Source organism: Bufo gargarizans, chromosome 7 (assembly GCF_014858855.1).
Source record: "Bufo gargarizans isolate SCDJY-AF-19 chromosome 7, ASM1485885v1, whole genome shotgun sequence".
Classification (NCBI taxonomy): Eukaryota; Metazoa; Chordata; class Amphibia; order Anura; family Bufonidae; genus Bufo; species Bufo gargarizans.
This window is the reverse complement of record NC_058086.1, coordinates 167676771-167820949: the sequence shown is the minus strand read 5'-3', so window position 1 is coordinate 167820949 and position 144179 is coordinate 167676771. Positions and strand designations below refer to the sequence as shown.

Below are 144179 nucleotides of genomic sequence, written 5' to 3'. Positions count from 1 at the left end.
ACTTTAATAGCGTCCTGGCTGCCATAGTAACACTGAACGCAGTTTGAATACGGATCCGTCTTCAAATGCTTTCAGTACACTTGCGTTTTTCTGGATCCGGCGTGTAATTCCGGCAAATGGAGTACACGCCGGATCCGGACAACGCAAGTGTGAAAGAGGCCTAATACAGGATGTAACTCAGGATCAGTACAGGATAAGTAATGTATGTACACAGTGACTGCACCAGCAGAATAGTGAGTGCAGCTCTGGAGTATAATACAGGATGTAACTCAGGATCAGTACAGGATAAGTAATGTATGTACATAGGGTACTTCTGGGGCTCTATGGTGATTGTCACCCCGCGAGTCGCCCCCATCATGAAATAAATGAAAAGACGCTGAGATTTGTTAAAGGTTATTATCCACTTTAATAGTATAAACCGCATTCAGGAAGTTATTATGAAGCAACGAGAAAACAACGCCACAAGGAAAGAGCATTTAATGAAATGCATCAGCTAATCCATGCACTGCAATACTCTATATACAAAACAACAATGCAGATCTCTCCGAGACGAAGACCGTGATTAGACAGAAAATAGATAGAAAATGATAACACACATGCCGTCATCTACAACATCACAGAAAGAAGGCTGGTGACAGGAGGACTGACGGAGGGGCCGTCGGGGGGAGCGATCAGACCTCCTGTATAATATACAATGCAGCAGCTGACAGATAGCGGTTCGGTCCTCCAGATCCCGTAGCCACTAGAGGGAGCCAGAACCAACAAACACTAATGCAGCAAAACCTCGGCGGGCTCGTAATACGTCTGGTAGCAAATTGTAGAAAACAGTACGGAGTGAAAATTACAGGAGCAGAGTCCTCAGTGCAATCAGTCCGGGGGGTGGGGTGACAGGTTAGGAGTCCCTATGGATGAGCCGTGGCTGACGATGACCACCTACAGGGTGGGATATGTGTGTATCTGACCCCATAGATCACAGGCTTCATCTGTGGCCCCAGCTTTTGGTGGACCGCACCCTATATTGGCTTCAATATGGAGCCCGAGGTGTGGTCTGGAGTGTGACTGCAGGATCAGGCTACACAGGGTCTGTGACCAGGGAGACAAATAGCTATGCATAGGAACTGCATACACAAAACGGTAGGGGCTATCCTAACCTCAGCCAATGGCTCCTGAGCCTCGTTTTGCAAGCCTTTAAGCCTAGATACATGGAGGTTGCAGTATGGGGATTGTGGACCCCCTTCCCCCAGTCATCAGACCCCCACCTATGTTATGTCCTGTGGATAAGATGGGATTGGAGTGGTGGTCTAGCCCTGCTCTCCATTCAGAGTCTATGGGGTTGACACAAACTGCAGAGTGCTCTACTTGGCTGTGTCCGTGGGACCTTGTTGGGGGTCCCCCACCAGACGTGGACAGGTGATAAATGTCCATCTTGGGACACATGATCTAAATGCAAGACAAAAGCTTGTTTTCCGTCCCCAGGTCTTATATGGGGTGTCTGGGGGTGCAACGTCCTTCCAGTTACAGATCAGCCCGCGGGTCGTGCCCCAGACATGGCTTCTGAGCAGCGCTCATGTGTAATGCAGCAGATAAGGCACATTACTGTCCTGTGAATACTGCCCCCTTCTGGCTGCACCTGATGGTCGCAGGTAGTAACAGAACAAGTCATGGCAATTAGTGTTGAGCGAACTTCTGTTTTAAGTTCGGCGTCTAAAGTTCGGCTTCCGGTTAGCGGAGAATCCCGACATGGATTCCGAATACCGTTGTGGTCCGTGGTAGCGGAATCAATAATCGGCCATTATTGATTCCGCTACCACGGACCACAACGGTATTCGGAATCCATGTCGGGATTCTCCGCTAACCGGAAGCCGAACTTTAGACGCCGAACTTAAAACAGAAGTTCGCTCAACACTAATGGCAATGCTTAAATAACAACTCCGAAGGGCTCAGAGTCAAGACAAGGCCACGTGGTACCACGCGCTGCATAGGTGTCTCCATAGGACACTGTATCCCCTCCTGCATCTTTCTTTTACACTTTATGTTTTAATAATTTAATACATCACATTTCCCACGTTCTCTGCTTACTGTCAGGGAATAAAACATTCTGCCATACAGTCAAGTCTGAATATCAGCACAGACCCAATATTTGAGGGTTTGTTACAATTGTATCCAGCCTAGACAAGTCTCTAAACACATCTCTCCCGTCCTGATAGTTTGTTACAATTTATCAGTGTAATAAATTGTATCAGGCCAGAGTCCAGGCTGTTTAGCTCACAGAGGATTGTCTGGACTCGATACAACTGTAACAAACCCTCGCTATGAGAAGTATAGGGTCTGTACACCAATGTTCCTATTCACTAACAGCAAGCAGAGATCTTGAAGATGCAGACTATTCCATTATAACCAGGAGACCTCATTTAAAGGGGTTTCCCAGGTGTTAATATAGAGGACTTATCCTCAGGTCATCGATATCAGATCGGTGGGGTCCAACTCCTGCCGATCAGCTGGTTGCGGAGGCAGCGGCGTCCTGTCAGCGCCCCAAGCACAGCGCCGTCCATTGTACCTGGTTGAGGAGGCAGCGGCGCCCTGTCAGCGCCCCAAGCACAGCGCCGTCCATTGTACCTGGTTGAGGAGGCAGCGGCGCCCTGTCAGCGCCCCAAGCACAGCGCCGTCCATTGTACCTGGTTGAGGAGGCAGCGGCGTCCTGTCAGCGCCGTCCATTGTATAGTGGCTGTGCTCGGTACTGCAGCACAGCCCTATTCACTTGAATGTGACCGAGCTGCGCCGAGGCCACATGACGTCACTGCCCTAGAAAGAAGCCGTGGCACTCAGCCTCAAATAGCTGATCAATGGGGGGGGGCAGGAGTCAGATCCCCACCAATGAGATATTTATGACCTACCTTGAGGATAGGTCATCAATATCAAAATCTCAGAGAATCCCTTTCATTTATTCTATAACCTATTCTACAAGGCGTCCCCTGACCCCAAGAAGGGTACGAAACAGAAAGCAGCGATGTGCGGCGCCGCTTGTCTCTTCCTTTTGTTGACATTGACCTGCCCTGCCCATTAACCCTTCCAGTGCTGCTGGGAGGCAATTTCACATTCACTCTTTTCATTGCCAGTGGTCAAACAATACTAAATGCATCTCGCAAACAGTCACGCTATGATAGGAGTTGTACTTCTGCAACAGTTGGGACAGCCCGCCGGGGAGCACTGCCACTTTCTATACTGGACCATGGCGGGGGAGGAAGGGGGGATGACGATTGTCAGATGCATCGTATGGACTGCTGTATATACAGAGGTTATTCTTGTGGCAGGTCGGCCGCCGCCACCGGGTCTGGGTAACAGAAGCTGCATATTAAGAAAGTGCTTGAGTCGCAAGGTAAATAACAGTTCAGAGAAGAGATGGGGGATGGGGAACGACAAAAAGTCTGCAAATGATTCGGGGAAATGTAGCTTAGAGGGAGCGTCACCGGACCCGGGCACCTGTCAGATCAGTGGTAGCCTGTGACTCTCCAGCGGTTGCAAATCTACAACTCAACTGAAAAACATAGGGGGTAGGAGCTTACCAAAAGTTAAACGCTTAATCAATTAAATAAAATACCAGGATGCTTTCAATTTGCATCACAATAATGATAACACGTTAAGGGCCCATTCACACGAACGTGGGCTGCCCGTTCCCGTATTGCGGACCGCCCCACGGACGGTGCCCGTGCATTGCGGACCGCAATTTGCGGTCCACAGCGCGGCCACAGGCTTCACACGGTCTTGTGAACGAGCCCTACGTTTTAGTAAGCCACTACCTCCTATATTTTTCGGTTAGTGATTTGTTGTGTTCACAGAGGAAGTCTTCATTATACCTCCCTCTAGTGGCATCTTTTTGTTTGAAAACTACAACTCAAGCCACTGACTGTCAGGGCACGTTGGGAGTTGTAGTTTTCAAACCGCTGGAGAGACACAAGTTTCGGAACTCTCGAAACAAGTAATGGGGTGCAACAGACAGATCCTGGTGAAATCGACAATGAAGTTCCTTTCATCCGGTGCCCAATAATCCAGAGACCAGAGGAAGGACCGGAGAACCAGTTAGGAGACCATATATCCATTTCTCACTGTCTTTACTATCTCTGTTTCCTGTCAATGAACAGAAATTTATTGTCTCCATCCAGAGCCATCCTGACTTAGGGCTCATGCACACGGCCGTGCCCGTATTGCAGCCCACAAACCCATTCTCTATGGAGCGCTGTCCCTGCCTCCGCACTGCAAAAAAGTAGTACATGTAGTACTTTACTGCGGTACGGACTGTCGGATGCGGATCGCGATGGAGCACATTTATCAAGCTCAACTTTTTTGGGGAGTGATGTCTGTCTTTAATTTGAGCCTCCTTTATTATCCCTTAATAAATCAGGCTTTTCTTTTTTGGTGTAAGGCCTTTTTCACATGTCCGTTTTTTTTTCCGTTTGCAGGCCGTTTTTTGCGTTCCGTATACAGAACAATTTATTTCAATGGTTCCGCAAAAAAAAACTGAATGTACTCCGTATGCCTTCTATTTCCCTATTTCTGTTCCGTTGAAAGAAAGAACAGGTCCTAATATTGCCTGCAAATCACGTTCCACATTCCGTGGCTCTATTCAAGTCAATGGTCCACAAATAAATGGAACCCATACGGAATGTACTCCGTATGTCTTCGGTATCCGTTCCGTTTTTGCGGAACCATCCATTGAAAATGTTATGCCCAGCCCAATTTTTTATATGTAATTACTGTATACTGTGTATGCCATCCGGAAAAACAGAACAGAAAAACGGAGCGGAAACGGAAACACAAAACGGAACAACGGATCTGTGAAAAACGGACTGCAAAATACTGAAAAAGCCAACGGTCGTGTGAAAGAGGCCCAAGTCTGACCTCTTGTGGTTGTTTTCTTGTAAGACAGGTTCATATTCACTAAGATTGATCTAATTAGAATGCGCATAAAATTGTGGCGCAAGTGAGCTGAAATTAGGCATACGTCTCTACGAAAGTTATGCACCCATAAGTGTGACTAGTACCCCAGACATCTTGAATATTTAAGGAATATATTAGGGGTAATTTACAAAGTCTTTGTTCCCCCTGCGCTGCTGGAGGATTCGGCTAACTTATGACGCGGTGCAGGCCTGTGGCGGTCCATGCGCCTGGAGTGAAAACCAATCCGGCCCTTGACTGGTGAAGTTTTCACTCCTCTTTTGTGTAAAATATGGTAAATTAGTCTGGGCCGAGGCACCAGCACCGGCACCGGCTCCAGCCTCTCCCAGGTGGCAAGGACGGTGCAAAACATGCCTGTGCCACAGAACACTGTAGTACAGGCATTAAAAAAGTTGCAACGCAGGGTCTGCCGATTTAATAATATATATAAAAAAATCCTTTCTATAAAAATGCATTAAAACAGCGCTATGCGTCACTACAAATGGCGCAGACATTATTCTGGTACCTAATATTATAAAAGAAACAGGTGGAATTTCCGCCGTGTCCCAATCCGCAGCAGACCGCTATACGCTTGCTGTGGTTTTCAGGGTAAACGGACACGCTGCCAGTTTGCATGAGAGGTCAATTTCCGCTGCGGATGTTTTTCTGCGCCGTGTGGACGCGGCTACTGTAATATGCCACGGATTTTTCGACCTGCAGTTCCACAGGGTGAAATCCGCAGCCACATGTGAACATACCTTCAGTGCAACTGCGTGAGCAGGACTAGGGCATGGATCACGTTCCTAATCACTGACAGCAAGCAGAGAGCTTGAAAACTGTGAGGTAGCAGGATACAAAGCTGAAAGACATCTCGTGATACAATGAATGAACTGGTGCCGGATTAAAGGAATATTTTAAAAAATGATAGTACATGGGAAAAAAAAAAGACCAGAGTCTTATAAGTGCATTTGTCTACAGAACCCTTGTCCATGAGGGGTTAAAGCAATGGGAGTCAAGTGCATCATTTTAAGGGTCAAAATGTTCCTCAGCATTTTAAGTGGACCTCTGTAGTCCTTTATCAATCTTCAGTTACAGCTTCCCTTCTCCTGTCACATCTAAAGCTAAATTCAAGATTCTGCCAACTCCCAGTGCATTGTGGGAACTCCGCCGACTGTTCCCCAAGTCACATGACCTACAGAGGGGAGGAGCTAAATCTCTGCCTGTTTACAGGTTAGCAGCAGATTTTTTAATGCAGCTTTGGATGTGAATGGAGAAAACAAGAATAACTTATTTTTTGCAGGACTGTATCTTGCATTAGTTTACACCTTAGTAAATAGCCTTCGGTCAGAGGCCACTTTACTAATGACCGACCCGGTATGAGAAATGTCTGTAGGAATCTGAAATGAGACTGACCAACGGAAATGTTTCACCAAGATGGACACCACTGCCCGTCTCCAAGGCTGTGGCCCCAATCGGGTAGGCACCGAGTATGGTGCCCATCCCTAGTGCTGGACTACAACCCCTGGTGTGTGCACTACATGTCCATAATCTCCACAGTACAAGGAGTATGTGCGGGTCGTGTCCAGGGAGTGACGGTTCTCTGACCGCTCCATCTAACGGCGCCCCCTACAGGCAGCAAGATTTAATGCACTAAATGGGCTGAAATCAAAGTTAAATCAGTTATCCAAATTGCCCAATTTCAAATCAATAAAGTTTCATCATGGTGCAAGTTCTGCATCAAGATCTCTGCTTGCTGTTGGCAAACATTCTGGTTTACATCTGGCGGAAGAAAACCAGTCTTGCCCAAATATATTTCATAGCTGAGGGTTTGCTACAATTGTATCCAGTCTAGACACTCCTCTGTGAGCTGAACACAACAGCTTCCTGTCCTGATGATTTGTTACAATGTATCAGGGCAGGTAAAGTGTATCAGTCTGGAGTCCAGGATTGTCAAGGCTGGATACAAACCCTCAGTGTCGGGGGCGAGTTCACACATGGCAGATTTTGTTGCAGAAATGATGCCACTGGGTATCTGAATGTGCTTGACTTGGCAGCAGGTGCAGGGATTACTGCATTGACATTTCTGCAACAATTATGTCTTAGGTCACTACAGGTTTTCAGCCTCTGGGCATAAACAGGAATATTTCTTTTCACTGACAGCAAGCAGAGTTTATAAAATTAGTGAGGAATTGGAACACAAAATATTTTTTTTTATCTTAGATTTAAAGTGGTCCTCTCATTTCAACAAATGGCATTTATCATGGAGAGAAAGTTAATAAAAGGCTCTTCCTAATGTATTGTGATTCTCCATTTTGCCTCCTTTGCTGGCTGGATTCATTTTCCATCACATTATACACGGCTCGTTTCCAGGCGTTGCGGGACAGATACAAGTTGGCCGGGACAGGAGCTGCTGTGCATGCGTGCCTATGTGAGTCCCATGGTCCAGGCCAGTGCTTTTTCCTATAGTGTGCAAGCACGACCACCACTGCTGATGGATTTGGAGGGTGGTCATAACCCCTGGGTATGGGCCATGTATAATGTGATGTAAAAATAAATGAAGCAATATGGAGAATCACAATACAGTAGGAAGGGCCTTGTAGTAACTTTCTCTACATGATAAATGTCATTTGCTAAAGCGAGACGACCCTTTTAAGGGTTTTTCAGGGCTCAGAATACTGATTGTCTACCCTCAGGATAGGCTATCAATATCAGACCGGTGGGGGTCCGAGTCCTGCTGTTTGACGGGGTCCCAGTGCTTGTGTGACTGCTGCAGCCTCTTCGCTGTTTCTGTGGGTCTGCACGACATCTATTTAGTAGCTGCAGAGCCAAATACTGAAGCTTTATCCCGAGATGAAGCTGCGGTATCCTGCACCGCCGTCAATAAGTAGATGCCTTGTACACAGACAGACCCTTGTAAACAATGAAGAGGCTGCAGTGGTGGCACAAGCACTGGGACCCCTTCAAACAGGCTCTGACGGAGAGTCGGACATACTGATGACCTATTTTGAGGATACTCTATCAATATCCCAAATCCAGAAAACCCCTGTAAAGGATTTTTTTCACTGATGATCTATCAGTCTCTGATCGGTGGGGGTCCGACACCTGGGACCCCCGCTGATCAGCTCTTTGAGAAGGCTCGCAGTAGCACCGCAGCCTTCTCTCAGCTTTTCCTAGGCCAGTGATGACATGTTCATCGGCCACATTGCCTAGGAGAAGCTCAGCCCCATTCAAGTGAAGAAGGCTGAGCTGCGATACCGAGCGCAGCCGCTATAAAGTGTACAGCGCTGCACAGAAAAGGCTGCGGCGCTCACAGCTGAGCCGGTGGCTTCTCAAATAGCAGATCAGCGGGGGTCCTGGGTGTCAGACCCCCACCAATCAGATACTGATGACCTATCCTGAATAATAAAAAATTCCCAGAAAACCCTTTTAAGCTTTATTTAGGTAAGAGCTCATGCAAATGACCGCGATCGGCCCGGGAAGCATGGCCCGTGTGATGACTACATCTCCCCTGACCCAAACTGACCATCATTATGATACAGTCAGTTTATATTTGTTAGTACACAACAGGGGTGGACTGGGAACTTAAAATGGCCCTGGGAATTTTTTTTTAAAGTGGCCCCATGTTGTAGGCGGGGCCAGCAATACCATAGGGCAGCACTAAATACTGATGTACCCCGCTGCAGTATTCAACTGTATTACAGTCTTATGGATGGTGATACAGTGGAATTCAGGAGGGCACCTGCCAGCCAGGTACAGAAGTGCATGATGCTCCCTGCAGTAATTAATGCTGAGAGCAGCAGATCACTATGTACCCGGTCGGCAGCAGTAAGGAAGGCTTGGGCATCACTTACCTGGCTGGCGGCTGTGAGGACTCAGGCGACCGCCACGGCATCAGCCTACGGGGAAGTTCCCCTGTCCGCCCCTGGTACACAGCATTAGCCCTGCGATCAGATAGAGACTGACTGTATGTATCATACATTCGGGTCAGGGGGGCTGTCGTCTGTCTGGAAAATGGGGTCAAGACACCGGCTGTGTTTCCAGGAACATCTAACTAAAGGGGAAAATGTGACTGGAAATGTAGAGGATTGGAGAAGATGCTTAAAAAAAAAATAAGTGACCTGCTTCCCTCTGTGAAATGACGGGTTTACCTCTAATACTGCCTTTCTAAGGCGCGCTTCTGCAATCCTGTCCCACATATGGAATAATACATAGTCTTATAGTTACAATAAAAAAGGGGGGGAGGGGTAGCTGGAAATAGTCACTGATTCTGTTAGGATATACAAAGGTAGGTACACGCCTAGAAAACATTGACCTGTAATAGATGAACGCTCCTACCTGATCATCGGATTATGGCTGTTTACATGGTGTCTCTGCGGTAATGGAAAAAGGGTTACGGCTACTGAAATGTTCACTGGCGGGGGACGCGTTTACTCCTGAATGGGATCTAAGTACATGTTCCCCAAGTGTTAGTGCGCTTTCTCACGCCCTGGAAGGGTACGTTGAAAAGTGCTTGATCCGTGCACAAGTGCTATTTCCGGCTATACGCTGGTCCCTGTTATCTGCCCGTTGTATTCCGCCGTCTCCATCTTCAGGATGTAGGGGATGATGCTGTCAATGGGAACGTTGCCAATAAGGCCGGTAAAAAAAAGTTCCTCCGTAATGCTGGAGCTCATAAGCCTGAGAGCTGGGAGCCGCACCAGGATTCGGGCCAGTCTGCGGGGGTGAGGGGAGATGATGAGAGAAATAACAGAGAATCAGAAATGACCCCCGTTATAGGTTATAGAAATAATATACATAAAAATAGGATAACCGTACACATACATTACTTATCCTGTGCTGATCCTGAGTTACATACTGTACTATACCCCAGAGCTGCACTCACTATTCTGCTGGTGCAGTCACTGTGTACATACATTACTTATCCTGTGCTGATCCTGAGTTACATACTGTACTATACCCCAGAGCTGCACTCACTATTCTGCTGGTGCAGTCACTGTGTACACACATTACTTATCCTGTACTGATCCTGAGTTACATCCTGTATTATACTCCAGAGCTGCACTCACTATTCTGCTGGTGCAGTCACTGTGTACATACATTACTTATCCTGTACTGATCCTGAGTTACATCCTGTATTATACTCCAGAGCTGCACTCACTATTCTGCTGGTGCAGTCACTGTGTACATACATTACTTATCCTGTACTGATCATGAGTTACATCCTGTATTATACTCCAGAGCTGCACTCACTATTCTGCTGGTGCAGTCACTATGTACATACATTACTTATCCTGTACTGATCCTAAGTTACATCCTGTATTATACTCCAGAGCTGCACTCACTATTCTGCTGGTGCAGTCACTGTGTACATACATTACTTATCCTGTACTGATCCTAAGTTACATCCTGTATTATACTCCAGAGCTGCACTCACTATTCTGCTGGAGCAGTCACTGTGTACATACATTACTTATCCTGTACTGATCCTGCGTTACATCCTGTATTATACTCCAGAGCTGCACTCACTATTCTGCGGGTGCAGTCACTGTGTACATACATTACTTATCCTGTGCTGATCCTGAGTTACATCCTGTATTATACTCCAGAGCTGCACTCACTATTCTGCTGGTGCAGTCACTGTGTACATACATTACTTATCCTGTACTGATCCTGAGTTACATACTGTACTATACCCCAGAGCTGCACTCACTATTCTGCTGGTGCAGTCACTGTGTACATACATTACTTATCCTGTGCTGATCCTGAGTTACATCCTGTATTATACTCCAGAGCTGCACTCGCTATTCTGCTGGTGCAGTCACTGTGTACATACATTACTTATCCTGTACTGATCCTGAGTTACATACTGTACTATACCCCAGAGCTGCACTCACTATTCTGCTGGTGCAGTCACTGTGAACATACATTACTTATCCTGTGCTGATCCTGAGTTACATCCTGTATTATACTCCAGAGCTGCACTCACTATTCTGCTGGTGCAGTCACTGTGTACATACATTACTTATCCTGTACTGATCCTGAGTTACATACTGTACTATACCCCAGAGCTGCACTCACTATTCTGCTGGTGCAGTCACTGTGTACATACATTACTTATCCTGTACTGATCCTGAGTTACATCCTGTATTATACTCCAGAGCTGCACTCACTATTCTGCTGGTGCAGTCACTGTGTACATACATTACTTATCCTGTGCTGATCATGAGTTACATCCTGTATTATACTCCAGAGCTGCACTCGCTATTCTGCTGGTGCAGTCACTGTGTACATACATTACTTATCCTGTACTGATCCTAAGTTACATCCTGTATTATACTCCAGAGCTGCACTCACTATTCTGCTGGTGCAGTCACTGTGTACATACATTACTTATCCTGTACTGATCCTGAGTTACATCCTGTATTATACTCCAGAGCTGCACTCACTATTCTGCTGGTGCAGTCACTGTGTACATACATTACTTATCCTGTACTGATCCTGAGTTACATCCTGTATTATACTCCAGAGCTGCACTCACTATTCTGCTGGTGCAGTCACTGTGTACATACATTACTTATCCTGTACTGATCCTGAGTTACATCCTGTATTATACTCCAGAGCTGCACTCACTATTCTGCTGGTGCAGTCACTGTGTACATACATTACTTATCCTGTACTGATCCTGAGTTACATCCTGTATTATACTCCAGAGCTGCACTCATTATTCTGCTGGTGGAGTCACTGTACACATACATTACTTATCCTGTGCTGATCCTGAGTTATATCCTGTATTATACTCCAGAGCTGCACTCGCTATTCTGCTGGTGCAGTCACTGTGTACATACATTACTTATCCTGTACTGATCCTGAGTTACATCCTGTATTATACTCCAGAGCTGCACTCACTATTCTGCTGGTGCAGTCACTGTGTACATACATTACATTACTTATCCTGTACTGATCCTGAGTTACATCCTGTATTATACTCCAGAGCTGCACTCACTATTCTGCTGGTGCAGTCACTGTGTACATACATTACTTATCCTGTACTGATCCTGAGTTACATCTTGTATTATACTCCAGAGCTGCACTCACTATTCTGCTGGTGCAGTCACTGTGTACATACATTACTTATCCTGCACTGATCCTGAGTTACATCCTGTATTACACTCCAGAGCTGTACTCACTATTCTGCTGGTTGTCATTGCAAATATGCAGCTATTTGTATACCACTGTGCCCCTGACAGCTGTTCTGAGCTCCTACAATGCTGAAGGGCAGTTCGCTTCATTACATGAGAGGACTTTTAGGTCTGGTGTAAAATGTGCGCATCACCAGGACAAGCTCTGTGCGGACATTGAGGGGATGCTGGAAATCTACTCTAAACTCTGCAGAATTCAATGCAGCTCTGGAGTCAAATATATAAACTACCGTCTACTCAATGTAGCAGAAGCTTTCTATGTGATTACTGCTCCCGCGCTGTCTACCTGTATGTGTCTTCTGGGTATGTTTTCTGTACATAATCTTGAAGCTCCATTTGTGCCTTTTCCTGAAACTTCTCAATTTGCACCGTACTGCTGAGCCCAGGGTGATCTGTAGAGACGAAAATCAGGGGATTAAATATTCAAGTCTCCAAAAAAGAAGCTAAACGTTCAGGACTAAGTCAGTATAAAACGAAACAGTGATGGCAAGAAAACAGCAGCTTGGGCGCATATCTGCACCGGTCTATGGCATGGCGACAGGCAGTGTTGTCTTAGGGGCTCTAGTATTTGTTAGTCAGGGGGAGAAATTTAGCGGACATCTTGCCCCTCATGCTTTGCGAGTGCACAGACTGCAGCCAGCAGCACAGACCTGGAACTCATGGTAGTGTGTGTTTTGCTGCAATACTTCTAACCTGGACTGAAGAGGACCACGGCCTTCAGATAGGCATACTCATAGCCATCGATGTCCAGTTTCGCCATACTGTTGCAGAACTCCTGCAGCTTCCATATGTGCTCCATCACCTGCTTCACCCGCTCTCCAGATAGTTTATCTGAAAACAGGAAAATGGATGAAGTGAAGCTGAGACGCCATGTCCTGCTCAGCTAACGGCTGGACGCAGCCAGGACCCACCTTCCTGTATGCTGTTTTGCAGGTGATTGACTATGGCGGCCAGAATGGTGGAGAGGCTCATCACCTGCGAACACTGCGCGAGACCCAAGGTGAACAGCTCGTTCCAGCAGGCACGTACGAGGCTTGTGTTACAGTCCTGCCTGCAAGAAATCAAGGACAAGGCGTATAAGATATCATGGGGGTGACATGTAGGATTTAAAATGGCAGAGGGGGAGTTTGGATATCACAAATGACAATATCTATAAATCATGTTAAAGGCTTTGGACCCCTTTGACATGGAAGAAATGATTTATACATAGGCTAGTAGTAAGTTTCAGGCTATAATCTTTATTCATTCTCAGACCCCCTGATGTTCAGTTTTCAACCTTCTCCTAGTTTTAGTCTTTTGTCATGTTGACGTGTTCCTCCCAGTAAGGCCCCTTTCACACGGGCGAGTATTCCGCGCGGATTCGATGCGTTCACATCACATCAGAGTTTACTGTATCTGGCATCACTGGATCCCCCCATTGACTATAATGGGGTTCGACAGTGATCTGGATGTTTTCGGCACAAATGCTAGCTTTCGGACAGACAAATACCACTGCATGGCATATAGCTGGCATTTATACCAAAAAGCCGTTGGATTCCATCATATTCGATGAGCATCTGGTGATGCTGGATACAGTAACTCCGGTAGTCTGTTCCTCTGCCGGAATGGATACCGGAGTTATGTGCCAGAGATGTGAACCTACCCTTATACAGGTTTGTGCTCAGAACATGTATGACCTCTATGTGCATTGTATTTCCCAGGACAGGCAGGAGACAAGTACTTACCCCAGAACTTGGAAGGCAGGTATGGACCGAGCCCAATGCATGGAAAGGAAAAGCAAACGAGACGCAGACTCACATATATAGTGTACGTTCAGGTATTCTGGCATCGGGCTGGGCATTGTGAGCTGCAAGAGAGTAAAAATATCAGAAGACCTCCCCACAGTTCTTAGAGAGGAAAGCTGAGACGTATGACGCTGTACAGCAAATGGTTAATAATTCATGTTAATTCTTACTATTAGACTGACCTTGAAAGTGACATGCGTGTCTGAGAGGAGCGGTCCTTCCACTTCGAGGATAGGGGTGGCATGATCCCGACTAATTACATGAATGTTCCCTCCTGACACCGTGTCCGCCCCTTCCGACAAGTTCTGTCCGGCGTCTGTTGTGTTAAGTGCTTTTGCTAAGGTGTCAAACGCCCTGAAAGAGAGTCAAGTCTTACACCAAAGTGCCTCACTACAGTCTGCCCCTAAAATTTGAACTTGGACAACCCCTTTAAGTCATCCTTACATACTGTACAGGCAGAAATCCCCAGGTAGTAACAAGGTGGCTGATGCAGGATTTCTACAATCTGGTGACATGGTCCAGACTCATGTAAATGACTGGAAACGTACTAGAGCTGTGACACCCAATACAGGCAGTACTGACTTTAATCACGGTGCAAGAAACTTCCGAATGGCTCACCGGGTGATCTCACTGGAGAATTGGTCCTCTTGTTGGACATCCAACGTGTCCCCGTTATTCAATGACTCTGACAGGTTGGCGAGAGACGTTACCACGTTTGCCAGGGTTCCCAGCCCGCTCTGATTCGTCTCTGACTGCTGGTGACAAGTTCATGGATTCTTATAATCTGTCTATAACACAATCTAGTGAAGAAAGGGAGATTCTCCTCACCTTGGAATCTGCAGACAGGACCATGGTGCCGTCATCACGGATTAGAGGCTGCTGGATATTCACCAACATCCCTGGATCTAGGAGTCCGGCTTGTCTGTGATGCATCAACACAAGGAGAGAAAGCAGCATGAGGACGGGCTCATACTAGGACTCATAAAATCGGTGCTGATCGCCACTGTTACAGCGGGGTGGAGACAGGGTAATACGCCGTTGCCCGACTCCTGATCACATGGTGCAGCCAGCCGCCCACCACATGTCCTGGAGATGGGTTTTTCTGGTCACATACTGATAGTATGGATTCTTATTCTTTGCACTGTGGTCTCCTCTTGATCCCATACATACTGATACAGTGGTAGCCCATGCAGGCTTGCCATACCTGCAGCAGGCCATGATTGGTGACATCGGTATGTAGGGTACATCGTAACATGAGCAGAAGCCGGCAAGCACAGATAGTGTCAGCAAAGGTCCAAAGATGATTGTTGCAAAAACTGGAAGTGCATGTATATACACAGACAGCACCAGTAACAAAGCCGGACAGCCCGTACAGAAGAGCACAGATGATGCAGGGCAGAGGACACTCACCTCCCTCCTTCTTTGTCAGTCACAAATGTGGGTGTTGCTATGAGAGGGCTCCTCAGGTCCTTTCGGATGTAGATCTTCTCTGTTGAGGCTGCACAGTTTAAGGGTTTCTCCCGTTGGATGTCAAAGGGTTTTCTCTCACTCTGCACCGCTGAAATACACAAGCACAACAGTAGCATATCAGGATCATGAACTGTAGAGGGACTGGGCATCCAGAGCCGGCAATGTAAACGCTAGGTCCGTGAGAGCGCTGTACGGGTTCAGAGAACGTGGCCGTCTAATGGGAGTGGAGCCGGGCAATTATGCTCTCTGCTCCTGTCAGAGTGGAAGGGGTTCAAAATACACAAGGACAGTATAGCCAGCAATGTATTCCATAGGTCCAAAGGTATAAATGCCAATGTGTTTTATAAAGCAATGTGGCCCCCTCCTGAGTTGTATCTGTATTATACTCCAGAGCTGCACTCACTATCCTGCTGGAGTCACTGTGTACATACATTACATTGCTTACCCTGTACTGATCCTGAGTTACATCCTGTATTATATACTCTAGAGCTGCACTCTCTATTCTGCTAGTGCAGTCACTGTGTACATACAATACTTATCCTGTACTGATCCTGAGTTACATCCTGTATTATACTCCAGAGCTGCACTCACTATTCTGCTGGTGCAGTCACCGTGTACATACATTACTTATCATGTACTGATCCTGAGTTACATCCTGTATTATACTCCAGAGCTGCACTCACTATTCTGCTGGTGCAGTCACTGTGTACATACATTACTTATCCTGAGTTACATCCTGTATTATACTCCGGAGCTGCACTCACTATTTTGCTGGTGCAGTCACTGTGTACATACATTACTTATCCTGTACTGATCCTGAGTTACATCCTGTATTATACTCCAGAGCTGCACTCACTATTCTGCTGGTGCAGTCACTGTGTACATACATTACTTATCCTGTGCTGATCCTGAGTTGCATCTTGTATTATACTCCGGAGCTGCACTCACTATTCTGCTGGTGCAGTCACTGTGTACATACATTACTTATCCTGTACTGATCCTGAGTTACATCCTGTATTATACTCCAGAGCTGCACTCACTATTCTGCTGGTGCAGTCACTGTGTACATACATTACTTATCCTGTACTGATCCTGAGTTGCATCCTGTATTATACTCCAGAGCTGCACTCACTATTCTGCTGGTGCAGTCACTGTGTACATACATTACTTATCCTGTACTGATCCTTAGTTACATCCTGTATTATACTCCAGAGCTGCACTCACTATTCTGCTGGTGCAGTCACTGTGTACATACATTACTTATCCTGTACTGATCCTGAGTTACAGCCTGTATTATACTCCGGAGCTGCACTCACTATTCTGCTGGTGCAGTCACTGTGTACATACATTACTTATCCTGTACTGATCCTGAGTTACATCCTGTATTATACTCCGGAGCTGAACTCACTATTCTGCTGGTGCAGTCACTGTGTACATACATTACTTATCCTGTACTGATCCTGAGTTACAGCCTGTATTATACTCCAGAGCTGCACTCACTATTCTGCTGGTGCAGTCACTGTGTACATACATTACTTATCCTGTACTGATCCTGAGTTGCATCCTGTATTATACTCCAGAGCTGCACTCACTATTCTGCTGGTGCAGTCACTGTGTACATACATTACTTATCCTGTACTGATCCTTAGTTACATCCTGTATTATACTCCAGAGCTGCACTCACTATTCTGCTGGTGCAGTCACTGTGTACATACATTACTTATCCTGTACTGATCCTGAGTTACAGCCTGTATTATACTCCGGAGCTGCACTCACTATTCTGCTGGTGCAGTCACTGTGTACATACATTACTTATCCTGTACTGATCCTGAGTTACATCCTGTATTATACTCCGGAGCTGAACTCACTATTCTGCTGGTGCAGTCACTGTGTACATACATTACTTATCCTGAACTGATCCTGAGTTACATCCTGTATTATACTCCAGAGCTGCACTCACTATTCTGCTGGTGCAGTCACTGTGTACATACATTACTTATCCTGTACTGATCCTGAGTTACATCCTGTATTATACTCCAGAGCTGCACTCACTATTCTGCTGGTGCAGTCACTGTGTACATACATTACTTATCCTGTACTGATCCTGAGTTACAGCCTGTATTATACTCCAGAGCTGCACTCACTATTCTGCTGGTGCAGTCACTGTGTACATACATTACTTATCCTGTACTGATCCTGAGTTACATCCTGTATTATACTCCGGAGCTGCACTCACTATTCTGCTGGTGCAGTCACTGTGTACATACATTACATTACCTATCCTGTACTGATCCTGAGTTACATCCTGTATTATACTCCAGAGCTGCACTCACTATTCTGCTGGTGGAGTCACTGTGTACATACATTACTTATCCTGTACTGATCCTTAGTTACATCCTGTATTATACTCCAGAGCTGCACTCACTATTCTGCTGGTGGAGTCACTGTGTACATACATTACTTATCCTGTACTGATCCTGAGTTACAGCCTGTATTATACTCCAGAGCTGCACTCACTATTCTGCTGGTGCAGTCACTGTGTACATACATTACTTATCCTGTACTGATCCTTAGTTACATCCTGTATTATACTCCAGAGCTGCACTCACTATTCTGCTGGTGCAGTCACTGTGTACATACATTACTTATCCTGTACTGATCCTGAGTTACATCCTGTATTATACTCCAGAGCTGCACTCACTATTCTGCTGGTGGAGTCACTGTGTACATACATTACTTATCCTGCACTGATCCTGAGTTACAGCCTGTATTATACTCCAGAGCTGCACTCACTATTACATACATTACTGCTTATCTGGAGTATAAGACATATTTATACGGAGACTCGGATTTCACTCTGGAATTTTTCCAGTCGCCTGGAACTCACATTCCATTTTCATGCCCATTTCTAAGCATTTTTTAAGCCGGCAAAACTGGCAGCGGTTCCTGTGGTGTTTGTTGATGACGCAGTCCTGGCTGCTGCGGCAGCTGTAGGTCAGGCTCTTTCGGACGCTTCTCTTAAAGAAGCCCTTACATCCTTCACAACTAACAGCGCCATAATGACGGCCTGCGGGAGAAGAGCAGAACATGAGAAGAGGAAACTCACACTTATTCCTAAACGTTCGGTTGAAGCCACTTTGCAAACAGACTTCCTGCAAACTCTGCTACTATTTTGTGTCTACAGCTTCTGTGCAAACCCATGTGTTTCCATGGTTACAGAGTACAAACAGACCCTGTGCAGCCTGCTACGACACACTCCCTCCTGTCTGTCCGCGGCTTCTATCCAATTTAATAATGCATAGCAGCCACCGGGACAGTGTGTGGCCTGTAACCATGGTGATACATAGGTCTGCATAGGAGCTGTCGACACAGAACAGTAGGGGATTATTATTTTTGATCAGGACTGCTTGCAAAGTTTCTTCATCTTTTATTTTGGATGCAATAGCTCATAGATCCAAGATCTCTGCTAGCTGTCATTGAGTGATGACACTCAAGAGAAATCTAATCAGTGTAAGGAGCCCTGCATCTGAGAGATCATCACATGACCAGGACTGAGCATCATCCTGCAAGCAGAGATCTTGAAAGCCATAAAGAATCGATGCACGAAGCACATAACTTTTTCCAGTTGTGCCCCCCATCTCCCTGTGATCACCCCACATGATGACTGCTCCACCCTCACCTGACGCTTTGTCTCCGCAGACGACGCAGTACTCTACGATCTGCGGCCGCTGGACGTCTGTCTTGCCCAACAGTCTCTCCACGGAGGCGGCATCTGTCACTATCTGCAGAAACCCGAAACAGAGAAAATAAGAACCCCGACAACAGACCTCTGGCGAGTGAGCGGCCTCCTGAGCCTCGCCCGGTACCTGGATCCTCCCTGGCACTAAGTTTTCCGTGGTGAATATCAGCTGCTTGGCATTGGGAGACTCGGGGGTTGCCAGGATCACCTTCCCTGCTCCAGATCCATCGGGGCTGGCCAAGATAAACTGCTGCTTGGGCGACACAGAGGAGTCGACGGCCGTCACGATCTGGATCTTCTGCCCGGTCTGCTGATCTGTCACAATCTGCAAAGATTCCAAACCACAGTGATATTGGGGGGTGCTGCTCTGTTCATTAACCAGGGACCCCATGGGTGAAGTCAGTGCTCCAGATTACACACATTGTCTGCTGGAGTCTGAGATCCACCTCCTGTATCATTACAAGCGCAGGGTGCTGCTCTGACCTTACACCATGCTTTACACTGCAGCTCTGGTTCATTAGGACACAGCTATGATCTGTAACTACTGCTTATTTGCATTGCCTATTGGAGTCTGAAATTCACCTCCTTTCTTAATAGAGGCTCAGGCTGCTGCTCTGCCCTTACACCACACTTTACACTGCAGCTCTGTTCCATCATGAATACAGCTTATTAGAATATGAGGCCTCCTTCTCTGTTTATCCCCTATGCTTTACACTGACTGCATCTCTGCTCCTCTGTGGCTACAGCTTAGTTGCGTGATCTATTGGAATATGAGGCCGTCTGAAATTCTCCCTCTGTCTCATCAGGGGCTTAGGCTCCTTCTATGTCCATCCCCCATACTTTACACTGCGTGTCAGATTACCAAGAGGTTAGCGTATAAGAAACACATTTGCATCACAGCAAGGACCGAATGATTATATAAGCTACAGTCCACCTGTGAGAGAATCAGGGGGAGGAGCTTAATGTAGGGGGAGGAGCTTGGAGATAGGCTTTACTATTTGAGCAGTGGGAAACCTACCAGGTTTTGCCTTTAACCCTTTATGTGTTGAGTTACAATCCTGTTCCCGAATCTGTGACGCAGGTAACTTACCTGGATGCGCTGTGGGGTGGGTACGGCAGAGTCGGTGGAGATTATTTGGATGCGCTGGGAGGAGCTGGTCATCACTGAAGATTCCTGAACCTGGAGAAGAACATGGGGATAGAGACCATCAGCAAGAACAATGCATCCAGCGGGCACCTGAGCCAACAAGCTGACAATCAGCTGCCCAAAGTGCAATGTGAAAGCGGTCACCTTCAAGGATATGAACACTTTCGAAACCATGTTTTTCTGAAAATGAAGCAACTCTGTGCATAGTGTAGATCAGGGATCAGCAACCTCCGGCTCTCCAGCTGTTCAGAAACTACAACTCCCATTCACTTCTGTGGAAGTTAGATGAACAGCCGAGCATGTTTGCATGCTGGGTGTTGTAGTTTCACAGCAGCTGGAGTGTCGAAGGTTGCTGATCCCTGGTGTAGATTAAAAATCTCCTCCTGTTTTGAGTCCACAGCTCTGATGCAGAGCCATGTGTTCTTGACAACCTGCAGTCGGCAGGAGAGTGTTCCTCCCGCAGCGAGTCCGCATCGCAGCTCCCAGCACTGACGGGATTCACATAGCATTATGCCAGTGTTATCTAATACATTCCAGAACTGTAAGGGTTACATAGCATCATAAATCAATATAATGCTATGTGACCCCCGGCAGCGCTGGACTCGCTGCGGGAGGAACGCTCGTCTGCAAGGGGCCTAACAGATGAGCGCCGGATCTGACTGCACACAGGGGTGTTGTCTGTAACCTCAGGGACACATCGGCCCGCACAGGAGCTGTATGCACAAAACGATAGGACATTTTTGATCAAGGCCGTTTGCATTGTGAAAATTTCTTTTTTTTAAAATATTATTTATAGATAAAAAAAGACTGCACTGAAGAGGAGCTTCCGTTTATCTGCGCAGTCCATCCCCCCCCCCCCCCATATGGATGTTTTATTTAATGGCGAGGAGAATGTAGGGTGAGCCTGGGGAGCGGTGAACATCGTCTCGAGCGGAGTGTTACTTTGGCGCCAGTCACACTCAGAGTCCTCCAGAGATTCTCGCTGACCGGGGAGAGGCTAATTATCGGCTGAGAAGAACCGGCAGACGACTCGTTACTGCTCAACCATCCCGATGGAATGAGAGGAGAGCGGGGAGCGGGGCTGGTTATAGCGCCAGATCTGCAGCTCTGCAATAGTACATCTGTGCACTCATGTGAACGGAATAAGTGGGATTCCCCCTTATAACAGTGGTCTCCAACTTGTGGTTCTTCAGCTGTTGAGCTGTTGTGAAACTACAACACTCAGCATGCCCTGACAGCTTGCAGGCTGGGAATTGTAGTGTCATAACTGTTGGAGACCACTACCCTAAAATAATCCCTCAAAAGTGACTTGTAAATGGCACTTTTACAAGTCACTTATTAAAGGACTCTTATTTCTTCAATTCTTCACAATCTCTGCTTGCTGTTATGGAATGGGAAGATTCCTGTTTGCATCCAGAAGCGACGATCTTGTCTTGACATAAAGCGGTTGTATCATGACAAACACGTATCCCTTGTTCACAGGACAGATGATAATTGATAGGAGGGGGTCCGACCTCTGGGGCCCCTGAATGAAGCAGTGGTCACGTGTGCATTCAAATCAATGGGACTGCAGGAGGTAGCCAGGGGCTCATGATCTGTGGGAGACCCCACGGGTCAGACTCCAACCCATAGGACATGGAACAAACCCTTTAATAAATCTCACATCTTTCCTTTTTTTTATTTTTAGGAGGAGCTCTGCATCTAAGGATCACCGTGGGTCAGACTTTTAGCCACAGCATTACATTTGCATCAAGACGCCCATGATTCGGTCATAACATGGTGGGCAACACGGTGGCTCAGTGGTTAGCACAGGGGTCCTAGGTTCGAATCCGACCAAGGCCAACATCTGCATGGAATCTGTATGTTCTCCCTGTGTTTGCGTGGGTTTCCTCCGGGTTCTCTGGTTTCCTCCCACACACCAAAGACAGACTGATAGGGACCTTAGATTGTGAGCTCCTGGGGACAGTTGGATGCTAATGTCTGTAAAGCGTGGCGGAATATGTCAGCCTAATATAAGTGCATAAAATAAATCAAATATGAGTGTGATCATCACAGATGTGACCCCTAAATCTAATGTCAGGAGTACTGAGCTGAGACAAACCATCATATAACCCCCTCCTCTTTTTTCCAGCAGTTCATCTGAGGTTACATGCCCTGGAAAAAAATATAAAAAAATCCAAAAAAAACTAGTTGCAATGATAGCTACCACCGCTAGATGGCGATAATCACAGCATCAGCGGTAGACAACCTCAGCAATTACGCCACGCCCCGAAACACGTGATAGGTCAACTGAACCGCCAGTTGTCAATAGACACCGCCCACTTCCAAGAATCCGAAAGCTAATTGGCTGGTTGAATGTTCCCACCCACCGATCACGTCACAAAATAAATAAATAAAAGAAGCGCGTATCGCAGAGAAATATGGCGGTTATTGGCGAGCTGCCAGCCGAGGAGACGGCGGCGGGGCCGGGCACAGGTGAGCGGGGGGCACAGGCTCCGGGAGGGCGGAGGGGTCGCTCAGGACGGGACTGTAGCCGAGCAGGTTGTCGATTAACGGAGTTGTCAGGACAAGTGAAAACGGTTGTCAGGTACGCCCGGTGTGAACGGAGGGAAAGCCGCGTCCGCTCAGGCGCTCAATCGCTTAGTCGAAGCCGTTTCACGTCAGGCGGCCGCTCCGGGGAGGCCTCTGAGGCGGCGGAGAGTCGTCTTACCTCACCCCAACGGAGGTTCTTGTCACAGCCGCATCCCCTCAGCTCCTGGCGGCCCCGGCAGCTCCCCGACCCCGGGAATAACCAGCGGACCCCTATTCTTTCGGTTGTTTTGAGTTTTTCTCCTCGGTGAGAGGTCAGAGGTCGTGACCCCGCACTCCGCCGCCTCTTTCCCCCCCTCTCCTGCTTCCTCTTCCCTCTCGCTCGGATTGCAGGCGGGGGTGACGTCACCCTACCAAAGGCTTTGATTGGATAATGCCCTAAGTGGGCGTGGTTACTGTATGTCCTTCCCATCCATAGCCAGGAGCTCTCTTTTTCTTTTTTTCTCCCCCCCCCCCCCCCCCCCTAAACTTTATAAAGATCTGCTTTATTGGCAAAGAACAAAAACTTTCCAAAGTGGGTTTTATTTGGACAACATGTTTACCTGCTGTTGTGGAACTAAGTGTCATAAATTCTTCTGACTCCTTATAGTGTCCGTCAACCCCCCACGGGAGTGGTGCCTGTAACTGAAGCTAAAGAGTGGGGGGCAAACACATCCCTGCTATACATAGGAGGCAGTATTATAGTAGTTATACAGTTGCAAGAAAAAGTATGTGAACCCTTTGGAATGATATGGATTTCTGCACAAATTGGTCATAAAATGTGATCTGATCTTCATCTAAGTCACAACAATAGACAATCAGTCGGCTTAACTAATAACAGTTACATGTTACCATGTTTTTATTGAACACACCATGTAACTATTCACAGTGCAGGTGGAAAAAGTATGTGAACCCTTGGATTTAATAACTAGTTGAACCTCCTTTGGCAGCAATAACTTCCACCAAACGTTTCCTGTAGTTGCAGATCAGACGGGCACAACGGTCAGGAGTAATTCTTGGCCATTCCTCTTTACAGAACGGTTTCAGTTCAGCAATATTCTTGGGATGTCTGGTGTGAATCGCTTTCTTGGGGTCCTGCCACAGCATCTCCATCGGGTTGAGGTCAGGACTCTGACTGGGCCGCTCCAGAAGGCGGATTTTCTTCTGTTTAAGCCATTCTGTTGTTGATTTACTTCTATGCTTTGGGTCGTTGTCCTGTTGCAGCACCCATCTTCTGTTGAGCTTCAGCTGGTGGACAGATGGCCTTAAAGGGGTTGTCCAAGTTATATTTATTGATGACCTATCCCCAGGATAGGTCATCAATATCAGATCGGAGGGGGTCCGACACCCAGCACCCCCTCCGATCAGCTGTTTGAAGAGAAGGCGTGCGCGGTGTCAGCGCTGCCTCCTCTTCACAGTTTACCTTCTAGCCGTTGCATCTGCAGTGGTGAGCAGGTGTAATTACACCCAAGCCGTCCCATTCATTTCAATAGGAAGGCTTGGGTGTAATTACACCTGCTCACCACTGCAGATGCAACGGCTAGAAGGTAAACCGTGAAGAAGAGGCAGCGCTGACGCCACGCGAGTCTCCTCTTCAAACAGTTGATCGGAGGGGGTGCTGGGTGTCGGACCCCCTCCGATAGGTCATCAATAAATATAACTTGAACAACCCCTTTAAGTTCCTCCTGCAAAATGTCTTGATATACTTGGGAATTCATTTTTCCTTCGATGATAGCAATCCGTCCAGGCCCTGACGCAGCAAAGCAGCCCCAAACCATGATGCCCCCCCCACCATACTTCACAGTTGGGATGAGGTTTTGAGGTTGGTGTGCTGTGCCTCTTTCTCCACACATAGTGTTGTGTGTTTCTTCCAAACAACTCAACTTTGGTGTCATCTGTCCACAGAATATTTTGCCAGTTCTGCTGTGGAACATCCAGGTGCTCTTGTGCAAACTGTAAACGTGTAAATGGACTGATCCCTTATTGGGGATCAAAGGGAATAAAACTTAACATTTAATGGTAATAAGATTAATAAGAATAAATGGCACAAAAAAAGGATACAAATATTAGACGAGCACGGATGGGCCAAACACAATTGCACGACAATACACCAGTGTAAAGAATGGAACGTTCTCACCCGGATAGTTGATGGACAGATAGGTCTGTATGGACGGAACCTGGTTGGTGGAGGGTGGTGGTCACTGGAGAGCGTGCATTAAGGATGGTACTGAAATATGCTAGATGGTATGCAAGGTCGGGAAAATTGGTCCCTAGTGTGTCCCTAAAGAAGTGGGAGGGGGCTAGTAGACCCTACCTACCTATACGGAGTACTTGCTCCGCAAGGAGCGACCCCCGTCCGGATACCTAACCCTGGTACGGGCTGGTGTCCCTAATATGCCCTATAGGTGTCCCGACGTGTCACGTTTCAGTTGGAAAAACTCATCAGGGGATGTAAAAAATACAGGGTGACAGGCAAAGTGGCGCCTGAAAAATGAGCAATACTAGTAGCCAGAAGGGCTGGCTACAGGTATAAGAGCTAAGTCATTAAGCCAAGACTTTATACCCCTTGACTTGGGCCCCACAGCGACCGCACCACGCTTTAAAGCGCTTCTTCTATGTGCCCAGACAGCCCACTGGCTTGCCAGCACTTGCGGTCTTGCTGTTAGGATTTGTTTGTTGTCCGGTCCCACTGGCCTGGCCACCGTACCCCGAGCTCGAATAGGCCCCACTGGACCATTCTTTAGTGTCTATTAACCATTGTCTTGGCTTAATGACTCCGTATAGGTAGGTAGGGTCTACTAGCCCCCTCCCCCTTCTTTAGGGACACACTAGGGACCAATTTTCCCGACCTTGCCTACCATCTAGCACAGTGATGGCGAACCTTTTACAGACCGAGTGCCCAAACTGCAACATAAACCCACTTATTTATCGCAAATTGCCAACACACCAATTTACCTTCAATACTATAGTCCAATATAGAATATCTTCCATGTACTTTATCATTTATCTACAATAGCCTGCCTACATTCAGTGCGCTGCCTGTGCTGTTCATAGTGCGCCCTGCGCTGCTGAATGGCAGCAAAAGTCTAAGGCATATTGGTACACCATAGACTTTTTCCAGGGTGTGGGTGCCCACAGAGGGGGCGCTGAGTGCCGCCTCTGGCACCCGTGCCATAGGTTCGCCATCACTGATCTAGCATATTTCAGTACCATCCTTAATGCACGCTCTCCAGTGACCACCACCCTCCAAGAACCAGACTTCTCCCCTGAGGTATCCTCTTTTTGTGCCATTTATTCGAATCTTATTACCATTAAATGTTAAGTTTTATTCCCTTTGATCCCCAATAAGGGATCAGTCCATTTACTTCATATATTTTGGGATTATTTTGGTCAAGGCTCCAAGCTAGACCCGTGCACTTTTTGTATTCAAACTGTAAACGTGCAGCAATGTTTTTTTGGACAGCAGTGGCTTCCTCTGTGGTGTCCTCCCATGAAATTCATTCTTGTTTAGTGTTTTACTTATCGTAGATTCGCTAACAGGGATGTCAGCATATGCCAGAGACTTCTGTAAGTCTTTAGCTGACACTCTAGGATTCTTCTTCACCTCATTGAGCAGTCTGCGCTGTGCTCTTGCAGTCATCTTTACAGGATGGCCGCTCCTAAGGAGAGTAGCAGCAGTGCTGAACTGTCTCCATTTATAGACAATTTCTCTTACCGTGGACTGATGAACAGCAAGGCTTTTGGAGATACTTTTATAACCATCTCCAGCTTTATGCAAGTCAACAATTCTTAATCGTAGGTCTTCTGAGAGCTCTTTTGTGCGAGGCATCATTCACATCAGGCAATGCTTCTTGTGAAAAGCAAACCCAGAACTGGTGTGTGTTTTTTATAGGGCAGCTGTGACCAACACCTCCAATCTCATCTCATTGATTGGACTCCAGTTGGCCGACACCTCACTCCAATTAGCTCTTGGAGATGTCATTAGTCTAGGGGTTCACATACTTTTTCCACCTGCACTGTGAATGTTTACATGGTGTGTTCAATAAAAATATGGTAGCATCTAATTCTTTGTGTGTGATTTAGTTTAAGCCGACTGTGATTGTCTATTGTGACTTAGATGATCAGATCACATTTGTGCAGAAATCCATATAATTCCAAAGGGTTCACATACTTTTTCTTGTAACTGTATTCTTGTACATAGGAGCAGTATTATAGTAGTGGCACTTACTTGCTCCCGGTATTTTGCAGCGGTGGATAGGCACAGTAATGAGGAGTATGCTCGTGTGTTTACATATTAACTTTTCACTCCTAGTACGTGATAAAGGCTTTAACAGCGAACCAACCTTAGGCCTGTATTACACCAACTGATTATCTGACCAATATCTGTCCAATCAGACCAATAGGTGTGTGTGTGTATATAACAAGATCTGTGTGTAATTGGCCATCTGAACAATGATTGGTCAGAAGATCTGTCTCGTAATCTGTTGGTGTAATACCGGTACCGCAGCATTCGATATTACAATGATCCAACAAATGACGTCCAGAAAGGTTAATGCGTGTATAATATGCAGCCGCTCGGGTGTTTGTCATCAGTCGACTAGTGATGGCGGCCTATTATATTTTAGGGCCTCTCTACATAATGACGTTTGTGGCGCAGCATTTTTTGTATTCCTAGTCAATGGTGACGAGATAATCGCACAAAAATCTGTCTAAGTTGGCTTTTGGCGCAGCATGTCACAGTGCGACTCCATTGAATATCCTTACAAAATAAGTCCCAGTGTAGTTGTGCCCTGAATCTTTCTGGGCATTCATTTTAATAAAGCTTGTTTTTTGTTGAATCAATGCGATATTGGTTCTTATAAATGGCGGTGACCGTCGGACACAATCGGGAGACTTTGAGTGACGAAATTTGACTATAAAGCGGAGATCCTGGGAGTAACCTGTGCTCTTATTTTAGGCAGAGCGACAGATATTTGCCATTTGATGCATCACCATAGAAGTGCGGTTCCGTGATTCAGTCTGGTTTTCCCGCGTGAGCTGTATCCACGTCCCTGCACCCATTGGGAAGCAGAAAGGTCAGGAGGTTATTCAAGGGCAGCGCGGCGGAAAGCCCAGGGAATAGGCGAGTGGTCTGAGGAGGAGTCTGGGAAACCGAATGTTGGAGAGGAAAGCTTCACAGGGTCGCCACATGTAGATTTTGGAGGAAATATGACTTCTCGCCTCTTACTGAGGCTCATTTCTCTGTGCTGTAAATTGGCACATGGTTCCTGTTGTGCGTATAAATCAAATCTAATGTGAACAAGCAGAGCTGCAGTGTAAAGCACAGAGGGCAGAGCTGCAACTGCACTTTGGATGTTCCCAATATCTGACCTTTAAATTGGCTCAAGTCCTGGATTGAATCCGTTGCTGTACAGACTAATCAGTAAATTTTACCATTTGTGAATTTAAATAAACAGGCGCACGCATTCATTATAATGAGAACAATATTTATTTATACAGCTATTTCTTACAGATCCTCAGATTCTGAATATGAGGTGAATCCGGCTTCATATGTTACTTTTGAATCGGACGCAAAGAACCAACAAGTCGTCTTAAGGCTTTCGTATTGTAAGGTATAGCAAGTCCTCTGTAAACAAGGGCATAGCATAGCTTGCTTTTATAATGGAGGGATCCAGGGTGTTTGCAATGCACTTATCATAGGAAATTCGGAATGCAGCGGATGTATTCTGCATAGGGGGGGGGGGGGACACTACTAGACCCAGCATGGCCTGTAAGCACCCCCGTCCCCATGGCCAGCAGTAGCAGATTCAGTATTGTTGTGTCCTCCTACATGCACTGCAGCAATCCCCTCTCTGTGAGATCTGAAACGAGATTCATCCTGAGCTTCCTGGTTCATGAGTTAATAATGCCAGAACTACAGATGGGTGGGGGAGGGGGTAATGTCACTGCATAGCAATGCAGATGTGTATTGCATTCAGGGTTTGTGGAAAGCTGGGGGACAACCACCATGGATGCCATTAGTGGTTCACACTAGGGATGAGCGAATTTCATATCTTGAAGTTCGTGTTGTGGTATTTACTGAATTCCGTTACCACGGACCATAACGCAATTCCATGACGGAGGCATTCCGTTATTCATTCAGTCATAATGGAAGTCTATGGCCTGCATAACTGATTCGCCTGCTTTCCGTTCTGCATTCCGCCATGGTCCGTGGTGACGGAATCCATAACTCAATTCAGTAAATGCCACAACACGAACTTCAAAATATGAAATTCGCTCGTTCCTAGTTCACACCTTTTGATATCCCAGATCCGAGCGGAAGGCGTTGGGACCTATACACTCTGACTGCTCCTAATATTTCCAGCAATCCCAGTATGATGTGGTCCTCTAGAACTGGGCAGATCCCCCCTACCCCTCCATTACATAACATGAGCGATGAGGTTTGATAGATTTCTCATAGAGGTTTATCAGGTTGCTTAAAGGGGAACTCCACCCTTTGACATAAACTCGTAGACGTCTTTAGGCGTGTGCCGACGGGTCGTCCTAGTGCATAGTCTGGTGCTTGCCAAAATAAAATAAGCCAGCGTGTCCTGGTCATGGACTCTGCTGCGGGTGGAGTTCTCCCATAGACGTATAGGCGTTGATTCTACGGCTGACAAGCACCTTACCTCCACAGAGGCCGATAAAAACATTATAAAATTACCTGCTAAGTGTAAGTCATCAGGAAACTGTAAACAGGGCCATCTGGAGGGGGTTGTCAGTGTCCCATTAGATAAAACTAAGACTTTAACCCAAAAAGACCCTACGTAGCGAGCGCCGCCGACACCCGCAATACATTCTACTGGAGACTGTAAGACATTGGAGTCCCATAGAGAGCTGAGGAGAAAGAACTTCCAGTCTGAAGCCAGCAGGGGGCGCCAGTCGATCCTCTCCTTGCAAACATTGTAGAATTTACATTCAGATAATGTTCATTGGTTCGGCAGAAGGAGAGCGGATGCTATAACACTGACGCCGCTTTAATGGCTTCAACCCACCTGCAAGAGACGAGGAGAGAGGGTTTATTGGGTTATTGTAGTAATGAATGGCCTGCAGTAAAGCGTGGCTGCTGCTGCGAAGGGGTTTATGGGAGCATATATTTCTGTCATTTACGCTCTGGTAATTTTTTTTAATTTATATTTTTTATAGAATATTGAGTTCAGTAACTCGTAGAAGGAAAGTTAAATCTGTACAGGTGACGGCTGAATAAAATACTGATCAACTTTCCATCACGTTTTATACTCTGTTCACACCCAAAGCTAGATGCCACGGTCTGATGAAAGGTGCACTATTAAAGGGGTTGTCCAGTTGAGAAAAACCATTATCGTGCACCCTATTAGGGAGTTGTGAGTTATGCGGGAGGAGTTCAGGGTGGACGGGGTTACAAAGAACATGTCTGGCTGTGGAGGATTGTCCTGTCCTGCATTACACAGGCGAGCCATTGATATGAATGGGCCTAGTCGGTGTAATGCTACAGTTCACCTGTGGTGGTGCTGTAGAGAAACCGGGTTATCCCACCGATTACAGATGGGATCGCTTTGTGATCTGTGTGTTGTCGAGGGGCCCTTCTAACAAGTCGGCATTGTCGAAAGTGGAGCGCCCCTTTAATGTCTTGGCTGTGATGATATAATGGACTTCATTGTATAGTGAGGGACAGATTCTACAGACCACTGCAGTGCACGATTCCTTTCTAGTTGTAGGAGCCAAAAAAAACAGTAAAAATGCAGCTTTGGAGGTGACTGGAGTATAAAGTCTACCTGAAATCGAGATTGGCGCTAGGTTAGTATTGGCATTGTTTGATGGGATCAGTATTCATTCAAGAGGCAGTGTGGTCTGCACATCTTTTATAGCCACAGAGAATTAGTGCTCCAGCTGTTGCAAAATTAGGACTCCAAACATGGCAGCACATATTGGGAGTTGTAGTTCTGCAGCAGATAAAACCCTGTGGGACTGGACATACTGCAATTACACTTTGCATAAGTGAGCGGCAGATATGACAGATCAGCAAGAGACGTGAGGAAAAAAATAAGAAGGAAGAACAATGAGGATGAAGAGTGAGCGGTGAAGACGTCAGAGGTGAGCGGACCTGCAAAACATGAAATCTGCTCTGCACACACCGCAAGAGACCGGAATCCCTTCAACACCCTTCAAGGGTATAACTGATGACAGGGGCGGACTGGCCATAGACCCTACAGGGAAACTTCCCAGGGGCCACCTGAGCCCTCCTCACGGCTGGCAGCCATGGTAAGTAATGATCTGATGCCCCCCCCTCCTGACTTCAATTGTATTGCCATCCTGAGGCAACTGGAGGAGCAGGACAGAACCTGGCAGCTGGTCCTGGCCACCAGAGGGGCAGTATTTTGGGATGCACTTTGACTGTGGTATTTGGCTCTGCGGGGGCGGTATAATGTGCTGCAATATGGCATTGCTGGCCCCGCCTACTTGTGTTGGTCCTGTCTTTTGGCACTTTGGACCCAACTACAAAATGAGACCACTTTAAATTTCCAGTCCGCCCCTGACTGATTCGTGTTCTCAAAAGTGGGAGAGGGGCTAATCTGTAGTTTAACTAGACAACCACATTCCCCTATGTCCCCTGCTGGGTTATTAACCCCTAAGTTTCCTATACTGGAAAAAAAACATGCAGTAACTCTGCAAGTTATCTGGCTGTAACCACACAAGGTTTGTTTGTAGTCTGTAACCATGGAGACACTGTTCTACATAAGAACTGTCGACTGTGAGGGAATGCTCCTGGAATCTGTTTAGACTAGGCATCCTCCAACTGTGGCCCTCCAGCTGTTGCAAAACTACAACTCCCAGCATGGCCGAACAGCCTACAGCAGGGCATTGTGGGAGTTGTAGTTTTACAACAGCTGGAGGGCCGCAGTTTGAGGATTCCTGGTTTAGAATCTGCACCGAATTCCTACAACAAAGTGCAGTGTAATCTCTGTGAATGCGGGTTTAGCGAAACCCAAACGGTCACAGCCTAAAAACTGCACAGCGGATGCGGATTTTCAAATCTGTTGTGAAAAAGTCGCAGGGCGTCACTGCGGATTTCATGCAATGAGTGAAAGCCACAGCTAAATCGGCAAAGAACGCCGTATGTAATGTGTGGACTTTATGGCGGATTTTGGTTTTTGCGACTTGAAGGGGTTGTCTTAGGGCTCAAGCACACCACCGTAGTTTGTCTGCATCCAATCAACTTTTTTTGCTTGCACGGCCCCTGCATGAAAAAGTCTTATTCATGCCCATTTTGCAGACAGTTCTAGGACATTTCTACAGAAAATTAAATGGTGGCATACACTCGGCCGGGATCTGCGATGTGTAGACTGTAAAACACTTATGGCCGTGTGCATGAGCCCTTAGAATGAGAAGTTATCACCTAAAGAGTTCAGCGGCTGTGCACTCGCTTTACTGCTGCTGCGATGAAACCGGTGACCTGATGCTAAACTTGTGCCACTGTCTCCCTAAAAACTGGCTGCATTACTAGGTACATATGCAACCTCTGCCCTAGCACCCATAGCCTCACCAGCTGTATGGTAACTACGACTCCCAGCATGCTCTGCTGAGCAGTAGTGATCTGCGCTTCCAGAAGACGAGGACAGACTTGGAGCAGAAGGCTGAGAGGCGGCAGCAGACCGAAGGAGCGAGCGGCCGTACCTGATGGCTGCATTGGTGTCTGCTGCTTTGAAGCTATAGAACAGGGTCTGCTTGTGGTAAAGCTGAAACACTGTGCCCAGTTTGGGGTTCTGGTCCCAGTTGTCAGGCACAATATGGAAACCTAATAAGGGTAAACTTTCTGAGGCAATTTTTTCCTAGAAAGGATAAAGGGGGGGAAAAAAAAAAGTGAATCATTCTGGACGCGGCGGCTGCAGAATTGGAGTCAATGACGTGAGACTGATGTGGATGGAGAGGATCAAACCAAAAACCACAAGACAATAAATACAATGATACATTGTTACCATAGAACAATCAGAACAGATACAGTCTATACAGGAGGGGTGTACAGGTACCAACCAAACCCCGGGGTCACACCGTGGTCAATTTAAAGCCCATCTGTCAGCAGTTTTGTCCCTATGACACCGGCTGACCTGTTCCATGTGCACTTGGCAGCTGAAGGCATCTGTGTTGGTCCCATGTTCATATGTGCCCGCATTGCTGAGGAAAAGCATGCTTTAATATATGCAAATGAGCCTCTAGGAGCAACGGGGGCGTTACCATTACACCTAGAGGCTCTGCTCTCTCTGCAACAGCCGCATCCTCTGCACTTTGACATGACCAGGCGTGATGATGTTTTCAGTGCCTGGTCCTGTTAATGTGCAGAGGGTTCGGCAGTTGCAGAGAGGGCAGAGCCTCTAGGTGTAATGGCAACACCTCCGTTGCTCCTAGAGGCTCATTTGCATATATTACAAATTTTCTCAGCAATGCGGGCACATATGAACATGGGACCAACACGGATGCTTTAAGCTGCCAAGCGCACATGTAACAGGTCAGCCAGTGTCATATGGACAAAACTGCTGACTGATGCCCTTTAATGCACCCAACATTAGAAGGATTCCCTAATTATGTACTTTTCAAGATTACTGCTTACTGTCAGTGAATGGAAACATTCTTGTTCATGTCCAATGGCAGAACTAATGCTTGCCACAGCTGAGGGTCTAGTCCAGATGTATCCTCTGTGCACTAAACATCCTGGACTCCTGCCTGATACACTGTAACAAACCATCAGGGCAGGAGAGAGATTTGAGATTTGGGTGTGTGATGCATGTAGCTCACAGAGGATTGTCTAGACTGGATACAATTGTAGCAAATCCACAGCTGTTGGGTCTGTGCACATTCTGCTACTGGACTTGAGCAAGAATGGTCCTATTCCCTGACAACAAGTGGTGATCTTGAAAATGGTGACAAAGTACTTTCTAAATCTGCAGAGCACTTTATGATCGATTCATCACATGCTGTGGGGGAAACATTATCAGCACAATTTTGCAAAAAAATTGAGACCTCAGGATCTTATGCTGCTCACGGCCTTTTTCTACAAGTGGGTGGGGCTTGTCGGGAGGGCGCGCGCACACACGCTGCTGTTGAGGGTTATACAGGGAATCTGATACAGAAGGGAAGAGCTAGTTAAGCAGTTCCCCCTGGTCGTGAGTTGGGTGTGTAGTTTTCACCTTGGTGACATCTGGATGACGAGCGCCCCTCACCTCGCAGGCGGTGTACGTGTACAGCACTTTGCCTTTAATAACGAACCAGCGTTTCTTCCAGTATTTCTTGCCTTTTTTGCACCGATGTAAATAACCACTAATGGAGGAGCTTTCCCCGGACGCTGCGGCCTGTGGAGAAACGGACGTTAAAGGGGTTTGTTGCACAAAAAAAAAATCTTCAGTTTTCAAACCAGCACCTGGAATGGAAGACCTTTGTAATTAAATGTATAATATGGCCATTGAGTTATTCAATAAAATGTATCTGTATGGCGCCACCTGCTGTTTGTCTTCCTAATTTCTCTGTCCACCTTGCAGAAGTGGCCGCACATGCTTGGTTCCATCCTTCAACGGCCACCAACCATAGCTACTACGAGAGCTACAGGGAGAGAGCTGCAGCAAGGACACACCCCTGAGCTGTCAGACTGCTGCAGAAGGGACACGTTTCCCAAGCAGTGATAGGAAGACAGCTGTAGCAGCAGAAAGGACACGAGTGTGAACTGTGATAGGGAGAGAACTCCAGAAAGGACACACCCCCTGAGCTGTGATAGGGAGAGAACTGCAGAGAGGACACACACCCTGAGCTGTGATAGGGAGAGAACTGCAGAAAGGACACCTCCTGAGCTGTGATAGGGAGAGAACTGCAGAGAGGACACACACCCTGAGCTGTGAGAGGGAGAGAACTGCAGAAAGGACAGACCTCCTGAGCTGTGATAGGGAGAGAACTGCAGAAAGGACACACCTCCTGAGCTGTGATAGGGAGAGAACTGCAGAAAGGACACACCTCCTGAGCTGTGATGGGGGAGAGAACTGCAGAGAGGACACACACCCTGAGCTGTGATGGGGGAGAGAACTGCAGAAAGGACACACCCCCTGAGCTGTGATAGGGAGAGAACTGCAGAAAGGACACACACCCTGAGCTGTGATAAGGAGAGAACTGCAGAAAGGACACACACCCTGAGCTGTGATAAGGAGAGAACTGCAGAAAGGACAGACCCCCTGAGCTGTGATAGGGAGAGAGCTGCAGAGAGGACACACACCCTGAGCTGTGATAGGGAGAGAGCTGCAGAAAGGACACACCTCCTGAGCTGTGATAGGGAGAGAGCTGCAGAGAGGACACACCTCCTGAGCTGTGATAGGGAGAGAACTGCAGAAAGGACAGACCCCCTGAGCTGTGATAGGGAGAGAACTGCAGAAAGGACACACCTCCTGAGCTGTGATAGGGAGAGGACTGCCAGCCTGAAGAAGTTCTAGTAGAGCAACTGAAACGATGAACGGGGAGATTTCTGGATCCATGTGAGGCACAGGGCTGGGTATAGTTTTGTTAGAGATTGTTATGTACATTATTGTGTAATTTTTAGTTTTTACATCCATCATGGCATAACCCCTTTAAGGAAATTTCCAGACTTGCAGGTGATTACATACAGTTATAATAAAAAGCCCGGGGGGTTGGCAGCTTTGGCTCAGCCCCGGCCCCTCTCCATCGGGTGGGGATACTGATGCATTTAAAGGAGCACTCTGCACAAGACACAACAGGATCTATGGGGCGGAGCATGACAGGGATTCAAATACAAACACCATGGGGAGAATGTGTCATGCCACGCCCCCTGCCCGTATTGTTTAAAGGCACAATCAGCTGATATCCTGTATAGTGGTTTGTGAAGGTGACAGGTGAGGAGCGGCGTGGCATTCATCAGTCCCTAAAAATCAGCGCACCAGCCATTGAGCTTCTGTTTGTTTTTTATAAAGTGGTTGTCTCTCTAAGAAATCCAATTTTCTTTATAACCTATCAGGGAGGCAGAAGGGGTTCTCCTCCAGGACCTCGAATTACAGTAGCTATAAATGAAGGCTTTCAGGAGGCCCCAGGGTGCCTTAAAGGGGTTGTCGAAGATTAGAAAAACAAAGCAGTCGGTGGGGCAGAGCTGCAGTACCGCACACCACCTGTGGACAGATGTGGGGCAGAGCTGCAGTACCGCACACCACCTGTGGACAGATGTGGGGCAGAGCTGCAGTACCGCACACCACCTGTGGACAGATGTGGGGCAAAGCTGCAGTACCGCACACCACCTGTGGACAGATGTGGGGCAGAGCTGCAGTACCGCACACCACCTGTGGACAGATGTGGGGCAAAGCTGCAGTACCGCACACCACCTGGGGACAGATGTGGGGCAGAGCTGCAGTACCGCACACCACCTGTGGACAGATGTGGGGCAGAGCTGCAGTACCGCACACCACCTGTGGACAGATGTGGGGCAAAGCTGCAGTACCGCACACCACCTGTGGACAGATGTGGGGCAAAGCTGCAGTACCGCACACCACCTGTGGACAGATGTGGGGCAGAGCTGCAGTACCGCACACCACCTGTGGACAGATGTGGGGCAGAGCTGCAGTACCGCACACCACCTGGGGACAGATGTGGGGCAGAGCTGCAGTACCGCACACCACCTGTGGACAGATGTGGGGCAGAGCTGCAGTACCGCACACCACCTGGGGACAGATGTGGGGCAGAGCTGCGGTACCGCACACCACCTGGGGACAGATGTGGGGCAAAGCTGCGGTACCGCACACCACCTGGGGACAGATGTGGGGCAGAGCTGCGGTACCGCACACCACCTGGGGACAGATGTGGGGCAGAGCTGCGGTACCGCACACCACCTGTGGACAGATGTGGGGCAGAGCTGCAGTACCGCACACCACCTGTGGACAGATGTGGGGCAAAGCTGCGGTACCGCACACCACCTGGGGACAGATGTGGGGCAAAGCTGCGGTACCGCACACCACCTGGGGACAGATGTGGGGCAGAGCTGCGGTACCGCACACCACCTGGGGACAGATGTGGGGCAGAGCTGCGGTACCGCACACCACCTGTGGACAGATGTGGGGCAGAGCTGCAGTACCGCACACCACCTGGGGACAGATGTGGGGCAGAGCTGCAGTACCGCACACCACCTGGGGACAGATGTGGGGCAGAGCTGCGGTACCGCACACCACCTGTGGACAGATGTGGGGCAAAGCTGCGGTACCGCACACCACCTGTGGACAGATGTGGGGCAAAGCTGCGGTACCGCACACCACCTGGGGACAGATGTGGGGCAGCCAGGTTTTCCTAATCCTGAACGGACTGATTTGAATAGGTACCCATGTAATTCTTCATGTCTCCTTAGGTGGCGCTGCAGAGGAATTTGTCCCGTGCTAATTTTGGGGGAACTCTTCTGAGGGATTGTAATAAGTCAGACCCTCCCCCCCTGAGGGATTGTAATAAGTCAGACCCTTCCCCCCCCCCCCCCTTTAAAGTTTGGTTTCAAGAAGGGCGAGATTTTTCCCCTCTCCAGCTCCATGTACGCCGAGAAGCTTCACACGTCATAAACGGGTAATTTTTGGTTTCATTTCCATCTCTTCTACCTCACAGCTGTTCCCGCACAATGGCGCAATGTGTGCGGCACTAAAACCCCACTCGTATGTTCCACTTGGAGACGCATGGACGTGTAATTACATATTTCCCCCGGGTGCGATTAGATATATTCCTGCAGTCTGCTGATATGAATATGCTAATTTGGGATTGCAGTCTTGCCAGGTGCTTAATCTGTAGAACTGCTAATCAAGGGCCACGTGAGCGGATAGAGATATTAGCTGGCGCCCCCTGGTGGGCAGGCTGGGCTGTGCACTGTTACTGTAGGGGAGAGCCACCGCTACCTAAACCATTGTTTGCCTCTTACTGACTCTTCTAGATCACATCTCTGCCACACAATACAAGGGCAAAGCTGCTGTGCGGGGTGCTCCTTAAAGGCACTCTGACCTCAAATGTGGCTGTTGCTTAGAATGTAGTTCCGCCTTTGAGCTACACTGTAAAGTCACACCGTCGTCAACCTGCAGACATATTCTTCCCTGCATTACTATAGCGAGGAAGAAACAACCACGTGATCTGCAGGATAAGGCCCCATGCACACTGCCGTGTTTCACAGCCGTGTGCGGGCCGTGGAACCGCGGCCTGGATCCCTCCTGAGAGCAGGAGCACACGGCGTCACTGGTTGCTATGACGCCGTGCACTCCCTGCTGCCTGCACAGTAATACACTGGTATAGATCATACCAGTGTATCACTGTATTGCGGCGGCAGCAGGGAGCGCACGGCGTCATAGCAACCAGTGACGCCGTGCGCTCCTGCTCTCAGGAGGGATCCAGGCCGCGGTTCCACGGCCCGCACACGCATGTGAAACACGGCAGTGTGCATGGGGCCTAAGTAATGTATGTACACAGTGACTGCACCAGCAGAATAGTGAGTGCAGCTCTGGAGTATAATACAGGATGTAACTCAGGATCAGTACAGGATAAGTAATGTATTTACACAGTGACTGCACCAGCAGAATAGTGAATGCAGCTCTGGAGTATAATACAGGATGCAACTCAGGATCAGTACAGGATAAGTAATGTAATGTATGTACACAGTGACTGCACCAGCAGAATAGTGAGTGCAGCTCTGGAGTATAATACAGGATGTAACTCAGGATCAGTACAGGATAAGTAATGTATGTACACAGTGACTGCACCAGCAGAATAGTGAGTGCAGCTCTGGAGTATAATACAGGATGTAACTCAGGATCAGTACAGGATAAGTAATGTATGTACACAGTGACTGTACCAGCAGAATAGTGAGTGCAGCTCTGGAGTATAATACAGGATGTAACTCAGGATCAGTACAGGATAAGTAATGTATGTACACAGTGACTGCACCAGCAGAATAGTGAGTGCAGCTCTGGAGTATAATACAGGATGCAACTCAGGATCAGTACAGGATAAGTAATGTATGTACACAGTGACTGCACCAGCAGAATAGTGAGTGCAGCTCTGGAGTATAATACAGGATGTAACTCAGGATCAGTACAGGATAAGTAATGTATGTACACAGTGACTGCACCAGCAGAATAGTGAGTGCAGCTCTGGAGTATAATACAGGATGTAACTCAGGATCAGTACAGGATAAGTAATGTATGTACACAGTGACTGTACCAGCAGAATAGTGAGTGCAGCTCTGGAGTATAATACAGGATGCAACTCAGGATCAGTACAGGATAAGTAATGTATGTACACCGTGACTGCACCAGCAGAATAGTGAGTGCAGCTCTGGGGTATAATACAGGATGTAACTCAGGATCAGTACAGGATAAGTAATGTATGTACACAGTGACTGTACCAGCAGAATAGTGAGTGCAGCTCTGAAGTATAATACAGGATGTAACTCAGGATCAGTAATGTATGTACACAGTGACTGCACCAGCAGAATAGTGAGTGCAGCTCTGGGGTATAATACAGGATGTAACTCAGGATCAGTACAGGATAAGTAATGTATGTACACAGTGACTGCACCAGCAGAATAGTGAGTGCAGCTCTGGAGTATAATACAGGATATAATAATGTAATCTGAGGTGACCTGTTACAATAGAATATAATGACTCTTTGTATTGGATCTGTGAGCGGAGTAGTATTAGTCATTAATAGAAATTACACATTTTACAGGGTTATAAAGTGAAGATCTAGGAGGACGGTTTATCTCCTGCTCACGTTGTTGCTGTGAAGTGTTTATGACGTTTTAACAGTGATTTATATTTTCCCGTCTCATTAATGTAATAACCTTTGAGTGCAGCTCTGGGCCATAATCCAGGGCTGAGCCGCCATTAGCTGCGTATATTCCTGCTCTATAAATTCCGGCACATCTTCTGCAATAATGATATTCCTTTCCTTCTCGGAGCATTAGTGGCGGAGCCGGGTCCTGGGCAGCACGGTGCGCATCGAGGTCTATCTATCATTATAATCGCCACAACTTCCACAATGTCAGAACACGAACAAAGCAATCACATCACAATGCACATTCAGCTCTTGCCTTTTGTCAGACAGCCTTGGCCCTACCTCCATCAGAGCTGACGGCACTTTCTTGTGCCTCTTGAAGGCAGACGGGTGAAAACTGTGAAGCATTGATGTAAAAGTGCTGCTGGTGGACCTTGGCAGCTGCGGGGAGGAATTTGTGTTCGCCGATGCAAGCTCTATGAAAGCAAACAGATATTAGGAATAAAAATAAAAAAAACATAAATATTTAATATCAATTTTAGTCTATAACCTTCAATCCCTGAAGTTCGCCACGAGATGGCGCTGTGGTACAGGCAGTGACCTGGAGGCCTCGCTTACCTCTTTTCCGCAGCTCTGCATAGCATCCATTGCAGACTTTAGACGGACGATCCTTCAGATACTTCAGAGGATATTTGTTTCTTGAGCAACTGCGGCAAACAATCTGTGAAAACAGGGACAAGACCCTGAAACTTGTCTGCATAATGAAATAAATGAATGCAAAAGCGATCTATTTTATTTACCGATCATCACATCATATTAGGATATTTCTCCGGATCCCACATATCATTGCTCTGGGACCTTACCCATGAGATATCTGACAATTAGCACCCCCTTCCCCCTCCATTGACCCTTGTACCATGTGAGATAATTGGTATCGATTCCCGGTTCTCACCTTGCCGCAGGCGTGACAGTGATGGCGTCGCAGGGTCAGTGTGAAATCGCTGCCGCAGTTCATACACATCATGACGTGAGACATGTGCGCTACGCTCGGCGGCCTCTCTCCCAGGAACATTCCTAATCGTTCCCTCATCTGCCGGAGAAAGAAAACAGTTCAGATTTCCTTTGTGATTCCGGACGGGTCTTATCTATAGGTAACGGGGCGTCCAGTCCAAAGGAAATAAAGCGCAATCACTTTTCATACTTTACAATATACTTCCAGTTCCGATTTTCCACAGTTTTCAACATTGCTGCTTGCTGTCAGTGAATAGGAGAATTCTTGTGTCATGAGACAATAAAACTTACAGCTTTAGGCCTCATGCACACGACCGTTTTTTTTTTTTAAGGTCTGCAAAAACGGGGTCCGTAGGTCCGTGATCCGTGACCGTTTTTTCGTCCGTGGGTCTTCCTTGTTTTTTGGAGGATCCACGGACATGTAAAATGAAAAAAAAATCTAAGTCAAGTTTGCCATTGAAATGATAGGAAAAAACGGACACGGACACGGATGCCAATCTTGTGTGCATCAGTGTTTTTTCACGGACCCATTGACTTGAATGGGTCCGTGAACCGTTGGCCGTGAAAAAAATAGGACAGGTCATATTTTTTTCACGGCCAGGAAACACAGATCACGGATGCGGCTGCCAAACGGTGCATTTTCCGATTTTTCCACGGACCCATTGAAAGTCAATGGGTCCGTGAAAAAAAACGGAAAACGGCACAACGGCCACGGATGCACACAACGGTCGTGTGCATGAGGCCTTAGTTTGTTAAAATGTATGAGAGTCAATCCTCTGAGCTACACACCACAGACGCTCTATTGGGCAGAATTACGGATGTAAAAAAAATATATATACCAGAGAGGCAAAAGTGGCGCCAAATTTACTACAGTAACACACGCTAATAAATTTGACGCGTCTTGGTAGACAGATGTCGGACATCTTTCTCTCCCTTAGTTTACCCCTTTTGGTTGGTTTATTTACATTAATATAATGCACCAAAAAGATGGCGCAAATAAATTTCCCGCATTGTATAACTCCTCTTGGACACGTGTCTATTGCCCTAAGTGCCTGCCGGATCCGGAAATACGAATGCAAACGGATATCATTCGTTTCCGGATCCATCTGACAAATGCATTGCAATACCGGATCCGTCTCTCTGGTGTCATCCGGAAAAATGGATCCAGTATTTATCTTTTTCATGGATTTAAAGGTCTGCACATGCGCGGACTGGGAAACCAAATCCATTTTTCCAGAACACTTGGTACCGGATCCAACATTAATACATTTCAATGGAAATTAATGCCGGATCTGGGAAGTGTTTCGGAATTTTGCAGCATGGTGCGGTATTTTCTCCAGCCAAATCCTGTAAAAGGGACTGAACTAAAGACATCCTGATGCATACTGAACGGATTGCTTTAGGACCAAGCTGAAGCGTTTTTTTGTACAAAGCGGAAATACTCTGCACAAAAGGATACAAATGTGACCTCTAGGGCAGGGCTCTGATGAAGTAGAACTCAGTTTTGCCTGGAGTGCTACTTTATTATAATTTTTCTCAAGCTGCAAATCCAGGGATTTTACGTTTCCAGCTCGGCCACTAGATGGCGATATTGCACAGGCTGGGATCACATGGGGCACCTCCAGGCAGAAGGCCCTTCTTCAGGTTCTGTGATAGGAGGAGACCAGACGTAACCTCCACAACCTCCTTCACATCAGCAGCACAAATCTCTGCTCTTTCCTGGTAGTTTGTTACAATGTATCGGTGAATGTAACACATCAGTCTGGGTTGTTTGGCTCACAGAGGATTGACTAGACTGGATACAGTTGTAACAAATCAGCTATGAAAAGTGTTAGGTCTGTACAGGTCTTCTGGGTCCCACAATGTGCACATTCACTGACAGCAAGCAGAGATCCTAAAATTGGTGAGTTATTTAAACACAGCTAGGGAAATATTAAATTGTTTAATTAACTCGTTATCTGGAGTAAAAAGTTCAAACTGACGGAAAAACGGAACTGGAGTGGACCGCCGCTGGTCTGACAATTTGACTATACTTAATGTCTGAAACTAACAAGTTAGGATCCATTCACACGTCCGTATGTGTTTTGCGGACACAGGCAATGTGCGTTCTGCATTTTGCGGACTGCACATCGCCGGCACTCTCATAGAAAATGCCTTTTCTTGTCCGCAATTGCGGACAAGAATAGGACATGTTCTATTTTTTTGCGGCTCTGCAAATGCAGATACAGACGTGCTGTATCTGCCCTATTGAAAATGAATGGGTCTGCACCTGTTCCGCAAAATTGCGGAACGGATGCAGACATGTAAATGGACCCCCTTATTGGGCAAAAGGCAGAAGATTTGGCAAATATTCTGAGTCTATTGGAAAGTCCCAGAACCTTTTTTTTTTACACAGTAACCAAAATTCCCTGTAATGAGGCACCTTGTACCTCGCTCCTCTTGCGCACCAGTCAGCAGAATCCGCTTTATTAAAACGCCTTTACTGCCCAGCAGGGTTGATCCTGCTTAGTACAATGATAACCGTCTTGCGAGAAATTGGTTGTGGCGTCCCCAAGAAAAAGAGACTTTTATTCTTTATTCAGATCAGGGCTTCTGTGCACTAAGAGGCGGAGTCTATCCCATAAGTGCCTCCTATTTCCAGCATTGACCACGCCCCCATCTTTCTCTGGAATGCTGCAACTGATTTTGACAAGACAGGTATCATTTTAAACAGCAGGGTCAACCCTACCAGGCAGAGTTGTGGTCTAATGAGGTCGATCCTACTGACACATCATACAGACTCCTGCATGAGATGCATGGCGTAACAATCACGGTCACAGGGGGGTCCACAGGACTCTAGTTTCACCCCCTGGTAGATGTTTCAGAGCTTGACCCTGTAGTGAGGGCACAGGGGGTCATATTAACCCTTTATGTCTCCCCTAGGCTCTCTGATCCTCGCCTGCTCCCCACATGGCCCAGCTCAAGGCCTTCTCCTCTAGTAATGATCCCGGGCAGGGGAGTAATATATAACCCGCGGGTTACCACTAAAGTACCCGCCTGGGGCATGCGATCTCTAATCTGAGCGACATAATGAGTTCTGATCACAGGAGGATAACCGGAGGCCGGGGCGAGGATGATGGATCACTACAAATAGAAATCTCAGCAGCCGTCGAAATTACATCCGTTAATTGCTGCGTTTCTCTGCAGCCGGTGTAAGGTGAATGACGGAGAATGCTGCTCCTGACCGCTTCTTAATATAAATGGGGGAGGGGAGGTTCATGGGGGACGGATACTCATCAACCTCACCCCTCCCTATTCAAGATGGAGCTACAACCAGTTGTTCATTCACTCCTGTGTTTAGTAAGAAGAGAGGTGACTGGCTCTTCAGGTGCTATAAATACTGTAAGAAGGTACAAGGAATCGTGGATGATGGGTACGTGTCACCGAGGGTCCTGGCCTCGGTGGAGTAAGAGCCGGTCTTTATGTGTCAGCAGCAGTTGCTGTTTGACACCTTCATACTTAGTTTGGCTGTAATAGCTGAACCGGAACACCTCCAACTAGGAGTAGTCAAAGTGCTGGGTGGGTGACTACTCCCCATGTTCCAAGCCGGGTTTTGCCAGGCATAAAACCCAGCCAGCACTGCCAGGTGGGGAGGATTACCTGCATGCCTGCCCGTGGACTTGACAAAGCAGAACTCCCTACAGGGTGTGAAGTAACACCCAGGAGAAAAGGTGACTGTTTTGTATATAAACTTTTCATGTGTGTGAACGATCACCAAGCAACTTGTGGTTTTGTTTTGCTTTCACGTGTGAATAAACACTGATGTTTTGAACCAAGAGCTTGTACTTTGCCTCTGTGCTGCACCCGCTAATCCTAACGACCAGAGCAAACCCCCACAATACCCAAATCTGTAAACAGGCAGTGCTGCAATGTAAAGCAGAGGGGAAAGAGAACAAATAGGCGATATACCAAGAAGCATGGAAGACGAAAATCTTTTAGTATAGACGTCCATCTTCTGTCCGTGGTCAGCAGACGTCCAGCTATGGTCCAGTCATTCTATACTTGACGGAGGGGTATTAGGTGTACCCTGCCCGTTTCCTCTATGCCCCCACAGTACATACATTTCCTGGGCATGAGCACCGCCCCGTCACTTACCTCCACATTGTTATAGACGGACACGGTCGGAGCCTTGTAATATTCTTGAACAGTTCTGCTGATGCAACTGAACCAGTCGTCCCTCTCTGAGCAGGAGCTGCCGAGGAGAAGAACACAGGGCGATGAGATGGAGAGTGCCCACCCTGCCCGCCAGCACCCCGCCTGTTATCAATACAAACACTGTGTATAGCCTGGAGACGACCTATAAGAGCTGAATGTCAAAAAATGTGGTATCAATGCTTTGTCTCTGTTATTGTTTGCCTTTGTGTCAGTTTAAACGGTTGTTCTGGCATTCTATTCATGATTAAGGGGCCTGGATGAACACTGCAAGGAATCACAGCAAATCAGGTAAGGAGTACAGATAAGGCTACTTTCACACTAGCGTTTTAGTTTTCTGGTATTGGGATCCGCCCTAGGGGCTCAATACCGGAAGAAAACGCTTCCGTTTTGTCCCCATTCAATGTCAATTGGGACAAAACGGAACGGAGAGCTCTAAATGCATTCCGTTCCGTTTAGTTGTGTTCCCATACCGGGGAGCAGCATGCTGCGGTTTGCTTTCTGTCCTGGGATGCAGAACGCTTCAGTTACTGATAATATGTTATAATTGTATTATCTGTAACATAGCCTAGACGGATCCGTCCCCCATTGACTTTCAGTGAAGTTCATGACGGATCCGTCTTGGCGATGTTACAGATAATACAACCGGATCTGTCCATAACGGAAGCGTTTTTGCTGAACTCTGCCGGATCCAGTAAAAACGCTAGTGTGAAAGCCTTAGATTAGTATCATCAAGAGATGAGCGAATTTCATATTTTGCTTACTGGTAAAAGTGAATTGCGTTATGGATTCCGTTACCACGGACCATAACGCAATTCTATGATGGAGTGCCTTTAGAGGCATTCCGTTATTCATTCCGTCATAATAGAAGTCTATGGGCTGCAAAACGTATCCGTCCTGTTTCCGTCATAGAATTGCGTTATGGTCCGCGGTAACGGAATCCATAACGCAATTCACCTTTTACCAGTGAATGAATTTCAAAATATGAAATTTGCTCATCTCTAATTAGTATATTGCATAAAATATCAGTCGACGAGGCCCCTTTAAATTTTATAAGCAAAGAAAAAAAACAACCACCCCGCAGCTGATTATGGCGCGGTTATAATCGGTCGGTGGCTTCACGGGGACAAACATATGGTGCAGTTTAACAATCACCTTCAGAGCGATTTTCTAAATTTGATTAGCGGGGGTGTGATACGCGGTGTCCGTCCCTGCATCATTTAACAGCTCCGGGTGATAACCGCACGTTGTAAGCTGCCAACGCGCGCTGCAAACACATGTCCCCTGTCCTCCGGAGGTGAGTTATGTGCAAATTGGTTCCACCTTTTCACAAACATATCAGCGATCAGAGCGGCCGGATCACACGCGGAAACTCAGCAGCTTAATGAGCAGCAAGCCCCGGAGCAGAACTACTACCCTCATTATTGGAGAGATATTCATAAATAAGAGGCAGTGGCAGCAGAAATGTCATAATTAGAGACGAGGGAAGCGAGTGACACACGTATGGCGCTGAAATTCTAGGTTATCGATTATAACCGGACAGTAATATCATTGCTGCGGATGTGAGCGGAGAAATTAGAGGCAAACGAACGGCGGGGAGGACTTTATGACTTAGAGAAGATCTGCCCCCCCCCCCCGACATGTCTGTTTTACTACATATTTCTATACCTATAACAATCCAGGAATGTCTATATTTATAGCTCTGTGTTGTACCGTTCCTCTGTTATTCCTCCTTAAAATGTATTAATAAATGCCTGTTACCAGTTGGGGTGCGTCCCCCAGTCAGTGCTGCCCGACTGCATAGGGTCCCTTTGTCACAGGGATATGGTAATACCCAGTTGTCATACATTTCCAGGAGGAATAACAGAGGGACAGCACAAAGCGGATGCCTCAGCATTATTATTTCATGGGGAATATATGTAAGTCGGGAGAATGGACAGATCCTCTCTAAGCTCAATCACTACAGGTCGAAACATTGCGCAACTTTCTAATAGACTTTATGTTTCAGTTGCTCAGTTTTATCAAGAGCTCTTCTTGCTGTCAGTGAGTGGGAACATTAATAGTTTATAGCTAGAGGCTGAATACTAATGTCTCTGAGTTAACCTCCATCCTTTCCTGGTAGTTTGTTACAATGTGTCAGTCTGAAGTTTAAGCGGTTCAGTAAAAAGTATTAGGTCAGGACGCGTTTTCAGCACAGTAAAGCTTTACTTCAATGACAGCAAGCAGGGATCTTAAAAATGACGAGACGATGAAAAAGGGGATATTAGAAAGTTGCAGGATTTTGCATTATACAGGGGTTAAAGGGGTTGTCCACCCCCGGGCGCCCTTCGGGGCAGGTCGCTCCAATGACTGGTCGCAGCGGTGATGTGTACCTCATGCGCCATTTCACCGGATGTTGACGCAGGAAGACCTGAGAGCTGCAGCGGGGATCAGGTAGGTATGATTCTCTCCGTAGGTAGGTCCGGCCACACTGGGGGTCTGCACGAAAGGCCCCAGGGGGGTGAACAATCCAAGGGGTATTCCGATTCCAGATTGTTATCCCTTATTCACAGGATAGGGAATAGCCATTAGATAATCCAGCGGAAGGACCCCCACCGATCATGGGAATAACGGCCCCGTACACCATGGAGCCGCCCTCAAATGGATGGAGCGGCTGGTCCGAAATGCTGCACTTGGCTATACCTGGCAGTAAGGCCCCAACCGACCTAATAGTTCTCTCCTATCCTGAGGATACAGGATAACTTTCCTAAGGCCTCATGCACACGACCGAATGCATACGCAGTTTTTGCGGCTTGGATGCGGACCCATTCACTTCAATGGGGGGGGAGCAAAAGATGCGGACAGCACTCCGTTGCTCCGTTCCGTGGGCCGCAAAAAAAATATAACCTGTCCTATTCTTGTCCTCGTTTTGCAGACAAGAATAGGCAGTTATATCAATGGCTGTCCATGCCATTCTGCAATGTGCGGAACGCACACGGACGCCATCTGTGTTTTGCGGACCGGAAAAAAAAGAAAACGATCGTGTGCATGAGGCCTAACCGGAAAACCCCTTTAAATTTGCCTAAAACTGGGAACCCCACTATAAAAACTAAATGCCAGAAACTTCCTCTTATAGTCTATAAAAACTAGAAATGTACTTTGTGCCACACTCATCGTGATATCGTTATATACTCCAGTGACATCCAGAGCTGCATTCACAATTCTGCCATTTTCCAGTTACCTGAAAGCAGTGCATTGTGGGTGCTCAGGTAGGTGACCATTACACAGGTTGCGCTAATCTAGGAGGTCGCATGAATGACAGGCGATAAGCTGCTGTCTGTTTCCAGGGGCAACAAGGTGGTTTTTGACTGTAGCTTTGGATGTGACTGGAGTATAAAACAGTAAGAGCTTAGCATTTGGAGAACAGGTGTGTGACGCGGTGTTACCTGGCAGACAGCATGAGGCAGCACTCCATGCATTCAATCTTCAGGACGTGCTGAGCATTCTCCACAATAGGTCGACTCACCTACAGGGAAAGAAACAGGATGGATACATTCCCACTACGGTATATACAGTGTATACAGGACAGATACATTCCCTCTACGGTATATACAGTGTATACATGATGGATACATTCCCTGTACGGTATATACAGTGTATACAGGACAGATACATTCCCACTACGGTATATACAGTGTATACAGGACAGATACATTCCCTCTACGGTATATACAGTGTATACAGGACAGATACATTCCCACTACGGTATATACAGTGTATACATGATGGATACATTCCCTCTACGGTATATACAGTGTATACAGGACAGATACATTCCCACTACGGTATATACAGTGTATACATGATGGATACATTCCCTGTACGGTATATACAGTGTATACAGGACAGATACATTCCCTCTACGGTATATACAGTGTATACATGATGGATACATTCCCTATATACAGTGTATACAGGACAGATACATTCCCTCTACGGTATATACAGTGTATACAGGACAGATACATTCCCTCTATACGGTATATACAGTGTATACAGGACAGATACATTCCCTCTATACGGTATATACAGTGTATACAGGACAGATACAGTCCCTCTATACGGTATATACAGTGTATACAGGACAGATACGTTCTCTATATACAGGATGGATACATTATATATACAGGATGGATACATTCCCTCTATACGGTATATACAGTGTATACAGGACAGATACATTCCCTCTATACCAGGCATGTCCAAACTGCGGCCCTCCAGCTGTTGCAAAACTACAACTCCCATCATGCCTGGATAGATTACAGCTATTAGGGCATGCTGGGAGTTGTAGTTTTGCAACAGCTGGAGGGCCGCAGTTTGGACATGCCTGCTCTATACGGTATATACAGTGTATACAGGACAGATACGTTCTCTATATATACAGGGTGGATACATTCCCTCTATACGGTGTATACAGGACTCGCTGGATGTCTAGGATGGCGCTGACTATGGAGGGGGTGCTTGGATTGGAGAACCCCCTTTCAGATTGTATGTAATGATCTGATACTCCTGAAAAACAACAGAAGGAAAGCCCAAAAGATTGTCTACTGTGGATACAACTGTAACAAACCCCCAGCTGTAAGACGTATTAGGTTTGTACGGGTTTTTACCCTCTGGACGTAAATAAGCAAGCTTTCCATTCTGCGACTGTAAGCAGAGATAATGAAAATGGCAAGGAATTGATACACAACATTCTACTAGAAAGCAGCTTGTCCTTAGACAGTTATTACTGTAATCCCAGAGTCGTACAGAAAATTCCTGCTATTTGGATAAGCCTCAGGTAAGTGGCCACCTACCCGCATTCCTGGAATGGAGAGGGTATTTTTCAGCCTGTATTTGCCGTCCTTCTGTGCGTAAGTGTAAAGCAGAACGTCGTTCATCTGCGGAGAAAACACACGACTGTCAGCCTGCTGATGTATCTAATCCTATCCTGTGTGATACTGTCTACTGATGTATCTAATCCTATCCTGTGTGATACTGTCTGCTGAGCTGTGTATCTAATCCTATCCTGTGTGATACTGTCTGCTGAGCTGATGTATCTAACCCTATAATGTGTGATACTGTCTGCTGATGTATCTAATCCTATCATGTGTGATACTGTCTGCTGAGCTGTGTATCTAATCCTATCATGTGTGATACAGTCTGCTGAGCTGTGTATCTAATCCTATCCTGTGTGATACTGTCTGCTGAGCTGTGTATCTAATCCTGTCCTGTGTGATACTGTCTACTGAGCTGCCGTATCTAACCCTATCCTATGTGATACTGTCTGCTGAGCTGTGTATCTAATCCTATCCTGTGTGATACTGTCTGCTGAGCTGTGTATCTAATCCTGTCCTGTGTAATGCTGTCTACTGAGCTGTGTATCTAATCCTATCCTGTGTGATACTGTCTGCTGAGCTGTGTATCTAATCCTGTCCTGTGTGATACCGTCTGCTGAGCTGTGTATCTAACCCTATCCTGTGTGATACTGTCTACTGAGCTGTGTATCTAATCCTATCCTGTGTGATACTGTCTGCTGAGCTGTGTATCTAATCCTATCCTATGTGATACTGTCTGCTGAGCTGTGTATCTAATCCTATCATGTGTGATACAGTCTGCTGAGCTGTGTATCTAATCCTATGTGATACTGTCTGCTGAGCTGTGTATCTAATCCTGTCCTGTGTGATACTGTCTACTGAGCTGCCGTATCTAATCCTATCCTATGTGATACTGTCTGCTGAGCTGTGTATCTAATCCTATCCTGTGTGATACTGTCTGCTGAGCTGTGTATCTAATCCTGTCCTGTGTGATGCTGTCTACTGAGCTGTGTATCTAATCCTATCCTGTGTGATACTGTCTGCTGAGCTGTGTATCTAATCCTGTCATGTGTGATACTGTCTGCTGAGCTGTGTATCTAATCCTGTCCTGTGTGATACCGTCTGCTGAGCTGTGTATCTAACCCTATCCTGTGTGATACTGTCTACTGAGCTGTGTATCTAATCCTATCCTGTGTGATACTGTCTGCTGAGCTGTGTATCTAATCCTATCCTATGTGATACTGTCTGCTGAGCTGTGTATCTAATCCTGTCCTGTGTGATACCGTCTGCTGAGCTGTGTATCTAACCCTATCCTGTGTGATACTGTCTACTGAGCTGTGTATCTAATCCTATCCTGTGTGATACTGTCTGCTGAGCTGTGTATCTAATCCTATTCTATGTGATACTGTCTGCTGAGCTGTGTATCTAATCCTATCATGTGTGATACTGTCTACAGACCTGCTGTATCTAATGATTGATGATCTTGTATCTAACCCTATCATGTATGATACCGTGTGCTGAGATATGTATCTAAATGCAGCATATGTCATACTGTGTGCTAATGTATCTAAGTCTATCAAAAGTAATACTGTCTGCTCATGTTTCTAAGCTAATCATGTGTAGTAATGTCTTATAAGCCTTGTATCTAAGCCTATCGTGTTATTCGGTCTGCTGAGCTATATATCTAAGCCTATCATGTGTGACACACCGCAGAATCATTCTAATACCATTCCCATGATGTATCTAAGCAGAGGTGACCGCTCACCACTCTGACTAATGCCCGAACAGTACTCGCCGCTCTGACTCATACCCGCACAGCACTCGCCGCTCTGACTAATACCCGAACAGTACTCGCCGCTCTGACTCATACCTGCACAGCACTCGCCGCTCTGACTCATACCCGCACAGCACTCGCCGCTCTGACTAATACCCGAACAGTACTCGCCGCTCTGACTCATACCCGCACAGCACTCGCCGCTCTGACTAATACCCGAACAGTACTCGCCGCTCTGACTCATACCTGCACAGCACTCGCCGCTCTGACTAATACCCGAACAGTACTCGCCGCTCTGACTCATACCCACACAGCACTCGCCGCTCTGACTAATACCCGAACAGTACTCGCCGCCCTGACTCATAACCGTACAGTACTCGCCGCTGTCGCCATCCCCTTCCATCTTCCTGGAGCATCATGAACACAATGAGATCCTCCTCCAGAAGCCATCACCGGTGATGGACGACGTCATGGAAATTTTGGTCATTATGGAAGCCACAAGTGAATTTTTATCTGTGCGGCCCCGCCCCCTGCGCCATCTGTGACTCTGATAGCGCCGCCACATTATACGCTGTATTGTGTATATGAATAATGGATGCTCCTCATATGTATTTAATAGGAGCATCCACATACAAGCTCACCGCCAACCGGGCAATGTCAGCCCTCGCCGCCTTACGCCATGGGCCCAGGGGATTCACGTGCCGGCAAGTGACAGATGACAGGATGATGGCGGTATTATTCAGTTTACTTATTGTTCCATGAATTACATGCTTTGCTGACATTAATCTGATCACACGATCCTCCCAGGCTGGGGCAGAGGTATACATCATATAATAGGTGCTAGCGATCCGCACGCTACGTAAATGTTTTACAATCGCTCACATAAATAAAGCAAGTTCGGGGGTAAAGTCTTATGGCCTCCCATTTATCCCAGTGGACCTGTCCCGTCTGCTTGCCAATTTGGATACAACCTTGTAAGAAGGGTCACCCCTATGATAAGATCAAAGAGAGGGTGGACCCCAGTGATTGGCTGTATTCTGTACGGGAAAGCTGCAGCAAGTGTTCACCTTCCCTGCAGCACCCCCACAGGAGAAATGAAGTATTACACCAATCCCATTAAAATCAATGGTTTGTCAGTTCCGTGCATGGAGCTGCCATGGGAGCGAGACGCCATCCCCTGAATCTGAATCTCCACAGCTGCTGCAAAACTACTGGCTGCCAGAGCATGCTGGGAGTAGTAGTTGTTGCTCTGATACATATTTTGCATCCTACGTGAGGGCGAATTGCGAGCTCAGCAGTATTCCGCTCTCCTGACAGGTCTGCACCAGGTTCATGTCATCCTGCATTAATTGTGTCCATTTGTCACGGGCTGTACAGGAGGGAGTCGGATTATTGTAATGAGCGTGTCATCGGCGGCAGAGTTATGGATGACGAGACGCTGGCGACTCCCAGAGCGGCGAGCGACATTATCATAGACCATCCGCAAACGTGTGCTCTTATATCTGTAATATTATTAGAGATGCTCGTAAACGGGGGAGGGGCTGTGACAACTGCTTCACTATTTTCACAGGGAGATAATTGGGGCGTCACTAGTGGACAGATTTATTTTTATCCATTCCCCCCCCCCCCCCCCCCCCCCCTCCTCCTCTGCATATAGTAATGAATCCCTTGAAAGGGACCTAATGGGGGATTCTAAATTAACAGAGGGGAGACCCTTGTACAGAGCGTCCATCAATTAGCAGTGAAGTTGTCTCTGGAGGACTCGGCATTTCCTTGCACTACGGCTACAGCTGATTTCAATAAACACAGTGTAATGCTTGATTTCTCCCGTGGGGGTGCTGCAGGGAAATCAAGCAGTTACTAATTGCTTCTCCTGACGATCATTGGTGGTGGCAGCAGAAGGACGACCTGCTCAGCTTATTTTAAGGGGGAGCTTTTTAACAAAAATTGTAAAGTGGACAACCCCTTTAAGAGCTGCTAAAGGGAAGGAATGAATGTTCGCCCGTCAACACCATTTTTTTATTTTTTTTACCAGATTGTTACAACATTCTAATTCGTGTCGTAATAAATCTTCCTAGAGGTTAAATCTCCAGTTTCCAGATACAGAGCTTCAAATCTCTTCTACAGACATATGGAACAATGTATCGAGCCTAGTACGGCGGTTTTCTGCCACAAACAAAGTCGTAAATTTAGGCGCGTGAGAGTTTTGCACAAAATTATGAGACTTTTTGTGATTTAACCCCACCCTTTTTGAAAAGTGGGAGGAGTTACGACAATTTTGTTAAATGACACAAAAATGTTGCAATCTCATGCCAATGCAGCGGAAAGAAAGATGCGCCAAAGTTATCAAATGAGGTGTCACAGTTTATATTTTACGGCAACACAAGCAATTGCCTTGTTACATTATAACATTGTTGCTGCCTGCGACCACCACTAGAGGGAGCTCATGGCAGACTGAGCATACATAGCACTCAATAATAGAACAGTTTGCGGTGAGCGCCCTCTAGTGGTGGTTTCAGACATAATGGCCTGATTTTTGGTGCATTTTTTCTAATAATATAGATGAAGCTAATAAAAGGGGAGGGGCTTCTTAATAATGAAAATATGAATATTAATTTTAGATTTTATTATGCTGCTATTGATAAGGATGGAATCCGATCCTGAACTGGAAGGTGAGAATGTTATCACCTAGAACTAATTCCGATCCAATCTATTAACTCTTAAAGTGACGGTAACTACAGTTTCATCTGGGATAAGATCCCAATTGATGTAGAAAGTCATGGCCGTAAGCCGCCTCCGTGGAAGGATTCTTGGGGCTGGCTCGCAGCTCTTGGGGTCAGGGAAGGGTCCTTGTTTTGTATCTGAGAAGTTTTACCATCCCTGTAAACAATAGGCCGGGATCAGGAAGTCGGCTGCGGGCGCAGGAGCAGCGTACACTTCCTGCCAGGATGCTCTCTTATAGGAATGCTTGGAAGGGGACTACAGCGCCCAGGATGGCCTGAAGCCAACGGTGGGACCTAGTGACACAGGACAGACCGGCAGGGAAGGGTCTAAACAAGATGATATAAAAATCTTTGGAGAGTTGCAGGTGTGTCCTATAGAGGTGAATGGGAGTGCGCCTGCCTGCGACTTCAACGCAATCAGATGTTGTTTCAGTATGAAAGGAACAGAAATGACCTTGAAGTGTGGATATGGGGCATGAATTCATTTTCGATGTCAGAAATCCCCCCCCCCCACCCCCACCCCGTGTCTCATCATCTTACCAGGAACAAGTGTCGTGGATGGCGGTTTTTCCCGGACACCTTCATTAACGTCCCCTCCTTAACAAACTCCTGTGAGAATAGAAAGAGACGAGAGTGAGGACAATAACGAGAAGAAGAAGGAAACGTCACATGACCCGAGGACCGCAGACTGCGCCAATTATACCGCTATAAATAGCATCATTTACACCCAACCAGTGGCAAGAGTGCGAAATCCACTGCAAAGGCGCAAATCAGGACCAAATCATCAGTGTGTTGTTCTGTACCCCGAGTGTCATCATCCTGTACCCCGAGTGTCAGTGTCATTATCCTGTACCCCAAGTGTCAGTGTCATTATCCTGTACCCCGAGTGTCAGTGTCATTATCCTGTACCCCAAGTGTCAGTGTCATTATCCTGTACCCCGAGTGTCAGTGTCATTATCCTGTACCCCAAGTGTCAGTGTCATTATCCTGTACCCCAAGTGTCAGTGTCATCATCCTGTACCCCAAGTGTCAGTGTCATTATCCTGTACCCCAAGTGTCAGTGTCATTATCCTGTACCCCGAGTGTCATTATCCTGTACCCCGAGTGTCAGCGTCATTATCCTGTACCCCGAGTGTCAGGGTCATTATCCTGTACCCCGAGTGTCAGGGTCATTATCCTGTACCCCGAGTGTCAGTGTCATTATCCTGTACCCCGAGTGTCAGTGTCATTATCCTGTACCCCGAGTGTCAGTGTCATTATCCTGTACCCCGAGTGTCAGTGTCATTATCCTGTACCCCGAGTGTCAGTGTCATTATCCTGTACCCCGAGTGTCAGTGTCATTATCCTGTACCCCGAGTGTCAGTGTCATTATCCTGTACCCCCGAGTGTCAGTGTCATTATCCTGTACCCCGAGTGTCAGTCGTCATTATCCTGTACCCTGAGTGTCAGTGTCATTATCCTGTACCCCGAGTGTCAGTGTCATTATCCTGTACCCCGAGTGTCAGTGTCATTATCCTGTACCCCAGTGTCAGTGTCATTATCCTGTACCCCGAGTGTCAGTGTCATTATCCTGTACCCCGAGTGTCAGTGTCATTATCCTGTACCCCGAGTGTCAGTGTCATTATCCTGTACCCCGAGTGTCAGTGTCATTATCCGGTACCCCGAGTGTCAGTGTCATTAATCCTGTACCCCGAGTGTCAGTGTCATTATCCTGTACCCCGAGTGTCAGTGTCATTATCCTGTACCCCGAGTGTCAGCGTCATTATCCTGTACCCTGAGTGTCAGCGTCATTAGCCTGTACCCCGAGTGTCAGTGTCATTATCCTGTACCCCGAGTGTCATTATCCTATACCCCGAGTGTCAGTGTGTCATTATCCTGTACCCCAAGTGTCAGCGTCATTATCCTGTACCCCGAGTGTCAGTGTCATTATCCTGTACCCCAAGTGTCAGCGTCATTATCCTGTACCCCGAGTGTCAGTGTCATTATCCTGTACCCCGAGTGTCAGCGTCATTATCCTGTACCCCAAGTGTCAGGGTCATTATCCTGTACCCCGAGTGTCAGCGTCATTATCCTGTACCCCAGTGTCAGTGTCATCATCCTGTACCCCGAGTGTCAGTATCAGTATCCAGGTACCCCAAGTGTCCAGCGTCATTATCCTGTACCCCAAGTGTCAGTGTCATTATCCTGTACCCCAAGTGTCATTATCCTGTACCCCGAGTGCAGGGTCATTATCCTGTACCCCGAGTGTCAGGGTCATTATCCTGTACCCCGAGTGTCAGTGTCATCATCCTGTACCCCGAGTGTCAGTGTCATTATCCTATACCCCGAGTGTCAGCGTCATTATCCTGTACCCCAAGTGTCAGTGTCATCATCCTGTACCCCGAGTGTCAGTATCATTATCCTGTACCCCGAGTGTCAGCGTCATTATCCTGTACCCCAAGTGTCAGCGTCATTATCCTGTACCCCGAGTGTCAGCGTCATTATCCTGTACCCCAAGTGTCAGTGTCATTATCCTGTACCCCAAGTGTCATTATCCTGTACCCCAAGTGTCATTATCCTGTACCCCGAGTGTCAGTGTCATTATCCTATACCCCGAGTGTCAGCGTCATTATCCTGTACCCCGAGTGTCAGCGTCATTATCCTGTACCCCAAGTGTCAGTGTCATTATCCTGTACCCCAAGTGTCATTATCCTGTACCCCGAGTGTCAGTGTCATTATCCTGTACCCCGAGTGTCATTATCCTGTACCCCAAGTGTCAGCGTCATTATCCTGTACCCCGAGTGTCAGTGTCATTATCCTGTACCCCGAGTGTCAGTGTCACTATCCTGTACCCCGAGTGTCAGTGTCACTATCCTGTACCCCGAGTGTCAGTGTCATTATCCTGTACCCCGAGTGTCAGTGTCATTATCCTGTACCCCCGAGTGTCAGCGTCATTATCCTGTACCCCGAGTGTCAGTGTCATTATCCTGTACCCCGAGTGTCAGTGTCATTATCCTGTACCCCGAGTGTCATTATCCTGTACCCCGAGTGTCAGTGTGTCATTATCCTGTACCCCAAGTGTCAGCGTCATTATCCTGTACCCCGAGTGTCAGCGTCATTATCCTGTACCCCGAGTGTCAGCGTCATTATCCTGTACCCCAAGTGTCAGTGTCATTATCCTGTACCCCAAGTGTCAGTGTCCATTATCCTGTACCCCGAGTGTCAGCGTCATTATCCTGTACCCCGAGTGTCCAGTGTCATCATCCTGTACCCCCGAGTGTCAGTATCATTATCCTGTACCCCAAGTGTCAGCGTCATTATCCTGTACCCCAAGTGTCAGTGTCCATTATCCTGTACCCCAAGTGTCATTATCCTGTACCCCAAGTGTCAGTGTCATTATCCTGTACCCCGAGTGTCAGGGTCATTATCCTGTACCCCGAGTGTCAGTGTCATCATCCTGTACCCCGAGTGTCAGTATCATTATCCTGTACCCCAAGTGTCAGCGTCATTATCCTGTACCCCAAGTGTCAGTGTCATTATCCTGTACCCCAAGTGTCATTATCCTGTACCCCGAGTGTCAGGGTCATTATCCTGTACCCCGAGTGTTCAGGGTCATTATCCTGTACCCGAGTGTCAGCGTCATTATCCTGTACCCCGAGTGTCAGTGTCATCATCCTGTACCCCGAGTGTCAGTGTCATTATCCTGTACCCCGAGTGTCAGCGTCATTATCCTGTACCCCGAGTGTCAGTGTCATTATCCTGTAACCCCAAGTGTCAGCGTCATTATCCTGTACCCCAAGTGTCAGTGTCATTATCCTGTACCCCAAGTGTCATTATCCTGTACCCCGAGTGTCAGGGTCATTATCCTGTACCCCGAGTGTCAGTGTCAATATCCTGTACCCCAAGTGTCATTATCCTGTACCCCGAGTGGTCAGTGTTATTATCCTGTACCCCGAGTGTCAGCGTCATTATCCTGTACCCGAGTGTCAGTGTCATTATCCTGTACCCCAAGTGTCATTATCCTGTACCCCAAGTGTCAGTGTCATTATCCTGTACCCCGAGTGTCAGGGTCATTATCCTGTACCCCGAGTGTCAGTGTCATTATCCTGTACCCCGAGTGTCACTGTCATTTACTGTACCCAGAGTGTCAGAGTCATTATCCTGTCCCCCGAGTGTCAGTGTCATTATCCTGTCCCCGAGTGTCAGTCTCATTATCCTGTACCCCAAGTGTCAGTGTGTCATTATCCTGTACCCCAAGTGTCAGCGTCATTATCCTGTACCCCGAGTGTCAGCGTCATTATCCTGTACCCCGAGTGTCAGTGTCATTATCCTGTACCCCGAGTGTCAGTGTCATTATCCTGTGCCCCAAGTGTCAGTGTGTCATTATCCTGTACCCCAAGTGTCAGTGTCATCATCCTGTACCCCGAGTGTCAGTGTCATTATCCTGTACCCCGAGTGTCAGTGTCATTATCCTGTACCCGAAGTGTCAGTGTCATTATCCTGTACCCCGAGTGTCAGTGTCATTATCCTGTACCCGAAGTGTCAGTGTCATTATCCTGTACCCCAAGTGTCAGTGTCATCATCCTGTACCCCGAGTGTCAGTGTCATTATCCTGTACCCCGAGTGTCAGTGTCATTATCCTGTACCCGAAGTGTCAGCGTGTCATTATCCTGTACCCCAAGTGTCAGCGTCATTATCCTGTGCCCGAAGTGTCAGCGTCATTATCCTGTACCCCGAGTGTCAGCGTCATTATCCTGTACCCCGAGTGTCAGCGTCATTATCCTGTACCCCGAGTGTCAGCGTCATTATCCTGTACCCCGAGTGTCATTATCCTTTACACCCACATTTCTCTTCACATTCTCACAGCCTAACTATATGGGTTGTTAAAATTGCTATAGGTAGCGCAGGGGCAGCACTGAGACGGCCCGAGGGCCCCCATGTCACATATGGCACAGTGGTTACAGATTCTGCCCCGGGCCCCGGAGCTTTGTGCCTCTGATTATCTGACGTCACTGGGGGGGGGATCCTGCTGAAGTTCTTTAATTCCTGAATCCACATTTGTGTGAAGGAAAACCTTTCATAACCCAAGGCAGGGGGGACTTCTCCATGACTGATGATGATGAGGAGGATTCTGCGGCCAGTCGTTACTTACTCTCCCGGGCTGGAGGAGACTGCGCTGTCCCCGGACGCTGTACTCGATCTGTACCAATTTCTGCAGATTCTCCTACAACAGACACAATGGAGCAGACGATTCACGACTTTCACATCCACAAAATGTTATTTTAATTGTTTCGCTTTTTGTTGTGAAGTATAAATCACGTCCGGAGCTGCTAACAATCCGCCGCTGACGGCAAAATGCGCCTCCTGCTCATCTGCTTAATAACAAGGTTCACACCGCAGGTGGCGGAGCAGGAAGACGCTGGTGTGAATCGCAGCACAGGCACTGAATTTTTGCAAAGAATAAACAAGCGTCATTGTGTCCATCAATGTTAATTCAGCGGCTTCATCCCGCAGTCACCACGGAGGTGTCGTGGTAACTTGCAGAGCATTGTCTTTATTTAAAGGGGCAGTGACCTACTTAGAAATTCCTAATGTCTCATTAGGAAATTGTTGGGCATGCAATTGTCTAATATTATATTTTATAGCATACCAGCAATGAAGGTGAACCCATATATAACATACTGTATATACAATTCCTGCCCAAGTTAGTGCAAAAATCATTCTACAGCAGCAATATGATTGGAATGCAAGGTTCTTGCACACCTGGTGGTCGATGGTGGTACTGCGAGTATTCAGCACTTTTTTGGAGCTTCCAGACACCTGCAGCACACTGTTCCCTCTACCCCCACAAAACACACACTTGTAAAAATCTGAGCTGCCTGTTATCACCACTAGGTGGCAGTCTGTAAGGGGAGGGGGGTGTAAAGGATTCCACACCTGTCCATAGATCACGTCTGGTACTGCAGCTCAGCCCCACCTAAGAGAATTGGGTTTAGCTGCAATGCCACACACAACCTGTGGACAAGAAACAAACTTAAAAAAAAAAAAAAACTTTTACAACCCCTTTAATTAAGACTCCTAAAGAGGAGGCCATACTGGTCGCCCCCTAGTGGCAGCTAAAATTATCATAAAAGAAGCATGAGCTCTGCTCTGTACTGAAAAAAAAAATTAAGTATTTTTGGAAAAAGCTACTAATCTTTTATGCTGCTAGTTGGTAATGGTACAAGGCAGACCCTTACCATAAATACACAGTTGCCCCCTGGCAAATTGATCGACAACTAGTGATTCTATCAGAATGTTCCTGTAAAGACTCTGCAGGTGCCCGAAATCTCCTAAATATTAATAAATGCTTGCAGTACCATTACGGACCACCAGGGGTGCAGGAACCTTTAATTTTAATTGCACTTTATGTGTACTTTGTGCACTAACTGGGGCAGGAGTGTTATATACTCTGGGGGCGACTGAGCAGATAGCAAACACTATGCAGAATAGAATTCGAGGCAGCGACTTTCTGCTGTTATGTCACCCCCGCAGATTTATGTGTCGGTGATATTGTTGTCTATAGCCGACGAGTCCACCTCACAGTTACAGATGTATTTTTTAGCATCTCGTAAGAAAAGCATTACATCCTCGGTGACCAGATCTGATGGACTTATTGATCTCGCCCTGCATCGACCCAGCAATGAGAAAACCTCCAGATGGAGAAGAAAACTCTCCCTGCTCCCACGGGGGCTGACATGTTAGTGCTCAAGAAATTTCTCAATGTTGACAAGTGGCCTCTGGAGAGAACGCCGAGAGGATTTTCTGACTATTTAAAGATAAAACCGGAGCAAAGCCATCGTAATAAAAGACGATACCGGGGACTCTTAAAGGGGCAGTCCCTTCCAAGACATGGCTGGTATAGGGTGGGCTGTGGTGGCTAACCTCCGGTGGTAAAACTACAACCCCCAAGATGTACACTTGCTTGGCAGTTCTCAAGACTTCATAGAAATTAATGGAGCACGCTGGGAGTCGTAGTTTCACCACAGCTGGAGGTTAGCCATCACTGGGGTCATACATGTCTACCAAGAGATCAAGTTGTTCCAGGTATCCAAACTCCCCCATTATCTGTTACTTAAAGGGGTTGTCTCATCTTAGACAATGGGGGCATATCGCAAGGATATGCCCCCATTGTCTGATAGGTGCGGGTCCCACCTATATCGAGAACGGAGTGGGGAGCGCTGTGGCCGGAGGACCCCAGATTTCCCGGGGTCCGTCCACCGCCAAACGCTAATCTCCGCGGCCCATGCTCCCATTCATTTCTATAGGGCAGACGGCAATAGCCGAGCCAGCGTTCGGCTATTTTTGGCGGCCCCATAGAAATGAATGGAGGTTCACTTTCGGGGCTCCGTTCTCGATATAGGTGGGACCCGCACCTATAAGACAATGGGGGCATATCCTAGCAATATGCCCCCATTGTTTTGAGATGAGAAAACCCCTTTAAGTAATAGATAATGGGGGAGTTTGGATACCTGGAAAAAACAATCAGAAATTGCTTCTAAGGTGTCCAATTAAAGGGGTTGTTCACTCCGTCTATTTGGGCATTTGGTGATAGAAGAGGGCACCCCCCTCTATAAATTGGGGGTACAGACCCAGACCAACTCCTACACTGGTGCACCCAGCTTGTCCATGTGTCCACCTATCAAACTCAATGGGTGCCATCCAATACTCCATTTCCCACTGAAAGGAGGACATGTACTGGTAGTAGGACCCCCCCCCCCCCCCCCCCCCCCTGGAATGGGGGATCTGTCATCTATAATGAGGTCCCTAAAATGGACACTCCCTTTAAAATGATATTTTAGATGACAAATGGCTCTAAGTTTATTTTGTAACTGGAGGCAGGAAGTGGTCGCCATCGGCGGCCATTTTTGAGACGTCTGGTAGCTGCCTTTGGTCACTGTGCATGCAGAGATCCAGTATATACAGTGGCTTCTTCCGCCATCCCGCCTCTCTGCATGATATTTATAGTCAAATCCCTATTCCTTAGGGGGGTAGGAAGCCCACAGGACAGCCCACGGGCCCCCAGCTAGTACTGCAACTTTTAAAGTGATAGTGCGCAAATAATACTCCGCTGTGAGGCGAAGATTAGGGATGTTTCATCCGAAGTCAATTCGCTCATCCCTAGCGAAGACATAGTGGTGACTTTCACTTACCCCGTGGCGCATGCTCTCAATCGCCCGATCTGCAACTTCTGAGACAATGAGCAGGGCGGCTGTCAGAAAAGAGAAAAGTATCAGAATCCAACGTTTTATATATTCAATGTTCTATTTGCATAACTCTTGGGACCGCGCTGTGCCTTTCCCCCAAGTCAGGGCGCCGGTCACCTTCGCGGCTGTGTATGGTTTTTTTAAACGTTATTTTCACTCCGTTTTCAGCGCCACCTGTGTTTTCTTCCCCGGGTTTAACTCCACGTCCCATGAATTTTCATTGCCGCCATTGATTATGTGTCAACGTGATGAAACAATTTTGCATCTCAGATTTTCCCCCCGTCTGCTTTTCTCTGTGCACATTTGAGTTTGATGAATTGACTGCAACAAAATTTGCGCGGACGAGCAGGACGGCCGTCTGGAAGTTCCTTAAGTGTGACTTTGATGAAGAGACTGTGGCGGAGGAGGACTGCGGGGCATTAATTAACCCCTGTGCTAGTAAAGAGCGCTCACCCATAGACTTCATACATGCACAGCGTATATATGGAAGGGTGGGTTCGCATCACGTTTTATGCCTCCATTTAATGTATACGTTAGAAAAAAAAATATGGATATAAAAACGCAGCACACCACGTTCTTGTATCCTGCAGAGTCCGGTAAAAAATAAAAATAAAGTATATGTTTGTTTTTTACAATGGTAAAAAACATACTTTAAAAAAAAAATATGGAACTCTATGGTGAACGGATGTCACTTTATGGCATCAGTCTGAGGCATCTGTTTAACGGATACGTTTTCTGTATACGTTAAACAGATGGGAAAAACGCGATGTGAACCCAGTGTTTCACAGCCGTGTGCGGGCCGTGGAACCGCGGCCTGGATCCCTCCTGAGAGCAGGAGCGCACGGCGTCACTGGTTGCTATAACGCCGTGCGCTCCCTGCTGCCGGCACAGTACAGTAATACACTGGTATAGTAATACACTGCGGCAGCAGGGAGCGCACGGCGTCATAGCAACCAGTGACGCCTTGCGCTCCTGCTCTCAGGAGGGATCCAGGCCGCGGTTCCACGGCCCACACACGGCTGTGAAACACGGCCGTGTGCATGGGGCCTTATACACATAGTATATCTACATCTTCATCTTGAGATTTACTGACCCTGAGTGTCTTCATACTCCACCAGGTCAGGACAGAGATTGTTCAGATAATCTGCAGGAAAAATTATTAGAAATGGTTCAGAACAAAAAAAATGAAATGATACAGCAACATAATATTACATCTGCTTTTATCTCCACTGTCTCCTATAGGCGTACAGAGCATAAAGGCAGAATATACAGTCCTGATCAAAAGTTTAAGACCACTTGAAAAATGGAAAAAAAATCCTATTTAGCACGGCTGGATCTTAACAAGGTTCCAAGTGGAGCTTCAACCTGCAACAAGAAGAAATGGGAGGGAGACAGAACATTTTTTGAGCATTCAATTTAATGAAAACAACGAATAAACTGAAACAGGCTGATCAAAAGTTTAGGACCACACCTCAAAAAAAAACAAAAAAACCCCAAAACAGAAATCCAACTTCCAAACATGACCTCAGTAATGAGTAGCTCCGCCGTTATTGTTTCGGGATGCTTGATGCAAGCGTTTCCATGAGGTGAGTGGGAACATTTCTCCAAGTGGTGAAGACGGCCGCACGAAGGCCATCTACTGTCCGGAACTGTTGTCCATTGTTGTAAACGTCCCTTGCCATCCATCCCCAAAGGTTCTCAATTGGATTTAGATCAGGGGAAGCCGCAGGATGGGCCAGAAGAGTGATGTTATTCTCCTGGAAGAAGTCCCTTGTCCTGCGGGCATTGTGTACTGTAGCGTTGTCCTGTTACCCCACAGACGAGGGCCCTCAGTCATGAGGAACGCTCTCTGCAACATCTGGACATAGCCAGCGGCCGTTTGACGCCCCTGCACTTCCTGAAGCTCCATTGTTCCACTGAAGGAAAAAGCCCCCCAGACCATTATGGCGCCCCCTCCACTGTGGCGCGTAGAAAACATCTCAGGTGGGATGTGCTTGTCATGCCAGTAACGCTGGAAACCATCAGGACCATCAAGGTTACATTTTTTCTCATCAGAGAATAAAACTTTCTTCCACCTTTGAATGTCCCATGTTTCTCTCCTGCAAAGTCCAAACGAGCAGTTCTGTGGCGTTCAAGGAGACGAGGTCTTTGAAGACGTTTTTTGTTTTTGAAGCCCTTCAGTCTCAGATGCGTCTGATGGTTATGGGGCTGCAGTCAGCACCAGTAAGGGCCTTAATTTGGGTCGAGGATCGTCCAGTGTCTTGACGGACAGCCAATTGGATCCTCCAGGTCAGTGCTGATGAAATGTTTTTGGGGTCTTCCACTTGACTTTTTTATTCCATAACCCTCAGGATCATTTAAGAAATTCCAAATGACTGTCTTACTGCGTCCCACCTCAGGAGCGATGGCGCGCTGTGAGAGACCCTGCTTATGCAGTTCAACAACCCGACCTCGTTCAAAAAGGGAGAGTTTTTTTGCCTTTGCCATCACAACGTGTGACCTGACAGAGAATGACAATGAATCCACATCTTTGCACAGATTTGGCCTTTTAAAGGCAGGTGGTCCTAAACTATGGATCAGCTGAAAAACAGCCTGTTTCAGTTTAATCGTTGTTTTCAATTAATGCTCAAAAAATGTTGTGTCTCCCTCCCATTTCTTCTTGTTGCATGCTGAAGCTCTACTTGGGACCTTGTTAAGATCCAACAATGTAAAATATGATTTTTTGCCATTTTTCAACTGGTCTTAAACTTTTAATCAGAACTGTATAACCACTATAGTCCCAATTTTAGATTGGATTTATGCTGATGTGTTTAATTCACAGGATGGAAACAATTGTAACAAGAGACCTAGGACAACTCAGATGTTTATCCACTGCCTGTAAACAATGTATCTTTCCATTTACTGAAGTAAACAATCAGGAGAAAATGAAATAAGGAATATTAGAAAGCAGTAGAAGTTCTACTGTAGAACTTTTTATTGTACAAGGATTAGGCTACATGCACACGTTCAGGATTCATGTGCGGAGCACGCAGGTGTTCGCAGGCAAATCTGTGAGGTCAATCCGCATCAATTGGTGCAGATTTGCGTGCGGTTTCGGTGCGGATTTTCCGCATGCGGATTTTACTAAGTGAATGAAGAAAATACGGTCAGGAAAGATAAAATAAATTGACATGCTGCGGATTTTAAAATCCGCACCGCAGGTCAAAATCCGTGCGGAAAAAATTTGCAACGTGCGCACTGAGAATTTCAAATTCTCATAGAATAAAATGTACATGCAGTGCGGATTTTCCAAACGCAAATCCGCGCTGAAAATCCGCAAGCAATCCTAATTGTGTGCATTTAGCCTAGAGTTCCTTTATAAAAAACTGGAGAATTACTTAAGTGACGTTTTCAGTTTTTGATTATTTCACAAAAGCTCAACAATCTCTGTAATTTCCAAACTTCTATGACTATTTCCTGAACTTGGGGATGAATCTTTACCTAGTAATATTGTATATTCTATCTTTTATTAAGAATCAAGAGCATGACACCAATATGTCAGAGTGAGACGCGGCCCTCATATATCTGCTCCTGGCTCTGCATCACGCTGATAATCTGGAGGAACAATATTACATTTCTCAATTGTCAGAGGACGAATAAATGAGTGAAACTGCTGCTCAAGACACTGCTCTAAATTCATTACTGACACAGACACAGGTGTCCCCGGGGTGCGGACCAACTCACAGTCACATACGGTATGTCAGTGGAGATTTATACAAAATGTATAACTTTATTAGAAAAGTGATACTTCTTTATTGGATAAAAGTTGCATTTGGTGGGTTATCTAAAGGGCAACAGTAGCAACATATGGGGTAGCATAATACTAGTTATATACCTGTACACAGAAGCAGTATTATAGTAGGTATATTCTTGTACATAGAGGCAGTATTATAGTAGTTATATTCTTGTACATAGGAGGCAGTATTATAGTAGTTATATTCTTGTACATAGGAGCAGTATTATAGTAGTTATTTCTTGTACATAGAGCAGTATATAGTAGTTATATTCTTGTACATAGGAGCAGTATTATAGTAGTTATATTCTTGTACATAGGAGGCAGTATATAGTAGTTATATTCTTGTACATAGGGGCAGTATTATAGTAGTTATATTCCTGTACATAGGGGCAGTATTATAGTAGTTATATTCCTGTACATAGGCGCAGTTAGTATAGTAGTTATATTCTGTACATAGGAGCAGTATTATAGTAGTTATATTCTTGTACATAGGAGGCAGTATATAGTAGTTATATTCTGTACATAGAGGCAGTATTATATGTAGTTATATTCTTGTACACCGGAGGCAGTATTATAGTAGTTATATTCTTGTACATAGGAAGCGTATTATAGTAGTTATATTCTTGTACATAGGAGGCAGTATTATAGTAGTTATATTCTTGTACACAGAGGCAGTATTATAGTAGTTATATTCTTGTACATAGGAGCAGTATTATAGTAGTTATATTCTGTACATAGGAGGCAGTATTATAGTAGTTATATTCTTGTACATAGGAGGAGTATTATAGTAGTTATATTCTTGTACATAGGAGCAGTAGTATAGTAGTTATATTTCTTGTACATAGGAGGCAGTATTATAGTAGTTATATCTTGTACATAGGAGCAGTATTATAGTAGTTATATTCTTGTACATATGGAGCAGTATTATAGTAGTTATATTCTTGTACATAGGAGCAGTATTATAGTAGTTATATTCTTGTACATAGGAGCAGTATTATAGTAGTTATATTCTTGTACATAGGAGCAGTATTATAGTAGTTATATTCTTGTACATAGGAGCAGTATTATAGTAGTTATATTCTTGTACATAGGAGCAGTATTATAGTAGTTATATTCTTGTACATAGGAGCAGTATTATAGTAGTTATATTCTTGTACATAGGAGCAGTATTATAGTAGTTATATTCTTGTACATAGGAGCAGTATTATAGTAGTTATATTCTTGTACATAGGAGCAGTATTATAGTAGTTATATTCTTGTACATAGGAGCAGTATTATAGTAGTTATATTCTTGTACATAGGAGCAGTATTATAGTAGTTATATTCTTGTACATAGGAGCAGTATTATAGTAGTTATATTCTTGTACATAGGAGCAGTATTATAGTAGTTATATTCTTGTACATAGGAGCAGTATTATAGTAGTTATATTCTTGTACATAGGAGCAGTATTATAGTAGTTATATTCTTGTACATAGGAGCAGTATTATAGTAGTTATATTCTTGTACATAGGAGCAGTATTATAGTAGTTATATTCTTGTACATAGGAGCAGTATTATAGTAGTTATATTCTTGTACATAGGAGTATTATAGTAGTTATATTCTTGTACATAGGAGCAGTATTATAGTAGTTATATTCTTGTACATAGGAGCAGTATTATAGTAGTTATATTCTTGTACATAGGAGCAGTATTATAGTAGTTATATTCTTGTACATAGGAGCAGTATTATAGTAGTTATATTCTTGTACATAGGAGCAGTATTATAGTAGTTATATTCTTGTACATAGGAGCAGTATTATAGTAGTTATATTTGTACATAGGAGCAGTATTATAGTAGTTATATTCTTGTACATAGGAGCAGTATTATAGTAGTTATATTCTTGTACATAGGAGCAGTATTATAGTAGTTATATTCTTGTACATAGGAGCAGTATTATAGTAGTTATATTCTTGTACATAGGAGCAGTATTATAGTAGTTATATTCTTGTACATAGGAGCAGTATTATAGTAGTTATTTAGTGTACATAGGAGGCAGTATTTATAGTAGTTTATATTCTTGTACATAGGAAGCAGTATATAGTAGTTAATTCTTGTACATAGGAGCAGTATTATAGTAGTTATATATTGTACATAGGACGGCAGTATTATAGTAGTTATATCCTTGTACATGGAGCAGTATTAAAAAAATAGTAGTTATATTCTTGTACCTAGGAGGCAGTATTATAGTAGTTATATCTTGTACATAGGAGCAGTATATAGTAGTTTATTCTTGTACATAGGAGGCAGTATTATAGTAGTTATATCTTGTACACAGGAGGCAGTATTATAGTAGTTATATTCTTTACACAGGAGGCAGTATTATAGTAGTTATATTCTTGTACATAGGAAACAGTATTATAGTAGTTATATTCTTGTACATAGCAGGCAGTATTATAGTAGTTATATTCTTGTAACAAGAGGAAGGTATTATAGTAGTTATATTCTTGTACATAGAGCCTATTATAGTAGTTATATTCTTGTACATAGGAGCAGTATTATAGTAGTTATATTCTTGTACATAGGAGCAGTATTATAGTAGTTATATTCTTGTACATAGGAGCAGTATTATAGTAGTTATATTCTTGTACATAGGAGCAGTATTATAGTAGTTATATTCTTGTACATAGGAGCAGTATTATAGTAGTTATATTCTTGTACATAGGAGCAGTATTATAGTAGTTATATTCTTGTACATAGGAGCAGTATTATAGTAGTTATATTCTTGTACATAGGAGCAGTATTATAGTAGTTATATTCTTGTACATAGGAGCAGTATTATAGTAGTTATATTCTTGTACATAGGAGCAGTATTATAGTAGTTATATTCTTGTACATAGGAGCAGTATTATAGTATTATATTCTTGTACATAGGAGCAGTATTATAGTAGTTATATTCTTGTACATAGGAGTATTATAGTAGTTATATTCTTGTACATAGGAGCAGTATTATAGTAGTTATATTCTTGTACATAGGAGCAGTATTATAGTAGTTATATTCTTGTACATAGGAGCAGTATTATAGTAGTTATATTCTTGTACATAGGAGCAGTATTATAGTAGTTATATTCTTGTACATAGGAGCAGTATTATAGTAGTTATATTCTTGTACATAGGAGCAGTATTATAGTAGTTATATTCTTGTACATAGGAGCAGTATTATAGTAGTTATATTCTTGTACATAGGAGCAGTATTATAGTAGTTATATTCTTGTACATAGGAGCAGTATTATAGTAGTTATATTCTTGTACATAGGAGGCAGTATTATAGTAGTTATATTCTTGTACATAGGAGCAGTATTATAGTAGTTATATTCTTGTACATAGGAGCAGTATTATAGTAGTTATATTCTTGTACATAGGAGCAGTATTATAGTAGTTATATTCTTGTACATAGGAGCAGTATTATAGTAGTTATATTCTTGTACATAGGAGCAGTATTATAGTAGTTATATTCTTGTACATAGGAGCAGTATTATAGTAGTTATATTCTTGTACATAGGAGCAGTATTATAGTAGTTATATTCTTGTACATAGGAGCAGTATTATAGTAGTTATATTCTTGTACATAGGAGCAGTATTATAGTAGTTATATTCTTGTACATAGGAGCAGTATTATAGTAGTTATATTCTTGTACATAGGAGCAGTATTATAGTAGTTATATTCTTGTACATAGGAGCAGTATTATAGTAGTTATATTCTTGTACATAGGAGCAGTATTATAGTAGTTATATTCTTGTACATAGGAGTATTATAGTAGTTATATTCTTGTACATAGGAGCAGTATTATAGTAGTTATATTCTTGTACATAGGAGCAGTATTATAGTAGTTATATTCTTGTACATAGGAGCAGTATTATAGTAGTTATATTTTGTACATAGGAGCAGTATTATAGTAGTTATATTCTTGTACATAGGAGCAGTATTATAGTAGTTATATTCTTGTACATAGGAGCAGTATTATAGTAGTTATATTCTTGTACATAGGAGCAGTATTATAGTAGTTATATTCTTGTACATAGGAGCAGTATTATAGTAGTTATATTCTTGTACATAGGAGCAGTATTATAGTAGTTATATTCTTGTACATAGGAGCAGTATTATAGTAGTTATATTCTTGTACATAGGAGCAGTATTATAGTAGTTATATTCTTGTACATAGGAGGTATTATAGTAGTTATATTCTTGTACATAGGAGCAGTATTATAGTAGTTATATTCTTGTACATAGGAGCAGTATTATAGTAGTTATATTCTTGTACATAGGAGCAGTATTATAGTAGTTATATTCTTGTACATAGGAGCAGTATTATAGTAGTTATATTCTTGTACATAGGAGCAGTATTATAGTAGTTATATTCTTGTACATAGGAGCAGTATTATAGTAGTTATATTCTTGTACATAGAGTATTATAGTAGTTATATTCTTGTACATAGGAGCAGTATTATAGTAGTTATATTCTTGTACATAGGAGGAGTATTATAGTAGTTATATTCTTGTACATAGCAGGCAGTATTATAGCAGTTATATTCTTGTACATAGGAGCAGTATTATAGTAGTTATATTCTGGTATATAGGAGGCAGTATTATAGTAGTTATATTCTTGTACATAGGAGGCAGTAATATAGTAGTATATATTCTTGTACATAGGAGCAGTATTATGTAGTTATATTCTTGTACATAGGAGCAGTATTATAGTAGTTATATTCTTGTACATAGGAGCAGTATTATAGTAGTTATATTCTTGTACATAGGAGCAGTATTATAGTAGTTATATTCTTGTACATAGGAGGCAGTATTATAGTAGGTTATATTCTTGTACATAGGAGCAGTATTATAGTAGTTATATTCTTGTACATAGGAGCAGATTATAGTAGTTATATCCCTGTACATAGGAGGCAGTATTATAGTAGTTATATTCTTGTACATAGGAGCAGTATTATAGTAGTTATATTCTTGTACATAGGAGGCAGTATTATAGTAGTTATATTCTTGTACATAGGAGCTGTATTATAGTAATTATATACCTATATGGTAGCTATATTCCTTAACATTTTCTGATTTCATTCTGGTTTAATAATATCTGTAAGAACTGGTTAAGTACGGCTGACGGCTGAGGTGAGATATGAATGCAGTAAATGCCTCTGCCACTCCGGGTAGACAGTACTGAGAAGTGACCTGTTCCATTGCAGGCAGTTTTATGGACAGTACGGTAATAATACACCCTGTAACCAAACACGAGAAATTGCGATTATGTCAGTGACTGTAAATATAAGAAAGAGGCTGAACCCGGAAAAAAATAATTTCCAGTTACAGTCCAGGAAGAAATTAATTTTCGTCCTCTGGGAATGGTCTGACAGCTGGCACAGTATAGTGGTGCTGCCACCTCTGCCATTTGTTACTAAGCAGAATATAAGCTCAAAAGTTAGTAGTTTATTGCTGAAACTGCTTAAAGAACATTACACTTGTGAAATGGAAACATTCTTACAAAATGTATAAAAGAAACAAGTCTTCAATAGTCTTTGATTAAAAATGTCCTTCCGTTTTTTATTAATAGCTCTTTTCAGGTCACATCATATCTGTAGATCAGGGATCAGCCTCCTCCGGCACTCTAGCTGTTCCGAAACTACAACTCCGCGAATCCTCCCCTCACTTCTATGGGAGTTACAAGAACAGCTAAATAAGTATGCATGCTGGGAGTTGTAATTTCACAGCGGCTGGAGTGCCGAAAGTTGCTGATCCCTGCTGTAGATTATCAAGACAGGGGAATGACTGCAGGATCCGACTACACAGAGTTTGTTTGTAGTCTGTAACCATGGAGACACATAGGTCTGCAGAGGAGTGGTTACTGAAAATGGTAGATTTTAAATGAATACTATTTCTGAATTTACTTAGCTTTGATTCAGATGCGTTGGAGCAATTAAAACACATCACTGCAAAAGTGAACATGTCCTTTAAAAACCAGAAGGGTCTCACCTGTGAGGATCATGTGATACTGGAAGATTCTCTGCACCACTTTCACCAGTTTGTGTTTAACACTCGACTGTCCACGCTGGAAGTTCCTCTGCTCTCCGGAAAGAAAGGGGAAAAAAAAGAAATGTTCCAATATTATTGCCTGCATATTTATGGAAGCCATCTGTGTCTAGGAAAGCTGGGGCATAACAAATAAAGCTGCAGGTACCGCACAGCAGGGGTTTACCCATCTTTCCTAAAGTCAGGAATGGAAAATATGCTGGATTGTGCAATAATACACAAGCAGAGGATGAATTACTATATAAATGATCTGTAAATCAGATGCACAGGAAAGCTAAGTGACAACCCCTTGGTGACCTGTCGGCTATTACCCAACTTTTCCAGAAGCAGATATGACAAGGGAGGGCTGAATGAAATCTGAAGAAGAACGAGATCAAGGTTTTACATTTACTGGAATACTCCGTTTGGGATCCATCTGCTTCACACTTTTTGAGGTTAGTTTCATGAAGCGATCTTGAAACAAGGGACAGCTACAGTCATGTGAAAAAATTAGGACACCCTTTGAAAGCATGTGGTTTTTTGTAACATTTTTAATAAAAGGTTATTTCATCTCCGTTTCAACAATACAGAGAGATTAAAGTAATCCAACTAAACAAAGAAAACTGAAGAAAAGTCTTTTCAAGATCTTCTGTAAATGTCATTCTACAAAAATGCCTATTCTAACTGAGGAAAAAGATAGGACACCCTCACATGTATTCCCTCTTAAATTGGCTCAGATCTCACACAGGTATATCACACCAGGTGCACATAATTAGTAGATCGTTACTCTGCATGTTGAATGAGGCTTGCCCTATTTAAACCTCAGACATTTAGTTTGGTGTGCTCCTGACTGTTGAAGTGAGAGTGAGCACCATGGTGAGAGCAAAAGAGCTGTCAGAGGACTTCAGAAAAAAGATTGTAGCAGCCTATGAGTCTGGGAAGGGATTTAAAAAGATCTCAAAAGATTTTGAAATCAGCCATTCCACTGTCCGGAAGATAGTCTACAAGTGGAGGGCTTTCAAAACAACTGCCAACATGCCCAGGACTGGTCGCCCCAGCAAGTTCACCCCAAGAGCAGACCGCAAGATGCTAAAAGAGGTCTCCAAAAACCCTAAAGTGTCATCTCGAGAACTACAGCAGGCTCTGGCTACTGTTGATGTAGAAGTACATGCCTCTACAATCAGAAAGAGACTGTACAAGTTTAACTTGCATGGGAGGTGTGCAAGGAGGAAACCTTTGCTTTCCAAGAGAAACATCGAGGCCAGACTGACATTTGCCAGAGATAAAGTTGACAAAGACCAGGACTTCTGGAATAATGTTCTTTGGACAGATGAGTCCAAAATTGAATTATTTGGACACAACAGCAGAGGACATGTTTGGCGTAAACCAAACACAGCATTCCAAGAAAAGAACCTCATACCAACTGTGAAGCATGGAGGTGGAAGTGTCATGGTTTGGGGCTGCTTTGCTGCAGCAGGACCTGGTCAGCTCACCATCATAGAATCCACGATGAATTCTACTGTGTATCAGAAGGTGCTTGAAGAACATGTGAGACCATCAGTTAGAAAATTAAAGCTGAAGCGGAACTGGACCATGCAACATGACAATGACCCAAAACATACTAGTAAATCAACCAAAGATTGGCTGAAAAAGAAGAAATGGAGAGTCCTGGAATGGCCAAGTCAAAGTCCAGATTTGAATCCCATTGAGATGCTGTGGGGTGACTTGAAAAGGGCTGTACGTGCAAGAAACCCCTCAAACATCTCACAGCTGAAAAAGTTCTGCATTGAGGAGTGGGGTAAAATTTCCTCAGACCGATGTCGAAGACTGGTAGATGGCTACAAGAACCGTCTCACTGCAGTTATTTCAGCCAAAGGAGGTAACACTCGCTATTAGGGGCAAGGGTGTCCTATCTTTTTCCTCAGTTAGAATAGGCATTTTTGTAGAATGACATTTACAGAAGATCTTGAAAAGACTTTTCTTCAGTTTTCTTTGTTTAGTCGGATTACTTTAATCTCTCTGTATTGTTGAAACGGAGATGAAATAACCTTTTATTAAAAATGTTACAAAAAACCACATGCTTTCAAAGGGTGTCCTAATTTTTTCACATGACTGTACATCCTACCAGGAGATAAACTGGGCCTTGTTCCCCATAATCACCAAGAATAACCAATCTCAGAGCAGATTTCATTTGATCAGCCCCTGGATGGTCACTCACCTCAAAGTCTCTGATGACGGCGGTGACCTGGGGGTTTTTGAGGCTACAATCTTCAAGGGCTGCTGTGGTCTTGTCAAATGCAACAATAAAGGCCGTATGGTGCTGGAATTTGGATTTCCGGCTTAAAAACACATCTGCAATTTTCTGGTTTTCCTCCCTTTGAATAAAGAAGTCCTATTTAATTATATCATAATGTAAACCCCAGTGTCTGTCTATATATATATATATATATATGAATTTGTATGGAATCATAATTAACAAATGGAACGGAGCAAAATAGATGCTGCATTTCATTACTGACTCAGAATTATATCCTGTATTATACTCCAGAGCTGCACTCACTATTCTGCTGGTGCAGTCACTGTGTACATACATTACTTATCCTGTACTGATCCTGAGTTACATCCTGTATTATACTCCAGAGCTGCACTCACTATTCTGCTGGTGCAGTCACTGTGTACATACATTACTTATCCTGTACTGATCCTGAGTTACATCCTGTATTATACTCCAGAGCTGCACTCACTATTCTGCTGGTGCAGTCACTGTGTACATACATTACTTATCCTGTACTGATCCTGAGTTACATCCTGTATTATACTCCAGAGCTGCACTCACTATTCTGCTGGTGCAGTCACTGTGCACATACATTACTTATCCTGTACTGATCCTGAGTTACATTCTGTATTATACTCCAGAGCTGCACTCACTATTCTGCTGGTGCAGTCACTGTGTACATACATTACTTATCCTGTACTGATCCTGAGTTACATCCTGTATTATACTCCAGAGCTGCACTCACTATTCTGCTGTGTACGTACATTACATTACTACGTTTCCTTCTCCCCCAGTATCAGAATAACTTGTCTTGGGTCTCACCAGTGCTTTATTCTTTCTTCCAGTTCCTCCAGAACCTCCTCATGTAATAGGTAGACATACTGCAGCTGGCTTAGTCCATGCCTTAGCCTTAGCTCTTCCTCCTCATCTTCCTCTTCACTGCCGAGCACCCTGAGCATTGATGTATGGAATTCCTGGAAGGAAATATAATAAGTTGTGGCTATGGAATACTCCTGCTGCATGTACCAACTAAGGGGGCATCATCTTTCCCCTGCCACCTGGTGCCATCTATAAAATGTAGATTCCAGGTATTTGCATAAATGGAAGAACCCTATTATATATGATCAGTTTTGCTGCCTTCACTAGCCGGAGTGATCCATCATTGTCCTGCAGCAGCAGAATCTACATCGTTTAAGGCAGCCATCCTCAAACTGCGGCCCTCCAGCTGTTGCAAAACTACAACTCCCAGCATGCCCGAACAGCCTACAGGTATCAGCCTACAGCAGGGTATTGTGGGAGTTGTAGTTTTGCAACAGCCGGAGGGCCGCAGGTTGAGGATGCCTGGTTTGGGGTCAGATTGTAGAGATGCCAAAGGTGGCAATTGTCCAAAGGCAACACCACCAAGGCGTCTTCACCTCTCAGATTTGAGTTTCTGTACTTAAATGAACACAGTCATAGAGCACTCAGGTTTACTGCTACAAAGGCCTCATGCACACGACAGTTTTTTTTCACGGTCCGCAAAAACGGGGTCCGTGGGTCCGTGATCCGTGACCGTTTTTTCGTCCGTGGGTCTTCCTTGATTTTTGGAGGATCCACGGACATGAAAAAAAAGTCGTTTTGGTGTCCGCCTGGCCGTGCGGAGCCAAACGGATCCGTCCTGAATTACAATGCAAGTCAATGGGGACGGATCCGTTTGATGTTGACACAATATGGTGCCATTTCAAACGGATCCGTCCCCATTGACTTTCAATGTAAAGTCTGGAGTTCTTTTATACCATCGGATTGGAGTTTTCTCCAATCCGATGGTATATTTTAACTTAAAGCGTCCCCATCACCATGGGAACGCCTCTATGTTAGAATATACTGTCGGATATGAGCTACTTCGTGAACCTCAGATCCGACAGTATATTCTAACACAGAGGCGTTCCCATGGTGATGGGGACGCTTCAGGTTAGAATACACTACAAACTTTGTACAAGACTGCCCCCTGCTGCCTGGCAGCACCCGATCTCTTACAGGGGGATATGATAGCACAATTAACCCCTTCAGGTGCGGCACCTAAAGGGGTTAATTGTGCTATCATATTCCCCTGTAAGAGATCAGGGCTGCCAGGCAGCAGGGGGCAGACCCCCCCCTCCCCAGTTTGAATATCGTTGGTGGCACAGTGTGCGCCCACCATCGCCCCCCCTCCCTCCCTCTATTGTAATAAATCGTTGGTGGCACAGTGTGCCCCCACCATCGCCCCCCCTCCCTCCCTCTATTGTATTAAATCGTTGGTGGCACAGTGTGCCAACCACCATCGGCCCCCCTCCCTCCCTGTATTGTATTAAATCGTTGGTGGCACAGTGTGCCAACCACCATCGCCCCCCCCTCCCTCTATAGCAGTAACATTGGTGGCAGTGTGCGGCCTCCCATTAACCCCCCCCCCCATCATTGGTGGCAGCGGTGTTCCGATCGGAGTCCCAGTTTAATCGCTGGGGCTCCGATCGGTAACCATGGCAACCGGGACGCTACTGCAGCCCTGGTTGCCATGGTTACTTAGCAATAGTACAACAGTAGAAGATTCATACTTACCTGCTTGCTGCTGCGATGTCTGTGACCGGCCGGGAGCTCCTCCTACTGGTAAGTGAAAGGTCTGTGCGGCGCATTGCTAAAGAACTGTCACTTACCAGTAGGAGGAGCTCCCGGCCGGACACAGACATCTGCAGTAGCTTCCTGGTTGCCATGGTTACCGATCGGAGCCCCAGCGATTAAACTGGGACTCCGATCGGAACTCCGCTGCCACCAATGATGGGGGGGGGGGGAATGGGAGACCGCACACTGCCACCAATGTTACTGCTATAGAGGGAGGGGGGGGGCGATGGTGGTTGGCACACTGTGCCACCAACGATTTAATACAATAGAGGGAGGGAGGGGGGGCGATGGTGGGCGCACACTGTGCCACCAACGATATTCAAACTGGGGAGGGGGGGGGGGTCTGCCCCCTGCTGCCTGGCAGCCCTGATCTCTTACAGGGGAATATGATAGTACAATTAACCCCTTTAGGTGCCGCACCTGAAGGGGTTAATTGTGCTATCATATCCCCCTGTAAGAGATCGGGTGCTGCCAGGCAGCAGGGGGCAGTCTTGTACAAAGTTTGCAGTGTATTCTAACTAGAAGCGTCCCCATCACCATGGGAACGCTTCTGTGTTAGAATATACTGTCGGAAATGAGTTTTCACGAAGTGAAAACTTAGATCAGAAAAAGCTTTTATGCAGACGGATCTTCGGATCCGTCTGTATGAAAGCAACCTACGGCCACGGATCACGGACACGGATGCCAATCTTGTGTGCATCCGTGTTCTTTCACGGACCCATTGACTTGAATGGGTCCGTGAACCGTTGTCCGTCAAAAAAATAGGACAGCTCATATTTTTTTGACGGACAGGATACACGGATCACGGCCTCGGCTGCAAAACGGTGCATTTTCCGATTTTTCCACGGACCCATTGAAAGTCAATGGGTCCGCGAAAAAAACGGAAAACGGCACAACGGCCACGGATGCACACAACGGTCGTGTGCATGAGGCCAAAGAGAAAGGGATAAGTGGCTGCCAGACACTACTGACGCCGCTTATGTTCCCTGGAAAAAATGGTGAAATCTGACATGCTTGTCACATGAGATTGTTGGTTCTGCTTACGGGTATCTAATTTGTATGGCCAGCTTAAAGGAACACTCCAGACAAAGCTGAAACCATGTGTTACACCTAGTGCAGGGCCTAAGAGGGCGGAGCATGACACAGGGATTCAAGGGTCAGCAGCCAGGTCAAACGCTGAGCTGTGCCATGCATTAGCGGACAATGCTGCGCAGGTTTGGGCCCCCACCTCGGTGGTGCTGTCGCCAATCTGCGTTACGCAGCGCAGTCTATATAAACCCCATCTCTGCTCTCCACTCTCGAGGTTCAGAGCAGGTTAAGAGATCAGTTCTAGCATCTAATTTGCTCAAGAAATCCATAAAGCATTAACTGGCAGAACACGAAACAGCTGACATGTTCCCCTCGAGACGCGCTGGGTGCAGAGCGCTTAAAGACGTTTTATCTGGATGGAAAAGCCTCATTTACAGGCAAATGTGTGAATATATCATAACGAAAGGAGCTGCTAATAACAGGACTCGGTCTCTGCGCCATCGCTCTAGAGAACACGTTATGGGAACAAATTCATCACAGCCGCACAGCCCCAATTCTTCTAGGAACTCTCATTTAAGGTGTACTTCCCCTTTAAAAAATCCTAACAGTTACACCAGAAGAAACATTGTAACACAACGTCTAATCACTGTATATGGCAACTATATAATATACACAATGGCAATTCTTTGCCATTTTGACAAGCGCTGCTTGCTGTCAATGAATTTGAACCTTTTTGTTTATATCCAGAGGATGACAATAGACCTAATACTTCTCACAGCTGAGAGTTTGTTACATTTATATCAAGTCTACACTTCGGCAGCACAAAACTCTCCCCTGTCTTGATGGTTTGTTACAATGTATCAGTTTAGAGTCCATACTGTGCAGCCTACAGCGATTGTCTCTAGAGTCTAGACAATGCAACTGAAACAAACCCTTAGCTGTGAGGAGCAAGATGCCTTTAGGTTCATATAAGGCATGCTGAGACCTGTAGTTCACCACGGTCCATAGCATCACTGATAACCTACGCCCACTAAAAATCTGCATTTCTTTACATGAGTAAGGCCTCATGCATACGACCGTTGTGTGCATCCGCGGCCGTTGTTCGGTTTTCAGTTTTTTTCGCGGACCCATTGACTGTCAATGGGTCTGTGGAAAAATCGGAATATGCACGGTTTGGCATCCGCATCCGTGATCCGTGTTTCCAGTCCGTGAAAAAAATAAGACCTGTCCTATTTTTTTCACGGACAATGGTTCACGGACCCATTCAAGTCAATGGCTCCGTGAAAAATCACGGATGCACACAAGATTGTCATCCGCGTCCGTGATCCGTTTTTTCCTATCATTTCAAAGGCAAACTTGACTTAGATTTTTTTTTCATTTTTCATGTCCGTGGATCCTCCAAAAATCAAGGAAGACCCACGGAAGAAAAAACAGACACGGATCACGGAACAACGGAAATCGTTTTTGCGGACCGCAAAAAAAAGCGTCCGTGTGCATGAGGCCTAAAGCTGCAAAGCATTAGATAACTACTCCATTACCAACAACAGCCCATTGTCCTAAGTGCAGATTCACAAAATCACCAGGACGGTCGGAAATGTCACGTGGCCGCCATGGCATTCAGGAAGCTGCCGTCTTTCCTGCTATACATTTCTTTCTGTGCTTTTAGTGGAATGTAAGGTGGAGGCTGGGAATCATGTAATTCTGACATTCACCGACCTTCACGCTGCCTTTACGCTTGGTTATTCCTGGAATATAGTGAGATTTGCGCAGGGATGAACTCTGACCCCCACCCAAAAAAATATATAAAGGCAAAGTGTCTTCTACTTTATTAATAAAGATACACAATATCTGTGGCTTTCAGGTCTAAGCTGCTGAGGATTCATGGTCTGGGGGTCAAGTGAGAATCTCTGCGTCTTAATCAATCAGCACCCGTAATTGTGCGATATTGTGAACAGAAGGGCAAAGGCCGAGTACTGTCGTATGGCGGTGAATGAGAAAAATATCATTAATATCCGTAACTGATCCTCACACCCATTTCCATTCAGCTCATGGCTTTTTCAGTGTTTTGCGGGCTGTTTTTAATGGATCCGTTTTTTGTTTCAGTAGTGTTTCCGGTTCCGTTCTGTTTTTCTGTATGGCATATACAGTATACAGTAATTACAAAGAAAAAATTGGGCCGGGCATAAAATTTCCAATAGATGGTTCCGCAAAAACTTAACTGATACGGAAGACATACGGAGTACATTCCCTATGTGTTCAGTTTTTTTTGCGGACCCATTGACTTGAATGGAGCCACGGAACGTGATCTGCGGGCAATAATAGGACATGTGCTTTCTTGGAACGGAAATACGGAGACGGAATGCACATGTAGACACTTTGGTTCAGTATAAGTAACGCATACTGAACGCAAAAAATGGCCAGTATACTGAACGCAAAAAACTTTTGTGTGCATGAGCCCTTCGTGTATACCGATGAGCAGGGGAGATTTGGCATTATAACCTTGTTTGCTAATAATGCAGTTTCTTTGAGTAGGTGAGTCCGGCACAGTCACCACCCAGTAACAGGATAAGACAGGTGTGCGCCGCCAATGAGGCGAGGTGAGGCAGCACCAGGAGGGACAAGAGAGGGGGGGGGGGGGGGGGATTTTCTGTTTCTGCGGTATAGTATTGGGAAGCAGAGTGGGCACAGTATGTGGTGGCGCATTACCCTGTATGTTTTGTAGCGCTGTATGTAATGTTTTCTAAGTAGGTCTTTAACAGTAGGGCTGGAGGGAAGGGGTTAGGTTAAGAAATTGGCATTGAGGGGTTGGGGCCTCAGGCAGCAGAAAGGCTAGGTGCACCCCTGGGCTGGGCCCCTCTGTCTCCAGTGGCCGATTATCAGCTTGTACAGTGTGTCTCGTCTGAGCAGTAACCCAGCTGTATTAGAGCCCTGAAGGTCAGATGTGAACTCTAAGGGGGCACTCCGCGGTTATGTAGACATGTCAGCAGATCACTTAAGGTGGATTTCTCCTTTAAGTGATTTAAGGCAGCAAAACGAGAAGAGTTAAATCAGCAGAAAAAAATTGGCCTGATGATAAAAGCAGCCAGGGGAATAATGAAAGCAGTTAGCGGAGCGGTTCCGGGAGCGTGAGGCGGATTTATGGGATCAGTTAACAGAACTCCTATTTTTAACGTATTTAATTATTTAATTGATCTGATTATATCCACACTGACAACGGTGAGCGGGAATACTAGGTATAGAATTCCAATAATTGCCCCGATGATTGCTCTCATGGCCATGACTAGAACATTATCTGGTGGAAGACCTTATGCAGACCTCTCTTAAAGGGGTATTCCCATCCTCAGTTTTCCTACTTACCTTCGTCCAGCGCGATGTTCACTTACTGGATTCGGCGGTGCTTGATTGACGTCTTCTCCCGGCCAGGCCGGGCTTGCGCAGAAGACTGAAGTTTTTCTCCCGGCCGGGCAATATCCTGAATGTGCACACCGCCGCGCATGCGCCATGGTGACTTATTCCTGGCCTGTATAGTACAGAGCCGGCGTGCGCGTTCGCGGCTCTGTACTATACTGGCCAGGAAGAAGTCATCATGGCGCATGCGCGGCGGCGTGCGTGTTCAGGACATTGCGCAGCACAGCCGAGAGAGAATCTTCAGTCTTCTGCACAAGTGTGGTCCAGCGGGATTTGACAGGAGAGGTGGCCGTAACCAGGGGAGACGAAAGACAACAATCGGGTAAGAGGGGACTTATTTTCTCAAAAGGGGTGGGAATTGGGTAATAAAATGTATTTAGAAAAATGATCACTGTCAAATCATTAAGAGATTTAACAGTGATCATTGTGATGGGAATGCCCCTTTAAGGTGATCCCTTTAAATCAACTCTTAAAGTAGAAGGATCCCTTTGGCACAAGACTCGCTCATCGGTCACCGAAACCCAGCGAGCTGATTGGATGATACCCTCACTGATCACCCAAAGCCGAATATAAAGCAAAATTACTTGTCCTGGACTTAAAGCTGTTGTCCAAGACTTGAAAAAGAGATCTACTTCCATAAACAGCCCCAAACCTGTCCACAGGTTGTGTGTGGTATTACAACTCAGCCCCATTCACTTCTGTGGAGCTGAGCAGTAATACCAGGCACAACCCATGGACAGGTGTGGATCTTGTTTTGGAATAAAGCGCTGTGGGGATTCGCTCTGGTAGTTAGGACTAGCGGATGCAGTACAGAGGCAAAATGCACAGTCCTTGAATCAAACAGCGGTGTTTATTCACACATTGGTGTATCACAAAACGCAGGAGGCTGGGTGTTTGTTCACACACAAGCAAAGTCCATAAACAATAAAAGTCAGCTTTTCTCCTGGGTGTTAATTCACACCCTGTTAGCCGTTCAGCCTCATCAAGTCCATAGGCGGCCTGTTCGCCTTTAGAGAGGCCTGAGTCCTCCAGCCCGGTTCAAACCTCAGATCCCAGCACAGCCCTCAGTTCACAGCACACAGACCCCTGAGCTCCACTGTCAGAGGGAGGTAAATCCACCACACCTGGCTGTTTTTTATGCCTGGCAAAACCCGGCCTGGAACATGTGGAGTAGTCACCCACCCAGCACTTAGACTACTCCCAGTAAGAGCCGTCCTGAATCAGCTATGACAGCTATTGATTACCAAAAATATAATGGATGAATATAAATTAGAATAAACACATTTATAAATAAACAGAAAATGTGTTTATTGTAATTTATTTCCCTTCATAATTTTTTTTTGTAATGTTAAAGGGGTTATCCCATCATAGACAATGGGGGCCTATCGCTAGGATCACGGGTCACAAGCAGAACGGAGCGGAGAAACTTGAGAAGGGTGCACTGCGCATGCGCAGCCGCCCTCCATTCATTTCTATGGAGCCGCCGAAAAAAATTCCGTCGGCCCCATAGAAATGAATGGGAGCGGTGGCCGCGCATGCGCGGTACGCTCCCATTCACTTCAATGGGAGAGGCGGGGAGCTGTGCCTGGTGGTGGACGGACCCCGGGAAACCCGGGGTCCTCCAGCCACAACTCTCCCCGGCTCTGTTCTCCTTGTAGGTACAGGTCCCAGCGGTGGGACCCGCACCTATCAGACAATGGGGGCATATCCTAGCTATATGCTCCCATTGTCTAAGATGGGATAACCCCTTTAATTATGATAATGCTGTTATCCCATACAGTGTACTGATATCTGGAGATATCGGAGATATCAGTACGTTATACATGGGAGGAATTCTCCTGAGGCTTTTAGTCACAGAAAATTGCATCATTGACTACAGGAAAGCCTGTGGCTCAACTGCTAAGGTTTCTGTCTATCATACAGCAGGTAATCTGGGAAAACTAGGAATAAAAGCACTTACATAAACAGATCTATCTGTCTGTCTGCCTATCTATCATTTTTCTATCTATCTATCTATCTATCTATCTTATGGCAGGCACATATCATCACAATATCAACAGGAATTGGTGCACTATGTATTCCACATTGTAACACTTAGGCCCCTTTCACACGGGCGAGATTTCCGTGCGGGTGCGATGCGTGAGTTGAACGCATTGCACCCGCACTGAATCCTGACCCATTCATTTCTATGGGGCTGTGCACATGAGCGGTGATTTTCACGCAACACTTATGCGTTGCGTGAAAATCGCAGCATGTTCTATATTCTGCGTTTTTCACGTAACGCAGGTCCCATAGAAATGAATGGGGTTGCGTGAAAATCGCAAGCATCCGCAAGCAAGTGCGGATGCGGTGCGATTTCCACGCATGGGTTCTAGGTGACAGTCTATTCACTGTATTATTTTCCCTTATAACATGGTTATAAGGGAAAATAATAGCATTCTGACTACAGAATGCTTAGTATAATAGTGCTGGGAGGATTAAAAAAAATAAAAAAGTTAACTCACCTTATCCCCATGATCGCCTAGTTCCCGGTCGGTCTCTTCTTTAGCTGTGACTAAAGGACCTGTGGTGATGTCAGATCACATGCTCCATCACCATGGTGATGGACCATGTGATTGGAGCATGTGATCTGACATCACCAAAGGTCATTCAGCCCAAGCCCACAGCTAAAGAAGAGACCGACCGGGAACTACACGATCATGGGGATAAGGTGAGTTAACGTTTTTATTATTTTTTTAACCCTTCCAGCGCTATTATACTAAGCATTCTGTATTCAGAATGCTATTATTTTCCCTTATAACCATGTTATAAGGGAAAATAATAGAATCTACAGAACATCAATCCCAAGCCCGAACTTCTTTGAAGAAGTTCGGGTTTGGGTACCAAACATGCGCGATTTTTCTCACGCGAGTGCAAAACGCATTACAATGTTTTGCACTCGCGCGGAAAAATCGCGGGTGTTTCCGCAACGCACCCGCACATTTTTCCGCAACGCCCGTGTGAAACCAGCCTTATAGATTAACCGTTATTAACCAGAAACCCAAAGTAAAATAATCCTAAATTCAAAGTAATCCTAAAGTATATAAAACCGGCGCGATGGTCAGCCATTGACACTTGGTCCACTACCTACTGAAGATAGTAATTTCTTTGAAGACAGGACTGAATTATTCCAGACATGGAAAAACATCTTACAGTTAAAGGGCCAGCGACAGGAAGCTGAATTATCAGGCCAGATACTGTTCATCCTGTGATTATCTAGGACAATGGACGTCCTGACCTCCCACACACAGCGTTCAAACCAACCCAGTCTCTGCAGCTTGTCTCACAATGGTAATGTGAAGGTGAAAAGTAGTGTTGCACTTATCAGCCCATCACACAGCACTAAAATGACTCTGACCGAAGTTCTAAATATAATAACTTATAACAAGGACTTACCCTTGTAAATTGCAAAATGATCTCCCCTCTACCTGGTTACCAATACATACAGTTTACACCAAGATTTAATTCCCAGTATTATACTCCAGAGCTGCACTCGCTATTCTGCTGGTGCAGTCACTGTGTACATACAATACATTAGTTATCCTGTACTGATCCTGAGTTACATCCTGTATTATACTCCAGAGCTGCACTCACTATTCTGCTGGTGCAGTCACTGTGTACATACATTACTTATCCTGTACTGATCCTGAGTTACATCCTGTACTATACTCCAGAGCTGCACTCACTATTCTGCTGGTGCAGTCACTGTGTACATACATTACTTATCCTGTACTGATCCTGAGTTACATCCTGTATTATACTCCAGAGCTGCACTCACTATTCTGCTGGTGGAGTCACTGTGTACATACATTACTTATCCTGTACTGATCCTGAGTTACATCCTGTACTATACTCCAGAGCTGCACTCACTATTCTGCTGGTGCAGTCACTGTGTACATACATTACTTATCCTGTACTGATCCTGAGTTACATCCTGTATTATACTCCAGAGCTGCACTCACTATTCTGCTGGTGCAGTCACTGTGTACATACATTACATTACTTATCCTGTACTGATCCTGAGTTACGTCCTGTATTATACTCCAGAGCTGCACTCACTATTCTGCTGATGGAGGCACTGTGTACGTACATTACTTATCCTGTACTGATCCCGAGTTACATCCTGTATTATATTCCAGAGCTGCACTCATTATTCTGCTAAGCTGTTGAGGCCACATAACACATTTTTACAACTACATTTGGCAGCCAGTAATAACACCCTGGACTAATGGGGGTTTGGACTGTGAGATATTTGAAGACTTGGGATTTCCAGGTACATAAAGCACTGGAGGAAGGTCTCGTGGGGTCAGCAGCAGATGAGACGGTGCCGAGACAGGACCCGCATGCATCTACCATAGACGTGACCTGACTGTCTGGAAGCATGCCAGCCCAGTGGCACCTCTGACTCCCACACTGTGCCATTCAGCTGAGACAACTGGCATTGTCCTGCTCACGCCTGGTGCCCATAGGAAGGACAGGGAGGGGATGTGGCATTAAACTTGGTACCAGCTGATGCCACATTCTGTGAACATTATTAGAATTTTTGTCACACCCATCCACTGAACGGCGACCCCAAAGCAGCTCACCCATAGGACACCCCTAATAATCCAGCATTTTACAGATTAAGGGATTTCTACCACTCTATGTGGTTTGCATTGCTCTTGATTTACATCATACTCAAGTCACATCCAAAGCTGCAATTCTGCTGTTAGGCCTGTGTCTGCTGGCTCAGGGCTCATGCAGGACATGCTCTGCTGTCACACCTCCTGGAAGATGTATTGTGTACTTGCCATACTGGTCAAAATCTACAGTTTTGGATGTGACAGGAGTATAAGAAATTATATGAAAGAAAAGAGAAGAAAGCCAATACCATTCCAGATGTTCAAAAATGGAGCAGCATTTGCAATCAACAGGAATTTTCTTCCCCATTTTTAAACTTTCTGCTTGCTGTCAGTGAACGAAACTGGCCCAGTACAGTCTATCCCTGCCCCACAGTATGTGTGACATGGCCTGTCACCATGACGACCCTTCATTCGTCACTGCTACATTAATGCCATCTTCATTACCATACGCAGCCTACGTTCCGCTATGTTGGGGTGTAATGACTGATTCTATTATGGAAACAAATAACTGGGCTCCGAGCGGAGGGGCGAGGGGGGCGAGAGGAGGTCAGGGGAAGCGACGCGTCCAAGCTGCTTGAAATTCCAAAGTAGACAGAGGAACTATTAGCCACATAAGCCCTCCATTGATCGTCTCCCAAATCCTTGCCCAGGACTTGTTCTGCCAGGATACAGGCCCAGACATCCAGCTCTGCAAATTATCATGGGACAGCTGGCACAGACCACAGAGCGGGAGGCAGTATTATAGTAGTTATATTCTTGTACATAGGAGCAGTGTTATAGTAGTTATATTCTTGTACATAGGAGGCAGTATTATAGCAGTTATATTCTTGTACATAGGAGGCAGTATTATAGTAGCTATATTCTTGTACATAGGAGCAGTGTTATAGTACTTATATTCTTGTACATAGGAGCAGTATTATAGTAGTTATATTCCTATACATAGGAGCAGTATTATAGTAGTTATATTATTGTACAGAGGAGCAGTATTATATTAGTTATATTCTTGTATATAGAAGGCAGTATTATAGTAGTTATATTCTTGTACATAGGAGGCAGTATTATAGTAGTTATATTCTTGTACATAGCAGGCAGTATTATAGTAGTTATAATCCTGTACATAGGAACAGTATTATAGTAGTTATATTCTTGTATATAGGAGGCAGTATTATAGCAGTTATATTCTTGTACATGGGAGCAGTATTATAGTAGTTATATTCTTGTACATAGGAGCAGTATTATAGTAGTTATATTCTTGTACATAGGAGGCAGTATTATAGTAGTTATATTTCTGTACATAGGAGCAGTATTATAGTAGTTATATTCTTGTACATAGGAGCAGTATAGTAGTTATATTCTTGTACATATGAGCAGTATTATAGTAGTTATATTCTTGTACATAGGAGCAGTATAGTAGTTATATTTCTGTACATAGGAGCAGTATTATAGTAGTTATATTCTTGTATATAGGAGCAGTATTATAGTAGTTATATTCTTGTACATAGGAGGCAGTATTATAGTAGTTATATTCTTGTACATAGGAGCAGTATTATAGTAGTTATATTCTTGTACATAGGAGCAGTATTATAGTAGTTATATTCTTGTACATAGGAGCAGTATTATAGTGGTTATATTCTTGTACATAGGAGCAGTATTATAGTAGTTATATTCTTGTACATAGGAGCAGTATAGTAGTTATATTCTTGTACATATGAGCAGTATTATAGTAGTTATATTCTTGTACATAGGAGGCAGTATTATAGTAGTTATATTCTTGTACATATGAGCAGTAATATAGTAGTTATATTCTTGTACATATGAGCAGTATTATAGTAGTTATATTCTTGTACATATGAGCAGTAATATAGTAGTTATATTCCTGTATATGGTAGGCAGTATTGTAGCACAGTTTGTCTCAGAGACCCTATTGTTCTTTAGATTCATTTGCAGGAATACAACGGTCACATTTTCTTCTCTCTACACCTACATTGATCTTCGTCTTCCCAGTCCTCAGGACATGTTTTACCCTCTGCTATATTGTCCCTATCTCTGTTATCTTTCCAATGTACAGCAGGGTCTCCTGAGGGCCCCTATCTGTGTCTCTTTGCCCGCTCGATGTGGACGTCCTTCGCTCATCTCTGTGATAAAGCCTTTTGATGATAACGGCTGCAATTTGCTGGACGTTTAATTATGTATGTGACGATGTGTTTAGCGCTCTCACTTTCAGGCACATTAAAGCTGTTGGTGAATGTGTTTTAACATTGATTATTTATGGCGCCATCTCCTGTGTGTTGTTATGGCCGTCACCACCAGGTCGTTGTATCACCTCTTCCCTTTATTTATATGGCAGCTACTAGGATACGTGGACATCCTGGGCCTCATTGCCCTCTGATGTCACAGACTATGGTATCCAGCGATGACAAGCTCCTTATTATATAATCTACAGGATGTACATGACGTCATATACAGGGCCCCAGTTGTCAATAGTGTCTCTCAGCCTTGTTGCCCACAGCAACCAATCAGAGCTCAGCTTTCATTTTTCCAGAGCAGTATAAGAAATGAAAGCTGAGCTGTGATTGGTTGCTAGGGGCAACGCAGTTTACCTGTTAATGTCCATTCACACAGCAGTTTCTTTGTATGCAGATTCCATGCAGTAAATCCGTTCCCACTGTTTGCTGGGCTCTGCCATTCTCACATTTGAAGTGATTTTCCATACTGTGCCAAAAAAGATAATGGGGTCATTTATCAAAAGTGGTGCAAAGGAAAACTGGCTTAGTTGCCCATAGCAACCAATCAGATTAATCATTTTATTTTCAAAAAGAGCTCTGAAATATGAAAGGTGTAATCTGATTGGCTGCTATGTTCACCACTCTTGGTAACTTTCCCTCCATGTTTTTTCTTGGTGTGTTTTCTGCGCAGTTTTGGCTGCGGGTGTCTGGTCGCAGATCAACCTCATTAAATCGGTCTAGAGCCGCCAGCGGATCCGATGCCTTCGAACTGCAAAACCCAAGGTTTTGTGTTGTGGGTTATGTGTGGTTTTTGGGGTGGAAATTCCCACCCGCTGTGTGAACGAGCCTCTAGTCAGTTTTGATGAATCTCGTAATGTATTATTCCTATAGCGAGATAGCTCCGCCCACCACAACTATGGAGCCACAGTGGAACGTAGCCATCATGGCTGACGCAGGTTGAGTAAAACCTCCTATAGCAGAAAATTCACTTACCGTGTACAGATGCCGCAACGTTTCCACATACCTGGAAGAAAGCACAAAAGGCGAATGTTATCCAATTCAATTGCCCAGAAAATCCGATCATATGCGGCGTACGAATCCAACAATTTAGGATTCCAGGAAATTCCTCTTTTTTTTTATATATTTTACACCCAGGTAGATGAGGATTAGGAAGAAAAACATGGAGCTTTGATTTCACACTGTAACCCCCAGCATGGTCTCAGGCATGCTGGGAGATGTAGTTACATGACAGCTGGAGAGCCATGGTTCAGCTGTGTTCATGCTTTGTAAGGCTCCTGGCGCATGCGCTGACTGTACCCTCAGGGCCCCATTGACCCCAGGGTCAAATGCTACAACAGGCGGTATACTAATAGCCGCCATATACGTGCACTGATGTGAACAGGGCCTTACTCGTTCTATAGGTTCCTGTACAGACTGTGCATGTCGGGGGTCATATCTCGTGTACTTACCCCCTCTCGGAGGTCACCAGCTCCTCCACGATGTTCAGAGCTCTTGTCGGCCCGTCCTGCGGAGTCAGAGAAGAGTCAGCATAATATTACCCACAATGGCGGGATACATCCATCACTTCTCAGCTTTCCCAGAATCCTGACATACACTTGACCATTACTGGGGGGTCAGGGCTGATGACGCGGCCGCGCTGTCTGCTGTATCCTCTGTTATCTGCTGCTACAGAGACCCCTGACTGACCCCCGTCCTGGTCATTAGCCGTTCGGCAGGGAGCCTCATGAGAAATGCTGGAAAGATACTGAACATCCGTAATCTCCAGGAACACTTCGGGGCGGGGGGTTCTTCTGGATAAAGCCTCATGCACATGACCGTATTTGTTGTCCGCATGTCTGCATTTTTTGTACACCATGCGCTTTCCGCATCTGTATGTCTGTCCCGTCGCTCCGCAAAGAAGATAGGAGATGTCCTATACTTGTCCGTATTGCAGAAAAGAATAGACGTTTCTACAATAGTGCGAGACGGTAAAGTCCAGTCCTGGTATCTGTGTTTTGCGGATCTGTGGTTTGAGGACCGCAAATTAGATACGGTTGTGTGCATGAGGCCTTATCAAGATTCAATTAATAAGAAATGATTTATAAAACTCAGGTAGTATCACTAATTAAAGGCTTAGATACAGCAGCTCAGCAGACCGTATCACATATAATCTAAATACACAGAAGATTGTATCACATATGATATGCTTAGATACAGGTGGTGAGTAGACAATATCACACATGCAAGGCTTAGATACACAGCTGCTCTGCAAATGGTATCACACATGATAGGGTTAAATATACACTAGTAGCTCAGCATACTGTATCATTCATTAAGGGCTTAGATACCCAACTCACCAGGCAGTATCACATACACTGCATCACTCTTTCGGCATACCTCCCTACTGTCCTGGATCCAGCAGGACAGTCCCACATTTCAGCGGCTGTCCCGCGGTCCCGGGAAGCTGAGGTATGAGCCGCTTTATGCTGTATCTGTGTCCTGAGGATGCCGTCAGCTTCACTCCCCGACCTGTGCACTCCCCGCAGCAGCCACAATGCAGTGACGTCATAGCGCCTGCAGTTGCGATGCGATGCAGCATTTGTGTGTGTGTGGGGGGGGGGGCACTAAGGGGATAGCAAACTGTAAGGGGACACTAAGGGGCAGCACAAATGTGGGGGGGGGGGAATAAGGGGGAACACAACTAAGGGGGGGCATTGAAGGGCAGCATGACTGTGAGGGGACACTAATGGGCAGCACAACTGTGAGGGGGCACTGAAGGGCAGCATGACTGTGAGGGGGCACTGAAGGGCAGCATGACTTTGAGGGGGCACTGAAGGGCAGCATGACTGTGAGGGGGCACTATGGGACATCACAGTTGTAAGGGAGCACTAAGGGGCAGCATTACTGTGAGAGGATACTAAGGGGCAGCACTTCTGTAAGGGGGGCACTATGGGAACGTCACTAATATGAAGGTGCACAAAGGGGGCAGCACTATTGTTAGGGGACACTAAGGGGGCAGTACTATTGTGAGGGGGCCCTGAGTACGTACCACTTTTGTGTGGGCGCACTAAGGGGTAAAAACTACTCGTCTTGTGTCACTAAAGAGACTGACGGGATTGGGTCTGCCTAGATAGTCATTGGGCAGAGTTTAGCGTGACTTAGTGCAAAAAAATAATTGTGTTCGTTTTATTGCTCCTTGGAATGAATAATGGCTAAAGCAGTATCACACATTATAGGCTTAGATACAGCAGCTCAGCTCATTGTATCACCCACTGAGGCTCCGTACAGTGGACAGGATCAGATATGATAGGCTTAGATACAGCAGTTCAGCACATTGTATCACCCACTGAGGCCCCGTACAGTGGACAGGATCAGATATGATAGGCTTAGATACAGCGGTTCAGCACATTGTATCACCCACTGAGGCCCCGTACAGTGGACATGATCAGATATGATAGGCTTAGATACAGCAGCTCAGCACATTGTATCACCCACCGAGGCCCCGTACAGTGGACAGGATCAGATATGATAGGCTTAGATACAGCAGCTCAGCACATTGTATCACCCACTGAGGCCCCGTACAGTGGACAGGATCAGATATGATAGACTTAGATACAGCAGTTCAGCGCATTGTATCACCCACTGAGGCCCCGTACAGTGGACAGGATCAGATATGATAGGCTTAGATACAGCAGCTCAGCACATTGTATCACCCACTGAGGCCCCGTACAGTGGACAGGATCAGATATGATAGGCTTAGATACAGCAGCTCAGAACATGGTAGCATTAGATACACTTTGATTCACCCGCTCAGCAGATAGTATCACACATGTATCACACTGTTCCTGGTAATCTTTTATATGAAGATCTTGAGATACAGGAATATGTTTTGTAAGGATTGAGAGCAGCCACATATAAAATCATTTCCCACATCAGTCCGGCCATGTCTGCCTCAGTATAGAAGTAACCTCATATACAGACGCCGCAGCGAGATTTATAGGTCGTCTCACGGAACAGCGTCCTTTATTGACCGAGTGACAGATTATATGAGTTTTATATGGACGGCAAATTTCATTTCTTCCCAGGAGACAAACAGTAAATCTAAGGGTTATGGTGAGGGAAGAGAGACAAAGTAATGTAATCACTGCAGGAAAAGAGCAAGAAAGATAGACACAGATATCATATAGATAGGCAGACAGAGAGACAGACAGATGGACGGACAGATAGATAGATAGATAGGAAAATAGATAGATATGAAGTAGATAGATAGGAGATAGATAAATAGATAGATAGATGAGAAAAAACAGCAGCATAGTCACTATGTGTCTGGTGCAGTCCCTCCAGGACCCTGCGCAGGTTCTAATAGCAAAAGATGAGGCAGCGCTCCGATGTACGGTGAATAAAGTGTTGGACCCGGTTTATTTCCTCAGCAGCGTTTAGGCCCAGCTCAATGAGGCCTTTGTGAAGTTCATTGAGCCTGGCTGAAACGTTGCTGGGGAAATAAACTGGGTCCAACACTCTATTCACCGTACATCGGAGCGCTGCCTCATCTTTTGCTATTAGATAGATTGATAGATAGAAGAGATAGATACAGGCCCGGACTGGCCCACAGGAGTACAGTTGAGGCCCCTAGTCTCCCACCCCCTGCACAAGGGGCACATAACACCGTAGACTTGCTGCACTACAGACATACATTCACCTAAAGAATTATTAGGAACACCTGTTCTTTTTCTCATTGATGCGATTATCTAGTCAACCAATCACATGGCAGTTGCTTCGATGCATGGAGGGTTGTGGTCCTGGTCAAGACAATCTCCTGAACTCCAAACTGAATGTCAGAATGGGGAAGAAAGGTGATTTAAGCAATTTTGAGCGTGGCCTGGTTGTTGGTGCCAGACGGGCCGGTCTGAGTATTTTACAATCTGCTCAGTTACTGGGATTTTCACGCACAACCATTTCTAGGGTTTACAAAGAATGGTGTGAAAAGGGAGAAACCTCCAGTATGCGGCCGTCCTGTGGGCGAAAATGCCTTGTTGATGCTGGAGGTCAGAGGAGAATGGGCGACTGATTCAAGCTGATAGAAGAGCAACGTTGACTGAAATAACCACTCGTTACACCCGAGGTCTGCAGCAAAGCATTTGTGAAGCCACAACACGCACAACCTTGAGGCGGATGGGCTACAACAGCAGAAGACCCCACCGGGTACCACTCATCTCCACTACAAATAGGAAAAAGAGGCTACAATTGGCACGAGCTCGCCCAAAATTGGACTGTTGAAGACTGGAACAATGTTGCCTGGTCTGAGGAGTCTCGATTTCTGTTGAGACATTCAAATGATAGAGTCCGAATTTGGCGTAAACAGAATGAGAACATGTATCCATCATCTCCCTGAGTCCAGCAGAGCGTCCGCTGGAGTGTCTCCTGCCTCCACCCGGCACAAGTGGTTTACAGTTTTTGGGGTACCTGCTGCACACAGTTTCCTGGCATATAGCAACTGACGGTAGCCATAGTTAGTATCCATGGGTTCCACCTGATGTGGACAGTCAGCTCTTACATGGCCCGGCTCCTGACACCACCAGCAGACTATCGGAGCCAGGTCCGTAGAGGGTACACCCCGGGTGGGTTTGTTTGGCACAAGTCGCCGGGTCTGGGATGGAGATTTACGGGGTTTGACTGCCCCCTCCCATAAGAACCCCCCGTAAGATTCTTAGTAGTCTCGTAGCGCTCCACCAGGTCCACCATTTCCAGGCCATGTCCAGGAGACACGTGGCCGATCCAGTGCTGGAGAGGGGGTGGCAGCGCCCTCCAGAACATATCAGCCAATAGTCTATCCAGCATAGCCGTGGGACTCAGCACATCAGGCTGTAGCCACTTTTGCAAGAGGTGGAATAAGTCATAATACTGGGGTCTCGCATGCTCCGCCGGCTTAAACCGGCACTGATGTACCCGCTGGGCCCGTACCAACACATTCACCCCTAGTCTTGCCAAAATCTAACCCTTTACTTTTTGGTAGCCGGCCGCTTGATCGTCTGGCAAGTCAAAATACACCCGCTGGGAATCGGATTCCAGGAACGGAGCGACGACCTCAGCCCACTGGTCTCGGGGTAGCTTCTCCCTGATAGCCACTTTCTCAAACGTCGCCAGGTAGGTTTCGATGTCGTCTGCGGGGGTCATCTTAGGAATCGCAGCACGGACTGCTTTCCGGGCATCGTGGACGTTCGGGGTTGCTCCTGCTGTCTGTAAAGCCATTACGTGTTGTAGCAGCAACTGGTTGGTCTCCTACTGCTGCTTATTAGCCTCGCCGCGTTGCTGCAGGTTTGTCTCTTGCTGCTGCAGATTAGACTCCGTGACGGCCTCCACAACAGCCTCCATTTTGTTGTGGAGCACTGGTTGTAATACAACTGGTTTAATGTACAACATGCAACCGTGCCTGAAAAATGCAGAACCCAAAAAGATCGGTGTTCTCGCCAGCCTCACGGCTCTTGCCCGCATCCTCCACCAATTGCGGGGATTCGCTCTGGTGGACAGGGTGTGCGGACGCAGTACAGAGGCAAATTACCAGTTCTTAAATCAAACTTCCGTGCTTATTCACACATAAAGCAAAAACAAACGTCACGTTGCAGTCTTGGTGTTAGTTCACACACAATGGAAAGTCCACATAGCAACAATCACCTTGTTGGCAGTCCTGCCTCCAACAGTCCATAGCAGGCTTTTAGGGGGTCCGTTTCCCTTACAGACGGGTCTCAGCCCTCCAGCACGGCACAAGCCTCAGATCCCAGCGCACAGACCTCCTGACCTCCACTGTCAGACTGAGGTAATCCTCCTCACCTGGCAGCGCTGGAACATGGGGAGTATTGAGTATTAAGGTGTCAAACAGCGACTGCTGCTGACACATAAAATATCGGCTCTTACTCCACCGAGGCCAGGACCCTCGGTGCCACGTACCCATCATCCACGATGATTCCTTGTACCTTCTTACAATAGATAGATATGAGATAGATAAATAGATAGATATTGGTAATCTCGCAATTATATGGGATTCCCCAGTACGTGTCATGTACACAGCAGGCTATGGGCAGACTGGCATGACGCAGAGGTTATAACGAGGGTGCACTGGGCACTCCGCACGTCCTCATATCCCCACTGCTTTTCGTGCCAAGTTCTTGGGGAGGCCCCACTTCCACTACCCGTATGCATATGAGATTATCCTTAGTGCCCGGCAGATGACGTGCCCCTCAGACCGGGCACTGCAGTCAGGAGTGGCCTTAATGGCATGTTGGGGAAGGAAATGCCCAGTGCTGCTGACAGTATCTAGAATTAACCCTTACAGCACCAGCCATTGGCTGCCAGCATCGCCCTGCTCCTTTTCTGAACAACACATCTCCAGTAAAAGTTGTCACCCAGCTTTCCTAGACCCCTGAATGGCAAACCTGCCCTGTTTTTCAATGAAAACTGCCGAGCTTCACCACATATTGTAAAATTGTAATTACAGGGCCCCGAGGAGGCAAAATCTTATACTGTAAACCCATCTCTTTGACCAATGCAGCTCTGCTCTACCTGACAAACCCTTTTTGCTACATTTTGCATATTAAGCTTTGTTATGTGTAGCAATTACAGCTCTACTACATCTGACTTTTTTATTTTCAGTTTTTTTAATTGAAACTTTTACAAATTTTCCAACAAAGTTGACACATCTGGCAAACACAGCCCTGCTACATCTGGCAAACACAGCTGTATGACATTTAGGCTACATGCACACGTTCAGGATTCATGTGCGGAGAATCCGCACTGAAATCCGCAGGTGTTCGCAGGCAAATCTGTGCGGTCAATCCGCATTAATTGATGCGGATTTGCATGCGGATCTGCGTGCAAATTTTGTGCGGATTCGGTGCGGATTTCACTAAGTGAATGAAGAAAATCCGGTCAGGAAAAAAATATTAATTGACATGTCGCAGATTTTAAAATCCGCACCGCAGGTCAAAATCCGCGCAGAAAAAATCTGCATCGTGTGCATTGAGAATTTCAAATTCTCATAGAATACAATGTACATGACCTACGGTGCGGATTTTCCGCATGCAAATCCGCATGCAATCCTGATCGTGTGCAGGGGGCCTTAAGATACTTGGTTTGGCCATAGGTGACAGCTGCTGCATCTGACACACTCAGCCCTGCTACATCTGTGTATACAGATGTATACAATGCATACAGTCATGTGAAAAAATTAGGACACCCTTTGAAAGCATGTGGTTTTTTGTAACATTTTTAATAAAAGGTTATTTCATCTCCGTTTCAACAATACAGAGAGATTAAAGTAATCCAACTAAACAAAGAAAACTGAAGAAAAGTCTTTTCAAGATCTTCTGTAAATGTCATTCTACAAAAATGCCTATTCTAACTGAGGAAAAAGATAGGACACCCTCACATGTATTCCCTCTTAAATTGGCTCAGATCTCACACAGGTATATCACACCAGGTGCACATAATTAGTAGATCGTTACTCTGCATGTTGAATGAGGCTTGCCCTATTTAAACCTCAGACATTTAGTTTGGTGTGCTCCTGACTGTTGAAGTGAGAGTGAGCACCATGGTGAGAGCAAAAGAGCTGTCAGAGGACTTCAGAAAAAAGATTGTAGCAGCCTATGAGTCTGGGAAGGGATTTAAAAAGATCTCAAAAGATTTTGAAATCAGCCATTCCACTGTCCGGAAGATAGTCTACAAGTGGAGGGCTTTCAAAACAACTGCCAACATGCCCAGGACTGGTCGCCCCAGCAAGTTCACCCCAAGAGCAGACCACAAGATGCTAAAAGAGGTCTCCAAAAACCCTAAAGTGTCATCTCGAGAACTACAGCAGGCTCTGGCTACTGTTGATGTAGAAGTACATGCCTCTACAATCAGAAAGAGACTGTACAAGTTTAACTTGCATGGGAGGTGTGCAAGGAGGAAACCTTTGCTTTCCAAGAGAAACATCGAGGCCAGACTGACATTTGCCAGAGATAAAGTTGACAAAGACCAGGACTTCTGGAATAATGTTCTTTTGACAGATGAGTCCAAAATTGAATTATTTGGACACAACAGCAGAGGACATGTTTGGCGTAAACCAAACACAGCATTCCAAGAAAAGAACCTCATACCAACTGTGAAGCATGGAGGTGGAAGTGTCATGGTTTGGGGCTGCTTTGCTGCAGCAGGACCTGGTCAGCTCACCATCATAGAATCCACGATGAATTCTACTGTGTATCAGAAGGTGCTTGAAGAACATGTGAGACCATCAGTTAGAAAATTAAAGCTGAAGCGGAACTGGACCATGCAACATGACAATGACCCAAAACTAGTAAATCAACCAAAGATTGGCTGAAAAAGAAGAAATGGAGAGTCCTGGAATGGCCAAGTCAAAGTCCAGATTTGAATCCCATTGAGATGCTGTGGGGTGACTTGAAAAGGGCTGTACGTGCAAGAAACCCCTCAAACATCTCACAGCTGAAAAAGTTCTGCATTGAGGAGTGGGGTAAAATTTCCTCAGACCGATGTCGAAGACTGGTAGATGGCTACAAGAACCGTCTCACTGCAGTTATTTCAGCCAAAGGAGGTAACACTCGCTATTAGGGGCAAGGGTGTCCTATCTTTTTCCTCAGTTAGAATAGGCATTTTTGTAGAATGACATTTACAGAAGATCTTGAAAAGACTTTTCTTCAGTTTTCTTTGTTTAGTCGGATTACTTTAATCTCTCTGTATTGTTGAAACGGAGATGAAATAACCTTTTATTAAAAATGTTACAAAAAACCACATGCTTTCAAAGGGTGTCCTAATTTTTTCACATGACTGTACATAAACCACATTGACAGTCCCTGGACAAAATCAGTTCTGCTCCATATGATACATATCTCTGCTCCAAGTGACAAATTCAGCTCTAATACATCTGACAAACACAAATCTGCTACATTAGGCAAAAATGGCTGTATGGCATTTAAAAAAACAACTCGGTTCTGCAACATCTGACCACTATAGCTTCACTACATCTCACAAATTCAGCTCTTCTGCATCCGGCACACTTAGCCTTCCTAGATCTAACATGCTCAGCACTGCTACACCTGTATATGAAGACTTAGGCCTCTTTCACACGGGCAAGATTTCCGCGCGGGTGCAATGATTGACGTGAACGCATTGCACCCGCACTGAATCCGGACCCATTCATTTCTATGGGGCTGTGCAGATGAGCGTTGATGATCACGCATCAGTTGTGCGTTGCGTGATAATCGCAGCAAGCTCTATACTGTGCGTTTTTCACGTAACGCAAGCCCCATAGAAGTGAATGGGGCTGCGTGAAAATCGCAAGCAATCGCAAGCATCCGCAAGCAAGTGCGGATGCGGTGCGATTTTCACGCACGGTTGCTAGGAGATGATCGGGATGGGGATCCGATCATTATTATTTTCTCTTATAACATGGTTCTAAGGGAAAATAATAGCATTCTGAATACAGAATGCATAGTACAATAGGGATGGAGGGGTTAAAAAAAAATCAAAAAATAATATAACTCACCATAATCCACTTGTTCGCGCAGCCCGGCTCATCTTATTTCTTCTTCTTTGATGCCCAGGAGGAAAAGGACCTGTGGTGACGTCACTGCGCTCATCACATGGTCTTTCACATTATCCATCACCATGGTGATAGATCATGAGATGGACCATGTGATGTGTGCAGTGACGTCACCACAGGTCCTTTTCCTCCTGGGCATCAAAGAAGAAGACAGAAGAGATGCCGGCTGCGCGAACAAGTGGATTAAGGTGAGTTATATTATTTTTAAATTTATTTTTCACCCCTCCATCCCTATTGTACTATGCATTCTGTATTCAGAATGCTATTATTTTCCCTTAGAACCATGTTATAAGGGAAAATGATAAAATCTACACAACACCGATCCCAAACCCGAATTTCTGTGAAGAAGTCCGGGTTCATGTCTGGGTACCAAACATGTCGATTTTTCTCACGCGCGTGCAAAACGCATTGAAACGCTTTGCACTCGCGCAGAAAAATTGTGCATTTTCCCACGACGCACCCGCATCGAATCCAGCCCTCGAAAGCGACGCCAGTCTGAAAGAGGCCTTACCCTGCTTTCACACCTGAGCGTTTCTCAAACGCGCGTTTTACGCGCATTTTTTTTGTCGCGCGTTTTTATACGCGTTTTTTGGAATAGTAAACGCGCGTTTGACGCGCGTTTGTGTGATTGACTGCAGTGTCCTATGGCCACAAACGCGCATCAAAACGCCCCAAAGAAGCTCAAGTACTTGATTATGCGTCGGGCGTTTTACAGCGCGATCGTACACGCTGTAAAACGCCCAGGTGTGAACCATTCCCATAGGGAAGCATTGGTTTTCATGTGTTGAGCGTTTTACAGCGCGTTTGAACGCGCTGTAAAACGCTCAGGTGTGAACTTAGGCTGGGTTCAGACCTGAGCGTCCTGACCTGAGCGCTGTGTATGCGCGATTCTCCGGCGTCTCACCTACGCGGCTCCAGTAGTATGCGAACGCCCATTGTCGCGCGTTCCCGGAAGTCTATGTACGGGAACGCGCGACAAGACGCCCCAAAGAAGCTCATGTACTTTTTTGAGCGTCGGGCGTTTTACAGCGCGTTCGTACGCGCTGTAAAAAGCCCAGGTGAGAACCATTCCCATAGGGAAGCATTGGTTTCTCCTTGTTGAGCGTTTTACAGCGCGTAGGAACGCGCTGTAAAACGCTCAGGTGTGAACCCAGCCTTAGGGTAAGAGTATAAAATACAAATGCAAACCCTATTTATTATCCCTGGACATCAGGCCCACATATGTAGCCCCCGGGAGGGTGGACTCATCCTCTTTTCATGCTCAGATTAGTTTTTTTGTTTTCGTAAGAGGGTGAAACAAAATGTCATTAAATTCCGCCTATTGTCTGCATGCTATTTACGGGGCCTGGGGGGGGGGGGGGGGGGGGGCAGTTGTATGATCTATGCGCGAAGGGATGGAGGGGTACATTTTATTAAAAACAGAGCATTTCTCCAGCTTTTTGCTACCACAACAAAGCATCTTTTCCACCAGGGCTTGGTCACAAGAGCTTTCAATCTAGATACAAAAAGAATCCTTAGAAAGTATAAAATCCTATTGTCCTTTTCTCCTTAGTTAGGCCTATTGCACACGACCGTATGGCTTTTTCAGTGTTTTGCGGTCCGTTTTTCATGGATCCGCTGTTCCGTTTTTTGTTTCCGTTTATGTTCCGTTTTTCCGTTCCGTTTTTCCGTATGGCATATACAGTATTACAGTAATTACATAGATAAAATTGGGTTGGCCATAACATTTTCAATAGATGGTTCAGGAAAAAACGGAACGGAAACGGAAGACATACGGATGCATTTCCGTATGTGTTCCGTTTTTTTTTGCGGATCCATTGACTTGAATGGAGCCACGGACTGTGATTTGCGGGCAATAATAGGACATGTTCTATGTTAAAACGGAACGGAAAAACGGAAATACGGAAACGGAATGCATACAGAGTACATTCCGTTTTTTTTGCGGAACCATTGAAATGAATGGTTCCGTATACGGACCGTATACGGAACGCAAAAAACGGCCAGTAAACGGGGAAAAAAAACGGCTGTGTGCAATAGGCCTTATGTGTATCTGGGAAAGCTGGGTGACAACCAATACTGTGCTTCCTCAGCTTTCCAAGACTCCAGAGTAAGCAGATGGCAATGTATTGCATCACCCAGATAATAGGGGGCCCCATAGTAGGAATCAAAATAGGGCCCCTTCAGGCTGGGTAATACCAAACGGATCTCTTATCTTCTTTCCAGTGTTGACCCCTCTTATGTCATATGGGACCCCCTCCTGTAACTAGAATACATTCCTTGTGTCAAAAAATTAAAACCGCAGTATAAGTAGCAATAATTAAAGGGGTCGTCTCACTTCAGTAAGTGGCATTTATCATGTGGAGGAAGTTAATACAAGACACTTACTAATGTATTGTGATTCTCCATATTGCTTCCTTTGCTGGCCGGATTAATTTTTCCATCACATTATACATTGGTCGTTTCCATGGTTAAAGGGGTTATCCCATCTTAGACAATGGGGGCATATCGCTAGGATATGCCCCCATTGTCTGATAGGTGCGTGTCCCACCGCTGGGACCCGCACCTACAAGGAGAACGGAGCGGAGAAAGTGGAGGAGGGCGCACTGCGCATGCGCAGCCACCCTCCATTCATTTCTATAGAGCCGCCGAAAATAGCCGAGCGCTGGCTCGGCTATTTCCGTCAGCCCCATAGAAAGGAATGGGAGCGGTGGCCGGGCATAGGCGGTGCGCTCCCATTCACTTCTATGGGGCCAGCGCTCGGCTATTTTCGGCGGCTCCATAGAAATGAATGGAGGGTGGCTGCGCATGCACAGTGGGCCCTCCTCCACTTTCTCCGCTCCGTTCTCCTTGTAGGTGCGGGTCCCAGCGGTGGGACCCGCACCGATCAGACAATGGGGGCATATCCTAGCGATATGCCCCCATTGTCTAAGATGGGATAACCCCTTTAACCATGGAAACGACCAATGTATAATGTGATGGAAAAATGAATCCGGCCAGCAAAGGAAGCAATATGGAGAATCACAATACATTAGGAAGTGCCTTGTATTAACTTTCTCTACATGATAAATGCCATTTACTGAAGTGAGACGACCCCTTTAAAAAGGTATGTACAGTATAATAGCCAAATATAAAATAAAATTCACATAATAGAAAAAAGCCACCATTTATTCACCACAAAAAGGTGCAATGTTCTTGCACCTGATTTGGGCCCTATACAAGTGCAATGGCTGCTATGGCTATAGTTAAGCCCATGCTCCTAAGGACACAGGACTGGGCTCTTTCTCCAGGGGCCCAACAGGGGGCTCATTGACGGCCTCTATTAACTCACACATGGCAGAATTCTCTGCCAGAAAATCTGCAACATCAAGCCTTCCCCCATGTTATCCTCTGGAGATGGAAATTGGCCATCTCTGCGTTGTGTTCCCTAAATAATGTTGTGCTGCGGATTTTCTGCATGAGAATATCTCCATTCAATTCCATGGGAAACTGATTCTGCAGTAGAAAATCCTGCGGAAAAGTCATTTTGGATTTGGTTGCGGATTTTTCCGCAGCGTTTTCCACTACAGAATCAGCTTCCCATTAAATTGAATGGAGAGATTCTCATACAGGAAATTCTGCAACAAAAAATCTGCACCTGCTGATTTGTGGCAGAAATTTCCTCCATGTACCATTCAGGAGCCTGGGAAAGCTGGGTGAGAAGCTCTGACGGGACGACATATGAATGAATCTGCATCCTGTAGCAGCCAGGAGCTGCACACCTAAGGGCGGGCGAGTCCTATGGCTGCCTGTCACTTCTAAATATCCTTCCCCGGCACAAGAAGACACATTGTGCATTAACCTGGAGGGTAACGGCTTCTCCAAAGAGCCCTGAGAGTGCTGACTGCGGAGCAATAATGTAATAACACAGTGACAAGCGCTGAAGGATGGGTCACCGGCGTGATGCACTGTATCTATTATTCATGCCGGGACATGGAGACCCTGCCAGACGCACAATCTCCCCCTGTAGGCCTCAAGTTATGGCACAAAAGCTGAGAAGGCCGAGCAAAGACATGACAAGTACAGAAGAGGGGGTAAAAGATGGACCAAAGATCCAAAATGCGCTTTCCTAGTGTCCTGGGTGGCAAATCTGCCTAGATCTAGCAGTGTGGAAGCAGAAGGTATCACTGTATGATGTAGGCTAGCTCCTGCTTCATTACTGTGGAGACATTCCCTCCAGCATCCGATAATCCAGAAACTATGACAATACGATGTTTATCTGTGACAAACACATGTACAGTCGTGGCCAAAGGTTTTGAGAATTACATAAATATTGGAAATTGGAAAAGTTGCTGCTTACTTTTTTATAATAGCAATTTGCATATTCTCCAGAATGTTATGAAGAGCGATCAGATGAATTGCATAGTCCTTCTTTGCCATGAAAATGAACTTAATCCCCAAAAAAACCTTTCCACTGCATTTCATTGCTGTCATTAAGGCTGGGTTCAGACCTGAGCGTTTAACAGCGCGTTCCTACGCGCTGTAAAACGCTCAACAGGTAAGAACCAATGATTCCCTATGGGAATGGTTCTCACCTGAGCGTTTTACAGCGCGTACGATCGCGTTGTAAAACGCCCGACGCCCCAAGAAGTACAAGAGCTTCTTTGGGGTGTCTTGTTGCGCGTTCCCGTACATAGACTTCAGCGGGAACGCGCGATAATGGGCGTTCGCTTGTCTCTGTATGCGCGATTGCAAACGCCCGTACAATCGCGCATACAGAGCGCTCCATCGCGAACGCTCAGGTCTGAACCCTAGCGTAAAGGACCTACTGAGATCATTTCAGTAATCGTCTTGCTACCTCAGGTGAGAATGTTGACGAGCACAAGGCTGGAGATCATTATGTCAGGCTGATTGGGTTAAAATGGCAGACTTAACCTGTTAAAAGGAGGGTGATGCTTGAAATCATTGTTCTTCCATTGTTAACCATGGTGACCTGCAAAGAAACCCGTGCAGCCATCATTGCGTTGCATAAAATGGCTTCACAGGCAAGGATATTGTGGCCACCAAGATTGCACCTCAATCAACAATTTATAGGATCATCAAGAACTTCAAGAAAAGAGGTTCAATTCTTGTTAAGAAGGCTTCAGGGCATCCAAGAAAGTCCAGCAAGCGCCAGGATCGTCTCCTAAAGAGGATTCAGCTGCGGGATCGGAGTGCCACCAGGGCAGCGCTTGCTCAGGAATGGCAGCAGGCAGGTGTGAGCGCATCTGCGCGCACAGTGAGGCGAAGACTTTTGGAAGATGGCCTGGTGTCAAGAAGGGCAGCAAAGAAGCCACTTCTCTCCAAAAAAAACATCAGGGACGGATTGATCTTCTGCAGAAAATATGGTGAATGGACGGCTGAGGACTGGGGCAAAGTCCTATTCTCCGATGAAGCCTCTTTCCGATTGTTTGGGGCATCAGGAAAAAGGCTTGTCCGGAGAAGAAAAGGTGAGCGCTACCATCAGTCCTGTGTCATGCCAACAGTAAAGCATCCTGAGACCATTCATGTGTGGGGTTGCTTCTCATCCACGGGAGTGGGCTCGCTCACAATTCTGCCCCAAAACACAGCCATGAATAAAGAATGGCACCAAAACACCCTCCAACAGCAACTTCTTCCAACAATCCAACAACAGTTTGGTGAAGAACAATGCATTTTCCAGCATGATGGAGCACCGCGCCATAAGGCAAAAGTGATAACTAAGTGGCTCGACATTTTGGGTCCATGGCCTGGAAACTCCCCAGATCTTAATCCCATTGAGAACTTGTGGTCAATCCTCAAGAGGCGGTGGACAAACAAAAACCACTAATTCTGACAAACTCCAAGAAGTGATTAGGAAAGAATGGGTTGCTATCAGTCAGGAATTGGCCCAGAAGGTGATTGAGAGCATGCGCAGTCGGATTGCAGAGGTCCTGAAAAAGAAGGACCAACACTGCAAATACTGACTCTGCATAAATGTCATGTAATTGTCGATAAAAGCCTCTGAAACGTATGAAGTGCGAGTAATTATATTTCACTACATCACAGAAACAACTGAGACAAAGATATAAAAGCAGTTTAGCAGCAAACGTTGTGAAAACAAATATTTGTGTCATTCTCAAAACTTTTGGCCACGACTGTACATCTGGGCTGTGTAAGGACTTCGCCCTGTGCATTGCAGAAATGGTGAAAATCTGAAAAAATCTGCAGCATCAGCTTCAGATTCACCAATACTGGGGAATGTGGGAGAATGAAAGTAATCTGACTATATTATATAAATATACCCACACGTATTTATAAACATGGATATATAAAGACATAGATACACACATGTATATACTTACATAACACACTGACTCCCATACATACATAATACACATCTACTGTACACAAAACACTTTGACTCTCATACACAATACACATCTAAGAACATAGGGGGTCATTCATTAAGGGCTCATTCAGACGGCCGTATGCTGTCCGCAAAAATGCGGATCCGTTTTTTTTCAGACAGTTCAGCATGTCCGCAAAAAATGATCCATAGACTTTAATAGGGCCATGTCCTGATTTTCACGGACAAGTATAGGACATGTTTAATTTTTTTGCCGTGCAATGAAAGAAAAGGGCCCAATAGAAGTGAAGGGGACAGCATCTAATCTGCAAAAAAACGGATCCGCATTTTTGCGGACAGCATACGGCCATCTGAATGATCCCTAAGACTGGTGTTTTGGACGCCGGTCTTAATAAAGCCCCTATACTTGGCAGTGGATCCACCACCGCTTCTAAATGTAAGACAGCTTTCGAGCTGTCTTACATTATGGCTACATGCACACAAACGTTGTTTGTTTCCGTGTCCGTTTTTTTTTGTTTTTTTGCGGATAGGATGCGGACCCATTCACTTCAATGGGTCTGCAAAAAATGCGGACAGCACACCGTGTGCTATCCGCATCCGTATATCCGTTCCGTAGCCCCGCAAAAAAAATAGAACATGTCCTATGCTTGTCCGTTTTAGGCATTGTTACATTGTTAAATTAGACGTATTTCAGGCTCAGATTGCAGCGCAAGGTTAGTTATACCTGAAATACGTCTAATTTAGGTGTATTTTAGCTTGATAAATGACCCCCATACTATATTGACTCTCATACATACATACACATCAACACATTGACTCTCATACATACATCTTCACACTCCCAACGTTTACATATCTACACACATAATACATTGACTCCCATACATACATAAAGACATAATAGATTGACTCTGTAGGGCAGAATGAGGATAATGGCACAGTGTGCCGCTGCCAGTGATAGGAGACGTCCCATCAATGAAATCCTCTGTTTTCTGCCTCTTTGAGTCGCGAGAAGAAGACGATGTGCATCTGGAGGAAGGGGTTGAGGGACACATCTGCTGGAGAGACATCTGCATGTGAGTGCGGTGCTGGAGCTACAGGGGTGCAGAGCCCGAGGGCCACAATAGAGTGGTGGGACGGGCTTTCATAAGAATTGCTATCTGACTGTTCACTGAATGTGTGTATATAATGTGTACACAGTGAGAGGCTATAGATTATATTCACCTGTCCTATGGCCAGACCCTCCCCACTCTGAAATGGCTGATAACAGGGAGCAGTAGATGTATGAAACCAGTACAAATGAGCAGTGTAACAAGTGGCAGTAAGTAACATAAGTCACCAGCATGACCAGCATTACCTTGTGTACCCCATTTCCTCCAGAGCTGGACTCCTCGCCTTCAGAGCTCCTCTGATCCTCGTCAGACGTCATGTCCTCTATGTTGTTCATGGGGATGGGGCAGACTTTGTAGGGCTCCGTGTAAGCGCTGCAGATAGAGACATAATGGGTCAAAGACAAGCGGCAAACCTATACACCCCCCATATATAACATCCCACAGGTGTAATCCATTCTTTCACACTCCACAGCAAAGAAGCCATTGAGATCAACGTTGGAGATAAGAGAATCAAATTGTAAGAAGCAATTTGCCTCATCAAGCAGAGTTCTGAATTCGTGACAAGGTGTCCCCAAAGCTGACGACTGCCTCCTTCCCCGCAGCTTGAATGACAGGGCCAGATATGATAATCACGCACCTGTACCGGAGCAGCAGCTGTTCATCTGTCATTTGCCGGAAGTGTAGCCAATCTCGCAGAGTCGCTGCTTTGGTAGCGGAAGCATAGCCTCTGCGGTTATGCTGCTACTCAGAGCAGTGGGGCAGGTGCAGGATAGTCAGGGTTGGCCGAGATGTCCGGCCCTATCAATCAAGCAGCAGGGACACCCATTACAAGTGCAGAACTCTGCTTGATAAGAGGAATCAGTTCTTATTATTATGATTATTTATTATTAAAGAGCCATTCATCCCCTGGCGCTGTACATATGATAAGCGGTGTACATATGATAAGCGGTGTACATATGATAAGGGGTGCACATTCATAATACAGACAATTGCACTAAGCATAAACATGACGGGTTACAGACTGGTAAAGAAGGAGAGAGGGCCCTGCCCGCGAGGCTTACAATCTACATGGTATGGGAGAAGGACACAGTAGGTGCGGGTGAAGCTGGTCGTGGCGGTATAGAGGCAGCAGGGTCATTGGTTGTCGGCTTGTCTGAAGAGGTGGTTTTCAGGTTTCTTTTGAAGGATTCCACTGTCGGTGAGAGTCTGATATGTTGGGGCAGCGAGTTCCAGAGTATGGGGGATGCGCAGGAGAAATCCTGGAGGAGATTGTGGGAAGAGGCGATAAGAGGAGAGAAGGAGGTCTTGTGAGGATCGGAGAGTGCGTGTGGGGATGTATCGGGAAAGTAGATCAGAGATGTAGGGAGGGGACAGGTTATGGACGCCTTGTATGTATTTGTTAGTACTTTGAAGTGAATTTGCTGGGCAATGGGGAGCCAGTGAAGGGATTGGCAGAGGAGTACCAGGGTGAGAGGGGGATTAGTCGGGCAGCAGAGTTGAGGATAGATTGGAGGGGTGCGAGAGTGCTAGATGGGAGGCCACAGAGGAGAGTGTTGCAGTAGTCTAGGCGGGAGATGATGAGGGCATGTACAAGCGTTTTCACAGATTCAAAGTAAAGGAAAGTGCGGATGCGGGAGATGTTTTTGAGTTGGAGGCGGCAGGTGGTGGAAAGGGCTTGGATGTGCGGTCGGAAGGAGAGGGCAGAATCCAAGGTCACTCCAAAGCAGCGGACTTGGTTGACCGGGGAGACTGCGCAGCCTTGATTGTGATAGATAGGTCTGTTGGGTGGAAGGTGAGCAAGATGAATGAATTTGCTCATCTTTAGTCGACAAAAACGAGATAACAGGAGAGAGGAGAAGAGCTTACAGTTTAATTCACAGCAACGCAAGAGAGGTCAGTGTCTAACCAGTCTGTTCTCTGTATATATTGATAACCACTTAAAAGGAGTCTGTCAGCAGTTTCGACCATGCTAAACTGCTGGCAGCACTAATTAGGGGTTGAGGAGAGCACGAAAACATTTGGAGCTTGTCTCAACAGGAGTAAAGTGAATACAGTGGGGAAAATAGGTATTTGATACACTGCGGATCTTGCAAGTTTTCCCACCTACAAAGAATGGAGAGTCCTGGAATTTCTATTGTAGGTACACTTCAACTGTGAGAGCCTGAATCCCCAAAAAAATCTAGAAAATCACATTGAATTATTTGAAATAATGAATTTGCATTTTATTGCGTGAAGTATTTGATACAATCGAAAAAACAGAACTTAATATTTGGTACAGAAACCTTTGTTTGCAATTACAGATATCAGACGTTTCCTGCAGTTCTTGACCAGGTTTGCACACACTGCGGCCCACTCCTCCACACTGATCTTCTCCAGATCTTTCAGGTTTTGGGGTTGTCGCTGGGCTACATTGAGTTTCAGCTCCTTCCAAAGATTTTTGATTGGGTTCAGGTCTGGAGACCACTAGGCCACTCCAGGATCATGAAATACTTCTTATGGAGCCACTCCTTACTGTCCCCAGCTGAGTCTTTCGGGTCATTGTCATCCTGGAAGACCCAGCCACGACCCATCTTCAATGCTCTCACTGAGGGAAGGATCTTGCATGGAGCCCCAGACCGAGTAAGACTGACAGTCATCTTATGTTTCTTTCATTTTCTAATAATTGCACCAACAGTTGTTGCCTTCTCCCCAAGCTGCTTGCCTATTGTCCTGTAGCCCATATAGAAACATAGAATGTGTCGTCAGATAAGAAACATTTGACCCATCTAGTCTGCCCATCCCAGCCTTGTGCAGGTCGACAATTTTGTCCTTGGTGTCCTTAGACACCTCTTTGGTCTTGGCCATGGTGGAGAGGTTGCAGTGTGATTGATTGAGTGTGTGGACAGACTGGCCCACAGGGGTACAGGTGAATCCCCCGCTGGGCCCCTGAGCAAGGTGGGCCCCTGGTCTACCACCCCCTGCACAAGTGGCACATACCGCAGTGGACTTACTGAAGTACATACATACATTCAATGTACAGCACCTCAACCAGCCTATATTCATATAAAAACTTGATGTGGATTTTGTCCAATAAAATGCAAATTAATTATATAAAAATCATACAATTTGATTTTCAGATTTTTGTTTTTTAGATTCTGTCTCTCACAGTTGAAGTCTACCACGCCAGTGTATCAAATACTTATTTTCCCCACTGCATGAAGTTTTTCTTCTGCTCTGAGTGACAACCTTAGCATCCAACCAGGAGACGACTACAGCCGTCACTCATAGCATAGCTGAGGTGCTGGGTTATGGCATAACATTGATGATATGTCGGGCAAGAGAGTCAAACTCTCCAGTACTGTCATCTTGACCAAGATCATCTTTGGACCCCACCAATCCCAACAGGCCTTAGTATCTTCTTAGGTTTGTCCGGGACTGATCCAATCAGAGTCTAGATCTATCTACAGTACTCAGTGCAGACTTACTATTAAAAATGCAGCAAAAATGGGCATGCACCGTCCATGCTTTAACATTTACTATTGTACGTTATTTTCTAAGCATTTTACGCCTCGTCCAACAAGGGGACGTGAATTCACTAGAAAGGGGCTTGGCAGGAAAAGGGGCATGGCCTAAACCCAGCTCCGTGCATTTGGCACATTTTTGGAGTGAAACGACGCCAACTTATAGGTGGTGTAAACGTACAATTTTTTGGCGCACGGACAAAGTTCTTTCTCATTGGCCACATTTTTGGCACACAAATGGAATTCTAGTGTAAATCCGATGCAGGATTTACGATACTTCAGATTTACAAAGGTCCATCGCTATTTGTCTAATATTAAGACTGCGATTCGCAGAGCAAAGTGCAACACTATTAGTAAATGTGCCCCACTATGTTTAAATTTTTCTGTTTGCTGCAAATGAATGGAAACATTCCTTTTTACGTTAAAAAGTTGAAAACATGTATTGATCTAACATTTCTCACAGCTGAGGGTTTGTTACAATTATGTCCAGTCAGCACAATCCTTTGTGAGCTAATCAGCCTGGACTCCAGACTGATACATTTTACCTGCACTGATACACTGTAACAAACTAAGGGTACTTTCACACTAGCGGCAGGACGGATCCGACAGGCTGTTCACCCTGTCAGATCCTGCCGCTATTTCGCCGTGTCGCCGGATCGCCGCTCTGTCCCCATTGACTATAATGGGGACGGGGCAGAGCTCCGGCACAGCACGGCAGTGCGCGGTGAGAGGCCGCCGGACTAAAAAGTTGGACATGCAGTACTTTTAGTCCGGCGGCCTTTCACCGTGCACTGCCGTACTGCGCCGGAGCTCCGCCCCCGTTCCCATTATAGTCAATAGAGATGGAGCGGCAGTCCGGCGGCACGGCGAAATAGCGGCAGGACGGATCCGACAGGGTGAACAGCCTGTCGGATGCGTCCTGCCGCTAGTGTGAAAGTACCCTAACAGAACAGGAGGGACACTTTGTGCTGCTGATGGGTTTAGCTCACAGAGGATTGTCTAGAATGGATACATTGTAACAATTGTTTCCAGTCCATAAACCAAGAGCCCGGAGGCGGATACAATGTATCAAACTATCAGGACAGGAGAGAGATTAGTGCTGCTGATGTGTTTAGTTTATAGGGGATGGTCTAGACTGGATAATAGTGTAGCAAACCCTCAGATGTGAGAAGTATTAGATCAGGATAGATTTTCAGAAAAAAAAAAAAAAAGGCTTGTTCGCCATCCAGCAGGGAGAAAATATTGAGCCATATACTGTAATGAGGTGATGTGGCGGTGGTGCGGAGATGCAGCGAGGGGCTGATAGCATTGTGTCTACCTGAGCAGCAATGTCTTCAGTTTGGGGAGTAAATCTCATTGATGATCGCCTGCAGACAGACTTCACACTGAGCAACGCTCTGCTACATGTATGCCATATTTAACACATTACGGTGTAATACTGCGAAGTGGGTCACATGACCTAACGATCGCACGCAGAGTTTCAGGATATAGCGGCCGCCGCCGGTGCTAATACAATTAAATCCTCGTCTCGGATGATGGACGGACACATTACGGCCATACAAGTGGAGCTAATAATTTCATCAGAAGGCTTCTGTCTGCCATGAAAGAAATGGAAATAAATAGTAATGATATAAGGGAGGTAATAAACAGCGCGAGCCATCCATAATCTTATTATTGAGGGGATAGAGAAGATTGCCCCCCTGGGGCGGCCGCTGATTTACTGACATTTACTGTATTGTGAAAAATACCTTCCAATTAGAACATGGTGTCCATGGGTGTTCGGGTCTTGTCGTGGGGGGGGGGTAATTTATGGCATCATCTTCATTTTTACTGTTGGGGGGACGTTAAGTGTCGGGAAGCAGTTGCCAACGTTTTGTAAATGATTCCTAGGGACTGATATAACCATGAACCATTCTGACGCCATTTACTGATTATTGGTCGAACTAAAAATCCAAAATTTGTATCTAAGCCTATCATGTGTGATACAGTCTCAGGGAACCGCGCAGCACTACATCTCCCATCATGGAATGATTGAAAATAATCTTCAGGTAGATTGGGCTAATCCAACCTTTCACATGTGATACTATCTGCTGAGCAAGTGTATCTAAGCCCCTCCTATGTGATACTACCTGATGAGTAATGCTGCCCGCTGTGCTAGTGTATCTAAGCCTCTTACGTGTGGCAGTTTCTGATGAGCAAATGTATCTAACCCTATCATGTGTGATACAGTCTGCTGAGCTGGTGTCTAAATATACCATGTGTGATACTGTCTGAAGTGTATCTAAGCCTTTGGTATGCAATAATGCCTGCTGTGCTAATGTATCTAAGGTTACTATGTGTGGTACTCACTGCTGAGAAAGTGTATCTAAACCTAAGGGCTTATGCACTCAAACGTATTTTTTTTCCGCGTCCGTTCCGTTTTATTTTGCGGCCCGTATGTGGAACCATACACTTCAATGGGTCCGCAAAAAAAAGATAACTGAAATGACTCCGTGTGCATTCAGTTTCCGTATGTCCGCAAAAAGATATAGCATGTCCTATTCTTCTGTGTTGCAGACAAGGATAAGCATTGTTACAATGGAACCGCAAAAAAAAACGTATGCAATATGGATGTCACACGGACTACATCCGCATTTTTTGTGGATTAGTTTTTTGCGGACCGCAATATACATACGGTCGTGTGCATGAGCCATCTTGTATGATACTGCCTGCTGAGCTGCTGTATCTAGACCTGAACATGTGTATATAAGGCCTCATGCACACGACTGTGGTTTTTATCCGTATCCGATCCGTATTTTTCCTGAATCAGATGCGAACCTATTCACTTCAATGGGGTCACAAAAGATGCGGACAGCACGCCGTGTGCTGTCCGCATCTGTACGTCCGTTCCGCAGCAAAAAAGATAGAACATGTCCTATTCTTGTCTGTTTTACGGACAGGGATAGGGCAGTTCTATAGAGGGTAGGACACTCTGTTCTGCAAAATGCGGAACGCACACAGCCGGTATCCATGTTTTGCAATTGGCGGACCACAAAACGGCTACAGCCACGTGCATGGGCCCTAACTCTGTGTTGTGTGATACTGTTTGCTGAGATTGTGTATCTAATCCTATGATGTGCGTTGCTTTCTGCTGAGATTGTGTATCTAAGCCTATCGCGTCCAGTACATACGGTAAGTCACTTACGCTCTGTGGGTATTCAGTCTACATTGTGCAGCAATGGGTTAATAATTAATTGGACAGCGATCTCTGGGAGAACTGTCAGATGACGGGAGGCGCCCGGAGCCGCTGCTCTCCATGGACAGCTTCATCCCCTGATAATTCTCCTGCTTGTAGTAATGATATGGCTGAGTGATACCAGATTGCAGCTGGAGGGCTGAGTGAGGCCAAAAATCCACCAGGAGCCGAGTCATCAGAGCAGCACTGACTGCATGCCAGCCGAGGATTTATACCACCTGCATGCCCAGGCCCAGAGCAATGCATGCCAGCCGAGAATTTATACCACCTGCATGCCCAGAGCAATGCATGCCAGCCGAGGATTTATACCACCTGCATGCCCAGAGCAATGCATGCCAGCCGAGGATTTATACCACCTGCATGCCCAGGCCCAGAGCAATGCATGCCAGCCGAGAATTTATACCACCTGCATGCCCAGAGCAATGCATGCCAGCCGAGGATTTATACCACCTGCATGCCCAGAGCAATGCATGCCAGCCGAGGATTTATACCACCTGCATGCCCAGGGCAATGCATGCCAGCCGAGGATTTATACCACCTGCATGCCCAGGCCCAGAGCAATGCATGCCAGCCGAGGATTTATACCACCTGCATGCCCAGAGCAATGCATGCCAGCCGAGGATTTATACCACCTGCATGCCCAGAGCAATGCATGCCAGCCGAGGATTTATACCACCTGCATGCCCAGGCCCAGAGCAATGCATGCCAGCCGAGGATTTATACCACCTGCATGCTCAGGCCCAGAGCAATGCATGCCAGCACCCAGATAATGTACACATAATGTAAACCATCACCCTGACAATATTTACCAACACACAGACCATGTATGGCAGCACTCAAGAGAAGCCAGCAGAATTGTGAGTGCAGCTCTGGAGTATAATACAGGATGTAACTGAGGATCAGTACAGGATAAGTAATGTCATGTATGTACACAGTGACTGCACCAGCAGAATAGTGAGTGCAGCTCTGGAGTATAATACAGGATGTAACTCAGGATCAGTACAGGATAAGTAATGTATGTACACTGACTGCAACAGCAGAATAGTGAGTGCAGCTCTGGAGTATAATACTGTACAGGATGTAACTCAGGATCAGTACAGGATAAGTAATGTATGTGCACAGTGACTCCACAAGCAGAATAGTGAGTGCAGCTCTGGAGTATAATACAGGATGTAACTCAGGATCAGTACAGGATAAGTAATGTATGTGCACAGTGACTCCACAAGCAGAATAGTGAGTGCAGCTCTGGAGTATAATACAGGATGTAACTCAGGATCAGTACAGGATAAGTAATGTATGTACACAGTGACTGCACCAGCAGAATAGTGAGTGCAGCTCTGGAGTATAATACAGGATGTAACTCAGGATCAGTACAGGATAAGTAATGTATGTACACAGTGACTGCACTAGCAGAATAGTGAGTGCAGCTCTGGAGTATAATACAGGATAAGTAATGTATGTACACAGTGACTGCACCAGCAGAATTGTGAGTGCAGCTCTGGAGTATAATACAGGATGTAACCCAGGATCCGTACAGGATAATATGTACACTGTGATGTGATACAATGGAATCTCATCATTGTGGCGGTATGGGATAAAACCGTAGAACACTAATGATGATTAAGTCATAAAAAACTATCAGGAAATGCTATGATGTAATTAGCGCTGCCGCGAGGAAACGCAGCAATCCTCTTCTGGTAATAACTCGCAGCCATGAACCTGCGAAGTTTAACCCTCCCAATCGTTGTGCAGTCATGAAGGGGTTACAAACAATCAGTGTCCTTGTTACTGCACACGCCTTTCCCACCGCGCCGGAGACCCTTGTGCTGCATTTCCTGTAAACAGGGAGTCTTTTCCTCCCCAGAGATAACCTGGCAATGAACCGCAGGAGACTGACGTTGGGCGGGAGGCACACCCTGGACCACTCCAAGCCAAGGCCGACGCACAATGCCCTCTTAACCCCTCCACCTACCAAGGCAACTAATGAGTTAAATGGATTTCATTGTGATAAGTGACAAACAAGATGGCGACAGAAATAAGCCGTTCCACATCGCCAATCTGACTGTGTACCAGTCAACACAACATGGTGGTAACTGGGAGGGGCTGATGAAGTGACACGTCGCTTTCCGTGGTCACATCCGGTCCCGCATCGCTTTGGTAGGGAAGGGACCCCTCTACTTGTCTGAGAGGAAGACCCTTCCAGGCTTGGAGCGGATTGAGTTTGGTATTTTTTCCAAAATGTATCAAGAGTTTGTATCTTGAGGACATGAAGAAGATATTCAAGAACTGCCTTAAAGGGAGTCTTTCACCTAATCTGAGCGTCTTAGACCGCTCAGATCAGGTTATAGACTCTTTAACCCTCATTACGATCATACCCGTTTCTTATGTGTCCCTCGCCCAGATAATGAAAATAATACTTTTTAAACTTATGCAAATTACCTTCTGAAGGTGCCCAGGGGTGGCGTTACTGGGCGATGTGCCCAGAAAAACACACCTCCAGCCGGCGGACGTCACGAGCGGCACCAGAGGACGGCGGGCTGGGAACTGGCCCGCACCTGCGCACTGCTCTGCCCATTATGGGCAGATGAACAGCTTTTCATATTGCGCATGCGCCGGCCAACTAAATGGGCAGAGCAGTGCGCAGGTGCGGGCCAGTTCCCAGCCCGCCGTCCTCTGGTGCCGCTCGTGACGTCCGCCGGCTGAAGGTGTGTTTTTCTGGGCACATCGCCCAGTAACGCCGCCCCTGGGCACCTTCAGAAGGTAATTTGCATAAGTTTAAAAAGTATTATTTTCATTATCTGGGCGAGGGACACATAAGAAACGGGTATGATCGTAATGAGGGTTAAAGAGTCTATAACCTGATCTGAGCGGTCTAAAACACTCAGATTAGGTGAAAGACTCCCTTTAAAGCTTAGTCATTGTATGATGAAAAGTTCTGGAAGACTTTGGCCTTGATTCATCCAGACTGGCGTCTGCTGTGCCGATCGCGGTGGGTCCGGCTCTGCCGGAGAAGCCATGGCATTCATGACAAGGCGCTCCTCTGGCAGTCCATGCGCTGGAATAAAATCTATGTCAGCTCGGAGCTGCCATACATTTCAGTCCGTTTCTGGCATAGATAATGATGAATAAGCCACTCCGCCCGCACCACACCCCCTTTTTTCGTAAAATTGGCAAGGGCGAAGTAAAATGGCAATTGCAGCTAGAAAAGTCACATTGGCATCAAAAAGTTGCAAATCCCAAGGAATTACTTTTTTACTATGCCAAAAAAGGTGCAACAAATAATGAATTCCCCCCTTTATGTTTCAATTCCTCACTTTTTTCAAGATCGCTGGTTGCTGTCAGTGAATTGGGAACATTCTGAAAGCCTGTTGAGAATATAAACCTTTCACACCTAAGGCCTCCTTCACGTGACCGTTTGGCTTTTTCAGTACTTTGTGGTCTGCAAAAAATACAGATAACGTCTGTGTGCATTCCGTTTTTTGCGAAACGGAACATCTGGCCCCTGATAGAACAGCACTATCCTTGTCCGTTATGCGAACAATAATAGGACATGTTCTATCTTTGAACGGAATGGAAATACGGAAAGGGAAGGCATACGAAGTACCTTCTGTTTTTTTTTTGCGGATCCATCGAAATGAATGGTTCCATATACAGTCCAAAAACGGAACGCAAAAAACGGAACGCAAAAAAAACGTTCATGTGCAAGAGACTTAAGAGTTTGAAAAATTGTGGTGTAGATAATAAATAACATGTAAACGAATTTCTATTAGGCTTTGTGTTTCAATCCCTCACCATGTTTAAGAACTCTGCTTGCTGTCAACAACTGGACATATTCTCGTTTTACATCCAGGGGATGAACCTGTACAGACCTAATACTTCTCACAACTCCATTGCTACAATTGTATCTAGTCTGCCTTAAGTTTTTATTTTCAAGGATATAGTCCAACCTCAGGACAGACCACCAATGATCGGCCTGTGTGCCAACTCTAGACCCCCACAGATCCACAGGGCGCCACTGACCTTTTACTTAGTGTGACGCATGGGGTCCTTCTTAAGTGAATGGGGCTGAGCTTTGTGGAGCTGCAGTAGCGGACCGTGTTAGGTGCTGCAGGTGAGGGGCTACGGGGCTGTCCCTTCTTTCTGCGTATTGGTGGGGGTCCTAGGGTTGGGATCCCCACTCACCATACAATGACGACATATCTTAAAGGGGTTGTTCAGGACCTTAATATTGATGGCCTATTTTCAGAATAGGCCATCAATGTGTGATCAATGGGGGTCCCCCCCCCACCTCTGCCGATCATCAGAGTCGCTCCGGCGCCAGAACTACGTAGTTCCATCCATTGTGCAGCGGACAGAGCTGGTTACTATTCACTTTAGTGGGGGCAGCACTGCAGTAAGTACACAATGGACGGAGCTGTGTACATCCTGCACCGTCTTCCAGAGCTGGAGACGATCGGTGGTCGTGTGGAGTGTCGGACCACCGATGATCTGATATCGATGGCCTATCCTAAGCACAGGCTATCAATAATAAAATTCTGAAATACCCTTTTAAGAGTAAACCATTAATGTTATATCCCTTAGGGCTCATGCACACGACCCTGTGCCCCCCGTGGCCGTATTGCGACCCGCATACAGCGGGTGCGCAATATACGGGCACCGGCCGTGTGCATTCTGCATCACGGATGCAGACCCATTTACTTGAATGGTTCCGTAAATCCGGAGATGCGGTGCGGAATGGAACGGAACCCTACGGAAGCACTACGGAGTGCTTTCTGGGGTTCCATTCCGTGAATGGGGTCGCGATCTGCATGCAGCAGCCCCACGGCCGGTGCCCGTGCATTGCAGACCGCAATTTGCGGTCCACAGCACAGGCACGGAGGGGCAACGGTCGTGTGAACAAGCCCTTAAAGGGGTATTCGGGTTATGCTACGTTATCCCCATATCCTGTGGAGTCCCCTGAAATGAACAGAGCGGCTGGTTAGGCATGCAAGCAACCACTCCATTCATTTCTATGGAAGTCCCGGAGATAACCAAGTACAGCGCTCCGCTAAGTTCGGAACTCCCATAAAAAGGAATGGAGCAGCTGCCCGAATACCTGACCAGCTGCCCTGTTCATTTAGGGGGACTTGCAAGGAGGGGGTCCCCGATCTTGTGATTGGTGGAAGTCCCAGCCGTAGGAGCCCCACTGATCTAATAATTATCACCTATTCTGTGGATAGTGGCCAACTTAAAGGGGTTGTCTTGTCTCATAACAGACAATGGGGGCATATAGCTAGGGTATGCCCCCATTGTCTTATACTGTAGGTGCGGGTCCCCAGCCAGTGCTCAGGGACCCGCACCTATAAAACACAGTAAAAGATGGCAGGTACCCAACCTTACCACAAGAACTTTACCAAGGACACCACTTGACCAGCAGGGACAATGTGCTACAAGACAGTGCGGGTCCCCAAGCCAGCGCTTGGCTATTTTCGATGGCCCCATAGAATGTGCAGTGCGCCCTCCAACAAAAACACTTACGGGGCTCCATATAGGTATGGGTTTACATTGTATGTGATGAGACGACCCCTTTAACTTCAGATTGATACATTTTACTTGCACTGAGACATTGTAGCAAACTAACATGATGCATATTGAGCTACAAACTGAATGGGCAAAACCACAAGTTTTTTCCATTCATTTGTACAGGGTCTGAGAGGTGAGATGAACGTGGCATAGTCGGGGTTAACGGTTTCTCCCAGTAACGAGTCCGGATTTGGAAACACAACGTTCCAAGTTAGCATTACAAAGTCCGAAACGGAAGAGAGAGGAACACGAGGGCCATAGACGGCTCATTATTCCGCTGGGAGCGTGTTCAGCATGGACATTAATCAGAAGCTTTCAGTGTGACTTCATCCATCACCTCGCCCCTGGACACCCTGACTCTGCGCTACCTGTGTCTGCGCCATTCGTACACACCGCTCTACGTAAATCATACAACCAGACAGACACTTTGTGGCCATGAATTCATGGTCAGAGGAACAGCTATAGGGGTGCCAGTCGCAGTCTGGCCCTGGTACCACATCAGACAATAACAATTATAGATGGCACCCTAACGATGTAGCTTGGTGCAGAGGCTGCTGTAATCTCTGTGCCCTGAGACCTGAGGTGGTCCACAGCAGCTCCATAAATAATATGTGATGGGTAGATAGTCCTGATGACCCAGGACCTTAAAGTTACACCATTGCTCACCTTCCCTACTTAACACCAGAGTATAACCTAGCTCTCCCACCAGGCTATCAGGGGCTCTAACCTACCTTAGACCACCAGGGATTGTAAAGGGCTTAGACTTCCAAAGACACCATTTGACCAACTGGGAGAATGTGCTAAAATATAACAGGTCAAGATACTCTTATGGAGTCTGCAGATACTTGAGGTGGTCCAATGACCCCACCATCACAACAGTCCTATAAATGATATGTGGCCTCTATGTAACTCTGTTATTTTACATTATCGCCCAGGGCCTTTCATTTCTGTTCTCCCGGACACCAAGTAATATAACCTAGTTGTGCCACCAGACCATAAGTGACTCTAACATACACTAGACCATCAGGGATTATAAGGTCCAACTTCAGAGATAAAAGGCACCCAACTGGGTCCTCAGAGCTTGGACCACCAAACATACCACTTGACCAGCAGGGACAATGTGCTACATCACAACTGTAACCAAGTTCTGCCACCAGAGACACTAGGAACCTACACTAGACCACCAGGAACTTTTATTAGGCCCCCACAAGGCTACATGGGAAAATGAAAGAGAATACATGTTCCACTGGATCATTATGGATAATTGGTGCAATAGTCAACCAAGGCTTAGACTACCAAAGACACCACTGGACCAGCAGGGACAATGTGTCACAGCTGTGTCAGAATAATCGTATGGGAGAGGATACAACTGAGTTTTCAGTCACTTCTGTACCCTGATACCTGGGGTGCTCCAAAGACTCCTTTACATTAGAGCTCAGGACCCTTACATCTATACCTCTGCCCACCTTCACTACTGGGCGCCAAGGAATATAACTTACCTTTCCCTCACTCAGAGGTTCTAAAAACCTACACTAGACCACAAGGGCTTATATATTCCCCACAGGACCACAAGTGGGTATAAAGGAGAATACAGTTTCCTCTGGACCATCAGGGGTAATAGCCACTACGGCTCAGACTACAAAATCCACCATTTGACCATCAGGGACAATGTCCTAAATCACATTTGGGCCAGGATACGCTTAGGGCTCATGCACATGAACGTATTTTCTTTCAGTTTTTTTTTTTTTTTTTTTGCAGACAGTATGCGGAACTATTCATTTCAATGGTTCCACAAAAAAAACCTGAATGTACTCTGTATGCATTCCGTTTCCGTATTTCCGTTTTTCCGTTCCATTGAAAGATAGAACATGTCCTATTATTGACCGCAAATCACGTTCTGTGGCTCCATTCAAGTCAATGGGTCCACAAAAAACCCGGAACACATACGGAATGTACTCCGTATGTCTTCCATATCCATTCAGTTTTTGCAGAACCATTTATTGAAAATGTTATGCCCAGCCCAATTTTTTCTATGTAATTACTGTATACTGTATATGCCATACGGAAAAACGGAACGGAACTGGAAACACTACTGAAAAAAAAAAAAAAAACGGCCCGCAAAACACTGAAAAAAGACATATGGTCGTTTGAATGAGTCCTTTAGGGCTCATTCACACAAACGTGTGCTGCCCGTTGCCGTATTGTGGACCGCATTTGCGGATCCGCAATACACGGGCAGAATTCCGCATTATAGGTCTGAAATTTCGGAGATGCAGAACGGAAGCACGGAACGGAACACTACAGAGTGCTTTTTGGGGTTCCGTTCCGTTCCTCCGCACCGCAAAAAGATAGAACTTGCTCTATCTTTTTGCGGAACGGATGGATCGCGGACCCATTCAAGTGAATGGGTCTGCGATCCCCATGTGGCTACCCCACCGACGGTGCCCGTGCATAGCGGACCGCGCACGGGTCGTGTAAACAAGCCCTTTCTGTGCTTTCCATGTCTGTATTTCCATTCCACAAAAAAATAGAACATGTCTTATTATTGTTCACATTAAGGCCTCATCCACACGACCGTTTTTCGGGTCCGCATCCGAGCCGCAGTTTTTGCGGCTCGGGTGCGGACCAATTCACTTCAATGGGGCCGCAAAAGGCTAAGGCTCCATTCACACGTCCGCAAAATGGGTCTGCATCCGTTCCGCAATTTTGCGGAACGGGTGCAGACCCATTCACTTTCAATGGGGCCGGAATGTGCTGTCCGCATCCACACTTGCGGATCCGCATCCGCATTTGCAGATTCGCCCTTCCACATCCGTGCTTTCGTTTCCGCAAAAAAATAGAACATGTCCTATTCTTGTCTGCAATTGCGGACAAGATTAGGCATTTTCTATTATAGTGCCGGCGATGTGCGGTCCACAAATTGCAGAATGCACATTGCCAGTGGATCCGCAAAACACTTACGGACGTGTGAATAAACCCTAAGGACAAGGATAGGACTGTTCTATTATGGGCCAGATGTTCCGTTCCGCAAACTGCGGAATGCACACGGACATCATCCATATTTTTTGCGGATCCGTGTTTTGCGGACTGCAAAATACATACGGTCGTGTCCATAAGCCCTTAGAGAGGAGAATACCACTGTTAGGCCTCATGCACACAACCGTTGTGTGCATCCGTGTCTTTTGTTCCGTTTCCATGATTTTCTGCGGACCCATTGACTTTCAATGGGTCCGTTGAAAACTCGGAAAATGCACCGTTTTTCATCCGCGTCCGTGATCCGTGTTTCCTGTCCGTCAAAAAAATATGACCTGTCCTATTTTTTTGACGGACAACGGTTCGCGGACCCATTCAAGTCAATGGGTCTGTGAAAAAACACAGAGGCACACAAGATTGTCATCCGCGTCAGTGATCAGTGTCCGTTTTTTTCCTATCATTTTCAAGGCAAACTTGACTGTAGATTTTTTTTTCACTTTTCTGGTCTGGTGATCCTCCAAAAATCAAGGAAGACACACGGAAGAAAAAACGGACACGGATCACGGAACAACGGAACCCCGTTTTGCGGACCGTGAAAAAATACTGTCGTGTGCATGAGGCCTTAGGCGGAAGGCCATGACCGCTGGTTAGGAGGCCGGGTGCAGCTTTTGCACAGAAGCTCAGGAGGCTGAAGTTATGTATTGGTTTGTATGTTTTTTCTTTGCTTTCATGTAACCTTCACAGTAGCTTTGTGCATGTTTTTACCCAGCAGAAAATGGGTTAAAGCGAATAAAATCTTAATTAATGCACTTAATTAAGACAAAGCAAAGGTTATTTCTGGAGCGCCTCCCTTTCCGAAAAAGACATTGCTTCTTAAGTATATTTTACCTCTCATTAATTCTAATTGATCTATAAAGTCGGGAAGCTTTCATGTCTGTCACAGCGTTAAGAACTTAGAAGACCCTCCTCTTGTAAAACCTCAAATAAAACGCTCTTAATGAGCTAATAAACCAAAAATACAAACTGTTTTTTTTTTTTACGTAAAACTTCCTTTAATCTGACAACTAACGGTCCAGAAAAGTCAATGATCTGGCACTGACATTTAACTGGAAATGGACAGACACGACACGAGTGATCAATGCTTATAGTCGGCCACTGCTGCCTCCTTCACAGGCCGAATATTTGAGATCCCCCAGCTGTGTGCTCAGCTTGTCCTATTCCGCACGGGTGCAATGGGGCTGTGCACATGAGCGGTGATTTTCCTGCATCACTTGTGCGTTACGTGAAAATCGCAGCAAGCTCTATATTGTGCGTTTTTCACGCAACGCAGGCACCATAGAAGTGAATAGGGCTGTGTAAAAATCGCAAGCAGTGCGGTTTTCACGCACGGTTGCTAGGAGATGATCGGGATGGGGACCCGATCATTATTATTTTTCCTTATAACATGGTTATAAGGGAAAATAATTGCATTCTGAATACAGAATGCATAGTACAATTGCGCTGGAGGGGTTAAAAAAATAAATAAAAAATTAAACTCACCTTAATCCACTTGTTCACGCTGCCCGGCATCTCGTCTGTCTTCATCTTTGCTGTGTACAGGAAAAGGACCTGTGGTGACGTCACTGCGGTCATCACATGGTTCATCACATGATCTTTTACCATGTGATGAGCGCAGTGACGTCCCCACAGGTCCTTTTCCTCCCAGGTCATCAAAGAAGAAGACAGAAGGAGATGCCGGCTGCGCGAACAAGTGGATTAAGGTGAGTTTAATTATTTTATTTTTTTTTAACCCCTCAAGTGCTATTGTACTATGCAGTTTGTATTCAGAATGCTATTATTTTCCCTTATAACCATGTTATAAGGGAAAATAATAAAATCTACACAACACCTAAACCAAACCCGAACTTCTGTGAAGAAGTCTGGGTACCAAACATGCCGATTTTTCTCACGCGCGTGCAAAACGCATTAAAACGCTTTGCACTTGCACGGAAAAATCACGCATTTTCCTGCGACGCACCCGCATCTTATCCGGCCCTCACACGCGACACCCGTGTGAAAAAAGCCTTACAACTGGCCCCATCTTACCTGCCTTGTCTCCTGGTGTCTGAGGTAGTCTAGAATCCACCTTCTGTCTCAGATGTTTAGGCTGTTGCTATGTTCCTCGTCCATGCTTTATACTGCTTTGCTTGTTGATGCTGCTGCATATAACCACGAACTTATACTTCTGACTAAGGCCTCATGCACACGACCGTTTTTTTTTAAGGTCCGCAAAAACGGGGTCCGTAGGTCCGTGATCCGTGACCGTTTTTTCGTCCGTGGGTCTTCCTTGATTTTTGGAGGATCCACGGACATGAAAAATGAAAAAAAAATCTAAGTCAAGTTTGCCATTGAAATGATAGGAAAAAACGGACACGGATCACGGACACGGATCACGGACGACAATCTTGTGTGCATCCGTGTTTTTTCATGGACCCATTGACTTGAATGGGTCCGTGAACCGTTGGCCGTGAAAAAAATAGGACAGGTCATATTTTTTTCACGGCCAGGAAACACGGATCACGGATGCGGCTGCCAAACGGTGCATTTTCCGATTTTTCCACGGACCCATTGAAAGTCAATGGGTCCGTGAAAAAAACCCGGAAAACGGCACAACGGCCACGGATGCACACAACGGTCGTGTGCATGAGGCCTAAAAGAGTTTGTTACAATTGTATCAAGCCTAGACAATCTGCGGTGAACTAAAACTCAGCAGCAGCACAAATCTCTCTCCTGTACTGATGGTTTGATACAATGTATCCATTCCAGACAATCCTCTGTGAGCTAAACATATCAGCTGTTTGTTACAATGTATCAGTGCAAGTCCGGAGTCCAGGCTATTTAATGGAGGATTGTCTAGATGGGATACGATTGTAATAGAAATAACCCAAAAGCGTATTACGTATTATCTGTGTATTACCAATGTGTCCGAGGATACTCCCAATCCATGTAAAATACAGGACACAACATCAAGTGCATTTACTTACTAAGGGTACTTTCACATTAGCGTTTTTCTTTTCCAGCATAGAGTTCCATCACAGGGGCTCAATACCGGAAAATAACTGATCAGGCATATCCCCATGCATTCTGAATGGAGAGCGATCCGTTCAGTTTGCATCAGGATGTCTTCAGTTCAGTCATTTTGACTGATTAGGCAAAAGAGAAAACCGTAGCATGCTACGGTTTTATGTCCGGCGAAAAAAAACTGAAGACTTGCCTGAATGCCGGAGTCGGCATTTTTTTCCATAAGAATGTATTAGTGCCTGATCCGTCATTCCGGTCTGCGCATGCGCAGACCTTTAAAAATGAGGAAAAAAAAATACCGGATCCGTTTTGCCTGATGCCACCGGAAAAACGGATCTGGTTTTGCAATGCATTTTTCTGATCAGTCTGAAAAATGCCTGATCAGTCAGAAAAAATTACATGTGTTTGCATACAGTTTGCCTGCCGGAATCAAACAACGCAAGTTTGAAAGTCCCCTAAGGCCTCTTTCATACTTGCGTTGTCCGGATCCGGAAAAACGCAAGTGAACTGAAAGCATTTGAAGACGGATCCGTCTTTAAAATGCGTTCAGTGTTACTATGGCAGCCAGGACGCTATTAAAGTCCTGGTTGCCATAGTAGGAGTGGGGAGCGGGGGAGCGGTATACTTACAGTCCGTGCGGCTCCCGGGGCGCTCCCGAGTGACGTTAGAGCGCCCCATGAGCATGGATGACGTGCCATGCGATCACGTGATCCATGCGCTTGGGGCGCCCTGACGTCACTCTGGAGCGCCCCGGGAGCCGCACGGACGGTAAGTATACTGCTCCCCGCTACACTTTACCAAGACTTTAGCGTCCCGGCAGCCATGGTAACCATTCAGAAAAAGCTAAACGTCGGATCCGGCAATGCGCCGAAACGACGTTTAGCTTAAGGCCGGATCCGGATCAATGCCTTTCAATGGGCATTTATTCCGGATCCGGCCTTGCGGCAAGTCTTCAGGATTTTTGGCCGTAGCAAAAAGCGCAGCATGCTGCGGTATTTTCTCCGGCCAAAAAACGTTCCGGTTCGGAACTGAAGACATCCTGATGCATCCTGAACGGATTTCACTCCATTCAGAATGCATTAGGATAAAACTGATCAGGATTCTTCCGGCATAGAGCCCCGACGACGGAACTCTATGCCGGAAGAAAAGAACAACGCAAGTGTGAAAGAGCCCTAAGTCCAAACTTTCAGCTCAAGCTCCAATAAACAATCTATTGTACAACCACAGAATCTGAATATTGCACTCAATAGTCCACAGATTGAGGAAGGGGGCGTGACCCCCGAAACGTCACAACTATTGCGTGCGAACACACTACGTCTACACCTGGACTGAACTTGCTCCATGAAGTATCTGTGGACTATTATGTACAATATTCAGATTATGTGGTTCTGCAATAGATTGTTTATGTGATCATTTATCTGATTTCCCGCTGAGAGCAGGGGCGTTGCTAGGTTACAACATTTAGTTCCTGGGCCCCTGATGTTTTGTCCCAGGCCCCGAATGTCCTGCCTGCCAGATAGATAGAACTGTATTGCCATCCTCAGGACGGCAATACAATTGAATCTAATTCAGGATCAGCGGAACACCCAAAGTCGATTCGTTAGAATACTGTACGGAGCGAGCGCTTCGATGAGCCAAAGTTATTACTTCGCATAATAACTTCAGAAATTGATTTATACTTTCAAAAACCATTTCCCGAACTCGGGTTCAGTTCCAAGGTACCACTTGTAATAACTTCGGCTCATCGGAGCCAATACATTCTAATACTGTACAGAGCGCTCTCTCCGTACAGTATTGAAACAACGTTTTATGCGAATCGACTTTGGATGTTTCATCAGACGTCTGTTCGCTCATCCCTAAATCCAATGTCCTGCAAGAGCTGACAGACCTGTGGTGACATCACAGGTCATGTGACCAGTAAAACAGACAGTGGTTGAGAAGGACCTGCGATGATGTCACCATCATGTGACCAGTGCAGGAGAGAACGGCTCAGCAGTGAAGAGAAGTCCTGGGAAGAAGCTGTGGTGATGTCTGCTACATGAGGAGAGGTAAGTAAAGTGAGAGGCAGAGCAATGCTGGGAGTTGTAGTTATTTAACTGGGACTGTATGTTAGGGCTGAAGGAAGGGAAGTTATTTACATTGGTCAGTGGGGTGGAGTGATGTTATTTACATGGGACTGAATATTGAGAGGGTGATGTTCTTTACATAGGACTGTTTGTTGAAGGTAGCTGGGGAGGGGGTAATGTTATTTACCTGGAACTGTATATTGGATGGGGCTATAGATAGAGAGGGATTTTATTTACATGGGACTGTATATTTGAGGGGGCTTGAGAGATGATGTGATGATATTTACATGGGACTTTATGGTGGAGGGAGGGAAATAATGTTATTTACATGGGACTGTATGGTGGAGGGGCTGAGGAATTACAATTTCTGAGGACACTAAATAGAGGTATACAGGGGGCACTGAAGGGGGCATTATAAATACTGGGGGGCTTCAGGGTGAGCATTAGAACAGTAGGGGGCGATATAAATACTGAGGGCACTGTGGGGGCATTTCAAATCCAGGGGACACTATAGGCGCTCTATAGGAGGGACCTCTAGATCTGCATTATTTTTACTAAGAGCACTATGGGGGTCCTTATTACTACTGAGGGGTCTGTAGAGAGCTTTATTACCACTTGGGAAACAATAGTGGGGCCTTATTTCTACTGGGGGCTCTGTGAGGGCATTATTAATACTGGAGGGCGGCACTCTTGGGGAGCATTATCACAGTTGGGGCACTATAGGGGGGCAGTATTACTAATGGGGGTATTCTAGAAGGGAATTACTCTTGGTGGGACTATGAGGAGCACTATTACTATGGGGGGCACTCATTTTTTTTGAGGATCGTATTTGGGGGTATTGGGGAGCACAGCGAGCAGCAGGATGACACTGTGGGGGCTCCAGGTTGGAGGATGATGATAGAAATGTGGAAAGCTAAGATGTCCGTGTGTCACACGAGGCGCAGCTGAAAGAAGTTGCCCGGACCGAATGGAGAAGGTGATGACACCTGGGAGGCCCTGGATGTGAGAGGCACCTGCCGCTGTAGAGCAAGTGCAGCAAAATGTCTTCAGTGCACTTAGAGAATTGGGCCATATGCATTTGGGGTTTGGGCCCCAGATCTTTTGAGACCCTAGAAACGCCCCTGGCTGAGAGTTTGGATTTATTAAGTAAATGCACTTGATGTCGTGTCCTGTAATTTACAGGGATACGATTGTAACAAACCCTCAGCTGTGAGAAGTTTTAGGTTTGCCCCTATTTTCATCTCCTGGGTGTAAAGCAAGAATATTGCAAAGTGTACTAGAAGTTGGCAGATTTTTATTTTTATTTTAAATGGGTTGGTCTGCAATTAAATACAGTTTTTATTTTAAATCTCATCTTTCTAAGAAAAAAAATGAAAAAAGATAAGAAAAATCCGGTATTGTTTGCCTTTTTTTTTTGCACAGACAAGCTTAGATGATGCGGTGACATGACCGCTGTATGGACTTGCAATGCACAGGCGGACCCACTGCAGCCATGTCTCCTCGCAACGGAAGTCATTTAGATGTTTGTCTAAAGCCTCAGTCACACGTCAGTATTTGGTCAGTGATTTTGAGCCAAACCAGGTGCGGCTCTAAACACAGAACCCGGTGCAGATCTTCCCCTTATACCTTATGGCTAGAGATGAGCGAACTTCTGTTTTAAGTTCGGCGTCTAAAGTTCGGGGTCAGGTTAGCGGAGAATCCCGATATGGAACCGGATATGGATTCCGACTTCCGTTGTGGTCCGTGGTAGCGGAATCAATAATCGGCCACTATTGATTCCGCTACCACGGACCACAACGGAAGTCGGAATCCATATCCGGTTCCATATCGGGATTCTCCGCTAACCCGAACCCGAACTTTAGACGCCGAACTTAAAACAGAAGTTCGCTCATCTCTACTTATGGCCTCTTGCACACGATCGTGGATTGGTTCCACATCCGAGCCGCATTTTTTGCAGCTCGGGTGCGGACCCTTTCACTTCAATGGGGCAGCAAAAGATGCGGACAGCACACAGCATCCGTTGCGCCATTCCGTGGCCCCGCAAAAATTATAGATCATGTCCTATTCTTGTCCGTTTTGAGGACAATAATAGGCATTTCTATATTGGGCCGTCTGTTTCATTCTGCAAATTGTGGATGCACACGGGTGGCATCCGTGTTTTGCGGATCCGAAATTTGTGGACCGCAAAACATGGCACGTTCGTGTGCAAGAAGCCTATGTCTGTGGAGGCTCCAGTCCTGGTTTTGGCTCACAATCACTGATGGAAATCACTGACTAAATACTGACATGTGAATGAGGCTTAGGCCGTGGCCGTATTGCGGCCCGCAAACAGCCGAGCCGCAATATGCGGGCACCAGCCGTGTGCTCCCCGCATCACAGATGCAGACCCATTCAGTTGAATGGGTCCGCAATCCGGAGCTGCGGTGCGGAACGGAAGCACGAAACCCCACGGAAGCACTACGGAGTGCTTCCATGGTGTTTCTGTCCGCGCCTCCACACTGCAAAAAAATAGAACATGTTCTATTTTTTTGCGGTGCGGACGGATCACGGACCCATTCAAGTTGAATGGGTCTCGATCCGTCCCAGCCGCCGCGTGGACATTGACCGTGCAAATTGCGGTCCCCAATGCACGGAGCGGCCGCATAATGTTCTTACAAACAAACGATATTTATATCTGTAAAGTGCAGGACAGGAAAACCGCAGGATCCTTATCCAGCCTAGATAAGAAAAACCAACTGCAATCACAGGGGATGGGGAATTGTATGATTGGAGCCATGTCCGACCTTCGGGAATTTACCCCTGTCCTCCACTATGGCCGACCTCACTGTCCCTAGCGGCTGATTCTGGTGGAGTCACCTTATCCTGGGGTCGTCTCTCTTCATTAAATAGCATTTATTAGGTAGAGGGACGTTAATACAAGGCACTTCCTAATGTATTGTTATTTTCCATATTGCTTTCTTTGCTAGTTGGATTCATTTTTCCATCACATTATACACTGCTCGCTTCCATGGTTACGACCACCCTTGAAGCCATCAGTGGTGGCCGTGCTTGCACACTATAGGAAAAAGCACTGGCCTATGTGCACATCCAAGGTCGCGGCCACTAGAGAGGAAGGCTCTTTTTCCAATAGTGTGCAAGCACGACCACCACTGATTGTTTCAAGGGTGGTCATAACCATGGAAACGAGCCGTGTATAATGTGATGGAAAAATGAATCCCGCCAGCAAAGGAGGCAACATGGATAATAACAATATATTAGTAAGTGCCTTGTATTAAAGGGGTTGTCCGGATACCCTTATTTTCACCCGCATCTCATGCTCCGATGCGCTCCCTTGCCCTGCGCTAAATCGCGCAGGGCACGGACTCTTTTGTTTTCAATAACACACTGCCGGGCGGAGTGTGTTCGGTGACGTCACCGGCTCTGATGGCTAGGGCTGCGCTAAATCCCGCCCATCAGTGCCGGTGATGTCACCGGGGTTCCTGGCAGCCCCATGGAGAGCCCGGTACGTCACAGGAACTCCAAAAAATGCATTTGCCCTGCACAATTTAGCGCAGGGCAAAGGAGAGCATCGGAGCATGAACTGCTCCAAAGCTCAAGTCGGGGGGGCTGCCGGGGTGAAAATGGAGGAATGTCCGGGTTCAGCTCAGAACCCGGACAACCCCTTTAACTTACTCTACATGATAAATGCCACTTGCTGAAGTGAGACGACCTGTTTTTATTTTCTAATTGCAGATATTCTATTACTTGAACATGATTATGGGGGCGGCCATCTTGCCTGAGTTGCTCCTAAAAGCATTTAGAAAGCAAAATTAAAAATAAAATAGCTTTACGGCAGCCCCATGGGCCATAGACACAATGGTCAGGAGGAGGCCTCATTGTCTTCTATGGGAGAGTTTTCTTGGCTCTGTGACCTGTGCAGAGGTCATTCTGCAGGGAGGTGGAGTAGATAAGCTGCGATATCACCTATTGTGTTAACTGTTATTCTAATCTTGCCTGTAATGATATCACCTCTGTGCATAGATAAGCAGATAACTGCAGTAAAGTGATCCCTACAGACCACGAAGTGGTGCCTATTATTGACATGGAAAATCAAAAATAGCGTCATTTTCTGATGACACGTTCCCTTTAAGTGTCCCAGGACTCATATACATGAGATATAGTTAACTCAGCCAAACATTTGTTTTATATGGAGATAGGCGGCAAAATATAAAGTTGTTGCCGCTGATCTCAGTCAGCCAAGTAAAGCTGTGCTCTTGTTTAGATGAGCCGAACGTGCCTAATAGGTAAAACTTCACAACTACTGGTTGACACCATATTGAATCATCTGTCCAGTGTGTAGAGGCAGTCTACGCAGGGGTCTATGGAACCCAAAATCCCACACCCCGCAGGATAAGCTTTAATAAGATGCCTAAACATGGATTCAATGTACAGGTGGTAGAAAAGCAACGGGCACAAGGGACCCACAAGGTCCAGCTGCCGAATATCCGGGTACAAGTATTATTAGTGACATATAATAGGTTGAGGCCCTCTTACAGTTTTTGCACTGGGGCCCATGGTGTGTGAAAAAATAAATCCCTGTATATATCACATAAGTAATCTATAAGGGGGTTATAGGCTGGTGCTGCAGCCCACCCACCTACTCACTGCTTGCTTTGCATCTTCTGCTCCCTTACAGCACATTATCTCAGTACTGGGGAGATATGGTGCAATAAACACGATTTTGCTGCATTGCCATTAAATAGCGATTAAATAAGATACACCAATGAAAAGGAACAGTTGCAGTGTGGTTTCAATGGCAGCCCTGCAGCTGTTCTTAGTCGCAATGGCTTCTCTCAATAATAATCGTTATTGACACACGCCTGTCCAGAATGTGTCTTTTTAACTAAAAGGGCTGAATTCTGGAAAGTGCAGATAAAACAGTGGTGAAGGAAATAGACGACAAAATAACTTAACAATTGTATATAAATCCAATGAATTTCCTTCATTTCTAGAACCAAATGGTATAAAGGCACACATTGAAGAGCTCAGATATCCGATGTAAAATTATGTTTTTTAAATATTAAGGTTTATTAATATTAATAATTATTAATTATTGCCCTTAATTTGCAAGAATATAACTACTATAATACTGCTCCTATGTACAAGAATATAACTACTATAATACTGCCTCCTATGTACAAGAATATAACTACTATAATACTGCTCCTATGTACAAGAATATAACTACTATAATACTGCCTCCTATGTACAAGTATCTAACTACTATAATACTGCCTCCTATGTACAAGAATATAACTACTATAATACTGCTCCTATATACAAGAATATAACTACTATAATACTGCCTCCTATGTACAAGAATATAACTACTATAATACTGCTCCTATGTACAAGAATATAACTACTATAATACTGCTCCTATGTACAAGAATATAACTACTATAATACTGCTCCTATGTACAAGAATATAACTACTATAATACTGCTCCTATGTACAAGAATATAACTACTATAATACTGCCTCCTATGTACAAGAATATAACTACTATAATACTGCTCCTATGTACAAGAATATAAATACTATAATACTGCTCCTATGTACAAGAATATAACTACTATAATACTGCTCCTATGTACAGGAATATAACTACTATAATACTGCTCCTATGTACAAGAATATAACTACTATAATACTGCTCCTATGTACAAGAATATAACTACTATAATACTGCCTCCTATGTACAAGAATATAACTACTATAATACTGCCTCCTATGTACAAGAATATAACTACTATAATACTGCCTCCTATGTACAAGACTATAACTGCTATAATACTGCTCCTATGTACAAGACTATAACTACTATAATACTGCTCCTATGTACAAGAATATAACTACTATAATACTGCTCCTATATACAAGAATATAACTACTATAATACTGCTCCTATGTACAAGAAGATAACTACTATAATACTGCTCCTATATACAAGAATATAACTACTATAATACTGCTCCTATGTACAAGAATATAACTACTATAATACTGCTCCTATGTACAAGGATATAACTACTATAATACTGCCTCCTATGTACAAGAATATAACTACTATAATACTGCTCCTATGTACAAGAATATAACTACTATAATACTGCCTCCTATGTACAAGAATATAACTACTATAATACTGCCTCCTATGTACAAGAACATAACTACTATAATACTGCTCCTATGTATAAGAATATAACTACTATAATACTGCTCCTATGTACAGGAATATAACTACTATAATACTGCTCCTATATACAAGAATATAACTACTATAATACTGCTCCTATGTACAAGAAGATAACTACTATAATACTGCTCCTATGTACAAGAATATAACTACTATAATACTGCCTCCTATGTACAAGAATATAACTACTATAATACTGCCTCCTATGTACAAGAATATAACTACTATAATACTGCTCCTATGTACAAGAATATAACTACTATAATACTGCTCCTATGTACAAGAATATAATATTATAATACTGCTCCTATGTACAGGAATATAACTACTATAATACTGCTCCTATGTACAAGAATATAACTACTATAATACTGCTCCTATGTACAAGAATATAACTGCTATAATACTGCCTCCTATGTACAAGAATAGAACTACTATAATACTGCTCCTATGTACAAGAATAGAACTACTATAATACTGCTCCTATGTACAAGAATATAACTACTATAATACTGCCTCCTATGTACAAGAATATAACTACTATAATATTGCCTCCTATGTACAAGAATATATCTACTATAATACTGCTCCTATGTACAAGAATATAACTACTATAATACTGCTCCTATGTACAAGAATATAACTACTATAATACTGCCTCCTATGTACAAGAATATAACTACTATAATACTGCTCTTATGTACAAGAATATAACTACTATAATACTGCCTCCTATGTACAAGATCATACCTGCTGTAATACTTGAACACTAACATGTATTGCAGGCAGTGACTAGGGAGTCAGTGAGGAAACCACAAGAATCACTGATATTGCTGATACGAGGTGGAATCAATCACGATGTCTCCGCCTAATTAACCTGCCGGCACGTGCTGCGGTCTTCTATGAACATTGGCAGGTTATGAACTCCCCGAGGGTCAGTTTAGTAACCGCAGATGCATTATCATCTAGTGAGCAATATAATGCATTCTAATTATTCGACTCTATGTCTGGCTCCTCCCCTTGATTACATCACCAGTCATTATCCAATCAGTGTCCGGGGATAATCAGACTGGCGCAGCAGAACATCTAATTGAGCCGTGTGAGTTTTATGATGGAGTCTCAGGATAGCCCCGCGCAGAAGATAATAGGTATCACTGTATGTAATATTATCCGCCCGCTTCACGGAAAAAATGCATCGTATGAAACCCAAGGGGAAAGTTTCCTGGCGCTTAGTCAGCGGTTCAGCCTCCGGTTCTGCAGCGCGGCCTGTCAGGCTCAGCAATTATTGTGCTGCAAAAAAACAATCACAGGCAGATCAACCCTGCGACAAAGGCGACTCACGCTTTCGCTGCCTGATAATTGTATCAAGACATCACGGATCAAGTAAAATCACATGTCTTTTAGAGCTGACGGCTGCGCTGTCACAGGTGTAAATTGCAGTTTAAATCATGTGAAATACTGGCGTAGCTCAAAGGAAACGTGCAAAAAAGGAGGCACTGTGCCTTTAAGAAAGCTCTGCAGCCCATTATGGGTAATCCTGGCGGATACGATGCGGATTTTCAGCAGAGCATGGGTGAGATTTGATAAAATAAAATCTGCGCTGCGGATCTGACCCAAAATCTGCAGTATGTTGCAGGCTTTCTTTGCAGATTTTAGCCTTTGCAATAGAAAGAATCAGGGGCATCTACAGATCTCATAGGGCCCCATAGCAAAACTTAGTACCAGGCCCCCTGCCCCACCCAGTACGTGTGCGTCAATCACTCCCAGACAATGTAGAACGCAAAGGAGTAACGCCCCAGATTTTTTATAAATTTAGTTTAGAAGAATTTTAACTAAACAAAATTTGCAATTAAAAAAGTCACCCTTGGCCTCACCCGCTTTATCCGTCAGTGGTTTTATTAATATGACGCTCGTTCTGAACACCAAATTTCTCAATGTATTTTACACCAGAAAACTGGCAGAAATGCACTGATAACTCTCCCACTTCCAATCTGCCTGCAGCCACCACTAGGGGGAGCTCACTACATAGGAAGTTATACAGTGACCATTTTCTTCAATGGAAGCTGCAATCAGCTCTTTTCACTGAGCTTCCCCTTGTGTTGGCTACATGACAATGCAGTGTTTTCACATGGGGAGGAGGAGTTCAGCCATTGGGCACCATAGTGGTTGTGTGGTCTGCCTCCATTGAAGTTATGACACTGGACAGAACATAATCCATTCATAGAAAAGTTGCATGTAACACAGATTTTGCTCTGGATTTTTTATGGATTTTGTTGCAGAATTCAAGCAAAATCCATTGCTGAGATTCTGCTCCGTAACATTAATTTAATGCATAATAGACGGTGTCCCACGGACCCCCACCTTCTACCCACCTCAGGACCTTGCTGTCAATGGAGACCAAGCCATGCCGGCTCGGATGTTTTTGTAAGACGTACAGCAGTGAATGGTTGCCTCAAATGCAAGCAGTGCTCTTGATTCTTGGCAGGGCCCCATTCTTGAGATATCAGCGGGTCCCAGAGGTGGAACCAGCACCTAGCGGACATTTATGGCATATTATATCGCTATGCCATACATGTCTAAATAGGCAGATTCTGTTTAATAATTGACGTATAATGAAACGTTCTGCTACTTTGTAATATGCTTTATGTTTTAATTTGTCAACATTTTCAAGATCTCTGCTTGCTGCCACCGAATAGGAACATTCTTATCAGAAGTATACAGTCCTTTGTTTGCTACAGTGTATCAGTGCAGGTGACATGTATCAGCATTGTCATGTCTGGATACAAATGTAACAAAATGTGACAGCAGTGAGAATAGGAGAGAACATTACAGATACCTGGGAACTACCCCCAAAGTGCCAAGCAGGAGGGGCTCAAAAAATCACTTCCTGGTCCTGTGAAATCACATGGTGTATCATATGATAATTCTTGTAACTTAAACTGTCAGCAGTTTTGTACCTATGACACCGGCTGACCTGTTACATGTGCGGTTGGCAGCTGAAGACATCCGTGTTGGTCCCATGTGTATATGTGCCCACATTGCTGAGAAAAAGGATGTTTTAATATATGCAAATAAGCTTCTAGGAGCAACGGGGGCGTTGCCATTACACCTTGCTCCCAGACGCTCATTTGCATATATTATGACATCATCGTTCTCAGCAATGCGGGCACAAAGGAACATGGGACCAACACAGATGCCTTCAGCTGCCAGACGCGCATGTAACAGGCCAGCCAGTGTCATAGGTACAAAACTGCTGACAGATGCCCTTTAGTTGGGGGCAATATGACCCAAAGTTGTAGTTCTAGGAGGTGTAGAGGCAGCAGCCGCACAAAGTCCTGGGACCTGTATAGATTAGACTTTAAAACATTCAATGCTAAAAACATGACCCCATATAACATGACAAGACCTCAGCACAGGTCACTTTTTGCAGTTACCTTTCAGCCTCCTGCTCCGATGTCTGATGCTGCTTGACTTCAAAAGTATTGAAGCTACTCATATCCACATATCCGTCATTCTCATTGGCAGAAGACAAGGCTCTGCTGGGATCTTCAAAGAATTCCGTGAAGGTGCTGGCCCTGGCAGGTCTCCGAGGGGGAATCTGTATATTCTCATAATAAGAATTCATGGCTGGGATGTTCTCATAATCTGAGGTGTCCGCGTTGGGAAAAGAAATAGACCTGGGTTTAGTTAAAGGTAAAGGCATAAATGGTGGTCGTGAACGATCCTCAAAAGATTCCACCCTCGCTACACTCCTGTTAAAGGCCTTGGATGTTCCTTTCCTCTTCATGTCCTTGTAGAAGAGCATGGCGGTTGGAGAATCTGGATGGCAAGGCATCCCGGAACGACTCTGCAACTGCGGAGTGTTCCCAATGCTTCTTCTGTCTAGGTCAATTAACCTGGATGAACCATGGTAACTTGACTCTGAAGACGACCTTGATGAAGACACATTGACGTCAACATGGACTTTGTTTTCAGTCTTCTTCTTGAACTTCAAGGTGAGGAAGCGTTTGAAAGATGACTTCTTCTTCTTGAAGCCTTTCTCGGAAGAGTCATTCTCAATAAAAAGCGAAGGGGAACTTTTGGTAATTGGCTTTTTCGTAATACTGGCGAGCTGGAAGGGTGGAGGAATGTCAACCAAAGAGGTCGGTGTGGACATCCCACTGTGTGTATGGTAGTTTCTCTGAGAAAAGCTGCCAGACGAGCTAATGATGTATGGAGAGAAGTTGATATCGGACTCAATGTACATTGAGGCTGCGTTTTCTCTGCCTTCCACTGAGCAGGACCTTGGGTATATTATAAAACGACTTGGCTTTCTTGGTAGAGCCCTTATGAAATCTAAAGGCTTAGATTCTGACTTTTCAGACTTGGCATTCATTAACAAGTGGGTATGACATGGCTGAGCCTCCATTTCTGCAACAGTCTCCTCAGGTACAGTCTCAGGAACGTTCCCTGGGATTTTTCCAGAGTAGGATCTTGTCCTTGTGACAATATTTTTTCTGTCTATGTTGAATAGATGGCCACCATCATCCTGGCTGAATTCTTCCATGATGGTCCCTTCCTCTTTCTTGTTGGGAGAAGTGGTCTCCTCTGTAATGAGCAGCTTCCTGCTCCTGGATTGTGGACTGTCCTCCAGGACATATGGGTTGCTGTCATCCTCTTCTGCCTCTGCAATGATCTCCGCAAACTCCTTGACCTTTGTTTCCTGGTCTTCAGGTGACTGCTCTGCTGTGTCAGCTTCATCCTTTGGAAATAATACATCACCCTGAGTATTCACAGCTGGGTCTGCGTCATATTCGTTACTTCCTTCATCGTCTGCAGCTGTATCAATGACCTCAGAAGAGTCTTCTTCTTTTATCTGCTCCATTCTGGCCCAGGTGGTTTCTTCTTGTACATTTCCTGTGTCTTGTGTTTCTTCTGGTGGCTCCTTCACATCATCATTACTTTCACATTCAAATGGGATTATCTGGCAGCTGTCATCAGGGTTGTCATCTGCAGAGACTTCCTTGGTTTCTTTATTGTCTTGACCAAATTCAGTATCAACATAGGATGGTTCTTCAACAGCTTCAAAGATATTATTGACCTTTGTGTCTACATCACTTTCTTGTTGAATTTCCTTTTCAATACTAGGAGCTGATACAGCACTGTCCAAGTCTTCATTAAAGTCTTGCAATTCTTCATCATTGAATTTCTGGACATTATTATCCTCTATGGTCTCTACTTCATTGACTAAAACGTCTGTAGCAAGGTCCTCCTCAGGTTCTATATTTTCCTCACATTGGACTTCCTCATTAACAAATTGGGCTGTTGTATCCTCACTCTGGGTTGTCTCATCATCCCTTTGAACTCTCTCATCCACACATTGAGTTGTCTCGTTATCACATTGAACTATCTCATCCACACATTGTGTGCTTTCATTATCACATTGAATCTCATCCAAATATTGGGTTGTCTCATTTTCACAATGGGCTGTCTCTTCCACACATTGAGTTGTTTCATCCTCATACTGGGCTGTCTCATCCACACTTTGGCTTGTCTCATTCTCACCATGGGCAGTCTCTGACAATATAGAATTTTCAGTTGACCCAATATCTAAATGTTCATGATCAGATGTCACGTTAGATCCATCATCATCATCAGCGCGATTATTGCCCGGAGTCTCCTCCAAAGAGCCCTCATAGTCATTTTCATCATTGAGGTTGCCATCAGATAGGTTATCTGCACTTGCATCTTGTGTCAAAATAACCTCATCATTCCCAATATTAGATAAGTCCTCATCCCCATGTTCTTCCCTGGGTTCTCCATTACATTCATTGCTGTCCAACAGTAAAAAATCATCTATATCTCCAAGGTCATTTTTAAATTGCATTGAGCCAGAATGAGGCACCAAGCTATCCGCCTCGGCAGTGGAGGAAGACCTCAAGCTGAGGGCATCAGTGTTGTCACTGTCATCCAACTCTGTAAAGTCTCCAGATTCTACCTCTTTTGAGGGTGCACTGTCTGGAAGTCCACTGTCTTCCTCCCCAGCTTGAGATGGGCTACAGCTTGTGATATCCCCTTCCCCAGATGTTGCATTCCAGAGGTCTACAGGGCCCTCAGAAGATGAACTTTTCTCACAATCAAAGTCAGTACATTCCTCATCTGTCAGCTGAGACTCCGGAACCGAAATATAATCCTCGAAGGTCATGTCATCACACACAGGCCTGTAGTGGTCCTCATCGTAGATCTCCACAGGACAAACGACATCACCATTGGAGCACTTGTTTAGGGAATTGTTCTCATCCTCTATGCACCTCCTTTCTGTCGCCGGAGATAATATCGGTTTGGGGGCAATTGGAGGCTTGGGACCCCTGGACATAGATTTTGCTTGATGGACAAGACCAGTTTTTGAGAGCAGTGGAGAAGAACACTTGGGACTGAAGCTGTCAAGACCTTGTGGCTTTGGTGCAAGAGCAGGTTTGGTGAATTCTAAAAGATAAAAAGAAAAGAAAATCAAGAACTTGGGTAAATCTTAAAGTGTAGGAGAAAGAACAGACAAGGAAGGTTAAGATTCTTAAAGGATATCATTGAGGTCAACAGGGGTCCCCGTACAAAAATCTAAATAACCATCCCCCCAATTAGGTTTCTGGGTTTTTCCACCCAGGACAGAAAGGTCCATTATCTTTTGAACCATGAGCCAATTTCTCCCCTGCAGTTTGGCGGTGGACTGGCAAAGGTTCTCACCACCCAGCAGCCACATGGCTTGCTTCTCTCATATGTATGCCCATAGCGGGTTACTCTGAAGGTATCATTGCCACCTTGAAGTTCTGGGTTCAAATCTGACCCAGTTGCATTGAATACTGGATCAACTGGTTTCCCATGAAGGTATAACCAATGGACCAGTATAAGCAAATCCCAGGAGCAAAAATAGACCATGCCACTAGAAAACTTGCCAATGGTGCCCAACTTTTTGGGTTCTTTTACCTTTGGCCACCATGTGTGCTCTTTTAAGGTGGTATTCCCTAAATGATTGTTGTATCTGAATTATTAGATGACATATTCTATTATTCTAGGGCCTCCAGTGATAGCAAGCTGCTTTATTTTAGGAAAAATTCCCAGTTTTTGAAATGAAGCCCTAAAAACCGCGCCATAGTATAACATGATGGAATTTTGAATACATGAAATACATGAATAATATGTATTGTAGAACAAACAAAATCAATTCCCTTTTTGTATATCACAGTCCTGCAAGGATTTGTCCTCAGAAACCTCATTATTTCTCCTTTTTAGTGCATATTTTAACGTCAGGATTATAAGGGAATGTGATTTATCATTTCTATGGGCCCTAATCTGGTTATCCGCAGAACTATATGAGGAATTTGTATGCATCAGCCTCCAGGGAAATGCTTCCTTCCTGTACCCCTGGGACATATGATCTAGTTTCCTAGTAAACAGCATGGCGGGTCGGACTGATTGTTGGCAGGAAGTTGTGTAGGACAATAAATAATCAGTCACTGAGGTCACTTCCTGCCCATAATAACATTTTGTGACATTCTTCACTGCGGCTCTGGAAATCAGTCAGAACTTGCAGCAGACTCCATTATAACTCCCTGACATTGTGTGATTCATCAATCATAATAAGAAGGCTATAATATGACATCAGTATAGGGACTTTTAATAGAAGCCCTTTAAATACGTCGGGCAATGGCTGGTGGGAAAAATAAGTCATAGGTGGACATAATGGAAATCCTGAGCTGTTGTGTTTACACTGAGAGAGGGACTGATAACATGAACCTCACGGGTCCTAATGCAAAATTTGGACCGCTACCTCCTATGTGCCATTTGTAATAGTGGTGCCTTGTTATCTGCCCTTTAGTGCACCAGGGGCAATGGTGCAAATGCCTTCTCTGCACCCCCTATAGCTTTGCCCCTGGCCCTAGTTCAGACTCTGAAGCTGCAGGTAAGGCATCTGTATGGCAATTGAACATTGCAGTGCAATAGGGACTGTGTGTGCCGCCATATGGAACTCTTCCCTGGGAGCAATGCTTTCAGTGAAGAGTCCCTCCATAATGTAACATCCAACAGTTCACGCCAAATGGTGGAATTGGTGAGAAAAAACATGGGTCAGTAAGGAAATCAAGGCTCAAAGGCGGTAGATTAAGAGCTCAAGGATTTGGGATGTATTAGGACTCTGGCTGTGTGCATTTAGGCGAACGCCCCTGGATATGTCAGATATCAGCCCTATTGTTTGTCAATAGATAATTAAAGGGCAGTTCTATGTCGTGTCCAAGGGCAACTAATTGTATCCAGTTAATGAATATAGAAAATATAGGATATGTGATTTTAAAAAATATATATTTTTGGGACAAATCGATGGCTAATGTTGTCAGCCATGGCTATTGTCACCCAGCTTTCCCAGGCTCCTGAATGACAAAAAGCAAATGAACTGCAAGAGTTGGGGACACATTACTACTCAGCTAGACAGACTCGCCATCCAAGTGACTCGACCACCCCTATGGTGTCTATCTGTCCGTCACCCAGCTTTCCCAGGTACAGATATAAATAAGGCACAGCGGAACAGAACTATACAGAAGCGGATGGGTCAAGGTCTTGTGCACTGTGATGGAGATTAGAGAATGGGGAAAGGCTGAAAAATTATTTTACGTGGCCTAGTTTAGGATTTATGGGGTAAGGGGGTGATGATGAGTGATGAGTAAGCGGGTCCAATCAAGATGCTGAGGGTTATAATGCACATCTGTCAGTTTCTATTCACTGCTGGGGGGGGGGGAGACTTGTGATGAAAGTGGTTCTTAGAATTAGCTCCTATCTTTCTAAGTAAATGCAAAAACAATAGGCTGCCACTTAAGACATCGCCGGCGCCTACGGGGTTAAAACACTCCAGAGACTTTTAGCAATAGCAGGAAGGAAGAAATGGATCTGTAGGCCACATCCTGTTACTATGACCCACTCCCAAATCTCAGGGACACACTCACAGAGAGAGGCTCTGTCCCCAGGACATGGCATGTACTGCACAGCTGTCCTGCTGCCCCCTGCTGGCCAGACAGCATGCCTGCAGCCAGATATTACTCTATAAATTGGGATTAATGGTTTTATCTTCTGAAGTGCACCTGTGTCATTAAGAATTCATTCACTCGGTGCAGTTAGATAAATGAGGCTGTGCTGTGAGGATCTGCAAGGGGAATATCAAGTATAATGTACTCGGCCTCCAGAGAGAAGACAGAGTCCGAACTTTATGTCAAAGGGACAAAAATGTGTCTGCAAACGTCCCAATTATTTAATGTCACATCAGCATAAATAGTCACATATTGTACATTAATTATAATATCTATCTATCTCATATCTATTTATCTCAAATGTATCTATGTCACATTATCTATCTATCATCTATCAAATATTTATCTAATATTTATCTATTTATTTATTATATATCTATTTATCATCTATCTCATATATTTCTATCTATCTATCTATTATCTATCTATCTATCTATCATCTATCTATTTATTATCTATCTCATATATTTGTATCTATCTATTTATCATCTATCTCATATTTATCTATCATCTATCCATATCTATCTATCTAAATCTGCAATTACATAAAAAAATTAAAATATCATGCAAAACCCATTCCCATCCTCTATTCAACAAGCTAAGGCTTCACAATGCCCATGTGATAATGTAGCAGAGATGAACCTGTATCCTGATAACCAGTCAAAAAGATTCGGGTTTTGCCTGCAGTCCTAGGAAAATCCATCAACGATACACAAGCCCCGCTAATTGGCAAACTCAGCTCAGCTACATCTACCAGGCTTCTCTATGACTCTAGCATCAGACATAATCCACACCTATCCAGGCTGTTAAACAAAAGCAAGTTCAGTCTGCTAGCAAAGTGCAACCCCAGAGCCTTCCCTGGTAACCATCCCATGAGATGACAACCCGCAGAGCTGACAATCTACAGTATCACTGTACCAATAGTGAAGACAATGAGATAGGGAAAGACTATAGACAGGGAAAATATTGGAAATGCGAATTGTAACAAATGTATCACATTGTGACCCATCTGCTACATTCTTTCCACAGGGCTGTTGCACCTGTCCATATAATAGCACATACAGGATGAGCCCCCCACACCACTGTATACAATGCACCCCACACTACACCTTACACACATCTCAGCTGGACCTACCTGTGCTCATCTTCCCTGCTCCTGAGAAGTTCTGCAGAGCTGTCCCCAGCATTCACATCATCCCTTGGCATCTGCTGGGCACACACAGCCCTGGCACTGGCAGCAGCTCCTCTATAGACTGAGCCACTGGAACAGGCATGTCCCTTCCTGCAGCACACAAGGACTGTGAATTAAAGGGACAGCACTTCTTCTAGTGACTGGATGCAGCAGCTGGAGGATCACGTGTCTCACTGCACAGCCAGAGCTTCACCCCCAAATGCAGGCAGCACAACAATGTAGAGAGTAGATAGAGAAGTCATTAACTGTAGGCTGAGCTCATTACAGGCACCACAATACACACAGCACTCTGCTATGTCATCACTCATACACCCCCCCCCCCCCCCCCCATCCCTCTCTACAGCCCCAGCCAGCAATGCACAGGGATATGCATCAGGAGCCCGAAAATGTGCAGCTATTTTATCAGAAGGAATGTATGAGATTTCATGTATGGATCCAGGGAAATACTTATAGAGGCTTCTATGCCTGACCAATTTAGTTTATTTTTCCTGTCCGGATTTTCTCCATTCACTTCAATGGGGAGAGTAAAATCCACACCAAATCCGCATGTAGATCCGCACCAATTGATGCAGATTGACGGCACGTCCCTGCTAATTTCAGTGCGGATAATCCATACATAAATCCTGAGCGTGTGATTTTACCCTAAGGGCTTGTTCACACGACGTATGGCTTTTTCAGTGTTTTGCGGGCCGTTTTTAACGGATCCGTTTTTTGTTTCAGTAGTGTTTCCGGTTCCATTCCGTTTTTCCGTATGGCATATATTGTACCACAAGAGAATTTAGACTAGAACCTTCAGAATCACAGGT

General features: G+C 45.4%; 2 protein-coding genes across 7 annotated transcripts; both read right to left on the bottom strand.

Moving 5' to 3' along the window:
• Positions 1-4776: 4776 nt before the first annotated feature.
• Positions 4777-23290, bottom strand: NR2C2 (nuclear receptor subfamily 2 group C member 2). 2 transcript variants are annotated; one of them, XM_044301219.1, is made up of 14 exons: positions 22982-23290; positions 20215-20304; positions 19252-19449; positions 19065-19167; positions 18273-18452; positions 15326-15473; positions 14744-14837; positions 14534-14670; positions 14098-14269; positions 13856-13977; positions 13043-13182; positions 12825-12962; positions 12418-12523; positions 4777-9645 (listed from the first exon to the last, which is right to left on the bottom strand). In XM_044301219.1, exons 1-14 carry the CDS (start codon positions 23270-23272, stop codon positions 9471-9473), a joined length of 2094 nt encoding a protein of 697 aa, XP_044157154.1. In that variant the 5' UTR covers positions 23273-23290; the 3' UTR covers positions 4777-9470. The 2 variants fall into 2 exon arrangements, with proteins under 2 accessions (XP_044157154.1, XP_044157155.1); XM_044301220.1 differs by having other exon boundaries at positions 14534-14667.
• Positions 23291-28309: 5019 nt separating this feature from the next.
• On the bottom strand, positions 28310-143560 carry FGD5 (FYVE, RhoGEF and PH domain containing 5). 5 transcript variants are annotated; one of them, XR_006390867.1, is made up of 21 exons: positions 143317-143560; positions 136566-139596; positions 106742-106868; positions 89917-89972; positions 89441-89471; positions 75313-75464; positions 74434-74590; positions 72180-72267; positions 63483-63533; positions 62336-62394; positions 59296-59367; positions 54705-54773; positions 49668-49751; positions 48258-48337; positions 44776-44872; positions 40583-40720; positions 40249-40351; positions 39947-40106; positions 34074-34202; positions 32533-32687; positions 28310-29873 (listed from the first exon to the last, which is right to left on the bottom strand). XR_006390867.1 is itself a non-coding variant. In XM_044301214.1 (21 exons), exons 1-21 carry the CDS (start codon positions 143366-143368, stop codon positions 29837-29839), a joined length of 4935 nt encoding a protein of 1644 aa, XP_044157149.1. In that variant the 5' UTR covers positions 143369-143560; the 3' UTR covers positions 28310-29836. The 5 variants fall into 5 exon arrangements, 4 of the variants coding, with proteins under 4 accessions (XP_044157149.1, XP_044157150.1, XP_044157151.1 ...); XM_044301214.1 differs by having other exon boundaries at positions 34041-34202; positions 39973-40106; XM_044301215.1 differs by having other exon boundaries at positions 39973-40106.
• Between the last annotated feature and the right edge of the window lie 619 nt (positions 143561-144179).

Excerpts from the sequence above, each read along its gene's own strand:
- FGD5 (XM_044301214.1), bottom strand. The coding sequence starts at position 143,368 with ATGCTGGGGACAGCTCTGCAGAACTTCTCAGGAGCAGGGAAGATGAGC. Across the intron at positions 139,597-143,316 it reads AGCAGGGAAGATGAGCACAG|AATTCACCAAACCTGCTCTT; the intron begins GTAGGTCCAGCT and ends TTTATCTTTTAG. Across the intron at positions 54,774-59,295 it reads GTCTCCTCCAGCCCGGGAGA|GAGTTTGTTAAGGAGGGGAC; the intron begins GTAAGTAACGAC and ends CTATTCTCACAG.
- NR2C2 (XM_044301219.1), bottom strand. The coding sequence starts at position 23,272 with ATGGGAAGGACATACAGTAACCACGCCCACTTAGGGCATTATCCAATC. Across the intron at positions 14,270-14,533 it reads TTCTCCAGTGAGATCACCCG|GGCGTTTGACACCTTAGCAA; the intron begins GTGAGCCATTCG and ends ACTCTCTTTCAG. Across the intron at positions 13,183-13,855 it reads CCTGCCTTCCAAGTTCTGGG|GCAGGACTGTAACACAAGCC; the intron begins GTAAGTACTTGT and ends GATTTCTTGCAG.